The following is a 144,179-nucleotide window of genomic DNA, read 5'->3' on the forward strand; positions in this document are numbered from 1 at the left end:
TACTAAGTCATGCTAAAATAAGTGCAGCTAATAAGAAAAAACTAAGTTAGGTATTTTCACTCTCTAAATCAATTATGCAAAACTAAAGAATAGATATCCAACATTATTGTTATTCCTAGTGCTAAATTGAATTTCTTTTGTTAGCATTAGTGTTGAGTTGGTTTTGGTTTGGACTTTATTTGAGTTGCTAACATCCATAGGATACAAAACTTATTGACATTCAAAATTCTAAGTTCAAGCTTGAATAATATGATAATAGATAAAAAAAATATGAAAAAATTTAAGAAATATTTATAAATTACATTATAAATAAATATTTTTATGTATAAAATATTTTAAAAATTGAATACATGTAATGCGGTTGGTTTGGTTCGGTTTGAGTTTTTATAGTTAAAACCAAACCAAACCAATTATGGTCGGGTTTTTTTTTTCAACACCAAACCAAGTCAAACCAAACCAGTAGTCGGGTTTTTTTTCTCTGTTTGACTCGGTTTGGTGCGGTTTGTCGGTTTATTTTGTACACCCCTCTGTTGATATACAAATATGAACTAAATCGAATAATGAACTCAAAAAATGAGCTCGTGGCGTAAATATTTTTAAAAATAAACAGTGTAATTTGGAAATGCCAGGGGTTTCCCATTGAGCTATGTAAAACTTTTTTTATGCCAAAAGAATTAAAAAAAAAAAGGTGAAAATATTGAAATTGATAAATTGAGGAGAATTGGGAATTTGGGAAATGCGGTTTCTTTTGAAGATTCTGTGAAGATTGTAGGAAAGACAACCTGGGATTGGAGAGCTTTGAGAGAAATGTTCAATGTTGTTTGTCCTAAGTTGCCTGGCAAATGTTGACTTTTCTCCCATATTTATCTTTTATATTATTTTTAATTTCAAGTGTAAAATAAAAAGGGAAATTTCAAAAATGTATAGCTTTTGATAATTATTACGACATGTCGCCCAATATAGAATATTACTTTCTCTGTATCAATTTATATGATATACTTTTCTAAAAAGAATGATACATTTCTATAATTATGGATTTAAAACTTTCTCTTTACGCTTAATGAAATGATTTACAGCAAAAAAAATAAATTACAGTCTCACAAATATTTATGGTTTGTTTTAGACCGTAAATTTTATGAATGATTTTTTCTTTCTTAAACTATGTACCTAGTCAAACTTGTATCACATAAATTGTGAGGGAGTATACAACATCATATTTGGAGAAAACAATTATACATAATGTATCAATCTTGTATAAAGTGTATAAAAGGTGTTGATACACAAATGGAGTATTGGCTAAATTGAGTGATAAACTCAAACTATGAGCTACGTGGCGTAAATATTTCAAAAATAGATATAGAGCGTTAATTTGGGAATGCTGGTGTTCCCATTGAATTGTAAAACTTTTTTATGACAAAGGAAGAAAAAAAATAAGGTGAAAATATTGAAAATTGATGAATTGATGTGGATTTTGTGATATCAGTTGATTGATAATTGGGAAATGGGGTTTCTTTGAAGGTTCTATGAAGATTCTAAGACAGACCACACTGGAATCGGTTAATTGAGGAAAATTCAACGTTGTCCGTCCATAGTTACTTGGCAAATGGCTGACTTTATTCCTATTTTTATTTATTTTTTATTTTAAAGATCTTGAAGTAACTGATAAAGTTGTTGTCACGTGACTTGGAGATCACGGGTAGGACAGCTGATACGTAGTAAGGTGCCCTACATATCAATTAAACCTTCAAGCCCCGTACAATGCTTGTATTAACTTATGGTCTAACAAACGGCCGTAAAGTTATTTACCTCTGCCTTAAGGCAAAACAAAAAAAGTTACAACAGAATTTTAAGGTAAATTAAAAAAAGTTACAACAGAATTTTAAGGTAAATTATGTCTTATAAGCAGTGACGTATGCAAAAATTTTTATAAGCAGTATCGACATCTAAATAAATAAATAAATTGATATACCAACATTATATTAATTAAAAAAATTGAAGAAATGAGTCCTAGTTAGGCTAGTCTATATTATCCTGACTGGACAAGAAGTCAGGAAATTCGAACCTCCACTCACAACATCACTTTGGAGAAACGCAAAAAAATAACAAAAAACAAAATACACTTGCTAGGCTCGAACTCGGGTGGATTCCTACATTAGTGAGGAAACTAACCAGCGTACGATATTTATGGGGTGTCATTTATTGTTTATGTAATTGAAAATATATTTTTTTATATTATACACATACACATATTTTTAAAAAAAAATGATGAAGCGGTGTCGGATGACACCCCCTTCACATAGGGTGTGTCCGCCCCTGCTTATAAGGCAAAAAATTTCGCGAAGGCTTGCCTTGCAATTTTTTTTTAAATTGAGAGGAGTTCGAACCCAGAACCTGGGGGTATTTTCGGCTACTTTTTAAGCGAAGGAAAAAAATTAAAGACCAGCAGCTTTGAAGGCCAATCCGTGCAAAAAAAAAAATGTATATGTTAAAATATTTGTTTCATTTATTAGTGGGATAAGGCATCAATACCCCTGAACTGTACCCAAAGTTTCAGCGCCATACTTTTCCTTTTCGGGGGTCCTATTACCCCCTTAAACTTTTTTAAAACATAATAAATACCACCCTAAGCACTGACGTGGCAAGGAGAGTGTATTTCACTGTCTTTGATAGAGTGAGGAGCATAAAATCTGATTAACTTATACATGTGTCATTTTTCAATTGGGTACATCACATTTAATTACACCTAATTAATTATCATTAAAGCTTAAAGTTTTTTTCTAAACTGATTTTTTTAAAAGGTGGAAAACTTAATTTATTTTATTAAAAAATTGACATTTTCTTAAAATATGAAAAACTGGATTATTATTTTTAAATGTGGAAAACCCCCTTTTTTAGAAAATTGAAAATAGAGTTTTCTCATTAAAAAATCTGGAAAACTGATTTTCTTCTTCTTCTATATATGAAAAAAAATCTAGTTTTCCAGATTTAGTTTAAAAATCAGATTTTTCACATTTTAAAAAAACAATTATTTTTCACAAATTTTTATAAAAGTCCAATTTTTCACACTTTAAAAAAATACACTTTTTCAGATTTTTCAAAAAATAATCCAGAGTTTTTTTAAAATAAAAAGTGTCCTGAAAAAACGAAATCATGAAAATATGGATTTTTTAGGACATTGAAAAAAAAATCCAGTTTTCTATATTTAAAAAAAAAATCCATTCTTCCACATATTTTAATGAAAAATTCTAGTTTTTCGGTTTTTTATTTATTTTTAAAACGGGTTTTAAAAGGATCAAATTTTTAGATTTTTTTAAAAGATCCACTTTTCATTTTTTTAAACAAAATTCAGTTTTTCAGTTTTAAAAAAAAAATTGTCATGTAAGAGGAAAGAATTAAAAAATAAAAATAAATAAATATACATGTGGCAGGGAGAGTATATATCACTCTCCCATAAGAGTTTAAATATCCAGTTTCAGGGTGGTCACTATTCTGTTTTTAAAAAGTTTTGGGGGTGGGGGGAGGGGGAGGTAACAGGACCCTCTGAAAAGAAAAGATGTGTCGCTGGAACTTTGAGTATAGTTCGGGGAGGTATTGATGCCTTATCCCTTTATTAATTCTTAACAAGCCTTTACTTATAAAAAAATGTAACAAGACTGCAAACGTGTGTTTATAAAAAAATTCGCTCTCGTACACATATAACCTGAATCTTTATGGTATAGTTGACTGAAATTCATTGATGAAGTTAAATTCAATAATCATTATATTAAGGGTACACATATTTTGTAATACCAACTGCAACTTTCGAGAAGACAGTGCACAAGATTGGGATGTGAAGATTCAAGTTTTTGGATTGAAGTTCTCATCAGGAGAATTAATATGCGTTGTACTCTTTTTCGCTTTCAAGTTTTTTGTCCCACTGAGTTTTCCTTGTAAGGTTTTTAATGAAGCAACCAAAGGGTGTATTATTAGAAATGTACTTGTTTTTTATGAGTGTTCATCGGTTCTATAGACTTGTTATTTTTTGTGACAATTGTTTGTCTTGTGCGAGGGCAAAAAATAAAAGGAAATTCAAAATCTGTTCTGTTCAATGAATAGTTCAATTGAACCAAATTTAACCCCCTTCCCTGTCCATAATAATCAACCTAGTGTCACGACCCAGCCCCGTGGGCCGCGACTGGCACCCTACTTGGGTACCCAGACCACATTACATATTCATTGCCAAATCCAAACTTATTTCAGAATTTCATAAAAGTCATATCAAACATAGTTTATATCAAAATATGTCTTAAGCGGTCGCACAAATCAAAATGTCATATCGGATCCAAACTGAGCGGCGGAATAGACATCGCCGGTCAAAAGTGCAAATATAAGCACAAGGGCCATTCAGGGCCATCAAAACAAACGGACCGCTTTAAGACCAGAAAACAAAGGCAAACAAACATATATAGGACCCTCGCCCCACATATATGACTACAGGCCTCTACGAACTCAAAACAAAGACATATGGCGAGACAGGGCCCCGCCGTACCCAAATAGTCAAATGTACAGAGTATACATAGCAAAAAGGAGTCTGTACCAAAAGGGGACTCCGAGTCAAGAAGGAGTACTCCGAAGTAGCAAAGAGTGAAGCCTACAGTGGAGGATCACCAATATCTGCACCTGCGGGCATGAAACGCAGCCCCCGAAGAAAGGGGGTCAGTACGAAGTATGTACTGAGTATGTAAAGCACGGAGTACAGAAATATAGATCAAAACCGAAAGCAAATCAGATGACAAAATAGAGTACAAATCCGTATCAAAATCATATACGTATACATAATGCAAACAAAATCATGCAAACGCTTAAGAACGTGGTCGCCACTCCGACGCTGGCGCCACACACAGCATAACACCAGAAGGTTTCAAATCTCCGTACATCCCCGAACACAAACATAATCATAGGTGAGCGTATCGCATCACGAGCCATATCACAGCATAACTCCAAACGGAACCCGGCCCTATGGCGAAGCCTCGGGAACCGTAACACAGCATACAGCCGAATTATCATAAGGCGCACGAATCAAAACCGGCCCGGGAACCGGTGAACGAAGTCATAATAAGGCACGAGCGGAGTCGTGAGCAAACAAATGCAAATCGTATTTCAAAATAGTCTTTCAAAACATAGTAATCTTACAAATCATTTCATAATACAAATAATCGCATACTTAGTCGATATAAAGTTTCATTTCACGAAACATTTCCAAAATAGTACGTATAGCTCAAAGCGTAACTTAGCGTATAGTAATATTCAAAACATATCCCGTAGGAGGAAGTTCCAAAATCGAAAGTATCATTTCAAACTTTATTCAAAAGGACAGCCCAATAAGACAAATAGGGCGTCTCGGGGTTAGCGGGCCCACCTCGAGTCAAATTGAGGTGGCGAACATATTTTTCCGAACATTTATAGGCCAAAGGGTCATACATAATCATTTCTAAGTTACCCGACCACATTTCGATAGGTTTCGGACGAGTGGTGGCATTCTAGCCAAAATAGAGCCCTTAGGCTTCAATTGAATTGAATGAATAGTAACTTTTCTGTGGATCGGGTTTCGAGGAGCAGAAATGCTCCGGAAGTTCTCATATTCGCCTATCATACTAAGATATGCCAAACGAAGGAGTGGGAAGCTTTACATACCTTACAGACGTCGTATGCTATCCCAAAAGTCAAGTCCCGTTTCGTCCGAAATCTGCAAATGGTCAAAGTTACCAATTGAGATTCTTAGGCTTAAAAATGCCTTTAACTTCATTTTTGTCTACCGAAATTTCGGCAGCATTTCCCCTATAAATCTAACATCCCCGAGACTTAGCTCGGCTCAAAATACATCAATACAACAGCCCACACATCATCAAACAACACAAGTAATAATCAAACCACTCTAGCTTCAAAGTTCTACTTTATTACCTAAGTTGGCAACTTTCATTCAAACTTCCAAAACTCCAACTCTACATCTACATAATTGTATTCATTTCCTCATTCAAACTTATACAATCACATCCTAACTACAATCCAAGCCATACACGAAATTGCCCCAAAATCCATTACTTTCCATAATTCTTCAAAACATCGAAAATTCACGACGAACATTCTAACTCGCGTCGTATCATTCCGAATTCATTAATATCAACTATAAATCAGATTTAAAGTCTTTAGCACCCTAAATATACAATGATATACACACTTATACCGAAGGTATACACATTCCGATAACGTCCGAAATCATTTTCCAACGCCCATTTAATTCACTAACCAATCATTTACGTCCTAAATGTTATAACGACGCCACGAACCAACTAAACAAGATAAAATTCCCATACCTTTGCACTACATATAACTCACGGCCAACATACCATATACACACACACCCACGGCTTTCTATATACATCAAAGTTACGGGATTCTCGTCTATTCTCAATCCTTAACACATTCATAACAATTCTATAACATTAAAGGGGCAAAATTCTTACCTTTTCTTGAAAACCCGACTTGTCGCAAACGAGGTTCTTGTGCCAAACTAATTATACCCCGTTGAAGAGGGCCTTGAGTACTTCACAACTATGTAGAAATTAAGATTTTTGGATCAATAACCAAGCTTGGAAATTTTTCTTTCCCTTTTTCTTTAGCTACGGCCGAATGCCTCTTTTGTGGTGATCTTTGATTTTTTTGTTCTTTGTTCTTGATAATCACTAAGTATGAATCATATATATCCACTTATAGATCATGTGCATGGCACATGATCATTAAGAAAGGGATTGGGCCATTGATATGGCCGGCCACCCCTTCAAATTATTGGGCCTCATTTTGTTTTGTATTTCCTTGGCCCAATTCATAAAACGTCCCGTTTTGTAATTCCCGAGACTAATTTCCGAAATTCCAAATTTATCCTCGGCCTTCCCCGGGGTCTTAACATTAATAATTCCATAACCAACATAGTCATATTCACTAAAATCAAATTATGTCCTTATAACACACAAGTCGTAATTATTTCTCGATTTCCAATTATACGAAAACACGGGACATAACACCTAGCAAGAAAAATGAAGATTCCAAATGGAAATTCCTGATAACTAGCTAGATGAACATTTGAGATAAATGTTATGAGTGACAACAAAAGATGGATAACATGTATACTTAAAAAACTTACACTCACTCCGTCTCAATTTATGTGTTAAACTGGGACCGTTTGACTAGGCACGGAGTTTAAGAAAGAAATTTCTAATCTTAATTAAGGTCCTGAGTTAGTGGTTGGTCATATGTGCGTCGGGATGCCCGTGTGGCACACAGGATGCACGTGCGGCGCACGGAATGCACATGTGATGCACGCAGAATTAGCTAGTTTTATTGAATATACTTGAGACCTCATATTAAGATTTGGCTTTAGGCCGCCAATTCCATTGAACTGCTAGGATACAACAGCTCGACAACGTAGATGACACTTTTTAAGTACTTTGAACATAGAGTTAAATAAAAAATTAAATACACTTGAATACCTCTGATTCAATATGTTCTCCCGAAATTGGCCAAATGTATCACCTACATTTGCCATTCTTTTCTAGAACCTCAATTGATCTCCCCATATATATGTAGAGTTTTCTCTTGTTTGTATTTTCAGTTTTTTTAAACCGAGACGTGGAAGTTAATAAAAGAACATAAACGGTTTAAAAATTATGTCTTTCCATTTAGTATTTGCAGATACTTTCCTATAGTAAGGTTTTTGTCACATAATGCAAGGGGAATGTGCTTCTTCTATCATCTACGTCTAAGCTTAGCCCGTGACCTCACGAATTTACAAACACTTGATGTCACAAACCCATGCCGACTACCTCCTGAGACAGCTAACCTAGTAAATCTAAGACATTTACTTGCTCCATATTCAGAACCTCTGCAACATATAAACAAACTCACGAGTCTTCAAGTTCTTAGAGGCATTTATTGTGATCAGTGGAAAGATGTTGACCCTGTTGATTTAGTCAATGTTCGAGAATTAAGCATGTATAGTATTAAGAAATCTTACTCCCTAAACAACATAAGCATCTTGAAAAGCCTTACCACTCTTGAATTGTGGTGTGAACTTAATGAATCATTGCCAGCCCTAGAATTTCTTAGTTGTTGTCAAAAGCTCCAGAAATTGAGGTTAAATGGGAGAATAGAAAAACTGCCCCATTTCCAAATTCAATCACAATGATGACCCTTTGGCGCTCATAACTCATGGAAGATGCCTATTCTGGGAATGTTGCCAAACCTAAGGAATCTCGAATTATGGGCAGCTTATTCAGGAAAAGAAATTACCTGCAGTTGTTGACACCCAATTTTGTCCCGCCTCTCTTCCAAAATACCTATTTATGCTCCTAACATTTTGTGGAAAATTAAAAAATTATATTATGATTATTAGCCTTTTATCAAAGCCGGGGTTTCATTATTATATTTACTAATTATTATTATTATTATTATTATTATTATTATTATTATTATTATTATTATTATTATTATTATTATTATTATTATTATTATTATTACAGTTCACAATTTTTATCATTGCAGTATTTTACCAGCTTACGCATACACATCGCATTTATCTTTACATAATTAAATAATAGTATTTATCTTACTGTGGATTTTCGAAATATTATTGCACGGCTATTACAACGCCATTTTTTATCTGAGCATTAATGTTTGCATATTTCATGTCGAGCAATATTTTAACACAAGTTATTTGAATAGGTCTCTTATTCAAATTCAGAAGCCAAACTATTTTTTGCACTCAGTCCGTATTTGTGACGTATCAGATCCCAAATCAAAGTCCAATCGATTCATAAATAGTTCTTAACCAGCCTATATTTTTACCTTAATTTTTAGACCAGTCTGTATTTTAATTTGCTAGCTCATTCTTTAATACCCGGTCTAAAAATTGACCCAGTCCATTTATGGAATGGGTCCGACCCATTTTCAAGAAAATAAGGGAAACCCTAAAAAGGGTTCCCCTTCATTTTCTTCTTCGTTTTCCGCCTTTTTCTCATCGCCTCACCCCACTGCCGCTCTTCCACCTTTCCCCTCGCTTTCCTCCCATCGCCCCACCCCTCTTCCACCGCACTCCTCTTCTCCTCTTTTTCCCCTTTTCCTTAAACCTTAGCCGCCGCACACAGATCTCACACTCTCTCCTTTTCCTCTGACTTCGCCCATACCTCTGCCATCCATCTGTTCCACTCAACTTCATCACTGACACCATCACGCCCCCCATACCCCCACGTTACTTCCATTATACCACCGACACCCCACGCGTCTGACACCCCCACACCCGCTTGTCGCCACGTTACTTCTCCCTCTGTTCCTTTCGTCATTTTGGTCTTGAACCCAAAACCCTATAAAATGGGGTTGATTCATCGAAACAGAAGAGGGATTTTGGATCGGTGAAACCCCCCCAAGAACCGAGAGGAGACTTTTTTTCAATTCATGAAATTCCCCAAGTTTGAAACCCTTGGAATCGCAGAAATCCCCCCAAGAATCAATGTTCCTGAATCGCTAAATTTCCCTTGAAAATACAAGTCTTTAATTGCTCCAGTTCTCCTTTAAAACATCGGCTTTCAATTTTCTCGATATCATCACAAAATATTAAATCTTGTTCTGTTTTACTTTGGGTGTTCGTTTGAATCTGAATACACGCGAGTTCGAATTTTGAAGTGTTTCGAGGTATATCGGAAGCTCGAGCCTCACTTCGCTGCACCCGAAGAAGGTAATTTCTCCCCCTTTAAGCCATTTTACTTACAGTCGGATCTATGTGTATGTCTATCTTGTTTGGTGTTTGGGCGAGTTCAATTTAGTCGGTTTGCGTGCGGATGTTATTTCCTGTTTATTATGTGTTGGTTAACATTTGTGATTGATTGCTAAAATTAATGGTTAGCTCCGCATTGTTAGCAGCTTTAGCATTATGGGTCTGTTCCGTCTTAGTTTAATATAGTGTTGTTTGCTCATATGTTAGTTTAGCTGCTATTGAATTATAACCTTAATGTAGTCCAGTTTTCAGTTTGGTGTTAGTTGTTGGTCGTTATGATTAGTCTTTAAGTATATTGTTAGTTTTATGTAAGTTCGGATATCACCAAACCAGATGTTTATGGATGTTGTCCAGTACCTCATTTGAACGATGCTCATGTTTAATCCATCTTAGTCATGCATTCCCATGTCCCAGTCATCTTGGCTAAAATATGCTCATGTACCATGTCCATCTATGCTTTCTTCATAATTGTGAATAAAAATGTTTATCATGGACCAAAATATTGATCTTGCACTGCTCGCATCACACTACCCTCAGTTTTGAAACCTGATTTCTTTAGATCCCATCTTATCTCTTCTCGCTTCATATTTTTTTTAAGCTATCTCTGCCTGCGACCAAGCTGAAATTGCTCCATTTATTTGGGCCTACTTTACTCGTTTTTGTTACTTGGATACATTATTGGGCTGCTGCATCTGTTTAATTCCTTTTCTTGCTGTTTCCTCGGAAATCTTCAATATACTAATTATAAGTAGTTACTGATTAATTAAAAGTGGTTAACAGATTGTTTCTATATTCCACATGAATGTGCATATATGGAATATACTGGACATGCCTAGTATATATATGAGTCATCAATCTGTCCCCTGTTTGCTGGATTTTGCAATTAAAAGAAGGAAGTTTCGATTTGCTGAGTTTGTTTGTTTCATCACTGTGGTTTAGCATTCATCTGCCTTAAATGGAATATACTTGTTGTGGTTATCATGCATGATGTTGTCTTCTTGTGTTTTGTATAAAATTAGTTAATGCTCTCTCTCCCTTCCTGGGTATATTGTAAAAGCCTAAAATGAACTGAAAACTGCGAGACAGATTGGAGGAATAGAACATCTAAATCTGTGGGAAATAAGTGTTGGTTAATGAGTATGTGTTATCATGTATTTGGTTTGGTATAGCTATCGAGTGTAACTTAGCTCTAGGTTTCTGATAAGTCTTTATATAGTGTTGATGAAGGTTTGGTATATGAATCAGTTTGCTTAAGTGTTCCTGTATTTGCTCTTATATGTTCAGTGTAAAGTTTAATTTGTTTAAGTAACTTGATAATATTGTTAGTAGTATTGTAATCTGGTTTGTATAGTCTGTAATTAGGTTGTTCTTGATTAGTAATGTAGGAACTAAAGTGAAGAAAGATCATAAGTAACCCTTGATTAATCAGCTGCGAATTCATTTAAATATGATCTTGTTTGATTGGCTAAGCTTGAGCTCATTTTTTTTTTTTTACCTTATTCATAGCCTTAAGAGGTTCAAATCTATCTTAAGAATCTGTTTACTTTCTCCTCTCCTGTTATCTATTTAAAATCAATTGCCAAGTTAACTTCCCAACTGGAAATGTTTCTTTTTTCTTCATTCATTGGTTTGCCTTTATTTTAAACTACTGTAAAGATAAAAATGTTTCAAATAGTTCATTTCCCTCAAGATTTATCTAATCAAGCTTTGTTTAAATGCATCTTATGGAATTTTAAAACACGAGTTTAGTGAATTGACTCATTTATGTATTAATCCTTGTTGGAGTTCGATGGGATGTCTTCTGGTATTGTTGCTAACCCTTAATTTCCTTCATTTTATGCATGACCACTGCGTGTGAGTTCGAGGGACTCGTCTCCTTCCGCATTCGGTGTTAGGGCTAAAGCCCAACAAACACTTCTGTCGAGTCAGCCCCATCAGCTGTGCAAAAATTCCGGGCTGAGGCCTATAACAACAACTATGGATGCAGCAGTCCAAACTGGGCCTAAGCCCAAACATGTGCACAGTTCCAGCAGTTGGGCCTCAAAATGGGCTAGATCCATTTCATCTTTTTCTTCTCTCTCTTCCTTATTTTATTGTTGTGTATTTTTATTTGCCTTGTACGACTAACCTTATCTTATTTTATCAACTTAGATGAATCCTAATGAATTAGTAGATTTAGTTTTAGTAATGGGTAGTTAGTTTAAGAGAGACGAACAATCAATTCCATAAATTCCATTTTCTTCTTTTTATATTAAAGTTATTTATAGTATCCATAATACTTACTTCTAGAATAATTGATAGTATAAAATTCACATTTTTTTCGAATTAAAGGAGTCACATTCTTATTGTCTTAATTTCAAAGCATCATTAATATGCAAACATAAATTCAAACACTTTTAAATAATTCTTCAAGTTTTGAGTCAATCACGCATATTCTTAATTAAGCATAGTTGATAAAGATAATAAAATGAATAGAGGAAATCTATTAGCTATTTTACATTTTATCCACACTTCTAAACTCAAAATTCAATTAATACCTCATTGCTTAGTTCGTCAAATATTTATTAAAACATTGCATAAATTCGCATCTTCTTCTACTTATATGTAAATTATCATATTTTGTAAACTTCATTTTTATTATGCTACTTCTTTTAAATCTATTAGCAACTATTATAAATTTTATTCAAATAGTATTTTAAGATTTTCTTTTATACAAAGTATTAGTCTTATTTTAATAACCTTCTTATTTAAAGCCTTAGCATATTTTTAAATCTTATTTTAAGTAGCATAATTATGTTTTCCTTTAAAACCTCAATAGTATTTATAACTTATTTTTTTTTCTTAAGAGTTAAGCATTATATTTAATCTCAATTAATTAACCTAAGTTTGGTCGGATAACCGTAAGTTGACGGATTCTAAAGGATGCCTAACCCCTTCCCTTTAGGATAATATAGAGCCCTTACCTAGAATCACACTGGTTAAGCAGACTATTAACGGAGGTTTAGTTTTAACTTTACCTTAGTTAATCTCTAGGTGTCCTAATTCACCATTAAATTAATTAGGTGGCGACTCCCTTAAAACAAACAAATAGGAATCACCAATACGTCATACTCCCTAAATCTACCCGGTTAAAATGGGGTGTGACAGCTTGGCGACTCCGCTGGGGATTTTAGGCTCTTAACCATAACAACTTAGGTTAATAAATCATTTGTTGGATGCTTTGTTTATTTTGCTTTATTTTGTCTATATTGTTGCTTTATATGCTTTTAAGTATTTTTATTCCTTATATGTATTTTCTGTGTAATATGTATATTACTGCTTTCCTTAAATTGGCATTTCGTTCATATTTCCTCCACTCCTGGAAAATTCACACATATTCACACACTTAAAGCGGCTTCGCAGTTTGCGCCCGTGCACTACTAAATTACCCCTTTAGTTGGATTTGTCTTGTGGATTTAGTCGATCGGCGGTGCAGTCGACGGCCACGGACTTTCCACTTCCAAGTTGTCCGCTTGGGGGAGCCTTGTGTCATAGGAAAACCATTCTTAGTCTACCTAGGTAGAGCGAAAACCAAAACCTTGTAAGGACATGCATCATTTTAAACCTAGGAAGCTTAATACCCTTGGTGTATTAAGTTCATTAGTCAACCTTACCAAATGTCCAAATGAGTCTATGACTCTAAGTGACACTACTCACTATCTATGTGCATTATTTGAAGGACAAATATGTGGAATATGTGGACCTAATACTCTATAGATAAATATTTCAAGGAAACTGACATTTTGTTGCAGGTTGCCGTGAAGCATTAATTAATGCCGGAGGTTGAAGACAACCAAAGGAAATTAGTGAAGTTGAAGTATTAGATATCTTAGGTTGATTTTGAGATGTATTATTGGCATGTAATAATTTTTATTCTTGCAAATTACTTTTAGGAGGAGTTGTGGAATGATACATAAAAGACATGTTTGTCCTTCAAATATTCGTTAGGCCTACCTCTGGCATAAAGAGGTCCCTTGCATTATAAAACGCGATGTATTATGCGCAATAATGTGTTTATATGCAATAATATGTTCTTACCGTATACTGACTCATTTTCTTTTTTTTCTTTTTCTTGTTTTATCTTTTTTCTTTTTAAAATTTATTTTCAAAACAGAAGGTTGACTTGTGCTAAAAGGGAACTGGCGGAGCATCCATATTTCACACGGTCTAAAGCCAAGAAATCAGATTCTGACTCATCACTAATCACCTGGTTAACTAAAAGGACTCGTTCTAAAATGGAGCAAAGTTTGATCAATGCAACCACTTCATCCGAGCCATCTCTTAGTTTACCAATCACGAGTGATCCCACATCCTCTAATGAACCAGAAACACATTTGGAGACCATTGCTCGTCTGGAGCGACGAGTTGCCGAACTAAGTCATATGGTACTTCATAACCGGTCATTTTCTCAAACACCGCCACATATGACTCGTCCCAGGGAGTTCGTCAGACTTTGCCTATGCCACCTCCATTCCCAAATTTGGACGAATTTAACCAAGCAAATTATTTTACCACTTCTCAGCCAGTTCGTTCCGAACACCTCACTCAAAATGCTCCCTTTTTATTTACAACCACCTCTTCAAAAGCTCAATTCATATCGCCAGCACATGACACACATCAAGTTCCGCCAGTGTATACTTATACCACAGCTCCACCCATGACACAGATTCAAGGACAATGTCGCACAGATGTTGATCATTATGTCGAAGTTGAAAATGAGGCACGGTCAGTTAATGATGAAATGATAAATAGAAAGCTCAAAAGTTTGGAAGATGCCGTGAGAAGTTTGCGTGGACTTGGTAGTAACCAAAGCGTGAGATATGAAGAATTATGTGCATTTCCTGAGGTAGAATTGCCACCAGGTTACAAGATCCCAAAATTTGAGAAGTTTGATGGGTCGGGAAACCCTTTCTTTCATTTGAAAGTTTATTGTGAAAAGTTGATTGGCGTAGGAAAGAATGAAGGGATAAGAGTCAAACTATTCAATCAGAGTTTGAGTGGAAAAGCCTTGGAGTGGTATTCTAAGCAAGATACAACCAAATGGCGTACTTGGGATGATTTGGCAAATGCTTTTGTGGATCACTACAAGTTTCATGTTGAGATCGCTCCTGACAGAATCTCAATTACAAAGTTGAAGAAGAAGTTCACCGAATCATTTCGAGAATATGCTATACGGTGGAGGGAAGAAGCATCTAGGGTACACCCACCCATGGAGGAGACAGAAATGGTTACTTTCTTCATTCAAGCACTAGAACCGGAATACTATGAACGTTTGGTGACAATGAGTGGAAAAACTTTTGCAAAAGTGATCAAAGCTGGGGACATGATCGAAGATGGCATTAAGACAGGGAGAATAACAAGTCTAGCAGCTTTGCAGTCTACCAGTAGGGCTATACAAACTGGTACTCTCGGAAATGGAAAGAAAAAAAAGAAAGAAGCAGCATCGGTGATGGCCTTGGGAAACACATCATACCGCCATCAACGACCACCGCGATACCAGCCTAACGCTCACCACTTACAGTATTTCCAATATTCTCCACATCCCTACGACCAAGCTTTGTCATCTTACCAACCTCAATCATCACAAATATCCTACCCTGTTTACAACACACAACCAGCATATCGAGCTCCACGACCACCAACATATCCAGCTCCACCATCACAACCTCATCATCCAAACAATGCATCCGCACTTCGCCCAAATAAACCGTTTCGCAATTTCACACCATTGGGAGAACCACTGAGCGTTGTTTTCGAAAGACTGCAAGCTTCAGGCTTAGTATATCCCGTGGAAGGTAGAATTTCAGATCCATTACCCAGAAGCTTTGATCCCACTAAAACATGTGCATATCATTCGGGGGTAAAAGGCCATTCCACTGATCGTTGTTACGCATTGAAGCATAAGGTTGAGGATCTTATTGAAGCAAAACAGATCACGGTCAAACCACCAACACCAAATGTGGTTAACAATCCACTCCCGACCCATGATGGGGCCACGATAAATATGATTGGAATAGATGAAAATGTTGACAACCCAGCCGAATTTATAGTGCCTGTGGATCGTGTGGAGGATCATGATTTTGTAGCCGTTGCTTCTCCGGCTGTAGTGATAAGGGGTTGTGTGCCTGTCGAGATATTAGGAGCTTCATCAACGCCTGTGGAAGTAGTTCAAGCACCAAATCAGTTACCAGTGCTCGATACAAAAGCCGTACCATGGAATTATCAACAAACTGTGATGGAATGTCGAGGAAAGGACACGATCACTGACAAGGTTAAGACATCAGGAATGACTAGGTCTGGAAGATGCTATTCTCCAGAAGAGCTAGTTAGATTGGGGCAAGTTAAGGAAGCCAATGTACCTCCCAAAAGGGTCGTGACTGAAACCGAAGCAGAAGAATTTTTGAGGAAGATCAAGGCTAGTGAGTACTCAGTTGTGGATCAGTTGAAAAAGACCAATGCTCAAATTCCTATTCTCTCTTTGCTTTTGAGTTCAGATATGCACAGGAATGCACTGTTGAGGATTTTGAATGAAGCATATGTTCCAAGCGAAACAACTAGTGAGGCGTTAGCTGGGATGATTGAGCGCGTGCTTGACAGTCATCGAATCAGCTTCGATAATGAATAATTGCCGCCGGAAGGATGCATGCATAACAAAGCACTCCATATAACTGTCAAGTGTCGTAACATGTTTGTGGCTAAGGTATTAGTTGATGGGGGTTCTGGACTCAACATCTGTCCATTAACAAGTCTGAAGAAGATCGGATATAATGTTAGCGAGCTCAAGACCAGTGATATGAATATTCGAGCATTTGATGGGGCTCCAAGGCGTCCTATTGGGGAAATAGAGTTGAAAGTGTTGATTGGCCCTGTTGAATTCATTATGGACTTTCAAGTACTTGATATTTCCACGTCATACAATATGCTGTTAGGTAGGCCGTGGATTCATCTGGCTGGGGCTGTACCATCTACTTTGCACCAAACTGTCAAATTCGAGTGGGATCAACAACAAATATGTATACATGGAGAAGGAGACACGTCTTTCTATATAGAGCAATCCACTCCATTCATCGAGGCAGAAGGAGGTTTCGACGGAGCAGCTTACCACGCTTGGGAGGTTGTGAATGTCACTAAGGAGAGTGAAGTATGTCAAACTCAAGAGTTCAAAAGATCATGCGCCGCAATTATGGTTGCAAAAGAAATGGTGAGAAATGGGTACCAACCTGGATTTGGGCTAGGGAAAACACTAAATGGGCGAGTTGAGCCAGTCGTTCTCCCTACGCAACAGTTTACATTCGGTTTGGGATATGAGCCAACTGAGGAAGAAGTGAAGAAAGCACGAAAGAATAAAAGGAAGGAGTTTGCATTGCCAAAACCTATTCCTACCATTGATCAAACTTTCTCAAAACCTTCAGATCTGATTGTTGAAGTTGCCTATGATGATATCGTGGAGGGAGTCAAGAACCTGTTCGTGGAAGATGAAGATGATCATGCTATGATAATCAAAGACTTTGCTGAAATATTGACTTTATAGGCTGCTGAGCCAGGACCTGAGTTGCCAAATTGAACTTCTATCTTAGCCCCGGTTCGCCGGGAGTTTCAGTATTTTAAGTTTAAATTTCCTTTTGTAGTAGGCCGGAGGCATCAACTAGAACATTTAGTTCCTTTTGTCATGTTGCCTCTATGTTTTGTTACGGCCTTTTTAAATTAAGATTTCTGTCATTTTGTTTGTAACGAACTACGTACGGCCTGACTTCCTGTTGGATACGTAGGCAGCCCACATCGGGTTCGGCCACTCTTTTCAAATTATTTCAACGTCTTTGTTTTGTGGGTGGAACTACGCATGGCCTGATTTCCTTTTGGATACGTAGGCAACCCACATAGGGTTCGGCCACTTTTTCAAAATATTTCAGCGTTTTGTTGTATGGGTGGAACTACGTGTGGCCTGATTTCCTTTTGGATACGTAGGCAACCCATATCGGGTTCGCCCCCCCTTTATTAAAAAACAAAACGAACTCAGAAATCTTTATGTTCATTACGAACTACGTCTGGCCTGATTCCTTTGGGGATACGTAGGCAACCCGAGGCGGGTTCGGCCCTTCTATTTTAAAATTTTTCAGTTTGTCCAAACATTTCGGTTCCTATAAAATACATAAGGATTTTTATACAAAACTTGGTCTTCCCCACCGCTTAAATTCATGTGTCTTAGTATCTTGAAACTGGGACAAATTTTTGAAATCGGTCAAATCACTTTCAAAAAATTTTCATTACAATTTTCTCACTTTTCGATCGTTTAGAACCAAGCGTTTCCAGGACTTGAAACTGGGACAAATTTCGAAGTCGGTCAAATCACTTTCGAAAACTTTCATTATAAGTTCTTATTTTTCAATTGTCCAGAATCAAGCATCTCTAAGACTGAAACTGGGACAAATTTTTAGAAGTAGCATAAAAGTGGTCTTAAACAAAAGTCCATCCATATTTCTAAAATGTGAGTAAATTCAAAAATCGAGTCTTCTTAATCATGTTACATATTAGAGCCACTAAGTATTTCCTTTCAAAGTCATCTAAATCTCATTACTTTTATTTTCAAAATACATTTTTTTTATAACTGAAACTCCCCGGCAAAGCAAGATATGTGGTGAGACATCGAAGAACGCGGACGCGACCGAGACAAAAGTCAATTCAAGGGCCAAGTTCCCCGACATGCACAAGTCAACCAATTTTCTTTTAAACTCACAATTTTTCTTTGTTGAGACAGGTCCAATTAACATGAACACGGTGCATGTATTAAATTATGGGCGTGATCAAAAAGTTAACTTTCTTCAAAATGCAAATACTCTTCAGCGTGGATGCAAAGGTAGCTTATGCCGAACGGTGGGCGTCGTTCCACTCATCACGAAAGTTCAATTGCAACAGTGGACACAAGTTCATCTTCTCAACCAAGGGCTGTAAGTATAATTCTTTCAGACCCAACTATTTATTCTTATCACTAACAATTGTTTTAGCTCGTGACATTCATCGATGGATCGAATACATATAATCATGGACACTGACCTTGATCACCTGTTATCGGTTACAATTCCTCAATTTCGACATCATTTCATACATATTCAAATCATCATCAAATTCTTTTAAAATGAGGTATTTTAATAAGATAGCAAGATCTAAATATTGCATCGTATATCAAATTGTGGGGTTAATTATAGATTTAATTTCCGTCACAACGGGACAGGGATTAAGATGTGGATATCTTTTTACAATACTATTTCTAAAGTGGACGTGGATTTACATTTACATTGTGGATGCGAGCATGGAAGTGAAAATAGAATTATATTACGGAAAATATACCTACAATTGTAGAAAGTGGATACAGATTTACGTTTTCGAAAGTAAAGTGGATTTATTTTGCGCCGTATAATACGGATGTGAAAGTAGATATAGGTTTGTTTTGCACCGTATAATACAGGCGTGAAAGTCGACGTGGATTTATATTTTGTACCGTGAAAAATGGGCATGGAAGTGGACATGATTAGGCGCCCACCTTAGAATGCGGGTATGTCAATTTTCAATATAGGCGCCCACCTTAGAATGCGGGTATTTCGATTTTTAATTCAGGCACCCACCTTAGAATGCGGGTATTTCAATGTTCAAATTAGGCACCCACCTTAGAATGCGGGTATGTCAATTTCAATCCAGGCACCCACCTTAGAATGCGGGTATTTCAATGTTCAATTTAGGCACCCACCTTAGAATGCGGGTATTTCAAAATTTAATTTGGGCACCCACCTTAGAATGCGGGTATGTCAATTTTCAATTTTAGGCACCCACCTTAGAATGCGGGTATGTCAATTTCAATCCAGGCACCCACCTTAGAATGCGGGTATTTCAATGTTCAATTTAGGCACCCACCTTAGAATGCGGGTATTTCAAAATTTAATTTAGGCGCCCACCTTAGAATGCGGGTATGTCAATTTTCAATATAGGCGCCCACCTTAGAATGCGGGTATTTCGATTTTTAATTCAGGCACCCACCTTAGAATGCGGGTATTTCAATGTTCAAATTAGGCACCCACCTTAGAATGCGGGTATGTCAATTTCAATCCAGGCACCCACCTTAGAATGCGGGTATTTCAATGTTCAATTTAGGCACCCACCTTAGAATGCGGGTATTTCAAAATTTAATTTGGGCACCCACCTTAGAATGCGGGTATGTCAATTTTCAATTTTAGGCACCCACCTTAGAATGCGGGTATGTCAATTTCAATCCAGGCACCCACCTTAGAATGCGGGTATGTATATTTTCAATCCAGGCACCCACCTTAGAATGCGGGTATTTCAATGTTCAATTCAGGCACCCACCTTAGAATGCGGGTATTTCAATGTTCAGTTCGGGCACCCACCTCCGAATGCGGGTATCTTATATTTCAGTTCAGGCACCCACCTCCGAATGCGGGTATCTTATATTTCAAGTTCAGGCACCCACCTCCGAATGCGGGTATCTTATATTTCAAGTTCAGGCACCCATCTCCGAATGCGGGAATTTTATATTTCAGTTCAGGCGCCCACCTCCGAATGCGGGTATCTTATATTTCAGTTCAGGCACCCACCTCCGAATGCGGGTATTTTATATTCAAGTTCAGGCACCCACCTCCGAATGCGGGAATCTTATATTTCAGTTCCGGCATCCACCTCCGAATGTGGATTCAACTTTCGAAGCAGGGGTTGCAAGTGTAACTTCTCCAACCCTGCCTTATTTACATATATTTCTTTATTGCTAACATTTGTTTTTAGCTGATGGCTTTTGGCAATATCAAAGTTGGCATCACACATCAAATCGTGGAACTATTTCTTCGGCAGCGAACTGGGGCAATTTGTCGGGAAGGATAGTCAAACTTCCCGACACGGGTCAAAGATCTACCTCGAACACTCGTCTCTAATTGCAAGTATTCTCTTGCATTCCAGCAATTCAATTTTCAGAATTCTAAAGTTTCTATCACAATACCCAGTGTTATCATAATTCAGCACTGGGACAATATTTTGCAAGTTTTGCGCCAATTGGGGTTCAAGTGTCGTAATTGTCCCAGAACTACACTCGACCTGATTCTCGTATAGCCCGAGATATGTAGGCAACTCAGAGACCGGAGTCCGGTCATAATCCTCTCAAGTTTCCTTTAACCGGGACAAAATAGGCTACTGAGTCAACGTCTTTGCCCGACAACTCTTTCATCATTACCGGGCAAAGAGGGACAAGTTGTTGACACCCAATTTTGTCCCGCCTCTCTTCCAAAATACCTATTTATGCTCCTAACATTTTGTGGAAAATTAAAAAATTATATTATGATTATTAGCCTTTTATCAAAGCCGGGGTTTCATTATTATATTTACTAATTATTATTATTATTATTATTATTATTATTATTATTATTATTATTACAGTTCACAATTTTTATCATTGCAGTATTTTACCAGCTTACGCATACACATCGCATTTATCTTTACATAATTAAATAATAGTATTTATCTTACTGTGGATTTTCGAAATATTATTGCACGGCTATTACAACGCCATTTTTTATCTGAGCATTAATGTTTGCATATTTCATGTCGAGCAATATTTTAACACAAGTTATTTGAATAGGTCTCTTATTCAAATTCAGAAGCCAAACTATTTTTTGCACTCAGTCCGTATTTGTGACGTATCAGATCCCAAATCAAAGTCCAATCGATTCATAAATAGTTCTTAACCAGCCTATATTTTTACCTTAATTTTTAGACCAGTCCGTATTTTAATTTGCTAGCTCATTCTTTAATACCCGGTCTAAAAATTGACCCAGTCCATTTATGGAATGGGTCCGACCCATTTTCAAGAAAATAAGGGAAACCCTAAAAAGGGTTCCCCTTCATTTTCTTCTTCGTTTTCCGCCTTTTTCTCATCGCCTCACCCCACCGCCGCTCTTCCACCTTTCCCCTCGCTTTCCTCCCATCGCCCCACCCCTCTTCCACCGCACTCCTCTTCTCCTCTTTTTCCCCTTTTCCTTAAACCTTAGCCGCCGCACACAGATCTCACACTCTCTCCTTTTCCTCTGACTTCGCCCATACCTCTGCCATCCATCTGTTCCACTCAACTTCATCACTGACACCATCACGCCCCCCATACCCCCACGTTACTTCCATTATACCACCAACACCCCACGCGTCTGACACCCCCACACCCGCTTGTCGCCACGTTACTTCTCCCTCTGTTCCTTTCGTCATTTTGGTCTTGAACCCAAAACCCTATAAAATGGGGTTGATTCATCGAAACAGAAGAGGGATTTTGGATCGGTGAAACCCCCCCAAGAACCGAGAGGAGACTTTTTTTCAATTCATGAAATTCCCCAAGTTTGAAACCCTTGGAATCGCAGAAATCCCCCCAAGAATCAATGTTCCTGAATCGCTAAATTTCCCTTGAAAATACAAGTCTTTAATTGCTCCAGTTCTCCTTTAAAACATCGGCTTTCAATTTTCTCGATATCATCACAAAATATTAAATCTTGTTCTGTTTTACTTTGGGTGTTCGTTTGAATCTGAATACACGCGAGTTCGAATTTTGAAGTGTTTCGAGGTATATCGGAAGCTCGAGCCTCACTTCGCTGCACCCGAAGAAGGTAATTTCTCCCCCTTTAAGCCATTTTACTTACAGTCGGATCTATGTGTATGTCTATCTTGTTTGGTGTTTGGGCGAGTTCAATTTAGTCGGTTTGCGTGCGGATGTTATTTCCTGTTTATTATGTGTTGGTTAACATTTGTGATTGATTGCTAAAATTAATGGTTAGCTCCGCATTGTTAGCAGCTTTAGCATTATGGGTCTGTTCCGTCTTAGTTTAATATAGTGTTGTTTGCTCATATGTTAGTTTAGCTGCTATTGAATTATAACCTTAATGTAGTCCAGTTTTCAGTTTGGTGTTAGTTGTTGGTCGTTATGATTAGTCTTTAAGTATATTGTTAGTTTTATGTAAGTTCGGATATCACCAAACCAGATGTTTATGGATGTTGTCCAGTACCTCATTTGAACGATGCTCATGTTTAATCCATCTTAGTCATGCATTCCCATGTCCCAGTCATCTTGGCTAAAATATGCTCATGTACCATGTCCATCTATGCTTTCTTCATAATTGTGAATAAAAATGTTTATCATGGACCAAAATATTGATCTTGCACTGCTCGCATCACACTACCCTCAGTTTTGAAACCTGATTTCTTTAGATCCCATCTTATCTCTTCTCGCTTCATATTTTTTTTAAGCTATCTCTGCCTGCGACCAAGCTGAAATTGCTCCATTTATTTGGGCCTACTTTACTCGTTTTTGTTACTTGGATACATTATTGGGCTGCTGCATCTGTTTAATTCCTTTTCTTGCTGTTTCCTCGGAAATCTTCAATATACTAATTATAAGTAGTTACTGATTAATTAAAAGTGGTTAACAGATTGTTTCTATATTCCACATGAATGTGCATATATGGAATATACTGGACATGCCTAGTATATATATGAGTCATCAATCTGTCCCCTGTTTGCTGGATTTTGCAATTAAAAGAAGGAAGTTTCGATTTGCTGAGTTTGTTTGTTTCATCACTGTGGTTTAGCATTCATCTGCCTTAAATGGAATATACTTGTTGTGGTTATCATGCATGATGTTGTCTTCTTGTGTTTTGTATAAAATTAGTTAATGCTCTCTCTCCCTTCCTGGGTATATTGTAAAAGCCTAAAATGAACTGAAAACTGCGAGACAGATTGGAGGAATAGAACATCTAAATCTGTGGGAAATAAGTGTTGGTTAATGAGTATGTGTTATCATGTATTTGGTTTGGTATAGCTATCGAGTGTAACTTAGCTCTAGGTTTCTGATAAGTCTTTATATAGTGTTGATGAAGGTTTGGTATATGAATCAGTTTGCTTAAGTGTTCCTGTATTTGCTCTTATATGTTCAGTGTAAAGTTTAATTTGTTTAAGTAACTTGATAATATTGTTAGTAGTATTGTAATCTGGTTTGTATAGTCTGTAATTAGGTTGTTCTTGATTAGTAATGTAGGAACTAAAGTGAAGAAAGATCATAAGTAACCCTTGATTAATCAGCTGCGAATTCATTTAAATATGATCTTGTTTGATTGGCTAAGCTTGAGCTCATTTTTTTTTTTTTTACCTTATTCATAGCCTTAAGAGGTTCAAATCTATCTTAAGAATCTGTTTACTTTCTCCTCTCCTGTTATCTATTTAAAATCAATTGCCAAGTTAACTTCCCAACTGGAAATGTTTCTTTTTTCTTCATTCATTGGTTTGCCTTTATTTTAAACTACTGTAAAGATAAAAATGTTTCAAATAGTTCATTTCCCTCAAGATTTATCTAATCAAGCTTTGTTTAAATGCATCTTATGGAATTTTAAAACACGAGTTTAGTGAATTGACTCATTTATGTATTAATCCTTGTTGGAGTTCGATGGGATGTCTTCTGGTATTGTTGCTAACCCTTAATTTCCTTCATTTTATGCATGACCACTGCGTGTGAGTTCGAGGGACTCGTCTCCTTCCGCATTCGGTGTTAGGGCTAAAGCCCAACAAACACTTCTGTCGAGTCAGCCCCATCAGCTGTGCAAAAATTCCGGGCTGAGGCCTATAACAACAACTATGGATGCAGCAGTCCAAACTGGGCCTAAGCCCAAACATGTGCACAGTTCCAGCAGTTGGGCCTCAAAATGGGCTAGATCCATTTCATCTTTTTCTTCTCTCTCTTCCTTATTTTATTGTTGTGTATTTTTATTTGCCTTGTACGACTAACCTTATCTTATTTTATCAACTTAGATGAATCCTAATGAATTAGTAGATTTAGTTTTAGTAATGGGTAGTTAGTTTAAGAGAGACGAACAATCAATTCCATAAATTCCATTTTCTTCTTTTTATATTAAAGTTATTTATAGTATCCATAATACTTACTTCTAGAATAATTGATAGTATAAAATTCTCATTTTTTTCGAATTAAAGGAGTCACATTCTTATTGTCTTAATTTCAAAGCATCATTAATATGCAAACATAAATTCAAACACTTTTAAATAATTCTTCAAGTTTTGAGTCAATCACGCATATTCTTAATTAAGCATAGTTGATAAAGATAATAAAATGAATAGAGGAAATCTATTAGCTATTTTACATTTTATCCACACTTCTAAACTCAAAATTCAATTAATACCTCATTGCTTAGTTCGTCAAATATTTATTAAAACATTGCATAAATTCGCATCTTCTTCTACTTATATGTAAATTATCATATTTTGTAAACTTCATTTTTATTATGCTACTTCTTTTAAATCTATTAGCAACTATTATAAATTTTATTCAAATAGTATTTTAAGATTTTCTTTTATACAAAGTATTAGTCTTATTTTAATAACCTTCTTATTTAAAGCCTTAGCATATTTTTAAATCTTATTTTAAGTAGCATAATTATGTTTTCCTTTAAAACCTCAATAGTATTTATAACTTATTTTTTTTTCTTAAGAGTTAAGCATTATATTTAATCTCAATTAATTAACCTAAGTTTGGTCGGATAACCGTAAGTTGACGGATTCTAAAGGATGCCTAACCCCTTCCCTTTAGGATAATATAGAGCCCTTACCTAGAATCACACTGGTTAAGCAGACTATTAACGGAGGTTTAGTTTTAACTTTACCTTAGTTAATCTCTAGGTGTCCTAATTCACCATTAAATTAATTAGGTGGCGACTCCCTTAAAACAAACAAATAGGAATCACCAATACGTCATACTCCCTAAATCTACCCGGTTAAAATGGGGTGTGACAGCAGTGATAACAGCTTCAGTCAACTCGAGTTCCTTCGTCTTATTGATATTGGGAAGCTAGAAAGATGGGATTTAGCCACAAGTGCAATGCCTCTGATTAAAGGTCTGACTATCCATGAATGCCCAGAGCTAAACGAGATTCCCCAAAGAATGAAAGACGTGGAGAGATCTGATTATTGATGAAGCTTCTCAAGCAAATATGATATCCAGTTTCGGCCTATTTGGGCCTCTTTCATAATAGCAGCGGTAACAAATCTCAATCCCTAATCACCATTTCTTTTAATTGCTTTTACTCATTCTGCCGCACATCTCTTAGTATTAGCTTTAATTTTTTTAATTTTTTTTTTACATCACAAACGTACTAATAAAAGTCAATTACAAATAATTGGCAATATGTAAATTAATTATGGCTGAGATTTTGTCTTGTCTGACAAAAGTAATTATTTTGATTTTCATGGTATACTTTCCTAAAAATTGTTTGTTGGTGTTTAGTCAGTAAATGAAAATAACTTCGAAAACATATATCTTACAATTACAAATTATTAATAATAAAAATAATAGCACATTGGAGAGTTTCTTGATGAAAATTTGAATACCAAGAATTATTAAAACTGCTTCAGTATTGGCTGGAGCAACTAATATGAAGTTAAATATAATTCTATAGAAAATGACTTTCACCATTAAATGAATATTATAATTACTCTTTAATTTAGGTAATTGATAAATCTGTTGTCTTTTATTGAATACAACTAATAATTATTATTTATGTCTTACAATTTGGGTGAAACAGGAGAAACAACTAGTTGTTAGTGGAAAATAAAATGGCAGATGCGGGGTACTGTTGCGAACCACTTGAAGGCATTCCCATTGTAGAAGCATTAATCAGATTTTAGGGCTGTCAATGGTAGGTTATCTCAAACTTGAATATTTTGCTTTGATTTTTGGGTGTTTAATTTCCTTTTGTTTTGGGTTGTATTGAGTGTGTGGAATTGGTTTGAATAGAATTGTTTCTGGGATTCTGTGCAACAATGATTTTGTAATGTTTTAATTAATTATTTTGCAAAAATGGTTTCTTTTACTCTCTTTTACTGCTTAAATGTCGATCCTTCATCTAGCTTATGCTTTTTAATTCTTAGACTTTACTTGTCATGCGGGATCTATTCGATAGAGATTCTTAGATGTTTCCATTACGAGTGATGTATTTGTTGAGGATTATGACTCAGCATGGGAAGATGATTCAGATATTGTTATCCATGACTAATATGTTGAGATTTATTAAACTTCCCCTGTTATTTAGTTATCGATTGGCTAATGAAGTTAATTATGATGTATCTTATGGGTTTGCTCTATCTCGGGGTAGTTGGATAATGGTCACTGCCACCGTCTGCCTCTGTTCCAATGTATTTAGGGAGTCCACGAGGTGGTTCTTTGACCACGTTTTTCTTATATTTTTTTATAAATTATTTGAATTATAAATTATCAGGACTTATATTACTTTTTATGTAGTTTATAAACATATAAATCTTATTTTTACAAACTTGAAAAATCTATGTTTGTATTTTCAATTTTTTTAAACCGAGACGTGGAAGTTAATAAAAGAACAGAAACGGGTTAAAAATTATGTCTTTCCATTTAGTATTTGCAAATACTTTCCTATAGTAAGGTTTTTGTCACATAACGCAAGGGGAATGTGCTGCTTTTATCATCTACGTCTAAGCTTAGCCCGTGACCTGGCTATTTTGAAGTCACGTTGGGACGCCTTCCAGGATGCTTTGGATAACAAACTGGATCTTTCAGATGCTCTACTGGACGCTGAATCTGTATAGAAACATAGTCAACTTGGTGTAATACAAACTCAAGTTGGACCCAATAATTCAAAATGGCATTGATTTATTTATTCATATAGAAAATTTAAATAAGTCAAGCTGCACGGATTGCCCTTCAAAGCCGCTGATTTGTAATTTTTGCCCCTCAAATTGTTTGTCTTTAATTTTTTTCCCTTCGCTTAAAAGAGTGACCGAAAACACTCCGAGGTTCTGGGTTCGAAACCCCCTCTCAGTTAAAAATAAATAAATTCACAAGGTAAGGCTTCGCAAAAGTCTGTCTTAGAAGACAGAATTTGCCTTAAGGTGGAGGTTTTTTTTTTTTTTTTTTTTTTTGTTTTACTCTGTTGGAATTTAACAAAAGTTAGGCCTTAAGGCCTTATTTTTGCCCGAATAGGCTAATTTTGCAACGAAACTCTGCATTGCGAATTTTTGTTTAATTTTTTTTTACTGAGCCGAAGTTCGAACCCAAATCCTCGGGATATTTTAAGCAAAATAAAAAAATTAAAGACCAACAATTTAAGGGGCAAAAATTAAAGATCACCCCCAAATAAGGACAATCGTGCAAATTGCCAACGTCAAACTGACTACCAAAGAGTATGATGACCACACAAAGGACAACAAGCAAACAGAAGATCCAGTACTATCAGATATAAGTGTATATCAGAGGTTGATAGGTAAACTGCAGACCCGACACTTTTGTAACCAAAAAAATTTTTTGAAACCAAACTAATCCATTAAAAATAAAAAGAACCAAATTAGGCTTCACCCACAGAATCTGTGCGTGAAAGGAGGTATTTTTTTTTTAAGCTATCAAAAATCACGTTTTTTCCATACTTTGAGCAAAGATTAGTCATGTTTCAAAACCCCGAAATATCAATATTTTATATAGAACTTAATATATTTTTTTGCATACAATTACGTCGGTTCATTACATCAAGTATACCTAAACGTTTGGATCGTCGTTATAGGGGTTGTAAAGTGCCCCAAAGTAAGTTTTGTTTGCTTGGAAACTTGTCATTTTTAGATCTAAGTATCATATTTTATAGGATTTTGATTTAAGTGCTTTGAAATAAAAATATTATATTAAAAAATAATTCATCCAATACGAGAGGTTCAACCAAGGTATAATATATCTCATTCAATGCTCCCACCAAGGTTTGATCCTATGTTATTGGCATAAAAAAGAAGTGAGTAAAAAAGAGAGGCAAAACCACTAAGCCAAATTGGTGAATATTACAAAGTAGACACTTTTTATTTTTTATATTGTTCACTAATGTTATCTAACTCGTTTTCATAAATTGAATTTCGAACCTCGAAATTGACATTTAAAACATCATTATCACGGGATTAGTATCTCGAAATAGATTTTTTATCATTAGATTTTTACTAGAGAAGAATGATTTTTTTGCACAAATTTGGGGCAAAATTCAAATTGAATGGGATAACTGGCATTTTTTTAAAAATCGGCTAGGCCAAACCGCCTTGCGGCAGTTTGTATCTCGAAAAAATACCCTGAATAAAAAAAAAATCGCATAAATCGGACATCCGAGTGCAAAGTTATGACCATTTAAAGTTTCAACAATTTACAACTAGTTTTCTACCTATGCTCTGGTCTTTATTTTTTATTTACGTGAGTGAAGAGGCATATGTATACTTGATGTAATGAGCCGATATTATTGTACGCTAAAAAAATATTAAGTTCTATATAAAATATTTATATTCCAGCGTTTTGAAATGTGACTAATCTTCGGTTAAATTATGAAAAAAAACTTAGAGATAACAAGTTTTCAAACTTACTTCGAGGCACTTTACAACCCCTAAAGCGACGATCCAAACATATATGTATACTTGATGTAATGAGCCGACATTATTTTACGCTAAAAAAAAATATTAAGTTCTATATGAAATATTTATATTCCGGTGTTTTGAAACATGACTAATCTTTGAGTTTGATTTCCAAAGAACAAAGATGATAAGTTTTCAAGCAAATAAAACTTACTTCAGGGCACTCTACAAACCCTAAAACGACGATTCAAATGTTTAGGTATACTTGATATAATGAGCCGACGTTATTGTACGCAAAAAAAAATATACTCCCTCTGTTTCAATTTGTTTGAACTTGTTTCCTTTTTAATCCGTGCCAAAATGAATGACCTCTTTCCTAATTTGGAAACAAATTCACTTTATGAATGATTTACAGCTACACAAATTTTCAAAGCTTATTTTGAACCACAAGTTTCAAAAGTCTACTCTCTTTCTTAAATGTCGTGCCCAGTCAAATGGGTTCATATGAATTGAAACGGAGGGAGTATTAAGTTCTATATAAAATATTGATATTTCGGGGTTTTGAAACATGACTAATCTTTGCTCAAAGTATGGAAAAAATGTGATTTTTGATAGCTTAAAAAAAGAAAAAAAAAATACCCCCTTTCACGCACAGATTTTGTGCGTGAAGCCTAGTTTGATTTTTTTTTTAGGAATTTTTACTCATTGTAGCTTCTTTTAAGACCTAATTATTAATATTAACTATCCTTTTATTTAATAATATTTAGTAGCTAATTAACTTTTCTAAATTACAAATGATAGCTATATCAAAAAATACATACCCAAACACATATATCTTTCTTTTTTCTCAATCACTACCCATTTTAGATTTTTCATTTCTCAAAACCCTAAAAAATCTCTCTCCCCTTCTCTCAACCACCACCACCATGGCCGCACCGCCCCCCTCTCTCTCTTCTCCCTCTCCCTCTGTGCTCACCCCTCTCTCTCTCTTTTCAGTTTGCAGATCTGGCCGTGTGCATTGTTGGTGGCGGCGGTGATGGACTAATTTTGAGATGGCGGCGGAGAAGATGACGTAGAGGTGGAGAGATTAGGGTTTTGTAGGTGATGGAAAGATTAGGGTTTTTTTTATGGTGGTGGTGTCTCAGATTTGGGTTTTTGGTGGTGGTGGTGTCTCAGATTAGGATTTTGGTGGTGTTGGAGAGATTAGGGTTTTTTGGTGGTGGTAGTGTCTTAGATCTGGCCATGTGTATTTGTTAAAAGTCAAATACAAATACATTAAAAAATCTACATCTCACAAATACACTGTTTTTGAATGTATTTGTCTTTGTATTTTTGAGTGCATTTTTTAGTGTATTTTGTTAATAGCCAAACACATTATTTTTTTGAATGTATTTGTCATGTATTTGAATTTTTTGGTCTTGTATCTGAATGTATATGTTGAAATCCATTCAAATACACGAAAATTTGAATATATTTGATTTCATAGTAGTTGGAATGTACACAATGTATTTGAAATACATAAAAAAAAAAAGTAAAATACATAAAAAAAAAAAGACACGGAAATACATTATGGCAAAAAAAAAAAATCACTGAAATACATAAAAAATAAATAAATCACTAGAATACATCAAAAAAATATATATTAATAACTAATTTAATAGCTCCACCATTAAAGGCTAAAATCAAGGATCACGTTTTTTTTTTTTTTACCTTGTTCTCATGTATTTGTTCGCAACAAATACATGCGAAAACATATATTATTTTGCCAAAATGTAGCTATAAATGGTAATATTTAAAAGGGTAGCTACAAATGGTAGGAAGTTATAATAAGGTAGTCGTTTGAGTAAGTTTGCCTTTTTTTTAATGGGTTAGTTTGGTTTCAATTTTTCTTTTTTTTTTGGTTACAAAAGTGTCGGGCTCGCAAACTGCTCTATCTAATTGTAACAAGACCTGATATAGTTTTTAGTGTCCAAACACTCAGTCAATATTTACAAAAATCAATATTTACAACAGCCCAAAAAGTCTCATATGGAAGCTGCCTTGAGAATTGTCAGATATATCAAATCACAACCTGGTTAAGGGATATTGATTTCCAGCAATTTAATCAAAACAATCACTGCATTTTGTGATGCAGATTGGGCTACTTGTGCTCATACTGGGAGATCAGTGTCTATTAATATTCATAGCCATGGCAATCATAAATTTTCTCCGTCTAGATTACGATTTTCATTTAATGGTTTTTTCTTTGCACAGATTGCCCTTCAAAGCTGCAGGTCTATAATTTTTGCCCTTCGCTTAAAAAAGTGATCGAAAATACCCTGAGGTTCTGGGTTCGAACCTCTGCTTAGTGAAGAAAAAAATAATCGCAAGATAAGACTTTGCGAAAAGTCTACCTTATAAAGCAGAATTTGCTTTAAAAGTCCGCCTTAAGGCAGAGATTTGCCTTAAGACAAAAGTTTGCTTTTAAGGTATAGGTTTGTCTTTGCCCTGCACACCAATGTTAAATGTATATGAATAGACGGCATATACCAGTTAAAGAGTAATAGTAAGGGTTGAGGGATAAAGATGATATTGCTCATTCAATATTCGTTTAGATACCAGTTAAACAGTAACCCGTGCAACATTGAGAAGTTTGGTTCTATTTTTGCATCTCCAATTTGCACGATTGCCCCTATTCGAGGGTGGTCTTTAATTTTTCCCCTCAAGATCTTTAATTTTTGTCTTTCGCCTAAAATAGCACCAGGTTCTAGATTCAAGCCCCGGTTCAGTCAAAAAAAAATTCGCAAGGTAGAGTTTTGTAGCAAATTAGGCCTATTCGAGCAAAAGTTAGGCTTTAAGGACTAACTTTTGTAGAATTCCAGTAGAGTAGAAATAAAATTCTGTCTTGCAAAATTTCGCAAAAGGCTCTGTCTTATAAGGCCGACTTTTCGCGAAGCCTTGCCTTGCGATTTTTTTTTTATTGGGTGGGGGTTCAAACCCACAACCTTGGGGTATTTTCAACTACTTTTTTAAGCGAATGACAAAAATTAAAGACCAGCAATTTGAGGGGGCAAAAATTAAAGACCAGCGCCTTTCAAGGGCAATCTGTGCAAAAAAATGTTGTGAGGCTAGGCAGTGAATCCGTTGCCTTAGCCCCCCCAATTTTTATTTTTTGGTAAGTAACGATTTTATTATTTACCAAGTAATATTTACAAAGCTCAAGTAAAAAAAAAATGGCAGGTCTGGACATAAGTCCCAGCCTTGCACAAACTCAGGAAACAACTGTTCTTCTACGAACTACTACCTCAAAGTATACTAAACTTCAGGATAGCAGTTCAGCTCCTGCAACCTGCGGCCCAACCTAGGCCATTTAGAGCCTGTTTGGATGGGCTTATGCATATAAGCTGCAAATAGCTTCTAAGCTAAAAAAAATAAGTTGGGGTAGTCTAACTTATTTTTTTTGGCTTATAAGCTGCTTTAGATAAGCTAAGTCAAATAGGCCCAATTATTTTTTTGAGCTTATTTTAAGCACAAAATGACTTTAAGGTGGCCAGCCAAACACTCAAAAAAGCTGAAAACAGCTTATAAGCAACTTATAAACCAATCCAAACGGCCTCTTAGTTCCTCTACAATTCACTTCTTGGATAATGAGTTTAATCAATGTAAGCACAGTTCTTCTCTTACCTTGAAAGATCCTATTATTCCTCTCTTGCCAGATATAGCATATGCTCCCAGCCAGTACCATTCTATATATCTCAGCAGTCATATTTATTTCATTATTTTAAACGCTTATTATCATTATTATTATTATTATTAATATTTATATAAATGATTATTATAAATAGAAGTGTTACAGTATATATTTTTTGTTATTTGTTTGAGGTTATTTTATACCAATAAATTCATAAATTATGATAATTCTCTTCACTTATTAGGTAGTATATTTGCTTCACTCTTCAATTTTTATTTTATCCTTTTTATATAGGAATTAAGTTATATACATCAATAATATAATGAAATTCTTTTTACATTCTTCTATGAAACTGCATGAACACAAGGATTCATGCACTGGTTTCCTTTTAGTGTCATCATATTATGTTAGGTTATTTATAATTTATTTTTTATATTCACCAATGAGTACTGCTTAATTGAATAATCTATAATTATCGTTTAAATTGATCAGAAGGTTTAAGTATTTTTGACACTGTCAATGCTCAAAAGTCAAACTATTCTACATTAAGTACGATCATTTTTTTTTCTTGTTTCTGATGATGGCCAAATCAAAATTTTCACTTTGAGTTCCGGATCTCAACATCCGATAATCCACCCCTTTATTTTTTGTGTGTTTCTTCCTAGTCTTTTTTTTTTTTTAAATTCGCTATTTTTTATTTAAATGATTTGTTGTTTGATTTTTTTTTTTTTTTTGTAGTGTATAAATTTTATAACATAAATTTAAGGGCCTCTCAATCTGATTTCGCCTTAGGCCACGAGATCCATTGAGCTGCCCCTGGTCACTGATTCAAGCCGTGGAAACAGCCTTTCAAACCGTTAAGACTGCATACAGTAGACCCTTGTGGTCCGACCCTTTTCCGGACCCCGCAGTTAGCGGGGCCTTAGCGCACCGGATTGTCTTTTATTTATTTTTTATTTTGAAGAACCCACACGTTCTTCAAATATTGGTTACAGATCAGCCTATTTTCACCTAGTAGCCTATTTGGACAATCTCAACAAAAAACCTAGTAGCCTATTTGGACAATCTCAACAAAAACAACAAATCCAGAGTGATTTCAGAAGTGGGGTCTGAGGAGTGTAGGATGTACGCAGACCTTATCTTTACTTTAAGAAGGTAGAGAGGTTATTTCACCCTCGGCTGTATTTGGACAATCTCATTTAATCTATATATATTTATTGTTTTCAAAATATTTGATTGGTAGCCACTGCAAATAACGATAAAATTATAGCAAGTGCGGATCCAGAATATGAAATTTATGATTCTTATAGCAATTTCAAGTTGAAGTACAATGCTAACTTGGTGTAAGTACAAATACGGATTTGCTTATCAAGCAAAGATTTTTATTTTTTATTTATATAAAAGTTCTCTTTAGGAGATAGAGATATTAAGAGGGATCCGGCTCTTCTTCATTTCTCTTCTTTCCATTTTTCCCAAGTTCTAGCTTGAATTAGGGACACATGGTATACGTTATAATTAATTGCTAAGATTTAATGGACTAAAGCAAGACCCTAACCATGGTTTAGACAATTAATAACTTTGTCATAAATATAGTAAAATTTATTCTCTCTCTTCCTAAAGATTTTTTTCCTGTGCAGTATTCATCTTTCAAATAACTGAGTTAATCTTTTAACTGTATTTTTTCTTTGGATCTCGGTATCCATCTTTCAAATAATTAAGCTAATCTTTTGCCATGTTGAGTTAATTTTTTAATTGTATTTTTTCTTTGGATCTTTTTCTTTAAAATTAGCTATTTCAATTAATCTAACTACTTTTGCCTGTACATATAATAGAAAATTAATTTTCTCCAATATTTATATTTTGCTTTAGTTAATTATTTCAATTTATTATATCTGAAAATCTCTGCACTACTTGATGTGTGAAGTAGTTAAGTTGTGTATATGACCAATGATGTTTGTCAAATGTTAATATGAATTGCCTTGAGAATTTTTTAAAACTGAACGACTTCTATATTGAAATTGTTTGTTTTCATTTAAACATTTATTTTTAAAATCATCCCTGCAATAGCTAATCTTAAAGAGAAAGATTCAAAGAAAAAATACAATTAAAAGATTAACTCAACATGGCAAAAGATTAACTCAATTATTTGAAAGATGAATACTGGGAAAAAAAATCTTTAGGAAGAGAGAGAAAAGATTTTAATATATATTTTGGATAAGTTATTAATTATCTAAATCATGGTTAGGGCTTTGTTTTAGTCAATTAAATTTTAGCCATTAATTCTAATCTATACCATGTGTCCCTAATGCAAGCTAGAATTTAGGAAAAATGAAGAGAAGAGAAATGGAGAGGAGCCGGATCCTATTAGGAAAAGATATGTGATGCGTTTATTTATTATCACTATTCATTTATTTTTTGATAGTAGGAATATTTTTTCTATTCTACATATTTATCAAAGTTTTTAAGTTCGAATAAAACACCGTCGCATAAAATGGAACAAAATGAGGTATACTTAGCTCTTAAGCCTCTTAGGAAAATCTCTAGTTGTGCTGTTGTGGTTTACATGTTACAATAGCTGTCAATATCCTCGTAAGTGTCGCAAAAGGTACCAACTTTTCTTCCCTTTACTTGAAGAATTGGTTTCTTTTATTTATCAGTTGTCATCACCTTGTCCTTGTCTTTTTTTTTTTTTTGGGTCTTATGTCGCGATATCTGAATTGGGGCCCCATTATTTTTTATATGCGCCTGAAAGTTTCACTTTGGGAGTAAAAGCTTCCTAGCAAAGTTAATTCCATTCCTAAAATTTGAATTCAAAACCTCTAATTAAGAATAGAGAGGTACTTATTATCCTACCACAACATCTGATGGTGATGATCTTATGTGGTTACTTGCTACATCTGAGGGCTAACTATAGAGTTGTCTGCTTCTGTTACTTGGTCAGCCTCTTCAGTATTTGATTGTATTATTTTATAGACAAAAATGACAAACACATTGGTACGAAGACAGAAAATGGCACTGCTGTAGGACCATTCACCATTGGGCTCCTTCTCTAAATTTCGTCAACGTATATATGTGTAAAAAGTACTATATAGCCTATATACGTAGTGTTCCTTTTGCTCTAATCTATGTGTCATACTTTCCTGTTTATACTGTCCCAAAAAGAATGTCATACTTCTTTATTTAAAAATAGTTTAACTTTATACTTCTTATTTTATTCTTAATTAGATGATTTACAACCACACAAATGTCTATGACTTGTTTTAGATCACAAGTTTTGATAGTCTTTCTTTTTAAAACTTCGTGTCCATTCAAACACCACATACATTGTGACGGAAGGGGTATAATTTTTCAGCAAAGGATGTTCAACTGACCACATATCGGCCACTGTAGCACCTGTTTGATTGTACTATTCAAGATACAAAAAGGACAAACACATTGAGACAAAACAAAAAGTTCCATTTCCATTACTCCACTTGTCTGACATTGCCTCTGTTACATGTTTAATCTTTGCACTAAACTCAAATCATAAAGTGGTAATATATAGCTGTGTATGTTTGAACTTCTTGTTGTGTGTGTGTGTGTGAAAAATCAGTTGTTTTCATCAGTAGGCCTTGGCAGGTTCTGTGGTAAGTCCAAATCCAAAAGGAAACAAAGGGTCATAATGTGGATCACCAACATTCATAGGGAGTTGATCAACAGTCTTGAACCAAGTCCTTGCTAGTTTTCCAGTAAAACCATAGTCACCAAACAGGACATCAGCTACACCTTGTCCTTCTGTTCCTGGTAGCCAAGCTGCTACAAGTGCATCCACTTGAGCTAGGTACGGCTGGATCACGACCGGCCGGCCCGTGACGAGCACGACCACGCACTTCACCGAGGCGCAGACCGTGGTCATGATGTCTGGGCCAGGCGCAGGGATTGTTAAGTTTAGGCTGTCACCAGAGCCTTCTGCGTATGGCGTCTCTCCCACCACGACGATGGCGTAGGAGAAGTTGTTGGACTTGACGAATTCGGCATCTGGATTTTCCTTGAACGCAACCTTTGTTTCTGGATCAACTGTGTTCTCTATGGCTGAGAGAATTGTCGTACCTGTCAAAAACAGTCGCTAATTGATTAGTGTACAATAGATTTGGCACCTCACTTTATTGCTATACTTTTTTTAGGTAGGTTTTCCAAATGCATGTCATATTAAGTTTTGAGGAGTTACAACAACAACTACTTTGCCTCAATCACAAACAAGTTGGAGTACGCTATTGAGGAGGTAAATACGGTTGAATAGATAAACAGGTCACGACTCAACAAAATTCATCTGGCGTTTGTTTAAATCAAGATAGGTTGCATTAAGGTGGATTAAGCGATGGATTATAACTCAACCCGTCAAAACATAAGTTAAGGCTACTTGAACGGGATATACTCAGATGAGTTATAGATGCCCGCAAGGTTATGTTGTTTGGACCCTTCAAAATTGCCACTTGGTGCATGTTAGATTCTCCAAAAGTAGTGCATTTTTAGAGAAACCAATATGAGTACGAGATCATTTTTGAAGAGTCCGAGCAACATAGCCTCAGGGTGTCGAATGGGTGAGCTAAATATAGTTTGAGTTGGTTAAAATGGACCGAGTGAAAAAACATTTTACCACCATAAGTGAGGTTGAGTCAGAATAGGTTAAACAACAGGTCATAGACTGAGTCGGCCAACTCAAATTCGGACATATAAAGTTGAGGGAAAAGAAGAAAATGTACCAATTGTTATGTTTCCACTAAGTCCTTGCCATGCAATGGTCCATCCACCACATTGGTAGCCCATATTGTTAGCATGGGCTCCTGCAACTAATATACTTGTTGCCTTCTTTGGAAGTGGTAAAACTGGTTCATCTGCATTTGCACCGTTCTTTAACAAAACAAGTGACCTTCTCACTGCTTCTCTTGCCAATTCTCTATGCTCCTGCAATATAGTAACACAAGAAGATGAATTCAGGATTTTACTTTTCCAATTTAGCTTCTTATTTTGTTTAGGGAAGAAAAGGGTCAAATTTTCTCCTGTACTATCAAAAATCGAGAAATATTGCCCTTACTATGACTTTTGGTCTAATGTTATGCGTCAGAAAAAAAATCGCATTTTTTTCCCTTGACCCTAAAGGAGCTCCAACGTTAGGATAATTTTGAACTACAGTCAAAAGTCGAAGAAGTTGGACACATGGAGTCTGTCATCTTACGTTGGAGCTCCGATATTGGCAATGACAAATACGAGGCAATTGGTAACATCAAGAGTATGACTGGACAAAAACTATAACAGATGGCAAAGTTGAGTAATTTCGATAGTATAAGGGCAAATTTTGACCTTTTCCCTCTCATTTATCTATAAATATTGAACTCACCGGGCTTCCGAGATATTTCGTCAAACTATAATCAGCAAGAGGCTCCTCAAAAAGTCCCATTTGGAACTTCACCCTGAGAATTCTCTTGACTGCATCATCGATGCGGCTCATTTGAACATAGTTTTTGTTGACTAAATATGTTAAACCATCAATGAATTCTGTATAGTTGTAAGGCAACATAACCTGCAAATATACAAGAAGGAAAATAGCAAGGGATTAGCTCTTTAGGTCACTTAAATTGAGTCGAAACTCATTTTTGAGGTCTTAGAATCGCGTGATAGTACGAGGCACATCCAAAATTTAAACAGCTATATAAATATGGTTGATTTGCCCACAATGTGCGTGAATTGTATTAAGGAAAAAGAGGTAAATGGTCATGCATTTTTTGAAATAGATGATTTAGTGACTGACCATGTCAATGCCAGCATTGACACCCTGAAGAATGGAATATGTATAATTTGTATGCCATGGATAAGTAAGCTTGTCAATTCCTGCCCAATCTGATATAACAAACCCCTGAAACAAATTCCACAAAATTCACAATGTTAAATTTGAAATCCCCATCTTGTTGCATTCTATGTTGCTAGGATTCTCCAAAAATTATCATCGCACTTGTGTCGGATCCTCCAAACTTTTTGAAGAATTCAACACGGGCGCGACAACTTTTTGAAGGATTCGAGCAACATAGGGTGCATCTGTTGAACTTTACTAAATGTTGCTCGAATCCTCCAATAATTTTGTCGCATCTGTGTTGGATCTTCCAAAATACCCGTGTTAGATCCTCCAATCTTTTTGAAGGATCCGACACGGTGTGACAACATTTCTGGAAGATCCGAGCAACAACGGTTGCATCTATTGAACCCTATAATATTGCTCGAATCCTCCAGTAATGTTTCCGCACCGTGTCGGATCCTCCAAAAATATTATCCCACATCCGTGTCGCATCCTCTAGAGATTTTGAAGGATCCAAAAGTGGGTGACAACATTTTTAGAGGATTTGAGCAACATAGGCTGCATTTATTGAACTCTACAATGTTGTTGTAGCCGTATCGAATACTCCAAAGTAAATGTTTTTTGAGAATCCGATATGGATACGGCAATACTTTTGAAGGACCCCAGCAACATATATGTTGCATATATTGAACACTAAAAAAATAGTTAATTCACAAAGAGGAGAGAATTAGGAATTTACTCTGAATCTAAGTGTGCCTTTAAGAAAACCAGTGACCAATTCTTTATTTCCATGCATTCTGACACCATTCCAACTTGAATAGGAAACCATAACAGTAGCAACACCTTTGATGATTGAATTATAGTAACCTGCCATATGCATACTAAGTAAACCATGTCTATCAATAATTGTGTTGTTCTCATTGATGCCTTTCACCGTCCCACCATCTCCCACATAATGCTTAGCACAAGCAGCCACCTTTTGCCTGTAACAAAAATAGTTGTGAGTCCACATGACATGATTTATGCTTAGGGACAGCGACGATGCGAGAAATTTCACTAAAAGTTTTTAAGGTTTAGTATACGTGTATAAAACGTATTTTTTGACTTTTATATATAGTATAATTTTCTGATGAAGGATGTTCAACTGACCGCCCTTCACTCTATGTAGCTAAGCCACTGCATAGAGACAATATATAAGTGTTCCATTAGGCCTCAACTTGTTTCGATGTTTCAATTATACACTTAAAATTTTGTGGATGATAATAAACGAGTCCAGAATTAAAACTTGATGGATCCAATCTTTATGGTTTATACTTCTTACGACCATTAGCGGATCCAGGATTTTCACTCAGGGGGTTCGGAAAAAACAACAGCAGCTAAATATAAAAAAATAAAAATAATAATGTTATCCCTGGGAATCAAACCTAGGATGCTAGAGACAATTTTGAACACTCTGGACCGTTTGAGGTAACCTTTCTCATTTGTTTAGAGTAGTCAAAAGTTAGTATATATACATAATCACATAAAATTTACCCTATATATGTAATATAATTTTTTGTCGAGAGTGTTCAGGGTGTCCCCACCCTCTAATCCGCCTGCTTACGACTGAACCAGTTGTAATTCTTCCAAGGAAGTGCCTGACGCGTGCCACTCACAATGCAACACGTGTCGTAACATGAAAAAACACTTAAAATTCTATATCCACGCCACATCCACATTCTACACCTAAACAATTGTTACTTCCCAACATCAATGAGAATATATAAATTTCTAATTGAAGAATAATATTTATATTTACATTTACATTATATATAAGCGCCATGGAGGGATCTAAATTGTACAATTTAACAAATTACTTTTTTATCCCACGTGGACATATGTTATTGTACTGAATATTTATTCTATCCTCATGTATACACGTATGCACCTCAAATTTAATTCTCTGACACATATTTATTTTCTCCGTGCACTTTTACTTGTTCATAAATGAAGTACTTAACATTAAAATTGTACACACATGAATGCTTGTACCAAAAGCTATATAAATTGTACACTTTAACCAACTACCTTTTTATCCACGTGGACATATGTCATAATAATGAATATTTATTCTATCCTCATGTATACATATATGCACTTCAAATTTAATTCTTCGACACATACATATTTCATAAATGACATTATATATAAGTACCATGAAGGGACGAACACAACAGTCCCTCCTTGTACCCACTGCTTTACAAATTGTACCCGCAGTGAATGTTTGTACCAAAAGCTATATAAATTGTACAATTTAACCAATTACTTTTTTATCCCACGTGGACATATGTTATTGTACTGAATATTTATTCTATCCTCATGTATACATGTATGCACCTCAAATTTAATTCTCTGACACATTTATTTCCTCCGTGCACTTTTAATTGTTCGTAAATGAAGTAGTCAACATTACTTTCTGAATATTTATTCTCTCCTCATGTATACACATATGCATTTCAATTTTAATTCTCTGACACATTTATTTTCTCCGTGCACTTTTACTTGTTCATAAATGAAGTACTTAACATTAAAATTGTATACGCAATGAATGCTTGTACCAAAAGCAATATAAATTGTACATTTTAACTAACTACTTTTTTATCCATGTGGACATATGTCATAGTAATTGAATATTTATTCTATCCTCATGTATACACATATGCACTTCAAATTTAATTCTCCGACACATACATATTTCATAAATGAAATGCTCAACATTACTTTTTGAATATTTATTCTCTCCTTATGTATGCACATATGCACTTCAATTTTAATTCTCTGACACATATTTATTTCCTTCGTGCACTTTTACTTGTTCATAAATGAAGTACTTAACATTACTAAAATATATATATGTCCAAATTACTTGTTCATTTACAAAATCAAGATAAAATTAATTAAATTTTTCCCATCTTATCCTTTCTGTTATATATATTAAAAATATATGTCCATATTACTTGTTCATTTACAAAACCAAGATAAAATTAATTAATTTTTTCCTATCTTACCCTTAGTAATAAATATTCTTAAAAATAGTCAATTTTGATTAGAATGTATCTATTGAAGAAAGATAAGGGTAAAATAGTAAAATACATCTTTTATTTATGATTTCTTAAGAGGCTTGCAAAAGAAAAAGTGACAAGTAATACGGGACGGAAGGAGTATATATTTTACCATAATATTAATATTTATTGGTGTAAGTCTCAATGGCCTTCGAAGATGATTTGAAAATGAGTAATTACTGTGAAGGGTAAAATTAATAATAAGAACAAAAATTTCTTTTTCTTGATCGTGGACAGGTAAAACTAAACGGAAGGAGTGGCTTTTATCCCCATTTTTCTTCTTTGTCAATACTTTAACCGTGAAGAGAAGACAAACAATAGCAATGAAAATTTGTACCAAAAGTTATATAAATTGTACAGTTTAACCAACTACTTTTTTATCTCACTTGGACATATGTCATAGTACTAAGTATTTATTCTCTTCTCATGTATACATGTATGCACTTCAATTTTAATTCTCCTACACATATTTATTCCCTCCATGAACTTTCACTTGTCCACTTTTGACTTTCAGTTTCTTTAAGAATTAATAAATAAAGTATATATTTTATCATAATATCCATATTTATTGGTGTATAGTCTCAGAAAATGATTTGAAAAAAGTAATTAATGTTAAGGGTAAAATAAGAAGAACAAAAATTTCTTTTTTTAGCGTCGACAAGTAAAAGTGCAGGGAAGGAGTGACTTTTATCCCCGTTTTCCTTCTTTGTCAATACTTTACTTTTTTTACTCTCCTTTGCATTCTCTGATTATTTCTTTACATTATAAAATGTATTTGGTGATTTGCGATATAACATATATCTTTCTAATTTTGATTTCTTTGTAACAATTCTTTTTATCCAGGGAAAAGGTGCAAATATACCCCTCAACTTTGCCATTTAGAGCATATATGCCCCTCGTTACAAAAGTGGTGCATATATACCCCTGCCGTTACAAAAATGGTGCAAATATACCCCTGCAGTTACAAAATGGTGCAAATATACCCTTTTCACTAACAGAATTTTTTTAAAAATCATTTAATTTATTTTTTAATTAAAAAAAAATCTACCTATATTTTCTTTAGTAGACATAATTTTCTAAAGCCACATGGTAATTTTTTTTCTGGTGTGTCGGGTCTGGTAAGTTTCAAAAAATATCTCCGTGACTTTTAAAAAATAAGTCTACCCATATTTTCTTTAGTAGACATAATTTTCTAAAGCCACATGGTAATTTTTTTTTCTGGTATGTCGGGTCTGGTAAGTTTCAAAAAATATCTCCGTGACTTTAAAAAAATAAGTCTACCCATATTTTCTTTAGTAGACATAATTTTCTAAAGCCACATGATAATTTTTTTCCTGGTGTGTCGGGTCTGGTAAGTTTCAAAAAATATCTCCGTGACTTTAAAAAAAAAAGTCTACCCATATTTTCTTTAGTAGACATAATTTTCTAAAGCCACATGGTAATTTTTTTTCTGGTGTGTCGGGTCTGGTAAGTTTCAAAAAATATCTCCTTGACTTTAAAAAAATATGTCTACCCATTTTTTTAAACTTACCAGACTCGACCCACCAGAAAAAAAAATTACCATGTGGCTTTAGAAAATTATGTCTACTAAAGAAAATATAGGTAGACTTTTTTTTAATTAAAAAATAAATTAAATGATTTTAAAAAAAAATTCCGTTAGTGAAAAGGGTATATTTGCACGATTTTGTAACTGCAGGAGTATATTTGCACCATTTTTGTAACGGCAGGGGTATATATGCACCACTTTTATAACGAGGGGCATATCTGCTCTAAATGGCAAAGTTGAGGGGTATATTTGCACGTTTTCCCTTTTATCTATAATTGTTAATATAAAAAATTATAATATATTTTTTAATTAATATAATAAAAACATTTTATTAGTTTTGCTTTTAAAAAATCTAATATATACAACAATGGTTCTTATGTTTGGATCTGAACAGTTAATTAATTGAAATGAATATCAACCTGTCGGCATACATATAAGATATTAAATAATTTAAAAGAAAAAATCTAGAAACGAAATATTAATTTTCCCTCATATTCTTACTATTTTTCTCTTTCACATCGATGAACAACTTTCATTATCATGACAATGAAAAAAAAGTCCGACTCTTTCCATCTCAAAGGCTTAATTGCATCATATGTTTTTAAATTTTAAACTCCATTTTTTATTATAACTAAAGTGATGGTACATAAAATATATATTATATATTTTTAAAATATAAATCTTAAATACTGACTAATTAAAGTGAATAGATATATTCGGTCCGTGCATCGCACGGGCATGTATGCTAGTATTAGGTAGAAATCTTGTGTTTTTGGTTTACCCATCACCAAATTAAACTATTTAAGCTTGAATATTTTATTTTGTGTATATGTGTGTGTTTTGTTGATTTCTACAAGGTGGAAATGGTGGTCACTGGTCCATGTGACTTAAAGTCCATGTCATGGTTCAAAAGCCCACGCTATAAAGATGCTTTTATGTCATAATACAAATGGACCAAAAATTGAATTTCTGTGCCTTGTTTGTTTCACAAATCTGTCTTTTTCTTACTGGCTATATTATCATAATCATATGGATCACGAAAACACTATCTACCCAAACAAATAATTCAAGTCACATGCCTAACTTACAAATCATTATCCCACTTGCTTCCAACTTCTAAAAACAAGAATCCTGCAGCCCCACAGATTTCTTTTAGAAAGAAAAGGCACTAAAAAAAAAAGTAGGAATAACGACAGCCTAATTCTATCGTTAAACAATAAAAAACTAACACTAAATCTATTTAATGTCGGGCTAACGATGAATTATCAAAAAATCATATTAATTACGATTTATTTAGCGATAAATTAATAACGAATTTTATAGCCAATTTCTATTTATTTCTTATGGTGAGGTTAGTCTTAACTCTGCCGATGATGGCTTGCTCACATTGTGGCCTCAAACTAGAATAAAGAAGGAGAGTTCGGTAGGTGGCAATCATAGAAAAGCTAAAGGATTCCATCGCCAGAAAGTTTCATTATATATATAAGATTAAACTTTTTTTTATGAAAATTTTGCCTCTAATAGCCACCATTGTAAATCTAACCAATTAATAATGAATTCCCACAATACGGATATGAGACTAAAGCAAAGCCATTAAGTATAAAAATAGAAAGGTTATTCTTGCATGTTGCAAAATCCTCAAAACATGCTATCAGAATAAAATCTCCACCTCCTTTCCACTGTGGCGAAAAATAATGACAAGAAATCAAATAAAGTCAAAAGAAAAAGCGCGTTTTAATTAATCATTATTGTATGCATGTGAGTTTCAGAAAAATCATTGAATTCAGGGTTATGGACTTTTTGTGAAAATCCATATGAATTAATTAGGCCAAAATATCTTTCTGATCAAATCTACATCATGATTTATAGAACTCAATAATGCAATAGTACACACTGCCTGACCAAAAGTGAAGTAGCTATTATTATGTGCTTTAATGACATAAAATAGCAGCATTGATTAATAAACAAAGTTAGATCAAGAAGCCTACAGAATGGTCATAAATCTCAAAGAAAAGGTTTATATTAAAAGGGAAAGTCCACAGTAGAAAATACCTCTGATTTTTTATTTTTTATAAAATCTTGTTAGTATGCAGTGCATAATTAATGTATAATTAATATATAATTGCGCATAAATCTGAAAGAAAAGGTTTAACTTAAAGGGATTTTAGTCTTTATTTTTAAATAAATTTTAGCTAGTTTCCAGTGTATAATCACTATATAATCAGTCTTAAATACATTGTATATTATACACTTGTTATACATAGAGTATACACCGACGACGACTACAAACTATTATGACTAGGCGGGTAAAATTTTATTTATGTCGGTTGACTAAAAATGTTAAGATCCCTTAACTTAATTCTATACAATTAGAACGTATTAAATTATACTAATAATATAAAAATTCATTATACACTCAGCGGATATAAATTAAATTATGAAAAAGAAGAACTTACTTGTCAGCAACAAAAGGGACTCCTAATCTACCATTAGAAGGAACATCTCCCTGTAATCCAGGAACCATCTCACTCATTGCCCTAACAATTTTAGGATCTTCACTATAACTCTCATAACATCTACCCCATCTTGGATCTCTGCAAACCTGAACAAGAATTTAAAATTAATATTATATAAAAACATTTAAATCATATACTGACAATGCAACAAAAAAAAAGAAAACTATAGTATCTGCGTACTTTAATTATATATATATTATTTGGACTCTTCAAAAATACTATTAGATGTGTGTTTCCAAAAGCTATGTATTTTGGAGGATCGAACACCCGATGTGACAACATTTAGCGAATAACATAGCTTTAACCTATGATGATCAGTTACTTGTCATTTTTACCAAGTTAGCGGTTAATGTTTATTGAAAAGATTTACTTATAATTACTTTATAAGTGACATGATTGTGTAAATATTATTTACACATCGCATAAAATGTAATCCATATTAAAAATCTCTGTTTACGAGAAGTAATTCAATTTTACAGAAAATATAGAAGAAAATTAGTTTTTTATAATTCCCATCCAATGATCGCTACTCGTTTCAGACCTAATAACGAATTCGGTTTCGAGCTAGGAAGTCCCATTTTAAGGGGTAAAACGCTCCTTACCAAAGGTGATCCCATTCAGGATTCGAACCCGAAATCTCAGATTAAAAGCAGAGAAATATTTACCAGCTCGCTACAACTTTAAGAAGTAAAAATTATTGTTTTTTCAAAATTGTGTTGAAGAAAACATTACCGCAAGACAAGGTGCAAAAACATATGGAATTCCAGTTGCTCTAGCTTCAAGTGCTGTTGCAGATCCAATCTTCTTGACCAGTTGAGGATCCCTATTACCAAAAAAAATGAAGTATATCAAAGATTGGAAGAAAAAAAAAAAGAACTCAACAAAAGCAATATAAAAAATGGTAAAATTTACCAAGAAAAATTAATCCAAAGTTAGGTCATTACAAACAGAGACAACTAACAGAAAATTTAAATCTCGAAATGCAATAATTATAATTTACTTAACTATATTGTCTTAACTTAGACTTCGCCTATGTGAGTTTGCTCGCATTGCCGGTCTTAAATTCGAGTAAAGAAGGTGAATTACCGTAGGTTGACAGTTAGTTAAAACTAATCAATTTATGATGAAAACAAAAAAAGGTAGCCTGGTCCATAAAACATTCCAGATTCAGCAGAGGTGGAACTAGGATTCTAAGTCTCCACTCTGAGTTATAGAAAAGGCAACTTACTTGATTCTGAAAAATTTCTATACATATTAAGTGGATATTTTAATATAAATACAGGAATTACACCAAAGCTACTAGATTATGCCGAACACGTAAGCAGAACTACAGCTTCACCCCAGTGGCGGAGCCAGGATTTTCATCTAGGGGGTTCAAAAATTCTAAAAGGTAAATACACGAAGAAGTCAGGAGGTTCAACACCTACTATATATACATAATAAAATAATTTTAACTTTGAAAATACACTGTAATTTTTTGCTGAGAGGGTTCGGATGAACCCCCGAAGCTAACGTGGCTCTGCCCCTGCTTCACCCTAGCGTTCACGTAGGTCGTAGGGTCAAAGGAAGGGTCGCACCCCAAGGGGCTGTAATGTAGACAACACTACCCTGACACAAGTATCAGCGGTTGATTTTACGATTCAAACTCGTGCCTATAGGCTATAGGTCAAGTAAAGACAACTCTACCGTTGCTCCGAGACAATTTATGATAGAAAGCATTATCTCAGTTTACCTGGTTACTCCAAGACCAACATTATGAGGGAAAATTGTAGCATTATAGGCATTGTTGTTGCCATGAACAGCATCAATCCCATAAATCATAGGTATCCCAAGACGAGTCGATAATGAACCCTTTTGAAAACCATTTATCATATCAATCCAATCTTCTGGTGATGCTTCTTTCTTAGGCACACTTCCTCCACCACTCAACACACTTCCTGCTCATCCCAAAAAAAAAAAAAATTAAAGTCACATAGACAAACAGTTAAAAAAATGTTGAAAATGGATATTTTTGTAAATAGTGATCGATTCAGGATGTAAAATCAGTACATTCTATAACAAAGCCACATTTATCAATGGAGTTTGACTATATTTGTTTTGACAGAAAACTATATTTGTATATAGGTGAACTCACATAACAAAATATTGAAAAATGTTTACTTCTCTATACAGTGACGGATTTCAGGATTTAGAATCAGCGGATTCTGTTTTTATGACCGTGCATCCAGTGGCATAGCCACATTTATTAGAAAAAGGTTCGACAGAATCCGCTTTGCTAGAAAATCGGTAACCTCACATAACAAAATATTGAAAAATCGACACTGAGCTATAATGTTAGGTACGGATTCGGACGAACCCAGTAGTTTTTGTTTAGACCCTGTATTTATATTAAGAAATTCATTAAATATATTTAAACGTTTAATCGCGAATATAGTAACTAAAACGAGCTATGGGTTTGCAGACAAGTTCAGAATCCATAAACTTCAAATTCCAACTCTGCCTCTAATTTCCAGTGGCGGATTCAAAATTTAAAATCAGTGGGTCCGACCAAACCCATTGCATCCATTTGACAAGCCACATTTACCAAAAAGGGTTCAACTAAATTCTTTTTGCAGAAAAATCATACTGCATATATAAATAAACTCCAAGAACAAAATATAAAATAACAGACACTTATGTCTGTTCAAATTGACGGATTCAGAATTCAGAATTAGCGGGTTCAGTCGATATTGAACCCGCTATTTCTAAATCCGTCACTGTTTTTTTTTTTTTTTTTTTACCTATGTAGTATTTCTTCATGACCTCTGAAGTTGCAACCGTACGATCAATTTGTATCATTTGGCCAATTTTTTCTTCCAAAGTCATTTTGCCCATTAAGTCCTTGATTCTTCTGCCTAAGGGCTTGTTTGGATCTTTGTATGTAATGTGCTCTTCTGCTTTTGCAGCTAAAATCATCCAACAACATAAAACTAGAAAATTTCTCATCAAGAATCCCATTTTTCTCCTCTGCATTTCCTTCACGGAAAAAAAGAAAGAAGAAGCTAAAATTAGGGGGAAAAAATGAAAAATTCAGATATACATAGAACCAAAAACAGAACAAACTTAGTAAATTTCTCAGTTTTTTTTTTTGATGGGGGGGGGGGGGCGTAGGGGTGGGTGGGATTTCTATATTTAGCATAAGAAATGCTAATAATGGAAATATAGAAGAAAAGGATAGAATCTTGATTTGCGGAGCTTACAAATATGAATGTAGATTCAAAGGCGAAGTTAGAATTTTGAGTTTATGAGTTCTGAATTCTGAAAAAAAAGGACAGTTTACTTGGTTTTGAATAAATCATTTATATGAGTACATAATAAGTGAATTTTTAAACACACATATAAAGTCAGAGCTAAAACTATTGGATTCAACCAAAATTGTAAACAAGTTTGTAGCTCCACCCTTGAATGCTGCTTCAGAATTTGCTATTTTTTTTTCTTTTTTGTTTAAATCTCTGATGGAAACATAGAAGAAAAAGATTGAATTTTGATTGAGTGAACTTACAGAAATGAATGCAGATTCTAGAAGTCACTTTTTTTCTTTCTGGTTGATTCTCTTAAGATAGATTTTTTTTTTTTTTTTGGTGTGTGTATTTAGGTGGAGGAAAGTTTTTTTGGACTGTGAAAAATGGAAGATTTAGGGAGAAAAGATATGGACAGGACATTACTTTATAGCAGTTAGGTTCTTTTTCTTTCTTTCGTTTTTCTTTTGGCCATCTGGTATCCCGCACTTTAGTTCGAGTATTTCACGTGATACTGCTTTATCGGAAAATATTATCGCTTTGTGGGTATTGGTTTAGTGGGTCCTTTCCCTTTGGAGGTCTGCGGGGCGAGCCTCGCTGTAGCCTATATTTAATACTTCTTCTGTTTCAATTCATGTGATACTTTTTGTTTTTCAAAATTCAAATTATATGAATTTTGATTAATATTTAAAGATGTATTTTTTTACCAAATTAATATGATAAAAGTTGTCACTTATAGTACTTTTATATAGCTTTCAAATATATAAATTTAATCTTAAAATATTGGATTAATCTAATCCAATTTAGCTTCAAAATTCAATTAAATTGACTCTCAAAAAGCGAAAAGTATCACATAAATTGGAACGAAAGGAGTAATTTTTTCTAATAAAGGTATCGTTGATTTATTTGAAAATGAAAAAGTTGTCAAGAAGAGATATAGTAATGTAATTGAAATGAGTTTTATTAATATGATTTAATACTTCTTTTTTTCAAATAAGAAGTCGTTACGCTGATATGGTCTTTCTTCACTTCTTATAACAAGGAGACCGCTTATGAAAAATGCTACATACGATATTGATTAGCCCGATTAATTTAAATTTATCAGGTAAATTCACTAAAAGGTAAGTAGCTCCCTGTTAATGATTATTTCCAAAATCCGAATTTGAAACTTCAAATTAAGATAAAAGAATTCCAGTTATCACACATCACTCATTGATGATATATGAGTTTGCTTGCTTATGTTGTTTTGTTTTTGCTCTCTAGTTAATCATATCTCTTTTCTTTTTACTACTTTTTCTTTAGGTGTTTTGATATGTTAAAATTTTACCAAAGAAACTGGTTTACTAACCTTAAAAAAGACGTACCTCATTGGCTCTTGTAAACACAATTTTCTAATATACAGATTTTGGCTTCCCTACTGCATAGAAAAAAGAATATTACACTTATTTAAAGTACAAAATGACAATGAAGTGAATACAAAGTCAAAAAACTTTTCATAGGTATGCTTTTCAATTTTGTATTTGTTTTATAGGTTTCTGTACATATTAGTCAATTTTAAGTGAGAGATAGAATAATTTATGCAAAGCTTTTGGTAATTAACGGTCACCAATGTACCATTCTGATATTGTTCATTCCTAGTCCAGAGAAGAGGGGTATTATTATTTTAATTTAAAGTACACAAATGATAATGAAGTCAGTTAAAAGTTTTAAAAACTTTTGGTTGGTAGACTTTTCACCTTTTAGATTTGAAACTTTTGGTTGGTAGACTTTTCACCTTTGAGATTTGTTCTCAAGGTTCTGTCATTTTGTGGGAAGAAATTGTTTTCCTCTCTCACCCGCCTTTTAATACCTGCTTTGGGCCGGTTAATTTGGATATGTATCGGAAAGTTTCACTTTGAGGGATAAAACGTTTTTTGCCGAATACAATTTGTTCAAAAGATTCTATCATTTCGGTTTTTTTTTTTTAATAACTCAATCCCCGATACTAGGTTTGGGGTCGATTAGTACGATATCACGCTGGAAACTTCAACCTTTGAGGGGTAAGAAGCTTACTATCAAAGGCAAATTATTTCAAAGATTCTGTTATTTTATGAAAAGAAGTTGTTCTTTTTTTCCCATTTTATCTCCAATATTTTTTTGAAGCCTGACTAATTTAGATTTTTGTCGGAAAGTTTCACTTCGAAGGATAAAAAGCTCCCTACGAAAAGCGATTTCATTCTCAGGACTCCAACTCGAACATGACGGATGCATGGTATATGATGAACCTGATAGCTTTTGTCCAAACCATGTAAATATGTTAAAAAAATCACTAAATATGTAATCTATATATCTATATATATTATAAATGCATGACATAAGCCCGGTGATGTGGCGCTTTCTAAGGCCATAAAACATATTTTTTTTTCTCATGTTTTTGCTTTTTCCTCTTATTTTATCTTTTATTTTATTTATTATTTTAAAAGAAGCCGAATAGTCACTTTAAGTGACTTCTGGCACCTTTTACATCCCAAACTACATGCAACGATTCAAACTTAACTCCCATATTAATTGATGTTTTCTCTGAATTGTTGCCTTCTTTTGCTCACCAAAAAAAAAAAAAAAAAAACAGAAACGTATTTGAAGTCGTCTTAGTAAAATGCGGTACTTACTGCCATATTTTAATTGAAGGATTCTAACAAAATGTTGCCTTACCAAGATCTCTTTGTTTGATGTCAAAATTGCTTAAAATTGTCACATGTCTTTTTAGAGAGATCAAACTTCTTTAAAAAAAAAAATCCCATTCTACAGCAGCAAGGGTGAATTTTTAAGGAATTTACTTCATAAATACAGTAAATTTTTGATACGTGTTCCAATTTATTTCCTAAATTACTTTATATTGTTTTTTCTCTTCTAGGTTAATCCATATCTCAACAATATTTTTGTAATTTCCATTTTCATTTGTCAATTTACTTTGTATTCCTTTTCCCCTCATATGTGTCACGTTAATCAATGTCTTTATTTGTCGTCATTATATAAATGGTGGTAAAATTTGTCGACATGTAACATGCAGATTGAGAAATGTGTCTCCGGAATTGTGGTAGATGAAGATATCAAGCGGGAAAAGTTCGTTATAGAGTATGTTCGAGAAGGTGAAATTTTTTAACTTTTGTTTATATTTTCCTGAAGTATTATTATATTTTTGTGCATTCTAATCTTCATTCAGTAAGGAAATTGAAAATTCTGCTTTCATCCAAGTAATGTGCTTTGGGGTGATGAATTATAGATCTCACATCAACACCATTAACAATGAAGAAGAAATGAAGCAGTTAAAATGTGAAGGAAGAAGGAACAGAGAGAAAATATCTTCTCATTCATGTAAACTGTTCAAATGTAACTGTACAAGCTAACTATGTATTTATATCCAATTATGAAACTTAACCACTCTAACTAACTAACTAACTTAAGCTACACAGCTGGCACTTGCTGTATCCAGTTGGCCATTCACTTGTACACGTATAGCTCAACACCCTCCCTCAAACTGATGGTTGAAACAAGTCCTTCAACAACAGTTTGGAGAGGAGATATTCATGTGGTTGTTTTCCAAGACTCTTAGTGAGTAGGTCAGCCATCTGTTCCTTTGTAGATATGTGATAAGTCTTGATCACCCCTTGTAAGATTTTTTCCCTAACAAAATGACAGTCAATGTCAATATGTTTGGTCCTCTCATGAAAAATAGGATTTGCTGCAATTTGGATGGCAATTTTGCTATCACAAAACAGATGAACAGGCAAGTCTAGTGCAACACCTAGCTCTTTGAACACTCCAAGTAGCCAAGTCACCTCAGCAACAGCTGAAGCCATGCTTCTGAACTCTGCCTCAGCTGAACTTCTGGCAACAGTAATCTGTTTCTTTGACTTCCATGAGATCACAGCACCACCAAAAGTCACTAAATAACCAGTGACTGATCTTCTAGTTTGAAGACAACCAGCCCAATCAGAGTCACAAAAGGCCTCTAGTTTTTCTGAACTCACAGAAGGCATGAGAAGACCAAGACTAGGAGTTGCTTTGACATATCTCACCACCCTCAGTGCAGCATCCATGTGAGATTGCTTAGGCTGGTGCATAAACTGGCTAAGCACCTGCACTGCATAGGAAATGTCAATGTTGGTCATAGTTAAGTACAGAAGTCTGCCTATAAGCCTTTGATAAGGACCATCATCATCTAGTAATTTGTCATCAGTCTTCTCAGGGTGAACCAGCTGGTCAAACTCAAAAGAAGAAAGCTTCAAGTTGGACTCTAGAGGTGTGCCAGCAGGCTTAGCACCTCCAAGTCCCATCTCAGCAATAAGTTCTAGAGCATATTTTCTCTGGCTCATCACTAAACCTTTAAGAGATCTGGCAAACTCAATCCCCAGAAAAAACTTGAGCTAACCTAAATCCTTCATTTTAAACTTGAGTTGAAGATCATTCCTTGTTTGCAGAATCAGCTTAGAGCAGCTACCAGTAACTAGGAGGTCATCAACATACACAAGAACCACAACCAGCTCAGTCTTGACCACTTTAGTGAACAAGGAATAATTAAAGGGACTTTGGGTGAATCCTAGTTGGACCAGGGCATCAGTGAGCTTCTTGTTCCACTGCCTAAGAGCCTGTTTAAGGCCATAAAGAGACTTATGAAGCCTGCAAACTTTGTTTGGCCCTCCCTAACCAGTAAAACCTTGAGGAATCACCATATAAACCTCCTCCATTAAATCACCTTGCAAAAAAGCATTATGAACATCCATTTGAAAGATGCACCAACCCCTAGCTACAGCAATTGCTAAAACAGACATAACTGTGACTATTTTAGCAACAGGAGAAAAAGGTTTGGTTTAGTCTAGACCCTCTTGTTGACTGTACCCTTTGGCTACAAGCCTAGCCTTGTACCTCTCAACTGCACCTGAGGATGTGTATTTGACTTTAAAAACCCATTTGCATCCAATGGGAACTTTTCCAGCAGGGAGATCAGCAATGCTCTATGTGTGATTCTCCTCAAGAGCAGAAATTTCAAGCTTCATGTTCTCAATCCACTTAGGATTTTTTACTGCCTCATGGTATGAAGTAGGTTAAACTATACTAGAATATATAGCTAAAGCAGTCCCATATGAAGGAGAGACATTGGCATAGCTGATACATTCAGACAAAGGATAGCAGCAAGCAACACTGCCCTTTTCCTTGGTGGTATAATCCTACATCTAGATTGGAGGTTTAACTACTTTGGAAGATTTCCTGGTTGGAATAGGTACTTCAGCATGGGAGGAAGCATCAGGAGGATCAACAAGAGCATCATCATCAGCAATAAGAGGAGCAACCTCAGGGGGAACAATATCTGCTAGATCAGAGGAAGAACTGGAGGGAACTGGTTCACTAGGAGAAATAATAGGCTCCACAGTAGGGGTAGAGGACAAGGAGTGATGTGGTAATTCAATAGTAGGAAACAAAGAAGGGCTAGTGGAAGGAAGATATTTGAAAGGGAACACATCTTCCTTGAAGACCACATCCCTGCTAACTAAAAAGTCTTTGGTGTCAATACCATACATCCTATAACCCTTTTGATTGAGGGAATAGCCAAGAAAAACAACAGGAATGGCTCTAGGGGAGAACTTATCAGACCTTTTCACATCAGTAACATAGCCTAGACAACCAAAAACTCTCATGTGAGATAGAATGGGATCAGATCTATGCATGACAAAGTGAGGAGAATGACCCTGAAGGACTGAGTTAGGCAGTCTATTGATAATGTAGACTGCAGTAGTGACACACTCACCCCAAAACCTAAGTGGAACATTAGCTTGGAATCTGAGTGACCTAGCTACTTTTAAAATATATCTATGTCTTCTCTCAACTATGCCATTCTGCTGAAGTGTATAGTCACATAAGCTTTGGTGAATTATCCCTAGAGACTGTAGAAGGGCATTCAATTGTGTATTAAAAAACTCACATCCATTGTTTGTCCTAAGGATCTTAACAGAAGAGGAGTACACATTCTGAATCATAGCAAAGAAAGATCTCAACACAACAACTACCTCAGCTTTAAAAGGTAATAAGAAGATCCAAGTGTATCTTGAATGATCATCTACCAGGGTTAGAAAATATTTCTTACCATCATGAGTAGGCACCCTATATGGTCCCCAAACATCACTATGTATAATATGAAAAGAAGAAGCAACAATTGAAGTACTCAAAGGAAATGGTAGTCTTGTTTGCTTTGCCAAAGGGCAAATAGTACAATTTTTGACAATGTCATCACACCTAACATCCTGCAAACTGCATAGTTTTTTTAGAGAACTAGTGGTTACATGGCCTAACCTTCTGTGCCATAAAAGTGCATCAAGACTTGTTTTATTGTGCAAAGTATTTACGGTGAGGGCTGCTGTTGTCCTGCATACAGCAGTATGAGCTGGACTTGAACTACTTGACAATTGTAGATTATGAGCATCACCTGGGTTGAACACATATAGACCCTCTTCTTCTCTACCAATCCCCTTCACCTGACCATTTAAGAGATCCTGAAAAATGCAGAAATCAGGATAGAATAGAACTGCCCAATTCATTTCTTTTGTGAGTTTAGACACTGATAACAGGTTAAACTTGAACTCAGGTATGTGTAGCACATTTATGATCTTGTGTCCTTGTAACAAATAGGCAGATCCTATATGTTTGACACAGGTTATACTACCAGTTGGAAGTTGAACTTTTCCTTCTTGATCCTTAGCAAGAGTTTTAAACTCATCTAACAACTTAATTGTGTTTACCATATGACTAGATGCCCCTGAATCTACTATCCACTTAGTTACAGTTGCACAATCTGCAGCAGTACAAGAGCTCATACATGCAGCCATAGCTGAGCCATTTGTTACATTTCCCTTGCTTAGCATATGCAGAATCTGCTGGTATTGCTCTTGAGTGAACTGAGGAAGGGAAGGCATTATGTGGTGCAACTCTTGATTCATAGGAGAACCAGAAGATCCTACAAAGTTAGCTGAACCAGCTTGTCTACCACCTGCATCACTAGAGACATCTTGTGAGTGATTCACTGCAGCATTACCAGAGATATTGCCAGATCTAAACCTCTTCTTTCCCTTTAGATCAGTTGGATAGCCATGTAGTTTATAGCAAGTGTCTCTGGTGTGACCCTTAAAATGACAGAAATCATATTGAAGAGAGTTCCTTTTTGGCTTGTATCCTTGATAGTAATTGCCTCCTGCACTATGTCCTCTAGAACCGGAATTATTATTGTCTCCTGAGTAGCTGCTACTACCTTGACTAAATCCAGAGTGACCACTTCCACTTCCATTTCCATCTGAGTAGTGACCACTTCCATTTCCACCTGAGTAACTACCTTGACTGAATCTAGATTGATTACTTCCACCTGAATAACCATTGTCACTTCTAGAGCTAGATCCAACTGAAAAGTTGTGACCAGCATTCATCACACCTTTGCCTTTTCTACTGAACAATGTTGTGCCTCTATTTATCTCAGGAATATGGGAATTCTAAGACATAGTTCTCCTACTCTCCTCTGAGATCATCATAGAGTAAGCTCTGTTAATGGATGGTGTTGGTGACATATTGAGAATTTGATTACTTGACTGTGAGTAAGACTCATTTAGTCCCATTAGAAATTATAGTAACCTCTGATATTCAAAATGTTCAGAATAGCTCTTTGATTCAGGACATGCATATCCAGGACAAGGCATAAGTGCATCAAATTCAGCCCAGAGTTCTTTTAATTTTGAAAAATAGCTTGACACTGATGAGATTCCTTGAGTTAAAGTGGCAATTTTTTTATGAAGGACTAACACTCGTGAGCCATTGACTTTATCAAATCTCTATTTGAGATCCATCCATACTAAGTGAGCACTTGACGCATATACCATACCACTAAGCAATTCAGCACTCACAGAGGTCATAATTCGTGATAAAACTATAGCATTACATTTCTCTCATAATTCGTGTAAGGAAGCATCAAAATTCTCCTTTGGATATTTACCATCTACAAAACCTAATTTTCCTTTTCCAAGTAAACTAATACGCATAGTACTATTCCATAAAGCATAATTCTCAGGTCCAGTGAGCTTGATAGAAATCAAGGAACTACCTGGAGTATCAGATGGTTGAAGAAACAAGGGATGATGCTGATCGACTGTTGTTGCAATTGTAGTAGTTGGCACATTGTTGTTTCCATTTCCAGTGTTGTTACTTGATCCATCACCATCGATCGCCATTAGAGCATGATTAGAGCTTCAATTTTACTTCAATACACGATTTAAACCGTAACAAATATACAGAAGATGATCGATGATCGGAAAATGGTTGTTTTACGGCCGATTGAACCCTAATTTTAACAAACCTAAGAAACGATGTGAGAATTTGACTTTTCGAATTGAGACCTGAACAGGAAATACAAACGCAACCAATGAAGCTTAGTGATCTTCACTCGGGCTCTGATACCATGATGAATTATAGATCTCACATCAACACCATTAACAATGAAGAAGAAATGAAGCAGTTAAAATGTGAAGGAAGAAGGAACAGAGAGAAAATATCTTCTCATTCATGTAAACTGTTCAAATGTAACTGTACAAGCTAACTATGTATTTATATCCAATTATGAAACTTAACCACTCTAACTAACTAACTAACTTAAGCTACACAGCTGACACTTGCTGTATCCAGCTGGCCACTCACTTATACACGTATAGCTCAACATGGGGAATAACGAAATTCATTTTTTATTTGCTTCTGTGAGATTAAGTAGGCGTTTGGCCATGAAAATCAAATATTTTTCACTTTATTTGGAATTTTGAAGTTGGAGTTGAAGATGTGATTGTGTTTGGTTATATTTTTTTGCAAAGAAATCATTTTGGGCCTTTTTCTCTTATTTTTCTATTTTTTTTCTTAATTTTAAGAGTTCAACAGTCTCTAACTACAAGTTTACAATTACTTAGTTTTTTCCCTTCCTTAACATTTTTATTTATTACATATATATTTTGATATTCATTTCGGTTTCAAACTTCTTCCCCACTCCCCCCCCCCCCCCCCTAAACCAATTTATTGTACTTTTAGTTTCTTCTAATGGTGTTTGACCTTATTTTTCCGCTTCTTTCTAAACTGTTTTGTTTACTTTTAAATTTTAAATGTAGCTTGCAAAAATAAATTTAGTACATTCTTTCTTACATTGCAGAGTTAATTTCTTGGATAGTCACCCAAGTTTAGGGAATTTCCTACAAAAATCATTTTTGTTTCATGTAGGACAATAAGGTCACTCATGCATCACTAGTTTCCTCAAAAAGTACCAAAACACCTCAAAAGCTTCCTTCTCTCCCAGTTGGCATGCCATGTCACTAAAACTCATTTTTTTATTTTGTAATAATACACATATTTAACTCATCAAATTCATTTAGCCAAATTCATATTTTATACCCAATTAAATATGACCCGGTTAAAAAGGGCAAAAGAATCAAATCATACTTTTTATTATGCCACTTTTTCAAATCAATTTTTTTTTAATCTCGATTCAAATATATTATCTTTTAATTTAAATTACAATTCAAGTTATTTAATTTTTCTATTCAAATTCAAGTTTTTTTTAATAGCATATTTTTTCCACATTAAACAACATATTCTTTCCACATTAAAATAGAATTACATAGATAACACAGAGATTACATTCATATCGGTTTAACTTTTAAAAAAGCTAGTTAAATTGTATATTTAAAAAAAAAATAGTGTAAATTCTTCCTCTTTATTTTTAGTTATATATTCTTATATATGTAATGTGTAATTTTGGCATTTCCATTTCCATACCATCGAAGTCTTTTTATTTCTCATCCAAAAGGTATAGAATTTTCATTACTATAATACTTGTTTTAAAATATTATATTATTAGTCTTATATGAAATTTAATATGTTCTTAATTTATTTCATGTTATGCTATAGATATTCCAACTTGTCATGTTAATATCTAGCAATATATTAAACTAAAGCTCTATAGTAACTCATTTTTTTTATATTTTAATTTTAATTTTTAAACTTATCTATAGATTTAAAAAAATCATCTTACATATGACATATACAGATATTGATCATATCTTTGACTTGCATATGACATATATCTTTGAACAAGAAGGATAGTGTTGAATTTTAAGGAAGTTCATGATTGGGTTGATATATTACTTACCACGAAAGTGAGCCAACCGGTTCAGATGAATTCACAAAGTATTATTTCCTTGACCTATTAGAGCATAATTTTAGAAATTTTAATGTCTCATTAGATGTTTTTTTGAGAATCGAGCAATATTAAAGAGGACTACTTCTTTATTAATGTTAAGGGCATAGTAGGAATACTTGTCAATTTTTGTCTTGAAATTCTTAAGGTGACACTTATTTTGAGACAATTTTTTTTTGCTAAGGTGAAACTTACATATTTTAGATGGAAGGAGTACGTAGTTCATAGTAGAATCACGAAGACATGCAGCGCAACTTTGGGTATAACCAAAGCCATGAAGAGATTCGAAAATGTATTACATGAACTCTCTTTTATTGATTCACCTCTACATAAAGGATAATACACTTGGCTTAAGGGCGAAGACGTTGTTATTGTCTCCAACTCGACAAATCGTTGATCTCTGCAGATCTTTAATCTTAAATAACAAATATTTGTACGTTGTGAATTGAATATCCAATAACCGTGCAAAGCGTGGGTAACTTACCTAGTTTACAATAAATTGCAAACCCAATGCATAAATGGGTCGTGGGTTCTATGACAAGCGATGGGTTGCTAGAGCACATAAATTTTAAACAGGAGAATAACCTATTTACACATAAGAATATAGTATATTTACAAAATATGACGATACTTTTCAGTTTACAAAATATATTAATAGATTTTTTACAAAACATATAAGAAAATTTGTGTATGAAAACTGTATGAAATGTGTATAGAGCGCTCAAAGCTGAAAATTTTCGCTTATAATTTTGTGTATGAAAACTGAATGAAATATATATATATATATATATATATATATATATATATATATATATATATATATATATATATATATATATATATATCTCGTTCAAGGCTTAAAAATTTCGCTCAAATTTTTGTGTATGAAAACTATATATGTATATCTCGCTCAAGGCTTAGAAGTCTCGCATTTTTGTGTATGAAAATTGTATAAAAACAGTATGAAATATGTATAAACTATATAGATACTGTATAAAGTTCATGCTAGTTTTTTGAAAATTTAATACAACTACAACAACATTGTATAAAATTTTCATACAATATTAATACAAAAATTAATTCAAAATATTCAAAATTTTCAACAACAGCAGGAGATAAAAAGCTTAAAATCTAAGCTTCCTAGTTGTCGCTTCTCCTAATCTCAATTATCAGATGCAAGCTCGCGGTTAGGTTTTCATTTGGGGATGTTTTGGGTTTCGGGTCAATGTAAGGATTTTGGATGTAAGGAAAATTCAGAACTACACTTTTCCTTGTGGTCATCCATTACTATCTGCCTATACCGACACTTTGTGCTACATAATACTTTCTCTCCCCTACAATTCAGCGACAAAAGAATGAAAGTTGTTTTCTATTTAAATTCTTTTGTGTTGGATCTGTTTGGTTTCGTTGTGTTCTATGTTTCTTCATTCGAAATTTGTAAACAAAACATGAATGTGGTCTATGACTTTTTACTATATGTTGATCGAAGAGAAAGAGATGAAACGGAGCATCGGCGAGTTTTTTTTTTCTAGATCTGGGCTGATTGTGATAGGGAAGGGGAAGGGAAGCGTCCATTTTTTTTTTCCAGATCTAGACAGATCATGATAGAAAAAGGGAAGGGAATGGTAGACTTTTATTTTTTTTCAATTCGTTACATTTTGTAATTAAGTTGGTAAGTTTTGTAAATAACGAAAAGTATGCTTATATTTTGTAATATAAAGTCTTAAGTAGTATTATTATGTTATTTTCCCATTTTAAATTCGCCTCTAAATGTCAGAACTTTTAATTAAGGATGAAAGAGTACTTACCACTTCACCACAATTTTTTGGTGGTGAAGTTGTTTTATATTATGGACCACTCATGATCACTTCCTTTCACTTTTGATGGGTAAAATAGGTGACTTCGTAAAAAAGAGAAGAAAAGAGAAATAAAATGATGCCCATTTTTTTTTTGTTCTAAAAGAAGAGATACAACACTACAATCATTAAACAAATTATATCTATGAGGATATTGTTCTATTAAAGACAATCTGGTGACTATATGAGATCACAATTTAATTCTGGTTACATGATTAACTAAAAAATGGAACAAATCACATGATATTTCTTTTGTGTAGGCCATGCATAGAGTTGTATATATGTGCTTATATTACTTTTTCTTCATAACTTCAATTGAAAAGCATGTTAATTTGTCTACATAAATGAAACAAAATGTTATAAACAACATTTAAATGATGTATGACAAGTTGCCTAATTAAACATGTCTAATAAAGCAACTCAAATATAATTAAATTGAACACTTATTTTAGTAGACAATGTATAACCAAACGACGAAATTCATGCGACAATTGGTCATGACAATTGTTCACAGAATTTAATGTTTGTTACTTTGAATTTGACCTTGTTACTAGAAATAGCATAGGTACAACCAATGTTTCTAATTTTATATATTTATTTCTATTTCTTATAAAAAATGATGATGTTCGGACTAATTTATGGACACCTCAAATATCCATCGGAAAATAAGATCTATTCTGTTTTAAAAAAATAAAAATAAAAATAAAGTATTCTGAAGCGAAAGTAGTTGAATAGGGTGATTCATTTTTCTCCTTTATATTGAATGAACATAGTCAATCATCTTGAGGTCATGTGAATCTTATGATTTGATATAAATCACTACAAATGCATAATTCTCTTTTGTTTTTTATTTTCATCAATGAAGTTCACTCATCAAATTTTTGTTTGACCTATCATTATTAGAGCAACACAATATTCATCTTTTTAAAGATTAAATAATGTATATGCAGTTCCTCTGCAAAAAAAAAAAAAAAAAAAAAAAAAGGTGTTTTTGAAGCCGAATACTCTTGGATGGATAGTTGAATAGAGTGATAAATCATTTTCTTCTCCCATATATTGAATGCACGTATTCGATCAATCACCTTGAGGTCATGGGAACCTTGTAATTTGATATAAATAAGGACATATTATTAAAAATTCTCGTTACTTTTTTAAAAAATTTTAACAGCAAATTTCGTTCATCAAATTCTTGTTTGATCTGTGGATGTTAGAACACGAAAACATTCATCTCTTTTCAGGGTTAATAATGTTCTCAATGGTGAATCGAATATTTTGATATCCATTTCTTATTGGACGGAACATAAAAAATTATAAATTCATATATATTCTACAATATTTCTTGTATGAAAAAGCACAAGTAGATAATATCTAAGATAAGCTTTGACCCTTAGCCAGTTTTGAAGTACAAAATTCAAAGTAAATGACTTAGAGCCCGTTTGAATTGGCTTATAAGTTGCTTATAAGCTATTTTTAGCTTTTTTGAGTGTTTGACTGACCAACTTAAAGTCATTTTATGCTTAAAATAAGCTCAAAAAAATAATTTGGCCCATTTGACTTAGCTTATCTAAAGCAGCTTATAAGCTGAAAACAGCTTATAAGCTAAAAAAAATAAATTAGACTACCCAACTTATTTTTTTTAGCTTATAAGCTGCAAACAAGCTTATAAGCATAAGCCCATCCAAACAGGCTCTTAACCAACACTTACAGAACTATTTGGTCTCAAGAGTTTTTTTGGGCCTTTGCTAGCTGTCGGTCCCCTACCCACCCCAACAAGAATTTGATCAATCAATTTGGATTCAAGATTATTGCCACCAAAATATCAATTTTTCCTGTTTGTAGCAGCGTTTGACGAGGTACAAAATTTAATATTTTTTTCCAGAACTTGTAGTCTAACAAGAATTCTGGGTATTCGTGTGATTATAAATCTTCTCGTTAAGGGTATAATATAATTTTTGAAGTAAAATTACTCCGTTAAGGGTGTAATATAATTTTTGAAGTAAAATTACTTCTAAATATAGAAGGATGTTGTTATTTTTTGAACAAACTAAAATAGAAACCGTGCCGCATAAATTAGAACATAATGTGTATGATTTGATTTTCCATCATTTGGGTTCGAAATAAATCTTTTGTATTTAACAAGAATGTAAAAACTTGTCCTAGCTACTCATTAGATAAAATATTGTGGTTAGATTTTTTTATATGTTTTTGTTAGAGAAAATGATGTTTTATCATACAGTGTACACTATTAATTATTAGTATTAGGAGTATAACATTTCGCTGGCACTCACAATAATATCTACTATTATGGTTTACTTGTTTCTACAAAAATGCTAATTCGCAAATTTTAGCATAAAATGAAGACACAAAAATAAATTTCAAAAAATATAAAAAGCATGTGGGGTTAAAGCATTCATACGAGCAATCACTTTCGACTATGGAGTAAAGCTCAAACAACAAGGAGCTTTTTGTGGTACATTCTCATATTACTCAAAGTTTTGGGAGAATATTGGATATTTTATTGAAAGTACAATTGCAGTGTATAATTGACACGATTTGCAAACACATTATTCATTTTATATTACTATCTTTTTAAAATTTCTTTTGTACAAATTGTAATCATGTGATGGGCACACGTACACAAGCTTTTAGTATAATTAAAGGGGAGGGAGTTAATGTACTAATTTAAGAATAATAATGAGTATAATAAGTCGTGTTATGCACTAAAAGTGTGTGATATTTGTGCACCATCAAGTCAAGTTAACATGCAACAATAGTTATATTTATAGCATGTTTAATCTTGTAGCCAAGTAAACAAAATAACCTATTATAATAGGTTAAACTACATTAATAATATATAACTCCAATCCTTTAATATTTCTAGATTCTTCATTTTGATTTTCCTTGATAATGTACCAATTGTTTGTGAGACTCTTTTTATTATTTTCCATAGAAATGACTAAAAGAAAATGTTCCAAGAATGTTTGTAACAAAAACATTTATTTTGCGCGGATTTCCCTTCAAAGGCATTGGTCTTTAATTTTTGCCCCTCAAATTGCTGGTCTTTAATTTTTGGCCTTCGCCTAATACCCCGAGATTTGTGGTTCGAATCCTGGCTCATTTAAAAAATAATAATTTTGCAAGGCAGAATTTCGTAGCAAAATTAGATCTATTAGGGCAAAAGTTAGGCGTTAAGGCAGAGTTTTGCAAAATCCAGCTGAGTAAAAAAAAAAAAGATTTTTTTTTTGCCTTAATGCAAACCTCTCTTAGAGCCTGTTTGGATGGGCTTATGCCTATAAGCTGCAAACAGCTTATAAGCTAAAAAAAATAAGTTGGATAATCTAACTTATTTTTTTTGGCTTATAAGCTGTTTTCAGCTTATAAGCTATTTTAGATAAGCTAAGTGAAATGGGCCCAATTATTTTTTTAAGCTTATTTTAAGCATAAAATGACTTTAAGCTGACCAACCAACACTCAAAAAAGCTGAAAACAGCTTATAAGCAACTTATAAGCCAATCCAAACAGGCTCTTAAGAAAGAGTTTTGCCTTATGACTGAAGGCAAAACTTTGCCTTAAGTAGAGTTTGCAGTCAAACTCTTTAAGTAGAGTTTGCAGTCAAGCTCTGCCTTAAGGTAAAATTTGAAACTCTGCCTGATAAGGAGAGTTTGCAGTCAAACTCTGGCAGTCAAACTCTGCCTTGCGGTTTTTTTTTTCTTACTAAGCGGGGTTCAAACTCTAAACACAGGAGTTTTATGCGAAGGCCAAAAATTAAAAAGACCAACAATTTGATGGACAAAAATTAAAGACCACCTCCGAATAAGGCCATTGTGCAAATTGCCCTAACAAAAATGGATAGGGAGGATGTAGATGAACTGGGCTTGGGCCCAGATTCTTGCTGGCTTATGCTCTTGATATGTAATGGGCCCCTGATAAGAAATGGGCCTCCAAATCCTTCTTCCAAGGTAAAAATGATATGGGATGGCCACTTTTGAGCTGGTATTCAAAGTTTAGCCGTCATTTGAAATGTAATTAAAAATGGTCATTTTTTATGTAGAAATAAAATTTGGATAAAAATACTCATCACTAAAACACAGAAAAATTCCAGCAGAATGTGCTGATGTTTGAAGCTTTTACAAGGGAAACTCCCACACACTCTGTTGGAGTTCAAAAACTCCCTTTTACATTGCAGTGGAGTTTTGAACTTTTACATGTGAAAACCTAGTACTGTCCGGTGAAGTTTTGAACTCAATTGAGTTGTAGAACCATGACCTCCATGACCCTGTCCTTGAGTTTTAGTTGTAGAACAATGAACTCCATGACTCTTTTCTTGAGTTCTCAGTGGTAGAATCATGAACTCGAGATATCTTCTATAGTTTCTCAGTTGTGGAACCACGAACTCCAGTACTTTTTCTTCTTGAGTTGTCTCAGTTGTAGACTCACAAAGTACTCCATCACATTATGGAGTATTTTCGTGCTTTAGATAGAAGTACTTTTGTCCAGATATTTTTTAGTGCATGACAAAATATTGACTAGTTTTGAGAAGATGACTACTTTTTTATTAGGGGTGTGAAAATTAACTATTTGCCCATTTCCCACTCTAAGGAATACAAACCGAAACCCCTTTTTTAAAATCTTCTGTACCAAATCTCTAACACCAAAATGCACTAAAAGAAACAAAATAGATCTACTAATAGAAAAGTTTTCAACAGTCCATTGTTTATTTAAAGTAAAGTTTTATTTTTTCCAAAAAGATAAATAGTTATGCAAAGCCAGATGCATAAATTCTGGCGGGTTTTCAGTCCAAAAAGGGATGTTATTAGGACTTAGGAGTCAAAAGCCAGGCTTGCTTACTTTTGTTTGACGTAAAGTATATAGTACTTTTTAGTTCATTACAGAAAATAGCAACAAAAACTAACAACAACAATAATGATAATAATAATAATTTCTCCCCTATGATTGGTAGAAATGACACTAGGTAGTTAATTTGATGAACACTCGTTAAAACATATTAACATTTTAAAAATTATTTTAAATTTAGCTAGATTTGACAAACTTCAGTCCGTTTTAGCTCCTCCTCTTCCTCCTTTCTGTTTTTCGGACTGTGCGCTCTGAAGTTATGAACTGTCGAAGCCTAACTTCCACCGTGAGGTCTGAAGTTTGATCTGGTAGTTCAAACTTCAGACCCTTTTAGAGACGAGGTTTGAAACTCCATCCTCGAGGTCAGAAATTTTATTCTGAAACAACTGAACTTTGAATATTTTTTAAATTTCGACTATATTTTAATTAATGGTCATAAAAGTAGCTATTTGTGTAATTTTCCCCTACTCACTGGTATTGAGAAAAAACAGCTCCACAAGACCACAAGTAGATGTTTTGTAAAGCCAAGAGCCACACATCTGATCACTTGAGCCAGTAAATCAGAATTAATTCCACTGTACCAGCAATTTGGCCAAAAGAAAATAAGATATAAATGTGAAATTTCATCAAGAAAGTAAACAATTTTAATTTTCACCACCTAGAATTATAAAGCAAAATAAAAGCAACAAAGAACCTTTCTAAAGTTTGAATTAAAACAAGGACATTTTTGTTCAGAATTCTTATACCTTTTGTGTGTATAAGCTTTTCAACCATCTGTTCCAAAAGACCAAGACAAATGTTATACAGAAATTCAGCAATGCGGCAGATGACTTTATGGAAATGTCACTATATGTATATCTCATAGTGTTAAATAGGATTGGTTCAGGTGCAAATAATGTTACATCACATCAAATTTATTACTAGTAGTCAAAATTGCCAACTGGGGTGAGGAAGACATTTAGCCTTTATATGTATATATAATATATAACTTCTCACATTTCTGAACAAAAAACAAAACTTGGAAAATTACTAAAGACAGAAAATGGGACAAAAAACAAAAAGTATATAAGAATGAAATTATCCAACAAAATTCTTGGAGGTCTCATTTCATATTTGGAACAAGTTCAACTTGCTCATTGTTTTGTATTTGTTTTTGTCATTAATGGAATTCCAGTGTGAATTAAGGAGTTTTGGGTTAAATTTGTCCCTTATCTATGAGAATAGGTTCATTTTAGTCCCTCAAATATTATCCTGAGCATATTTGATTCCTTATCTATGAGAATAGGTTCATTTTAGTCCCTCAAATATTATCCTGAGCATATTTGATCCCTTATCTATGGGAGTAGGTTCATTTTGGTCCCTTAAATATAACGCTAAGTATATTTAATCCCTTAACTATGCTAAAGTGGGCACTTTTGGTTCCCCTAATAGAACCCTTTTAAAAAGTAACGGTACTAAATCCATGTGATATTCATGTGACTCGTAAAAGGCTAAACCCATCAGATAAAATGCAATGCAGAGTAATGACATTTATCTAAAAAATGCAACTCATATAAGATATTAGCAAAGCAACCCATAATATTTGGATCATATGGTTGGTAACCAACTCTTAAACGGTAATCTGGCAGTACACATGAAACTGTTCCACTTATTTTGAAAGCATGTGAATATAAAGTTTTTTTTGTTAAATATTAAAAAATCAAAATTCTTTTTAACAACATTTACAAATTATCTTAATTTGCATTTAGAACCATGTGAATGCAAATTTCAATATATTAGATAAAGTTTCTGCCTGTTTTAAAGAATGAGTTTAGTATTTTTGTCCAATGGGTTTAGCCTCTTATAAGTCACGTGAGTGTCACATTGGTTTAACACTGTTACTTTTTAAACGGATTCTATTAGGGGAACCAAAAGTGCCTCACTTTAGCATAGTTAAGGGATTAAATATGCTTAGCGTTATATTTGAGGGACCAAAATGAACCTACTTCCATAGATAAGGGATCAAATATGCTCAGGGTAATATTTGAGGGACCAAAATGAACCTACTCCCATAGATAAGGGACAATTTTAACCCAAACCTCTGAATTAAGAGGAATTCAAGTATCCAAATCATTCAAAAAAGGATCCAAATTTACCCCTTAACTTTTTGAAACACTCGGATTTGAGCTGCGTTGGAGGCTCGTGAGACATATTTTTCTAATGGAGAGTACATTAAACCGAAAGTCCACGACAAAGTTGCTCAATCTTGGATATTACATGAATAATTATGACTTGCTTCCTAAACGATAATTGGAGAATAACTAAATAACAAATGGTCTTGTATTTGCTTTATCAATATTAACAGAACTTCAATGTGTCCAAATTCTTCAAAAAAGGTCCAAATTTACAACTATGCCATAGGAGTACTCCGGAATGTAAATCAGGGCAACAAAAGTGGAGCATACAATGATGCCTCTGGTTAATTTTTATTTTATTATGGTTTAAAATTACTCTCGGTGATGGAGCTCACAAGGGGCTAATGGAAAAAATAGCCATTTTTCTCTAATGACGAGCTTTAATATTAGACGAAAAGTCTACCCGAGGACAAATTAACTTGCTCAATCTAAATATTACAAGAGTAAATTTAACCCTATTTCTGAAAGTGGGAAATTTTGTACAAACTAAAAACAGATATTATATATTTTATTTTTTATACATATAAGAGTGAAACTATTCAACAAAATCTTGGGGGTCTCACTTCATATTTAAAGGCAAACATGTGATACCAATGAAGACAAAAATTCTACTTTCCCCCTCGCCCTTTACCCACACCCCAAGAGAGAGAACTTTTGGGAGTAGCCACATAAAGAAATAAATCTAAGTATTATTATTCACCACTGGCATTGTAACAGTACCTTTTTCACCTGTGTTAAAATAAATGCACTTCAGTCTATAATGGGACTGTAATGACATTTGGACCTTAATTTTTTTTTTTTTTAAAAAAATTGCACCTAAAAGACCTAAACTAACCTTAAATTAATTAACAAAGTGAAGAAAAAAAGTTAATTAACAGGCAACAAGTTAAAAATAAATAGCATAAAAGATGATCACAAAGTCCTCAACCCAAGGTTAGAAGTGGTGACCTTTGGGCACTAGGATCTAGGCCATAATAAAAGCCAATTATATTATAAATTTAGAATTACTTTTGGTTTAGACAGTTAAATAGTTTAAGACTCTCTAAATACCATTTAATCAGTCTAGAAAAAAAAAATACATTATCACTAGAGAGAAGTCAAACTCAAAAGAAAATTGCTTTTGAAGTATGATTGTGATGGAAGATAGTAAAAATTTGTGGGTGAAAGCTGAGATTTAAGAAAATAATTACTAGTACTCTACTAAATAATGCAAAAATGGAAAAAGAGGAAGACTTTTGTATAAAAAGAAAAGAAAAGGAGAAGGATTTAGATTATGAATCTTATCATCTATTTTAGTCTTTTGCAGCATGTAACTTTGTTTTATTTTCTAGGTTATTAATCTCACTTATTATGAACGATAACTCATAATTACTTTTTAGGTGATCTAGTAGTATAATAAAAATTTATAATACTATTAGTATATAGTAGATAAACTCTAAAAAGAAAGGACTTTGAAGTAAAACTAGTGTACACTTAATTATGCAAGAAATATAATGGCCCCTACACGGGGAAAAACAATAATGAAGAGGGGGACTTGTGTTGTTGTTTGAAAAGCTGATGAAAGATCAGAAATTAGGATTTATAATACTATCAGTATATAGTAGATAAACTTTAAAAAGAAAGGACTTTGAAGTAAAACTAGTGCACACTTAATTATGCAAGAAATATAATGGCCCCTACATGGGGAAAAACAATAATTAAGAGGTGGACTTGTGTTTGTTGTTTAAAAAGCTGATGAAAGATCAGAAATTAGGATTCATTTTTGAAAATATGTAGCTCTTAAAAGTATATTGGGCCCAATAATTTATAAAGACTATTTATTTTATTTTTGTCTTTTTGAAAGTTATGATTAGGACAATATCTTAATTTGTTTCCCTTGATTAAGTACACTTATAATGTATGTAATGGAATGTATGTATTTCTGCTTAATGTCCAAAAACAGTTGAATACTTTAGAATTTTAAGTACAGATTTTGAGCTGCATGACACACAGAAGATATCCTCACTTCAATTATATTTATATGTGGATTTTTGTGTACACTTTCAATTATTAAAAGATAATTACAAATAATTGTGATTTGCATCCATAAAAAGTAAAATTAATATGCTAGGAAAAATAAGCTAATTTATTTGCTACAACATGTAATAATATGCCGATAAGATAAAATTATTTAGAATATGTGTAAATAAGTTAGTAAGAGCCCGTTTGGATTGACTTATAAGTTATTTTCAATTTTTATAGCTGGCCAATTTAAAGTCATTTTTCCAAACAGGCTCTTAAATCCTTTTCTTTTTCCAACTCCAACCTCTGTCTATATATCTCAACTTTCACCACAATCGTTTTACCATCTCCCATCACCAATCTTAGTTCAAAAATTATATTGAGCCTGTTTGAATGGGCTTATGCCTATAAGCTGTAAACAAGTTAAAAACAATAAGTTGGAGTAATTTAACTTATTTTTTTGGCTTATAAGCTGTTTTCAGCTTATAAGCTGCTTTAGATAAGCTAAGTCAAATGAACCAAATTATTTTTTTGAGCTTATTTTAAGCACAAAATGACTTTAAGCTAGCCAACCAAACATTCAAAAAAGCTGAAAACAACTTATAAGCCAATCCAAACGGGCTCATAATTTCTTTTGAGTTTTACTTTTATTTAGTAATAAAATGTAAATTTTCTCTATGTAATCAGATCACTCAAAAGATAATTATATATAATTGTGTCTATAATAATTGAAATGAATTAGTATTTTAAGAAAATAAGACAAGATATCAGCTACAATGTGTTAAAATTCACATGATATAAAATTCTTTATACATAGTGTATATCTCACTAAATCCTTTTCTTTTCCAACTCAAACCTCTTTCTATCTCAGTTTCACCCTCAAACTTCAAAAACCCTCTTTAACACTCTAAGCTCTCCAAGAGTACTCCTTTTTCATCAAACTCAATATATTTCCCACACACTCTTCCACACCATTTTTTTCACACTTGCAAGAACTTGAAGAAAACCACAAAAAAAAAATAAAAAAAAAAATGGAGAATGAGAAACAGCTACCACCACTAGTGGTAGAACAAAGTCATTCTTCATCATCATCATCTTCAAGTAGTACACATGGATCCATAGAGACATTGCTAGTAGTATTAGCAGTAATAACAATACTTGGTGTTGTTGCTGGTATTATTGCTAGGCTATGTGGTGGTAGACATTTTAGTGGTAATGGTGAAGATGATATTGAAGGTTGGGTTGAAAGAAAATGTAGAAGTTGTATTGATGGTGGTGTACCTAATACTACTTCAACACAAGAAGAAGAAGCTAAAATACCAACACCTGCACCAGCACCAGCACCAGCACCTGCACTTGCACCTGCACCTGCACCAACAACGGTAGAAGAAGCAAAAAAATAAGAGAAAAATAGAACTAGTGAGGCTTTTCTTTTTTCTTTTTTCATTTTTTGTTTTGTTTATAACGGTAGTGTCTAGGTCAGGTTATGAGCTTATAATATGAGTTTGTAGAGATTCATATGATCGATCCAACTTGTTTGGAATTAAGACAGTTATTATTGTTGTTGGGATGGTGGCTGGAGTGGAAGATAAGTCTGACCAGAGAGTAATTGTTGACTATTAATTTTTTTCTTCCCTCAATGTGAAGTGAAAAAAACAGTTCTATCTTTTCTTTTCTTTTTCTAGTAAATATGAGACTTTCATTTTGATTTATATAATGACATTGTTTGAATCAATTTGCCCGCATCTAGACTATCTTATCAATTTGCTAGTACTACTTTTTATCTGCCCAACTCTAATCCAAATAGGTTTCACTTTTTTCTTTCTATCTTTTCTGTTTTACTTTTTATTTATTTATTTTGTTTGTTTGTTTTTTTTTTTTTTGGGGGGGGGGGGGGGGTTGGGGGGTAGTTATTGACTATAAATATCTTGTTTTCCCCCCTTCCATGTGAACTAGAAGAAAAAGTTGTTTCTATTTTTTTTTTGTTTTTTGGATTGTGTATTGTTAATGAAAGGGTTTATGGATATTTAGTGACAATCACTTAATTTATCTAGATAAATGATATATTTTTTTGGTTACTTGTTCATTTTCATGGTGATGTTTTTGAAAATAATCTTGACTCTGTTAGCAATGATCGCCTCTAATAATGTGTCATACAAATCTCTTTTCTTATTCATTTGGGATTTTGGGAGTATTCACTTTCGGTCATGATGTCTAAACTCTAAATTGATGACTTAGACCAGTTTGTATTTAATCACTTCCATTGAGAAAACTGTGAAAATTAAATAATTCAAAAAGATTTTCTCGAATTGTTACAAACATAGATTATGATTAATGAAAATATTCAAATATATGTAGCCATTAATCAAGTGAAATAATCCAAATGATCAAATATACATAAAAAAAAATGGAGTAAAAACAAACCCCACCTAGTGGGACTATACTGTATATGTTGTTGTAGCAGTTCATCTCCAATTTCAGCTAGTTTTCTACCGTGAACACTTGCACAAGTCCCACATACTCAAGTACTCCCACTTGACATATCTAGTGAAAATAGCATAGCTTGAGCTAAGTGTGTGTCATAAGAAGACGAGATCGTTATACCACACCTGCTTAATTTCGTCTCAAATAGGACGCAAAATGAGGTAAACAGACTGGGCCATACCTTCCTACATCAAGAGCTTTTGGCTCTTCATAGAAGAGCACCAAGTCGTAACACCGAAAAATTGCACCACTATTAAGTATTACTCCCTAAAATAACATATACGTATATTTTTATTTGTATGGTTAATCACTAGTGTAGCACATCGTATGAGTTCAAGCTCTCACAATAAAAATTGGATTTAAAGAAGGATTAAAGGACATGCATACTCAGTATTCACAAAGTTTAAAATGTGTGTCACCTACCCTCGAGGATTTTTCTAATACCCAAAGAATATCAAATACACAAATCCTTTCTGCCTATTATTTTTTTGGTCGTTTTGTGAGAAGAGTATATTTTGAATATGGAAAAGGGCCAAAATTACCTCTGAACTTTGAAAAATAGTTCATTCATATCCTTCGTTATACTTTAGGGCCAATTATACCCTTACAGTTATACTATGGGGTCAATTATACCCTTATGTCTAACTGTGCCACGTGGCATCATCCCAGCCCTTCAAAATTATTTTACCTTCAAATAATTTTTTACCCACTAAAATAACTCAACCCGACCCGAATTTTTTTTTTCCAGCAAAAATAATATGGATAATTTTTCCAGCAAAATAAAATAAAAATAATTCCGTATTATTTTTGCTGGAAAAAAAATTTCGGGTCGGGTTGAGTTATTTTAGTGGGTAAAAAATTATTTGAAGGTAAAATAATTTTGAAGGGCTGGGATGATGCCACGTGGCAGCAGTTAGACATAAAGGTATAATTGACCCCATAGTATAACTGTAAGGGTATAATTGACCCTAAAGTATAACGAAGGGTATGAATGAACTATTTTTTAAAGTTCAGGGGTAATTTTGACCTTTTTCCGTTTTGAATATAAAGTTATGTCCCTCTGAATGATGAAAACTCCTTTAATGCTGGCAGAATCCAACCGTTGGTTCATCTCTGTATGGTAATCATTGTCTTTGCATACAAATTTTGCTACTTCAGCCCTTTTTGTCTCTCATAATCAAAGGTTCTTGTGAAAAAAATAACCGTTTGCATGTGATATAAGCTTTTTCAACAAACAAAAATTATATTGAAGATAAAGCGTATAGATACAAATGGCACTTTATATAGTTTCTTTTTGAAGGATCCATGACATATCCAAAGTAGGGACTAGTCATCAAATTCCTTAGAATATGCCTTGGATTCTGGTTCTCTTTTTCCTTTTATAAGATACTTTTCTTGTCATACTTTGAACTGGTTGAATACAACTACTACGTAAAAGTAGAAGACTAAATTGGCACTTCATTTAATTTAGAAAACATATATTATTTTCAGGGGTTCAGAGTTTGGTTTGACTCAATTCTTTATTAAGAAAGAAATCATCAACTAAATTGTCCCTATACTAGGAGCAAGGTTCATTTGAGAGTCTTAACATGTTGAAAAAAATTAATTGTTGCCCAGACATCTAACAGTATTTGGTTGAGACCACCACTATTTTACCTTTTCGGCTGTGTCGCCAGGATTCTCAAAAAATGCCAACGGGTGTGCAGACTAGCGCATTTTGACGAGCACATTTAAATTTTCTTTTAATACGAACAGTGCATTTTTGAAGGATCTGATACAGATATAGAAACATCTCTTTGTCGGAATAGTTTCTAAGGATCTTCAGAAATCCTGATATATGCGTGTTGCATTAGTGATGCATTTTTTAGAATCTAACACTAGTGCAACCAACATTCTTAAAGTGACTCAGTAACATAGCTTTCGACACTTAATTTGGTAATATTTATTCGTATTTATTCTCACCTGGAGTTTTTGCCAAATTCGAATAAATTTAACCTAGTTCATTTGCAGGTATAACCCAACAGACACCATAATCTTAAAAAGCTGCAATGCTTATACAGATTGGTACTACAAAACTTATAGTATAACATACAACAAAGGCTGGCTGCATAATAGGAAATTTCTTCTCTAAAAGGTTATGATGTGTTAAGATTGGTGCTGATAAACTCAACCTCTAAATCACATAGGAAAGAAATGATTTCAGACATAAATAAGAGTAACATGAGGATCTTCAGCCTATAATTTCAGTAAACACAAAGGTAGAATCACTATCAACATTATCATCTCTAGATGAGTAAATACCACAAGTTAGATTAGCTTTTCAATGACCCGCGCTCTGGTCTAATGGTAAGAACACAATCCGTATGGGTAGATTAGACTTTGCTCGAAGATTGGAGTCTAACTCTGCCGCAAACAAAAGGCTGCTATTTCAGAGAAATATAAAAGGGGGAATCCATTATTCAGAATGTCAAACTATATGCCACAGACTATTAGAGATTTCTCGGTTATAAAAAAAGATAGCTTTCCTATGTGATAAATTAAAGCATCTGCTAAAGAGCTGGAGTGACGATCTCAGGTACCACAAATTGAATATCAACACAGGCGACAAGGTGTATTCTTCCTATCTGCCTAACCTCCGGGATAAGTAAGAAGATACACCTGGTATTGGTAGATCAGATTAATCAAGTATAATGCACAAATTGACCTAACACCACCGTTATATAAAATATGTTACTACTATGTTAGTTGCATCAGACTTAACACATAACAGCCAAAAAATTTAGAAAATAAAGGGCGTGGGAGTTCTACATTTTCCCAACAACCACCACTATTACAGCAGCTCAATTATTTGAGTCACAAGATAAATCGAGGGATTTCTAAAACCCAATAATACAGAAATAATTTAGCAAAATTGTTAGGGATCTAACTTCATCAGCTAAAAAACTGACATAATTAGACCAGCATAACTATGTTATAAAATTACACTTACAGTTTCAGAATAACATATATCATTAGCAGATCAGTCTCAATATATGAATATGATATCAGTTCCATAAACCTATCCCTTTCCATCAACTAAACTTGTTATTCAGTTGGATTAGAGAACAGCACTTTCATTATGTCGTACAGAGTTCAACAAAGAAAATGTTCAAAACTGTAGGAAGTTGATCTATGCAAGCTACCGCCAGAACGAATGCAAGATATGAGAATTAAATTAAACAGCTTGAACGACGAGCTATATTAGCTAAATGGTAGAGCGTGCCTGTGTCGTTGTGCCTGGGCTGTGCGGACTCTCAACCAGAATCGGAGCCAAAATTCAAGGTTTTTGGATTCGGATCTTCAAGATTTTAGTTCTTTTATATTACTGGCTCTAAATTAATAATTTTAGACACTCAATAGATTTCATAAGACAAATATAGAGTCTCGGCCATATGGATAATTCAATGTGCTCATCTGCGCTTGACCCTTTGACAGCAGACGATCACTAATCCAATATCTCAGTTTGGCCAAAGTTGTTATATCCCGTATTTTGCATATTCGGAAAAATTTGAAATAATTGTGACAAGTAAGAGATAAGACAATATTTTGATTTTATTTAATATATATGTTGTTCATGAAAAATATTGATGCGGAAATATCGAGGAAGGCTAAGGGTAAAATTGGAATTTCGGAAATTAGTTTCATGAATTATAAATATTAACCATAAGAAGTTGGGCTTGGAAAATCAAAAAACAGAAAAAAAAGAGGGGGCCCAACATGGTGGCCGGCCATATAGCAATGGCCCAAGCCGATGAAAAATTAAATCCAAGACAAATAAAAGGGAAGGGGCCACTAGTTTTCTAACACATATTAGAACATTCAAGAAACAAAAGAAGAGTGAGAGCAAGAAGCAAGAAAATTCGGCCAAGCTAGAAAATAAATAAATTTGAAGCTTCCAATCTTTGATCCAAAAATTTATTTCTTCTTGAATCCCTACTAAGTTCAAGACCCTCTTCAACGTGGTATAATTATTTAACCAAGAAAACCACTTTAGTGGCAAGTGGAGATTTTAGAAAAGGTAAGAATTCTATCCTTTTTATGTTATGGAAGGTTTATATATATGTTGTAGTGAGTAGAATTGAATAAACACCTTATTCATGGAAATGTTGTATGTTGTGTGTGGGCCGTGTGGGTATGTGGCCGTGTATGTATGTGTAGTGTAGGGAAGATGAACTAATTTTTATGTAGTAATTTGGTTGTTGTTGATATGTATTTTATGATGAAAATGAGAATTTGGTGATTCGAGTTGAAGTTGTGATGATTGTGGGCTGTTTTGGAAGCCACCATGGTCATTAATGTAGTTCTTGTATTTGCGGGAATAACATTGCTAACGTATGAATTGTTGTTGTAGTTTATGAATTCGAAAGAAGAAAATGCGTCGTCGTAGTTTCGTTGCATTTGTAGAAGTTTCGGGTGGAATATGGTGTTAGTGGGAATGTTTGAATATTGTACAAATTGTTCAAAGTGTTCTTGAATTGTGTTTGAATGATCTTGGAATAGTAATGAATATGTGAGCGTTGATATTGTAGCTAATGTTTGGTAATTGATAACGTTATTATAGATATTGGAGAGCCCGTGACTTGAGTCGGGATTTGGTTAGCAAGGGATCGAGGTATGTAAATCCTACTTTTCCTTCTTTTGGCATGACCCTTTTGAAATGAACAAAAATGTATATGTATGCTTATAAAGAAAATCCTACTCTTAGAGCCACTAGGATGGCTAACATCTTTGACTTCCGTAAGCTATTTCATATGGCTTGATACATATTTGTGATATTCGAAGACTCTAGTTGTTATGTTTCCGAATGTTGTTCGAAAGAAAATCGAGAGGACTAAGTCTTTGATGAATATTTTGGTACGTAAATATGGTCCAAAAGTCTCCATTTGATTTGATCCATAATGTTATTCGAAAGTTTCCTAATATGAATATTTGATCCATAATGATGTTCGAAAGTTTTCTAATATGAATGATACTTGAATTTCCAAGTATGGCTTATGAAATATTTTTAGAAGGTTCTGTACTTCAAAAGCTCGTAACTTTCTTATACTAATTCCGATTGACCCGAATCTTATTTTTGAGCCTTCAGATGTCGGTAAATATATTTGTCCATCGAGTTTTGAAATTTATTTATGTACTTATATGCATATGGTTTCCTCACTACTCCGCTCGTGCATACTACTATGATATCGTTCGCCGGATCCCGGGCCGACTTTGTGATCGTGCGCACTATGTTATATTCGGCAGTATGATGTGTTACGGTTCCCGAGACCTCGCCATAGGGTCGGGTACCGCTTATATACGGCGTTATGATGTGATATGACATATGATGTGTTTGATGTTGTGATATGTTATGATGATACGATATGTTCGGGGATTGTACGGAGATTTGAAACCTTCTGGAGTATGATGTGTTGTGGCGCCAGCGTCGGAGTGGCGACCACGTTCTTGAGCCCTATGCATGATTTTTATTTGCATTATTTATATTTTCAGCACAGGTTTTGATATACTAATTCTGTATCCATTTTCTATACTCCTCACTTCAGTTATGAATCGGATTACTGTGCTTCATGCTTTACATACTCAGTACATATTTCGTACTGACCCCCTTTCTTTGGGGGCTGCGTTTCATGTCCGCAGGTGCAGACGTTCGTTCTGGTGACCCGCCAGTGTAGGACACTTATTCTGCTATTTGGAGTACTCCTTTGATCCGGAGCTCATATTTTGGTACATATCTTTTGTCATACATATTTCTGTATATATGACTATTTGAGGGTACGGCGGGGCCCTGTCCTGTCATATGTTCTGTTATGGTTTGTAGAGGCCTGTAGATATATGTGTGGGTCATGGGTCATGTTTGTTCGATTATGTTTGTGATTTGTGCCTTAAGCGGTCCCGTTTGCTATTATGGCTAAAACGGCCCACCTGTTTGTATATGTGTGTATATTCGGGCGATGTGTATTCCGCCAGCCTGCCGGCTTTTGGTATGATATTTTTGTTACGGGTGACCGCTTAAGATGACGTCTGTTTCTCAGTATTCGTATAAATAACGTATGTTAAATTTGAATAAGTCTTTGATATGTCGATCTGGTAATCAAGTCTGTATGAGTGTCTAGTTAGGGCACTAGTCACGGCCCACGGGGCTGGGTCGTGACAAAAGTCATCCTATTCGCTTTTATATTAAGACTGTTTCTTGTTCTGGCCGCTCAGGTTTTCAATTACCTGCAACTGCCTTTATATAACACAAACATCACAATGACAAAAAACACAGAAGGATACCTGGGAAGACAATAAATGGAAGCCATGGAGTATAGCAAACTCAGTCAAAATCCCTGTTACATTGGCAATCAGAGGAAATCGTAAAGAAAACAACTACAGCGCAAAAAGTTTTAGGCTTCTATTAACTAGTATAGGAAATTGCATAAGCCTTTTCAAGGCCAACTGAAACAACTCATGGGAGCAAAATGTGCAGACAGGAGGACTTACTCGACAAACAGGAATGTGCACAAGGGGATTTACTTGACAAATCTGCTCAACTCTCACTGGTCACTTCAAAATCTTAACCACAACACGAGTTCCTCAACAACAATTATAGTTGAAAAGCATGCAGCTATTGTCCACGTAACACGTTACAATTGTAACACTTGCAAGGGCACACTCAACATACTAAGATCATAATCAAATTGTAGTAGTAGAACACACCTTCGAATTTTAAGTTTGACTTTACCAGAGTATTGAAACTCTTTAAAAGGTCTCCTGATAGCTTTCTACTAATTTCTGACTGCTTGCTGTTTCTAGTTTGCAAGCTTTCTAGCCATGCTCGGTTTTACGTTCCATCTTGTTATAACAAGTTGCATACAGTGACTTCTTAGAGCGTTAAGTAGTTTGACATCTTAATATAGTAGTTTGTTCTGCAAAGTGGTTCCAGTATGCGTTCGACAATCAAGAATTAGCAGTATTGGGTAAACACACATCACCAAAGTTCTAATTCTAGCCTTTCACCTTGCCTTCAGGATGCATACTCATTGGTAAATGTACTTAAAAAGGTAATTGCTAGACATGGCGAAAGAGGCTAACATATAAGTAAAGTAAGGGCCAATAAAGTGTGACTAACTGAAACAACATAAAATATTCCTATTTGAAGAGCAAGGCTCATTTAAGAGATTTCTAATTATGAAGCAACAAATCTTAATTGTTCACAGACATGTAATATTCATAGTCAACAATGGAAGCATATAGACACACATAGAGCAGAATAATAAGAAAATATATAGAGTCTCAGACAAAGAATTGTCAGCGCGAATAATCCAACCCAAAAGGGAAAAAAAGACATTTCAATCCTCAAAAGTATCCGAGAAGTTTCAGCCAATAGGTTTAGTAAGCACAAAGGTGGAATCACCAGCATCGTCTTTAAGAGTAATGTTCATTAATGCCATAGTCAGATACTTGATATCACACATAATAGCCAGGAAGGGAGAAATAAAGGGCCAGGCAGTTCTATGCTTTCCAACAAAAGCAAAACAGTTCAGCAAGTTTCTAAGGAAGTTAGGGACCTAAATTAATCTAAAATAGTCTAATATTAAGGTTTGAGTAGATATTGTCAGGGGATAGGTGCTGATGTCAAATTTCAGGTTCCCGAGGAGGGTTTTGGGTTGGGGGGGGGGGGGGGGGGGGGGCGGAAAGTTAAGGTAGTGATTAAGGCAAAACATTGCATCAGATATGGTAAGGCAATCTATGTGCAATTGGTGTCTGATGCATTCATGTTTCTGTCACTTATTTCATCTACATATCTTATTGTTATGATTAGATCAAGCATAACTATGTATGTTCTAGAGCAACAATAAAGTCTGATCCAAATGTCTATAGAAACTCTAGAATTTTACAGTAGGTCACGTATATTCTGTTCTGAATAGCTAATCATTTATAAGAAATATCCATACTTATACATATATTTAATAACAAAAAGGACACCAACAATAGCCTTGACTATTTCTTTGAGATGAAAGCACACTTACTGCCTAAACGAATTGCTCACGAAATAAACTAGTACAAGCTACTTATCATCAAAAATAAAATTAAAAAAAATAGTACAATTTAGCACATAAAACTTCCCCTTGACAGGATGCTACCTTGTGCATCATAACAGGTAATTAACAAGTTAATTTCTGAAAATATGGAAGTAATCAGTAACTAGAAGGTACCGTCAACTATCAGTGTGTTGAAGGAACGAAAAAGGAACATAGATGAAGGTATAAAGGAAATACAATTAAAGAGATAGATAGATAGATAGATAGATAGAGAGAGAGAGAGAGAGGAATACAGAGAAAAGGACCAAAATCATCCATAATGTTTGGGTTTGGATCAAAATCATACATATTCTTTCACATGGTGCACTAATAGTACATTATGTTTGCATAAGTGGTGCACTTTTAGTCACAATCCCAAATAAATTTAACGGAAAAGAACAAAAATGCCCCTAAACTTTTAGAAAAGGTATAAAAATACCCTTTATTCATCTATTTTGCTAAAACTACCCCTCAATTCACCTTTTTGGCTCATTTATTCCCCTTGACTAACGGACAACACTAATTTTTTTTTTTTTTAAATAAAAATAAATTGCACATGACATTTTATTACTGAAAAATTGATTTATTCTTTTAAAAATAAATCTGAAACCTTGGAATTTTTTTAAATTTGGAAAACTTTTTTTTAACGAGTAAAACCTTGACTAACGGACAACACTAATTTTTTTTCTTTTCAAAATGTGAAAAATTGGATTTTTATAAAAATCTGAAAAAATTAATTTTTTTATGGAAAAACTGTGTTTAAAAAAAAAACCAGAAAACTGTCTTTTTTTAAATCTAGAAGAAAATTATGGAGTATTAGTTTTGCACATTTTACTTAAAAAAACAATCAGTTTTTCAGATTTAAAAATTGAATTTTCTAAAAAAAAAATGGGGTTTCCACCCGTTAATTTTTTTTTCCAAACTTAAAAAAATTCCACATGTTTTAATGAAAATCCAATTCTGTTATATATATATATATATATATATATATATATATATATATATATATATATATATATATATATATATATATATATATATATATATATAAAAGGCTTACTACATATGTTTTTTTTAAAGAAATGGATATTGAAAAATTATTTTTCCTTATTCTACAAATAACGATTTTTCAGATTTCTTTTTAAAAGAATAAATCAATTTTTCAGTAATAAAATGTCATGTGCAATTTATTTATTTTTTTTAAAAAAAAAATTAGTGTTGTCCGTTAATCAAGGGGAATAAATGAGCCAAAAAGTTGAATTGAGGGGTAGTTTTAGCAAAATAGATGAATAAAGGGTATTTTTATACCTTTTCTAAAAGTTCAGGGGCATTTTTGTTCTTTTCCGTTAAATTTATTTGGGATTGTGACTAAAAGTGCACCACTTATGCAAACATAATGTACTATTAGTGCACCATGTGAAAGAATATGTATGATTTTGATCCAAACCCAAACATTATGGATGATTTTGGTCCTTTTCTCGAGGAATACATCTTCAATTTGTTACTTGGAATATCAAGTCTTTAATTCTATACTGAAAGCATTTCAACAGATCTTGAACGAAAAGAAACGGATTAAATAAAGCGGCATGGACAGTACAGATTCAAATAGCTAAACTCAAACTTAACAAAGAATTAAAATGTAATTATTGTTGAATCGAACTTAAAAGCACTAAGCATAGACATGTTAGGTGACTTCAAGAAGTGCTACAGCTGGATTGTAACGTCAAATGTGATACACGGCCAATGAAGTTTGCGAGCTTGCAGCGAATTAGAGTAGTTTCTACCTAACTCGCTGCAAGCTTGGAAACTTTATTGGTTTACGCTGATCCTTCAAGAATGTCGTCCGATGGAAATTGAAATACTTGTAGGTCAATTTCAACATATAGGAATATGATATCAGTTGCATAAGCCTATCCCTTTCCCTCAACTGAACTTGTTAATTAGTTGGATTAGAGTACAACGCTTTCATTACATTAAAGAATTCGACAAAGCAAAAATTTGAAAACTTCAGGAAGTTGATCTATGTGCAGGCTATCACCAGGATGAATGCAAGATATGGGAATCAAATCCAAAGGCTAGCACAACGGGCTATTAGCTCAGTGGTAGAGCAAATCCTTAATAATTGTATCATTGTGCTGGAACTGTGAGGGGTCTCAGCCACATGATATATAGTTCCATGTGCTCAGTGCTCATCACGCCTGACCCTGATCCACAGTTTTAGCTATAGGTTTCGTAGAACTCAATAATTTTGGTTCAAAGCCTATATTTGTGTTAAGAAACCCGTTTACTATGTACAAAAATAATCCATTTAGAACACGGTAAGCAAAACAATTGCGGAGGATCACAAGCGGCAAATAACTCTGTAAATGCGGTAAAACTATTTTTTCTTCACAATTTTTTTTATTTTAAAATTTTGCAGCTTATAATCCTCCATCAAGATAACACGAAAATAGCTTCAATAGATGAGAGAAACCACCATTTCAAGCATCTGTTATAAAAAAAGTTAGCTTTGGTAACGAATCTGTTAAAGAGTTGGAGTTCCTATCTCAGAAACAAAAGATTGAATAACCCCAGTCGACAAGGTGAATTCTTCCTATTTGCCTTATCCTCTAGAATAAATAAGAAAATACACCTGGTAGATTAGATTAATTGAGTATGCGCACATATTGACCCAAACACCGTCGTTATATAAATACGTTAGTTGCATCACACTTAAACATAACAGATAACAACCAAAAATGAGAAAATAAAAGGGCATTATTGGAGTTGTACTTTTCTCAACAACGACCACTACTATAATACATAAATTAGTTGAGTCACAAGATAAATCAAGGATCTCTTAAAACCCAATAATACAAAAACAGTCCAGCAAATCGTAGGGAATTGTTAGGATCTAACTTCATCATCTAAAAACTTGCATAATTAGACCAGCATAACTATACAATAAAGTTACACTGATAGTATCAAAATAACAGATCATTACCAGGTTAACTTCAACATATGTGTACATGCTATCAGTTACATAAACCTATCTTTTTCCTGCAACTGAACTTCTTATTATTCAGAAACACTTTTGTAAGGAATTCGACAAAGAAAAAATTCAGAACTTCTGGAAGTGATCTATGCAAACTATCACCAGAATGAATGCAGGATATGAGAGTTAAACTAAATGGCTTGCAGAACGTGCTATTAGCACAATGGCGCTCTTGATAATTGTGTCGTTGTGACTGGGCTGTGAGGGCTCTCAATCAGAGAGAAGGCAACTCTCTCAAGGTAAAGTTTTCAAACTCATAAATTTCGCGGTTTAGAAGATCAATTTGGTGCCTCATGAGCTCTTGCAATCTTCTTCTTGTGGGAAATGCTTCTGATGAAGGCACACGGTAATAGTGGAGTTCATCACAACAATTCAAGTGGTTAATGGATGTACTCCTTGTTCTGCCTCGAGCTTGACGTTTAGAACAAATTTCACAGATCATCAAACGCCATTATTAGAACAACATGTATGCAAACGGTGCATGTGGTCATTAGAAAGGGAGATAAGGTGTGTGTAGGGATATGTTTGCAAACTCCTGATTTTCCTTTTGGTGGTATTAAGGTTTGTCTGGTAAGCATTTTCGTCCTTGCCGCTCGAGTTTCATGTTTGTGATTTCTCTGTACGTATCAGTTGATGTTTTTCTTGAATTTATTGTTTGATCGACCTTCATAATGCAGGCCATGTGATGCATTGAGAAGCTAAGTTCCTCCTCAGCTATATCGACAACACCTTTAAGGACATTCTTCGGGTGAGTTCATCTACTCTCCTTTTATTTATATACTAATAAACATATGCAATGGGTTGTGACTTTTGTAACGTTAAAGTCACAAGGCTAGTTTTTTTAACAATAAAGTCACGACCCATTGCATATTTTTATTAGTATATAAATAAAAGGAGAGCAGATACTCACACGAAGAATGTCCTTAAAGGTATTTTCAAATAGCTGAGGAGGAATTTGACTTCTGAATGCATCACATGGCATGCATCATGAAGGTGGATCGAGCAATAAACGGAAAAGGGCCAAATATACCCGGTACTATCGGAAAAGGGTCAAATATACCCCTCGTTATATTTTAGGTCCAAATATATCCTTATCGTTATACTTTGGGTTCAAATATACCTCTGCCGTTATACTTTGACACAAATATACCCCTCATTTTAACGGAGGGACACGTGTCATCATCCTATTAGCCTAGTTTAAACTAATCCCTAATTAATTAAAATTCAACTCCCCAATATCCAATTAAAAGACCCATACTCATATCCAAAAAATTCAAGACAAGCTTCAATGAGCTTCTTCAATGGTTGTTCTTCATGATGGTGATTATGCGTGCCCCAAATTTCTAATTCTTTATTCTTGATATTCCTAAACACATTATAACACAAAATCCCACCTTCCTTGTCCTTCCCATTATCTGTATCAGTGGCGGATCCAGGATTTTCATCCAGGGTGTTCGGAAAAAAGAAAAGCTAAATATACACTGTAATTTTTTGCCGAGGGTGTTCAAAAGTTAATATATGCACATAAATACAGAAAATTTACCCTATATATACACTATAATTTTTTGCCGAGGGTGTTCGGAACACCCTCACTTCAACGTGGATCCGCCCCTGATCTGTATACCACAAATTCTCAAGCTAAGGACTAAATTTCTCATCAACAATTTCGAAGACTCTAAACTCTCTCCTCCATCTCAACGTTTTTGGCAACATCTTGAACGAATCGTACACGCCATAATTCTTGGCTTTCAAGAAATTCATCAAAACGATATCCCTGCTCGGACTCCCTTTAATTGGCAATAAAGGACACCCCATAAAGAAATGTTAATCAAATCCTCTGTAACACTCTTAACAGATAGCAACTTATTTTTATTTTTACCTAAATATATCCACTAAGAATTGCATCTTCCACCGAGAAATATTTCACTGCTTCTTCTTCAGTGAAAGAAGCAGCCATTGAAGAAGCTTATTGAAGCTTGTCTTGAATTTTTCGGATATGGGTATGGATCTTTTAATGGGTTGAATTTTAATTAATTAGGGATTAACTTAAAATAGGCCAATAGAATAATGACACCTGTCCTACCATTAAAATGAGAGGTATATGTGTGTCAAAGTATAATGACAGGGTATATTTAAACCCAAAGTATAACAATAAGAGTATATTTGGAAGTATAACGAGGGGGTATATTTGGCTCTTTTCCTATAGTACAAGGGTATATTTGGCCCTTTTCCGAACAATAAATTCAAGAAAGCCAATAACTGATTCTTACAGAGAAATCACAATTATGAAACTCGAGCAGCAGGGACGAAAATGCTTACCAGACGAACTTTAATTCCACTGAAAGGAAAATAAGAAGTTTGCAAACATATCCGTGCACACCCTTATCTCCCTCTCTAATGACCACATGCCCCCGTTTGTGTACATGTTGTTCCAATAATGGCGTTTATGTTGATCTATGAAATTTGTTCTAAACGTCAAGCTGTTAGAAAAATTAGAGAAGAATAACAGAAAATTAAAGGCTTTGAGGCGTGAAAGATCACTATCTTTCAAGAGTTTATGCCTGTATATTCTTTAGGGATTACAAGCAAATCTCTATCAGGATACAATAAAGCTTTTGATTGTACATGCAAATTGTATCGCTTCTTATGGGATGAGTCCGTACTTATAGAAGTTTAGAAGGAGACAATTCCTGAAGAAACGCTCCTTTTCTGAACAGACACAATGTTTTGTTAAATTTAAAATTTAAATATTAAATTCAAATTTTAAATAAACAAAAAAAAACTGTTCAAAAAATCTTTATTTAAAGATCTGACCCGGCCCGCGCCCAAGGTCCAAGTCCAAGTCCAAGTCATTTAGATGTATAATTAAATATATATAAATGCACATATCTTATAAATATGCCATTTTATTATACTAAATGGGCTTAGCTCTTTATAGCCAATCAATGGCTATTGGCCATCGATGTGGGACTCCTCCCACATATTACAAACTACACTTACAATCCTCCACTAGTTTGTAATATGTCACATAACATTACGCATACCGAAAAGTATCTTACATAGATTTGAACTTTTCATTAGTGTGAATACTTTAAAATTTGACGAAGTTATTGGTATTGTTATACCCCGTACATTTATACGACGAATTATCCGCAAGCAAATCGACTCAAGTTAAAGGCGGAATTATTTTCGGACATGAAATAAGAGCTTTTAATTTTCAACTTTGATTATCACAAAAATTGCTTATAAATTTTATTTAGCATAAAAATATTAATATTGGAGATTAGGAATTAATTTAATTATCGAAAGTGAGCCCCACGACACGTGGCGAGATTTGGTTGGCCTTGAATAAAGATGGACACATGTCATGAAAATTGACACATGTCCACTTTGTAAAGATTATATAAATGAGCATAAGTGGATGACAACACTACAATTAATCTTGCAAATTAGGTTTTAGAGAGAGGGACTCTCAAGCCTAGAGAGAGAGAGAGGGGTTCGGGCACTGTTCACGGCGACTGTTCACAGCGGCGCCACTGTTCACGGGCGGCGCTACTGTTCACGGGCACTGTTCACGGCCAGCCCATTTTTGCCCCCTTCTACACAATTAATTGGAGAGATTTGAAGATCAAGAGGAGGAAAAAGATGGAGCTCATGGTAGCCATGGCAACTCACGGCCATGGCTTTCTTGAAGACATTTCATGGTGAAAAATTAGAGCTTGTCTCTAAGGTAAGATTTAATTCTTTTCTACATGTTTTGGAGGTAGTTTAGACTTGTATAGATTGGTAGATGTGTGTTGAATACAAACGGGTTATGTATGTTGATATTGAATTATAAATTGAGCCGTGTAAGGGGGGTGTTTTGAGTAAGAATGAGGAATTGATTTTAGTAGCATTATGTAGGAATTAAATGGTTAAATTTAAAGTTGTGTTATGGACATATTGCTATCCTTGCTAAATTGAAAGGATTGAGGGTATGATTATGTTCATATGATTATTGTTGTTGTTATCATGGGTTATGTGATGAGAATGAAGGAAATTAATGGTTAGAAACTTTATAGAGATCGTGTGGATGTGTGAAGAGGAGTGTGGCCGTGAGCCATAGTAATGAAAGAGAATGGTGAATTAAAATTTATTTAGCTTGTTAGAGGTGTCGTTGTGACATTGATGACGTAGATAAAGGGTTAACGAGTTGAGTTGGTGTTGAAATTGGTTGTATGTTGTCATGAGAAATTATGTGATTTTTATATAATTTTTATGCAATTATGAAAGTAAGATGCTAAATGTGAACTATGGTTGTTATTAATGAATTTGGAAGAAAACAATGCGATTTGGTAGTTTCGTTGCAATTGTAGAAGTTTCGAATGGAATATGGAAATGGGCGGAATGGTTTGAATCCTTGGATATTGTTTAAAATGTTATTGAAATATGTTTGGGTAATCTTGAGTTAGTTAATGAATATGGAAAAATGTTGATATTAGTTGGGTGGTGTGAATTTAGAATGGAAGAGTTACATTATGTGGAAAGGAAGGGAAATTTTTTGGATTGTTGGAAATGTTGTATGAATTGCTTAGAATGTCTTTAAGTATTGTTGGTATGGATTCGGGTTAGTATTTAAATATATAAGCATCGATGTTGGCTTGAAGGCAAGTCGTCGAGTTGAATTTATGAAAGTTGTTGAATGATGTAAAAGAGAGTTACTATTATTATTTTGCCTTTCGAATTGGTTATCAATGTTACTAGGTTGGTTATTGTGGTTGTTGTTGTTGATTTTGAGCGAGATAAATTCTCGGGATGGCCTATTTACAGGGGAAGTGCTGCCGAATTTTCTGTAGAATTTAATGATTAGTTTGGAATGAATGGCTTAAGTGCCCTTAGCTAATGATTGGTATTCGTTGGCGTAATTGTAGACCTTGGGGAGCCCGAGGCGTAGATTTAGATTGGCTATCTTGAAAGTGCGTTCGAGGTATGTAAAGCTATCCCTTTTCTTCTTTTGGCATGTCCTAGGTGTACTAGGATCGGATTCGAGTCTCGGAAAATATTCTGCTCATCGGAATCCGCATTTGAAAATATCCCTCTTTCATTCAATAGAATTGAACCCTTTTTGTATGCTTTCTTGAAAATTATGCAAACCTTCCCCAAACTTTATGAAAAGTTATAAAATGTCCATAGAACCTTCGTAGGTGACCCCATAAGCCTAAAATGCGTAATTTGAGCCCACCGCCTTGCTTGTCCCAAGGTGGGCCCACTAGTCCCGGTTTTACCCTTATTGTACTTAAGGCTCGTTTTCGAGCAGTTTTTGGAAAGAAATGTTCTGACTACTCTTTTAACTACTAAACAAAAAAAAATTATTTTAAATAATTCATTAAGTCTTATAAATTGTTTTGGCACTCGGAACGACTTCAGAAAGGTTATGCTTCTGTAATTCATTATGACATCCGAAACTCACTTATTATGATCCCGTCTGACTTCATTGAATTGGTTTGTCATTGATATGCCTCATCGAGTCTCTGAAAATATTTATGATATTTTAACTGCATTTAGTTTCTCACTACTCCACTCGTGGATGCCCCAATGTTTCCCACACTGAGCCCGGGCCAGGATATGTTGTCAAGCGTAATCCTCTGCATTGTTCGCCGTGCCTCGATGTGAGGGGGCAGGTATACGTGTACATGGGTTTGTGGAGTATGCTGTGCCATGTACACATGTTCTGATATGATTTGCCATAGCCATCTGATATGATATACTATGTTACGGGGTTATGCCCCTATTCTGATTCTTCTGTGTTGTGGCACCAGCGTCGGGAGGGTGGCCACGTTCTGTCTGCCGAGTCCCTTGGCAGGGGTCGGATTTGATATGACATATGTTTCTGTACACACTCCGCATGTTTTGAAAATATGTATTTGATACTTTGGATTTTCTACTCACTTTTTCTGTACGTTCTGTACCAGTTATGATTTTGTTTCTGTAATTCAGGCTTTACATATTCAGTACATATTTCGTACTGACCCCCTTTCTTCGGGGGCTGCGTTTTCATGCCGCGCAGGTACCGACGACAGGTTTGCTGATCCGTCCGTCTAGGATATTTTTCTGCCATTTGGAGCGCTCTTTTATTCAGAGCCCATCTTTTGGTACAGTCTGTCACTACTGTATTTATATATTCTCGTTCATGGGTATGGCGGGGCCCTGTCCCGTCATATGATTCTGTCGGTCTGTTTAAAGGTCTGTAGACATGTTTGTGGGTTGGGGTCTTTCTGTACGGATGCGTGTATATGTTGTGTTTGGGCGATCCCATTCGCCGCGGCGGCCGGTCCGCATATGTTTAAATGTTGCTTTGTTGGCCCTGGGTGGTCATTGTTGGTATTATCTGTGCGCAAGGTTAATTTGGATAGTCTGTAAAACAAAGGAAACTCTGCCGAAATTTTTCTGGAAATTATCTAAATTTGAAATATAGCCTTGTCGGCTTCTGCTATATACTTGAATGCGTTTGATAAAAATTTGAGATAGCATTTGATAGATGTGTTTGGGTGCCCAGATCGGGCACTAGTCACGGCCTACGGGGTTGGGTCGTGACAGAAGTGGTATCAGAGCGGTTTGGTTCTCGGAATGTCTACAGGCCGTGTCTCGTAGAGTCTTGTTTATCGGTGTGTTGTGCACCACATCTATAAACAGGAGGCTACCGGACATTTAGGGTGTTTCCTTTCTTTGAATCTTAGATCGTGCGATAGAGCCAGCCGTAGGAAATGAATCTCTTTCTACTAACCTTAAATTTCAGCTGGAGGACAGTATCGACGTAAGAGAGTGACCGATGATGTTGGAAGCTATACCGTACACAGGTAAGAGATGGTATGAAAAAAATGTATGTCGGGGAAGCTATTTGAAGTATGATGGAAATATACAGTTGAAGATTGAAAAGAAAAATAAACAGGAAAGTGTCACCGGTGCCGTTTGATTTGGGCATGTGAAGTAAGTCTCGACATCTGTATACTTTCGTTTGCAATTGTTATCCCCGTGTGGCTATGATACGATATGATATGATATATGTATATGTATATGTGTTGGCCCTGTGAGGCATGGTTAGTATTCCCTGTGTACAGGTCTTGGATAGTAAGAAATACAGAGGAACCTCTGCTCAAATTTTGCCAGAAATATAAAGAGAGAAAATGAGATATAAGTTCTTAACATGTTTTGAAAGTCGATACCGATAGGGTAAATCTATTATGTTGGATTAAAGTTAAGAGATACCCTCCATGGCATTCGTAAGAAGCATTATCCTTGATTGGGAAATTTTATTCCGAGAAAGCATATATGAGTAGCAAATTCGTAATTTATTTAAATGGATCAGAATATGTTCCAACCACATGTTGCTTCAAAAAAGCTTATGTGAAAGGCAAAAATGTCCAACGATTAAGTTTCGATTCATTTGAAGAATACTAAATGTATAACAGGCAGTTGGGAATTGAATGGTTCGCTTACAACTCAGAAGAAATATATATATATATATATGTATAAATATGGAGGTAATTATGTGAATTAAGTACCAAAGGATTTCGCGATGTTCGTCGGATTTTAGTGTTCTTTTGCTGGTGGTTGGAGAATGCCGTACAGAAATATTTTATCAGTCTTCATCGACTAATTGGAGATGGAATTTGTGGGATGAAAACTTAAATTTGTGGGCTGTTTAAAATTATATATGTATATGCATGAGGAGAAAAATATTGAGGATTTATAGGGGGCGACACGGTGACTATATAGTCAGAAAAGTAAAAGAATTATCTCTAGATCGAGGTGGGACCCGCTACAAGAACGTTTTGAAAATATGTAAGACCCCGATTCGCCTTAAATTACGTGATAAAGGTCGCGTGGGCTGAGACGGATTAGATTAGTGAAAAAGAAGAAAGAGCAACGCAGCTCCAGAATTGGAATGAGTTTGAACAGATGATTGAAGACGCTTTGTAAAAGAAATGACCTAGGAAGCTGAGGAGCAGATGAAGAAAAAGTATCCTCACCTATTTCCGGTACCTACAGATAATCCAAATCCTTTGTTTGACTATGTTGATTTGTGAAAGACGTGTACGTGTGGCTATAAAAGAAACTCCCCCGAATTGTTAGTGAGACCCGTGGAATTAATCTAACATTCGAGGACGAATGTTCTTAAGGGGGGGAGGATGTTATACCCCGTACATTTATACGACGAATTATCCGCAAGCAAATCGACTCAAGTTAAAGGCGGAATTATTTTCGGACATGAAATAAGAGCTTTTAATTTTCAACTTTGATTATCACAAAAATTGCTTATAAATTTTATTTAGCATAAAAATATTAATATTGGAGATTAGGAATTAATTTAATTATCGAAAGTGAGCCCCACGACACGTGGCGAGATTTGGTTGGCCTTGAATAAAGATGGACACATGTCATGAAAATTGACACATGTCCACTTTGTAAAGATTATATAAATGAGCATAAGTGGATGACAACACTACAATTAATCTTGCAAATTAGGTTTTAGAGAGAGGGACTCTCAAGCCTAGAGAGAGAGAGAGGGGTTCGGGCACTGTTCACGGCGACTGTTCACAGCGGCGCCACTGTTCACGGCGGCGCCACTGTTCACGCCGCCATTGTTCACGGGCGGCGCTACTTGTTATTACCTATTGAACTTATGTTGTTAGAATGTATACTAACTCAAAGTTGGGTTCCTATTACTTGAATTTATTTTAAGAGTTTTAGCCTCATTCCTTCACTAGTTTGTTAGTCTCACTATCACAAAATATGGAAATGGCTGGCATAGGTTGTGGCCACAACTTTATATCCAGTAACATGTTTCTTAGCCATTCCGCTTCTTTCCCAGCAGCTGTTAATGCTATAAATTCAGATTCCATCATAGAATGGGAAATACAGGTTTGTTTCTTGGATGCCCAACTAATGGCGCCACCCCCCAAAGTGAATATCCAACTTGAAGTAGCCTTATTATCATTAATACTTGTAATCCAACTCGCATCAGAGTATCCTTCTAATGCGGTAGGAAAACTACTATAACAAATGCCCAAATGTTTGGTTTTCTTTAAATATCCAAGTACTCTAATTATAGCTTTCCAATTAATATTACTTGGATTACTCGTAAACCTTGAAAGTTTACAAACGACAAATGCTATACCAGGCCTTGTGCAGTGCATTGCGTACATCAAACTGCCAATTGCACTTGCATACTCTAATTGAGCCACTGTTCTTCCAGTATTTTCAGTAAGCTTGATACTTGAATCATATGGAGTTTTAGACTCCTCTATACCCAAATGATTGAATTTGTTGAGTATCTTATCAATATAATGGGCTTGTGATAAAGTCACTCTCTTATTATTTCTTTGGACTTTGATACCTCGGATAGTATCTACTTCATTCAAATCTTTCATTTAAAAACTGAAGTTAGATACTTCTTGATTTCAGAAATTCCAAGCATGTTCGCACCGAAAATCAACATGTCATCAACATAAAGACAAATGACAACTCCATAATCTTTTGTAAATTTGGAGTAAATACATTTATCGGCTTGATTATGTACAAATCCGTCTGACAATATCACACTATCAAACTTTTCATGCCATTGTTTTGGAGCTTGTTTCAATCCATAGAGAGACTTTATTATCTTACAAACTTTATGTTCATTTCCAGGAAGAATAAATCCTTCAGGTTGTCTCATATAAATTTCTTCACTTAAATTTCCATTTAGGAAAGCAGTTTTAACGTCCATTTGATGTACATATAAATCATATATAGATGCTAATAATGAAAGTACTCTAATAGAAGTAATTCTTGCAACCGGAGCATAAGTATCAAAATAGTCAATGTCTTCTTTTTGTGTGAAGCCCTTTGCAACTAGTCTTGCTTTGAAGGTTTGAATAGAACCATGTGTATTATATTTTCTCCTAAATACCCATTTACAACCTATATGTTTAGAGTATATAAAGGTGTGGAGGAGCTAGGGTTGCTGATATATGAGGTGTGAAATGACACCTTTGTATTCTCTTTTTGCATTCTAGATTCTTCTTTTTCCTAATATAGTTGCTTTAGCTTTCCAATTATTGCATAAGCCCATCTATACTTGCGTAATATGACAATTTCGTTTTGAAAAAATGCACAAAAAGCAAGTGTTCTGTTAGCTATAAGAATTTGCTTCAAATGTATAGCACATTGAAATTTCCCAAATTCCGTAATAGCTCTTTAAGTTTTACTAATGCTATCAAAATATTATATGATCAGGTCGTATAAGATAATTATAAATAATTTTTATAATAAATATTAATTGATAATCTAATAAAAATAATACATAACTAATTTGCTATCACATGATAAACTGCTTGATAGTTAATGTAAAAAGAATCTTTATACCTTTTCCTCTAATATTGCACTTGAAAAAATGTTAATTTTCTTCTTTAACTAATAAAAGGAAGAGATACAATGTGTTAGTAATAGGCTAATAGGGTCGGTAAATCGAATTGAAGAAAATGTAATTGATTCATCGGTATAGGGTAATTATTAGCTTGACTATTTTCAAACGGCTTTATAATTTTTAAATGATCTATTGGTTTGATTATTTATTTACCATATTTATAGGTTTGTTTGTTCATGTTCATATTAGTCATGCGGATTTTTCTGGGATATTTCTACTTCATTGAGATCTTTTTTTACCTACTTATGTAGAGATTAAATTATGGTAATATTTATTTTATTTTTATCAATATAGATACATATAAGTTTACATTTAATATAGTTTGGTCCAAATACTCTGTGTAAATAAAATTTTCACCAATTATATGATTTCTCCACATCAGGTGTTTGCTTAAATCGAATTAAATAAGTTAAAATTTAATATATTGATTGACCATGAACAAGTCAGAAAAATATATATAATAAATAATCGATATCTGAGTATTCTCACCAAAAGTTTCCACTAAATGATGTATTTTCTTTTTAACATGTCAAAATCTTAACGATATTTTAAAGGAATACACTAAAAGTTTACTTGCCTTTGCTATTTATATTGGATCAGTATATTTATAATATGTATTTTTTAAAACTAGTTTTAGGGCACGTGCTTTGCACGTTTGCCCCATAAAATGATATATTTTCTACATCATTTGAGTTTTTAAATAGGATTAAAACACACAAATTCATTTTTTATATGTAGGAACTCTGATGAGATGTCATGTTCAACAGTATTTCTCATTAATTTTTTCCTCTTCCCACTTAAAAACAGTCTTTATTCGCTCTCAACCTGCTACAACTTTATTCTTATTTTTTTCATATAAAAGTAGAACACTCCATCGAGAGCCAAATAAACATGTCGAAGTAACTGGTTATATTTCATTACAGACTTCATCATACTTTAACAAACTACTAAAAAAAAATACTAATATAATATCAAGAAATACGGTATTTTTATTCCATGACTAAAGGGTATATTGAATTGCTAGGGGACAGACCAAAACTAGATGAGGCCGATTTGATATGGAGTAAAGTGCTGGTACCTAAGCATAGAGCCTTACTGTGGCTAGCCCAGAAACAGAGACTACTTACTAGAGCTAGACTGATTAAGTTGGGCATAGACTGTGAAGACTTATGCGTGTTGTGTGGAATAGGGATGGGCATGGTATGGTAGATACCGATTATCATATCGAAATCAAAATTTTTTATATTGTGATTTCGGTATTATGATATTTGGTACGGTATTTGGTATGCATTTTAAAAAAGTTTGGTATTGGGTATGATATTCGGTATTCATCAAGAAAATATCGAAATACCGAATATCATACCGAAGTATATAATTACATATAAAATTCATATATCTTAGTATTATAATACTAACAAATATATAAACTAGTATTATTAGAAAACTAATTGTTTAAACGTTAGAACTTTAACTACTCTATCTTGATTTAAATGTCTTTTTTGTGTAATTGATTTACGAAGGGGATTGGTTGTACTTTCTATTGAATATTTTTACGTGTGTAAGGTGTTTAGTACATAATAATTGAGATGTTTCTTAAGTAGCGGAAGTTATAATTCTCCACGATATGAGTATATGTAAGTCGAAGTCGGACAAACTATGGTACCGATTTACCGTACCGTAAAATATCGAAACCGAACTTTAAAATACCGAACCATACCGAACTAATTTGGTACGGTAATGGTATAGTATTTTTAGAAATCGAAAACTGAAATTACCGTACCGAACTTTCAAATACCGTACCATGCCCACCCCAGTGCGTGGAAAACATAGATGCTGCACATTTGTTTATGTATTGTGGTGGATCAAAGAGGTATGGCATGGTATAGCCAGCTGGCTGGGGACCACAATAGCTCTGGGAAATGTTCATGTGACTCTGCAGAGGATAAATCAAAGGCATTGGAGCAAGTTCAAGAAGGAAGCAGTGATTGCTGGGTATGGGGCTGTCCTTTACCTTACATGGCAGGCTAGGAATGGGATGGTATTCAAAGGACAAAGTGTGAATACAAATTTTGCAATCCTACAGATAAAGACTACAGTTAGGGAAAGAGTAAACATGCTTAGAGGTTATAGAACAGCTAAAAGTGTACAGGTTTTATTGATAGCATCTGTAACTAGTTCTGAGGCCTACCTACTCTATTCCTAGAAATGGGAAGTGAGAGGTGAGGTGCTCTTTAGGTTTATTCAATTTGCTGGTATGGTAATATTTACATTTTATTATAAAAAAAAAAAAAAAGGTATTTTAAATGGATATCATTTTCTTCACCACCCAAGAAATTCAGATAGGAAAATAGAACCCCAAAAATGCATACCAAAATATTGTATCACAAGAATAATGGATGTTAAACCTGTTTAATTTAGCTAAATAACAAAAGTATAAAAAAAATAAAGCTACACCAAAGCCACCAATGATATGCACATAATATAATATTCAAACCAAAAGTAACCATCAAGACTTTAGCAGCACCTATTGGGTAGTAGGAGAAGTTCCATTTTCCTCGGCATTTTATAGTAGAAGGATATAATATGCCTTTAGCTGATAAATTTGGTTTGTATTCAATTTGTCAAATGAATTTAGTCTCAATTAAATTATTTAATGCAACTTTTAGAATTCTCTCGATTTTAATACGTACAGAAAATTGGTAAATGTAAGTTTGGTTCATGTACTGTGCTGAATTAATAATTATATATTAAATTGTTCAGTGCAACTCTTCAATTTTTTTTTTTTAACTGCAAGAGAGATTGCTGATTAATGTAGTGGTTTATGAAGGATTAATTTATTAATATTTTTAGGAGTATTATAGTAGGAGATAAATGACCAAAAGTTAAGGTAAGAGATGAAAAGGCTTACGTTGAACTTGTGATAAGAAAATCTTCACAATAAACCACATTCATGGGAATTATTATTTACATTTAATAGGAAGCTAATTCTTAATCTATCAGCTAATTCTTAATCTATCTATCTTCTATATCTATACTAGTAAATCTATCCGCGCTTCGCGCGATTGTAAAAAATACAGTTAAATATTCATATCATGATTTTAATAAAGAAAATTAATAATTACGAATCTACATCGTTTTATAAACTTTTAACATCCTATATAAACTTATTTGAAATAAATGTCAGTGAAAAAAAAGTATAAAATAACTCATTTAAAATTATAGGTGAACTTGAATAAGGAGAACAAAAAATAAAAGATAACGAAAAAAGACATTAATTGTAGTGTAAAAATCCGGAAGATGCACATCTAAAATATCGTTCAATTTTTTCTTCTTCTGATACGGTCTTTCTCTTAGTATGTTGTCTTAGTAAGAATTGTCTTTTGCTAATAATAAAGTAGACTTTGTTTTCAATTTTCTCTCCAATAAATACTTGAAATAAATAGAAGAAGAAAAAAACGAAACAACAAAAGAAAAGACTGAGATAAAACGCAAAAAATAGAGGGTCCAGGAAAAAACACAAAAAAAAGAAAAAGAAAAATGTGATTCTCGCTTTATTTTTCCATTTTCTGTTTGTTTCTTTCTTTCTTTCCTCCCATCAATTTCATCTAATCGTCCTCCCAATTTTATGTAAAATTCCTGAAATTATATATCTTCTCTCACTTGTCAATTCTTCTTACCTCTATATAAGTTTAAAAAGGCTTCAACCTTTGCCACTCATGTAACATTAACTGTCGCAAAATATACATTCTACTATGGAAGCAAGAAAACAGATGTTTAACATTGAAATAAGACAAGAGTAAAAAAGATTAAGAATAACTGTGTAAGATATTTTTTCTTACAAATATAGAAATGTAACTTTACGATAAAAAATGAATTTTCTTTTTGTTGATAAGAAAAACAACTATAACTTAAATTATTTATTTCTACCAAAAAAACTAATAAAATCTATCAAGACTAAAAATAATAATATAAGTGCATCAAGATGTTAAACTTTACTAAAAGTTACACGAATTTAACGAAAAACGGTTTCAATGCACAAATACAAACTTTTTGTAAGCACAACTTTGAGAGAGAAAAGCGACAGATTTAATATATAATTACCGGTGAATTTTGATTCTTTGTAGGTGCCATACCCTCTCCATCCCTTCTCCATAAGCTTAATTTGCTCCAAAACAGTCCCTGCAATATTATCTTTAAATCAGATATACAAATAAGCTTAAACCATTTTTCGCAAAAAATGAAAAAATCAATATCGATTTTGACACAAAATTGTTACCAGTAAATTTTCTCTCTTTTTATATTTATAAAAAGACAACAACATTTCATGCTATGTTGTATATGCTCTCAAAAACATAATAACAAATCTAAAACACAAAATCTATCAATAATTAAGAAAGTAGAAAAGATAAGATAAATCGCATATTAAGAATGCTGAAATTTTTGAAAGAAATTACGAAAGACATAGAAGGAAGAAAGGAGATTATAGGAAAAGAATTACTTGTTGCAAGATGAATATATGCTAGACTGCTTATTATCATTTACTACATGTCATTATTACTTTCACTAATTATCCATTTCGTGGGTAATTGCCGCCCATACTATGACTCTTCATTTTTTCCCCATTTATTTACTATAATTCTTTTTTATTTATTCTCTTTACATGGACTTTAAATATAGGCAATGAGGAAAATGATAGAAAAAATGTCAAAAATAGGAGAAAAAAGATAAATACTAATGGAGGCCATAGAGAGGTGCCACATCACCTTGTCTATGCCTAGCTTTATATTATATATAGATTCTATATCTATATAAAATATAATGCTAAACATAGACAAGGTGATGTGACACCTCTCTGTGGCTAGCATTCTTATTTATCTTTTTCTCATTTTTTTGGATTTTTCACTCATTTTATTCATCCGATTGTTACTTACAAATATATATATATGTTCAATTTTAAAACCCATAATTCTTTAATACCAACAACCGTTACAGGAGAGTCAAAAGTTACAACGAAAAGCCACAACTGTTAGTATTCTGTGTCAACAATCCATTCTATTCCACTTCTTCTTCCCTCACCCAGAAATTCCTATTTCTTTCTTCTTCTCTTGTAAATATTCATCCTCTTCCAATATATAAGGCCAGTAAGAAGTGCACATAGTGATATGTTAACTTGGATCAAATAAACGATTTCTTCATGCCATTCATCATGTCATTTGTTAGCATTCAGAATATCATGAAAAACTTATGGTTTATATTCCTTATTTTTCGCATTTCATCATCTGCAGTTGGTTTTGATCCTTAGGTTTGGTTATTCCATGATTCATTTAATTTGCAGAAATTGAAGGAAGAAACAACAAACATACCAGAGAAGATAGTGATCCTTGAAATCTCCAAACGGTATTGTTGTCTTATTAGTTATAGGTTTTCCGGTGCATAATTAATTCTTCAATATAATATAGTCTTGGCATATTCTGGTATTGTTCCTTTACTGTTTTTGTGTTTGACATCACAAGAAAATTTAAGAAATTTTGCAGGCATAAAGTAGTGTTTAATCATTATTAAGATGCTTTTTCTTATAATATGCCTTTATTTTTTTCTTTTAGTTGTTAAATGGAAAGTAATTTTCCTTCTCTACTTTAAGCTTAAGGGGGTATAATTTTTTGTGATTTTTTTTTTCCAGGTCCATGTGCTCAGAGAGGCACACAGCTAACACCCATGCGCTCACAAAATTTTTTCCCTTGACGTTTTATTTGATGTCTTTGTGTATTTAAATAACACTAGAAATTGTTGGGAAACTTTGACATGCTTTAAGTCATTAGTTAGAGTATGACTATTGTTATAATGTGCCTTTATTTTTTTTTCTTATATTTTAATTGGCATGTAATTCCAATTACTTTTCTTAAATTGCTTCCTTTGCGCTTTTTAGGTTGTATTTCTTTGGGGATTTTGATTTTATTTGTTTGTGTATCAAGTCGATACTCTAAGAAAGAGGCTCGAGGCTACAACACAGGCTACATTCTTAGTCCCTTTTGCTTTTTGTTTTTTCTCCATATTTCTTCCTTACTTTTTAGTAAAACTACATATTTTATGCTTATTAGTATGACAGTATACTTAGAGACGGATTCAAGCTTTAGATTTTATGGGATCAATTTTTGAGGTTCTTGGTATTGAACTCTTTATGTATTTAAAGTTATGAGTTCATATCTATTATTTATTGCAATTTTAGTGAATATATTTACATATAAAATTATGTTCCGCACTAAAAGCACTCATGTGTTCATGTGAAACATGTTCCAACAAGCTGCATCTGCTCGGTTTATATCGTGCATATTTGATTTCCTCGGTAGAGATTAATGTCTGTACCTTTATTTTGGTACGCCAACTTTTTTTGTAATTTTCATTTTTGTTCCATTGTATCTAATTTTTGTATTTTTTAATAGAACTTCATCGCGCGGACAAGTAGACTAGTGGTGAAGGAAAGGGTCTTACATATGTCTTCTTCTAACTGATTTTTTTTTTTTTATTAGTATGTGTATTTACATCTTTGTTCAAAAATATAATTGAAGTAAATATCAGGTTGAAGGATATTATAGTCACTTAACTTTATAAGGTTATTTTCGCAATCCAACTTTGAAGATAAGAGTCTTTCCACTTTTAGTATTACTAGTCTCTATAAATGTGCAGTTGCACATTAATCCCTGTCAATCTCGATCATAGTAAAAAATATTAGATAACATTATATGTAATTATATACATTTATTTTATGAGTTATAAAAATGTAGATAATAAAACATAATCTTTTCTAATTATTGGAAAACTAAGTTTAACATGCGTGATAATATGTTTTATTATCACGCCAAACCCATGAAAGTTCTTATATAAAGATCATTGTATGAACGAATTCCTTGCACATTATCTTTGGTACACTCGTGGAGATACTCAAAAGACAGAAAAGCTCTTACAAATAGATTTTCTTAAATTTTAACTTGCTTGATCCTCGTCAAATAATGAGTCAATAATAAGAGCCTGTGACTTGCATGAAAAACAATTAGGTTTCAGTCGAGCGAACTCATTTTTATTTTCCTCGTCCATAAATTTAAACAACAGTTACACCATATTGGAGGGGGACTTAATACCTTACCTCCTTTGAATTTTAGGACAGCCGAAGCCTCCATGTTGCCATTTTGATCCGAAGATCTTACACATAGATCCTATGCTAATGCATTGAAACTTATCATAAGCTAATGCATCCTACAGGTGAATAACTTAAGGAGGTTCAAAGTACCAACTGGTATTCTTCTTTACTCTTCTTCTAAAGGATGGGAAGTCTAGTTTATTCATCCTTAAGGCACCTCTAACCACTGTGGGTAGGTCTCCTTCATTCAAAAAAATCATTTGGCCCTGAATTTGTGTAGCATGTTTGGCTAGAGCATCTGCCACCTCATTTCCTTCCCTATAGCAATGCTTGATAGAGATGTTTCTATGATTCATCTTTGTTTTTATTTCATCAATGATGCTTTGTATCCTCCATGGAGGTTTGAAAGTACCATTTAACATTTGCACCACTAGCATGGAATCCAATTCTACTTCAAGAGCCTCGAATTGATGATTAACACACCAAGATATTCCAATTAAAGCTGCATAGGCTTCACTGTAATTGTTAGTGTAGAATTGAGAAGGATATGAGAAAGCCATTATCATGTTCCCAATTCTGTTCCTAACAATACCACCTGCACCCGCTTTGTTTTGATTCTTCATGTAGCTTCCGTCAATGTTGAGTTTCCAAGTGTTGCCAGTTGGTTTGACCCATCTGATCATCCTGTTTGTAATGATTGCGTTGAAATTTTCTGCCATAAGACAAACTTTGCTCCAGTTCCATGTGTAATCAATGAATTTGAACTTCTTTCCAATGACCACCTTGATCTGAAAAATAGATTGAAAACATATATTAGAGGCAGTGATCTTTTTTTTCTCGAATTTTATTGTACATCTTGCTTTCCAAATCTCCCAGCATACTATCACTGGTGTGATTAGTATAAGGAATTTGTGCACTATATTTCTTGGTTTTTGTCTCCACCATTGCCATATGATTGCTTGGACAGTGTTTCAAATCATGTTCATTCCCAACGGTCTTGTAATAATTTGCCAAGTTTGTTTTGCTAGTTCACTTGCTACAAAAACATGATCTCCTGTTTCGATGCATGCTATCCTGCAACAACAACAACTGGGACCTTTATCAATGTGAAATCTCAATAATGAAGCATCCAAGGGAAGATTTTTCTTTAAAAGTTTCCACATGAAAAAGGAAATCTTGGAAGGAATTTCTTTTATCCAAATGAAATTATAAATAGGGGCTGCCACCTGTTTGTTCCTGAGGAATTCAAAGGCTATTGCGCAACTAAAATTACCATCCCTACTCAAATTCCAAATAGCCTCATCCCTTTTTCCTTCATTACCAATAGGGATATTCCTGATGAGATTCAAAATATCCCTTGGTATTGAAGGCTCCATATTATCCAACTCCCATTGTTGGTTCCATAAAAAATTATCGACTTTTATATTACCAGGTTTGGGAGTTGGGTTAATCATCTGATAAATGGACCCTTGGAAGGTCCAGTTATCCCACCAAAATAAAATATTACCTGAGTTAATATGCCAGTTGATATTGGTCTCTATTTTATCCTTGATGTGAAGCAGATCCTTCCAGGCAGCAGAGTCTTTAGAAGCTATCACCTTAGAGTTGGGATTACTTCTTTGACAATGCTTAGCTTTTAGGAACTGGGCCCAACGCGCAGGTTCTGTCCTTAATCTCCACCATCTTTTAGCAGTAAAAGTGTAGCAGATATCCAAAAGGCTCTTGAACCCCAAACCCCCTTCTTTGGTTGGAAAACTCATGTTCTCCCAGGAAGACCAATGATAACTATTATTGCCATCTTTTTCTCCCCAGAAAAAATTAGCAAATTTCATTTCAATCTCATAAAGAACTGTGACAGGAGGCATTAGGGCGGCAAATATATGTAAAGCCTGAGATTGTAAAACGTGTTTAATAAGCACAACCTTACCTCCAAGGGATAGGAATTTACCTTGCCAACCTGCAATCTTATTAAGAATCTTTTTTGAAATGTCCGAGAAATAAGAAATTCTCTTTCTACCACAGTATATAGGACAGCCTAAATAAGTAAAGGGGAAGGAAGCTTGCTTGTAACTAGTCCACCTTCTAATCCTCCTATTATAGATTCTGTCGGTCTTACTATGTGTGAGAAAGAAAGTTTTTTCGTTGTTGATTACTTGTCCTGACGCCTGTTGATACAACTTCAACCGTTTCATAATAAGATTAATAGAGTATTTATCAGCAGAAGTGAACAATACCAGGTCATCTGCATAGCTTAGATGATTAATCAGTGGCCCTTTTTTATGCATAGAGAAGCTAATGAACCTATTATTATGACGAAGATAATTCAAGGCTCTGGAAAGAGTTTCAGCAGCAATTATAAAAAGAGCAGGAGATAAAGGATCACTTTGTTTTAAACCTCTAGAAGATTTGAAAAAACCATATCTAGTACCATTAATGATTACTGAGTACCAATTGTTAGAAATCAGTCTAAAAACCATTTGTATAAAAAACTCGGCAAATCCCATCTTCTTAAGGACAGAAGTAAGGAAATTCCAAGAAAGTTTATCGTAAGCTTTAGACATGTCAAGTTTGATAACAACATTGCAACTGTCAGATTTAGATCTAATACCTTGAATAATCTCTTGTGTTAGGAGAATATTCTCGGTTATCTGTCTACCTTTGACAAAGCCAGATTGATTTTCAGAAATGATCTTGGGTAAAATGGTGTTGATTCTCAAGGCAAGGATTTTTGATAACATCTTGTTAGAAAAGTTACTTAAACTGATAGGTCTAAGTTTAGAAAAACAGTCCGGAGAAGTAACCTTAGGAATTAGAGTTAAACAGGAATGAGTATAGAACTTAGTAAGATCAGCTCCGTGGAAGAAAGAAAGCACAAAAGATACTACCTCTCTTCTGATGATATCCCAGCAATGTTGAAAAAAAAGGCCATTGAATCCATCTGGACCTGCACAACTGTTTGGATCCATAGAATCTATAGCTATCTTGTTTTCCTCTTCTGTTGGGATTTTAGTCAAATAAGAGTTGTCCTCATCATTGATCAAATTATCACAGTCTCTTACAAAATTCAGGTTCACTATCCTTTGATTTTCGGTGAAGATACCACTGAAGTAGTCAATCGCAGCCTGTGAAATATTAACATTTCCTTCTACCCACTGACCCTGCTGATCTTTGATTTTGTAAATTTGGGCTCTTCTTCTTCTAGCCCTTATAGTGCTATGAAAGTATTTTGTGTTGGAGTCTCCATCCTCAGCCCATTTTATTTTTGCTTTTTGCCTGATGATGGAGTCTTCCATTTTCAACCACTTGATGTATTCAGCTTTGGACTTATTGAGAAACATTCTGTCAGTATCAGAGTCTGAGGTCAGATATGTAGTTTCAGCAGCGGAGACTTCCTTCTCCATTTCCTTGACTCTCTGAAACACATCTCCAATATTGTCTCTAGACCATTTACTAAGTTCTTTGGCCACCATTTTAAGCTTTTGATGAAATCTCCACATAGGATTACCATATACTTCGGTTTCCCAAACTGTTCTAACCAATGGGAGAAAATCTTCTTGGTCAGTCCAAAAATTAAGAAACTTAAAGTATTTGATTACCTGTTCGTTATCGTTAGTGCAGGTGACCAGCAGTAAGTTATGGTCTGATCCTGTCTTTGAGAGGTGCTCCACAGTGATATTTGTGAATGTAGAAGCCCATTCCTCATTGTGAAAAAGCCTGTCTAGTCTCATATGGATTCTTTCAGTACCTCCTCTGCCATTACACCAAGTGTGAATATTACCTACAAAACCAGCATCCGTCATACCACAATCATCCATACAATTTATAAAGTCTAGACAGGTACTTAATCTAAAAGAGGCACCCCTTTTTTTCTCTTCTGCTTCCATTATAGAGTTGAAATCCCCACCAATGACCCATGGACCATCAATGATAGAATTTAAGTCTCTTAATTTCTGCCAAAGATGTTTCCTCTTGTTAGCTCGTGATCGAGCATATACAATAGTTATCCAAGACATATCTGTGCTTCCCTGCCATTTAACCTGCAAGGTAACCTGTTGTCTAGTCTTGGAAATCACTGAACAAACAATGTTAGAATTCCAGAAAATCTAGACTTTACTATGTGAATTGGAGATGGCATGGTCAAATCCTAACCTTCTCCTAAACTTATCAACTTTATTACTTTTAAAGAAAGGTTCTTGCAAAGCAACAAAATCAATTTTATAAATTTTGACTACCTTGGTTAGTCTTTCAAGAGCACCTTTGGAGGTCATCCCCCTAATATTCCATATTATGAACTTAATCATAAAGAAATCTTAGGTGGTGGAACAACCTTTCCAGATTGTTCAAAATTTTCTAGGAGTACAGTATTGTCTTCCTTATTAATGTTCTTACCTTTTTTGTTTTTGTTACCTCTCGGAGACAAACCTTGTTGTTGTATGATTTCTTCCATTTCTTGTGCGATAGGGTCTTTGTTGTCCTTTGGGCTTGGGACAAATATTTCCGTCAAACTGTCCAGAATCTGTGCCTCTTCTTCTTTAGTAACATCTAAAAAACTATTTGGCACTTCTTCATCAGATGATATTCCTTCTATTTGATCTTCACTAGTGTCATTACAATGCTCCTGATCAGAGTCATGCTCTATATCTGTGCCATGTCTGTTATATTTTCCTGGGGGAATGTACTCAAGGCTTCCCAAATCTATCACCAAAGTACCACCTTTTTGTTGCAAGCACTCGGTATCTGCAGTGATAGGGGACATGTGTCCCTTATGAACTCCCTCAGAGCTGCTGCCTTGGCTGTCAGGATCCTCATCTTCGTTTATCCCTCGATTAACTTTGATGATGTTCTGAACTACCTCTTTTGCCGTGATGTTTTCAGGTATGTCTTTGTTCCTAGATTGCTCTGGTTTATTAAGAATATCCTTGATATGGCCCTGTTTTGATTTCTGTTTCGCCCATAGCATGTTCTTGAGGAATCTAGCTGCAGGTATGTTCTTTTTGCTTTTTGTTTCTTTTTCTGTCTTTTAGGTCCAACACCCTTGATATTTTGCTCTCTATTTTCGACTGTACAATGTTGTTGTTGCTCATTTTCGGTTGTATCATGTTGTTGAGGATGCACGTTTTCAGTTGTAAGATGCTGCTGTCGTTGCACATGCTGCTGTCGTTGCACATGCTGTTGTTGTTGATTCCCATGTTGTTTCTGCCCGTGTTGCTGCTGCTGTTTCTGAACGTGCACATGCTGCTGTTCCACGTGTTGCTGCTGGCCATTTTGTTGTTGTTGCTGCGCGTGCTGCCTCGGCTGCTGCTGCCCATGCTGCCGCGCCTACTGCTGCACATGCTGCTGGGCATGTTGCTGCCCACGCTGCTGCAGATGCTGCTGGGCATGTTGCTGCCCACGCTGCTGCACATTCTCCTGGGCATGTTGCTGCCCATGTTGCTGTTTCTGCTGCACGTGTTGCACATTTGAGGATGCTGCTTGAAATATTTTATTTCCTTGTTTTTCTGTTTTTTGATTTATTGGCTTAAAAGAAGCCTTCTTATTCTTTCTCCTGGTGACCTCTATGAAACCATCATCATCATCATGCATTTTGTTTTCTTCCACTCCTTCTCCCTTTAATTGTTGTGCTTCTCCTTGTTCCCCCTGTTCTTGCTTGCTCGACTCTTCCTCTGTTACAACCTGTTTTCCTTCCTATTGGTTAACATTCTTTCTAGCTGCAACTTTACAATTAATTTGATCATGTCCTTGTAATCTACATATTCTGCAAAATGCCGGGACACCTTCGTATTCCAATCTTTGATAATAACCTTTCAAACCAGCCCCTTTCTTTTCTATTCCAACAAAAATAGAATTTGGGAGATTTTTTTCCAGATCAACCTCTATCCTTACCTTGGCTAAATTTGGCCTAGTTCTTAGATTAGTAGCAAGATCTTCTTTTAATGGAGTTCCTACTTGCTGAAGAATTTGGCTAATATAATTCCATTGGAACAAGTGATACTTCAATTCCGGTAACAAGACCCAAATTGGGGCTAAAGAGGTTTCTTCATTTGGATCGAAATCCGGAGACCATTTGAACATTCTCATCAAAGCATTATCAGTAGAGATAAATCTCCTAAAGTATACATCATTTAGGTCGGCTTCATTGTCAAAATCTAGAAAAATATGGCGATAGTCATACACACCTATACGCACCTTACCTTTTAGAGGAATCTGCTCTTTGAATTTAGTTCTAATCAAATCGATTTGGGGTCTGCCATACGTGTATTTTCCAACTAGAGTCCATTTACACTGTTCGGTCATTACCCCATAGTAATTATCAGCATCGAAAATCGCCGCCGGAGTGTCGTTATGTACTGTTTGTTTGACCACCACTGGATCGTTGATAATAGGAATGAAAGGAGCGGGGTTCTCTTCGATTGCTCCCTTATAATCGATCTTCTTTGTTTTTGGCCCCATAGAGGTGTTCGGCTTTGTAGTAGGGTCTTTTGGTTGATCTATACGCGCCGGTAATCCGGCCGCCGGTGGTGTCATTAGGTAAGAGAGTGAGTCTACGCGTTTGGCTTTTTACCGTTGTGGTTTGTTGTACGGAGAGAGTTTACTAACTTGGACTCATCCGTGTCGAGCGAACTCACTTATACCCACACTTGAACCTTCCAATGTGGAAGATATTAAAGTGCAGGGAACCACACGACGGTAAGCTCCATTTTGATGTGGGCAATACAAAGTATAAATGTTAAAATCAATTTTCAAGTCATCTCACAAATAGGTAGTTAGATAGTACCCTACTCCCTACTTTTCTTTGTGATCCATATATGAGTGATTGAGTGATCCATGCACTATTTCCTCCGGTAAAAACCAAATATAATATATTAACATCACATCATATATATTCTAAAGCATAATGGTTTTCCGTAATTGTCATCGCTAATAACCACTCTCCCAACTTTCTGATCATCAAAATATCAGCAAAAAAAATGTCGGGACAACCAAGCATTGTTGGTATGGTCACGACAAATAATACAAAACATAATACCTCTATGCTCTATAGTTTGAAATTTCAATTGTCATAATTTTTGAAAGCACACAACTTTAAGAAAAATGAATTCATGAAGATCAATATAATATCATATTATGCTTACGAAATACTTTTAAGTTAAAAGAAAAAGAAAAGTATTAAATTCACTTTTACCATGGATATTATACGGAATCAGACAATGTGATATATCTTTGTCATTAATCTTTGATGCTCCATGCCCCCATCACTCTAAAAGAGAGACAAGGACCAAATGCAGTCACACTTAGTACTTAAAAAAAAAAAAAAAAAAAAGCGCTAGAGTGAATTGTTATGAGAGCTCCAAAATGAAGGCTAACATATCAAAAATAGTTCAAAAGACGCATTGTTTTTATTAAGAAAAAGGTTTAAATAGATTAGTGGTGTGAAAAACACAAAAGAGATGTGCCTTTTATGCATAATTCTTGGCATCATGACGAGAGACATTTGAAAATCTTGAATGCTCAAGCCAATCTAGATTCTTGCTTATAAGTCATGTCTATAAGAATAACGGTGCCTTAAAAAAAGCAATATAACCCTATTTTTATTCACAACCAAAGTCTGGTCTTCTGCACCCCATGCATAGTATAGTTATAGCCTTTTTTTGCCAAACTTCTAAAATTAACTTATTTTGAGAAGTGCTTTTTCAATTGTGATTTTCAAAATAGTACTTTTAGTGAGAAGCATGTTTGTGTTTAACCAATTAACTTAAAAAATATTTTTGAGCACCAATTAGAGTTTCTCCAAGCTTTTAAAATGGGCTTCAAGTGTATTTTCTCAAAAGTGATTTTCAAAAGAGTGCTTTTGAGGAAAAACTATTTTTTTTATCTTCCGAAAAACAACTTCTGCTACTCCTTAAAAGCACTTATTTTTTGTAAAAAAAGGCTTAGCCAAACACCTCACTTTTTTAAAATAAGCACTTTTAAGAAAAAAAAAATGCATTTTTGGCTACCCAAAAGCTTGGCCGAACAGACTTTTAGAAATCAACATTGGCTTGGATCCTTCCGGCATTCATTGTTATCCAATGTCATGTGCAATGTTTGTGTTCTATTTAAATTATGTAACTTTACGTCTTTATCTCCTAGCTCTACTATAATTCTTCATTTGTATGCTAGTAAAGATCAACTTTATTACCGATTAGGAAAAGTATCTAATATTACGATTTTATCCAACTTGGAGTTATATATTATGTATGTCTTTCCACGTAGATTCTCAGTCAATTATTTTCGAGAAAGAAACAACAAATTAATTTAAACATTATAATCCTTCTTGTCCACAATAAGTTATTTCTTCAAAATTTGGTACACCAACAAAAAAAATCACTTAAAATTTTAATTAAGATGAATATTTGACTTAATTTCTTTTATTTCTCCTCAAACTTTCCATAGGAAAATATAAAGTGGAAGTCTTTCAAGAAATTTTTTCACATCATTTATTAGACAAGAATAATTAATAAAAAAAGATATTGGCTTGAGGCCATATATTCACACACGTTCATTCAGTTGTAGAGACCAACATAATTTCTACAAACCTTAACCAAATAGACTTTCAAGTCTTATACATTGTAGGAGCTGGAAGAACTATCAAACTCAGTTAGGAATTTCACTCTGATATTTTCTGTTATCAAGCTTCTCTGTTTCAGTGACTAATCATCGATAAGAAAGGAACCTCAATAACTTGAAATCGATGTACAGAAGCAATTTTCTGTGTTAAAAAAGAACAAAAATCGTAGATCTGATATTGACGATGAACTTGATAATATTAAATACAGTTAGCGGAAGAATACTGATACCTTTATGATAGAAGGCCTTTACATGCCCAATAATCTGAAATGGAAACGAAAAAGGAAAAAAGAGAAAGAAACTCATCGCATCCCATACGTAGATGTTATTGTTGTGATCACAAACTTTGTGAATAATAAAGCTTTCTTTTACCTCCAATGTGATGTCACCTTCAGAGAAGATGTCTAACCTAGAAGCCAAAAGAAAAATCTAGGAGCCAAGATATCCATAAAAGTTGCATTACCTCTAAAAATCACCCGCATAAAGTAGGAAAAGATGAAATACAACATACAAAATAGAGTGGATTACAATTTTCATAAAAAATTATCTCATTATAATAACAATGCTGACAACACTTATGAAAAAAGAGACTAAAATTAGACAAAGTAAAATTAAAACTTTAACAATCACACGCAGATAAGGGATATAAAACATATTTAGAGTAAAGAAATATCATCAAGAAAAAGAAAATAAATTGTGAACTGATAATACGTACCTTAATACTTTTTAATTTTACTGAATTTTATCACCTTAATTCTTTCTGTACCACCATATATACCTAAAATTAATATTGTCTCTAAGTTTTTGATGAAGAATGTTGAATAGTGGGGTTTAAGTTGGAAACAAAACGTGTGACCAAATTGAATAAGAATTATTTTTTACCATACCCACTCTAATTCTAATTTCTTAATGACGATTTTTACCTTTTTGTACATTAATAATGTAAGAATAAATAACTTTTAGGGGCATAAAAGTCAATCAACATTTAAAAGATATTTTCTTCGTTCAACATTTAACGAAAATTATTCGTGCTTTTAATATATATATATATTAACAGGGACGAATAGCTTTGACTATTTCCGAGACATGAGAGCTTACTATTGCCTTAACGTATTGACAGGAAATAAGCTGGTAGAATTTAGCATACAACAAGTAGTAACAAGTCACTTTAATTTTAGCAAATATGAAAACACAGTAACTATGTAATCATATCACGTAGCTTGAGAAACATTCCCCGTACCCGCAACTGAACTCGATAATCACTTAGAATCATAAACGGACTTGAAAAACAAAAAAGTTCAAAACTTTAGGAAATAGATGAAATTGAAATCACCAATAATGTATTGCAAAAAAAGTGAAAATGTGAAAACTGAATTAAAAGTGTGCACCACAGCAGCCCTAGTAAGATGCTTCCTTATTTATATCGTACATGAGAAATTTTTAGTGGAACTTATTTTGTCTTACAACATTACATCTCTTAAATGAAATGCAGTGATAGAGTAGAGAAAGGGAAACGAAGTTATGTATAATGGCTGAAAAGAGGAACAAATGGGCACCGGAGAAAATATAAAATCAAGGGTTATTTAGTCATAAAATGGACAAAAATTTGTAATTTGCACTTGAAGACTAATTTTTTTTTTTTTTGAAATATTATCAATATTCTGATAACCATCAAGTGTTAAAAAGTTACAGAAAATATAAAACCAAGTGTTAATTGATAATTAAAATGGATAAAATTTGAAATTTAATCAATTTGGACTTGAAGACTAAATTTTCTTTTTTTGAAATATTTTCAATATTCTGATAACCAGGGGCGGCTCAACATATTTAGTGGCCTAAAGCCACATTATATTAAGAGGCCTTAAGCTTCTTTCTATAAAATTTCTAAAAACTTTGACATTTCTTAAATTAACTTTTTGAAAAACAAAGTTATTAAGTAATATTGTTTAATAATCAGTTTCCTCTAATAGTTCTTTTCTAATTAACAATATCACCGATTCATTTAATCTTTCTTGAGATATTAGATAAAGAGCTCCTTTTTGAGATTGTATACAAATTTCAATTTTTTACATCCTTCATCCAACCAGTAACAATCCCTAACCATTCATCCAACCAAGTCTAAACATTAACAAACATAAAGTCAAAATAGTCTAAACATCTCAAACACACAACCAAACAAACTTTAAGTCTAAATAGTCTAAACATAATAATTAAAAATGACAACCAGCAACCATTATAATCTAATCCTCATCAGATGAGGATCTCTTACAAACTACAAGTCTAAATAGTCTAAACGTAATAATCAACAACGCCAACCAACAACCATTATAATCTAATCCTCATCAGATTCAATCTCTTACAAACTTCAAGTCTAAATAGTTTAAATGTCATAATTAACATTAATGATTACCAAGAACCACTACAATCTAATCCTCATTTCAATCTCTTATAAATTTCAAGACAACCACTACAATCTAATCCTCATCAGATTCAGTCTCTTCCTCATCATTAGATTAAGACGTGTTATCTTCGTAAACTTCTGCATTTTAGCAAATTTAGCTTCGAAAAATGTTTTCAATTTTTGGATCAGCTCTACAATTTGTCTTCGCATTGATCCCATTTCCTCCATCTTGTGCGAAGTAAAATCATTAGACAACAACAACGAAAGAACATATGAGGAATGCTGAATTCCAAGCGTTACAAAAAAATCATTCTTTTGCAAAGGGCATCAATAACAAGATGCAAAAAATTATCCCCTTTTCTAGGGCATCTAACATATTTAACAGATTATAAAAATCTAAATTCTTACACAAAGAAATCGCGTCGAAAATCGATCTAACACAACAAACACCAACAATCAGCAACATCAAGTTTTATCAAATCCTTAAACTCAAACCAGAAGCTCAGACATAATAAAGCCATTAAAAGAAGGGATTGTGAAATATGATTGAGGTGAAGTGGTGAGTTCCTATGTGAAGGAGTCAAAGATATAAAGAGTTTAAAAAGGTGTGGATGAGCTAGGGTTGCTGACATATGAGGTTGTGAAATGACACCTTCACTGTCACGCCCCGAATCTAGGCTTGGACGTAACACTACACCCGATGCCTGACTGCATGTGACCGAGCGAACCAACTGGCTGGCTGAATCAACATGTGATACCAAAACATAACTGATTTATAAAATAAAACTAACACATGCTGATTAACTGGAAGTCTGACTGAAATATCATAATGCAGAAATACTTAGACAATCTGAAAATATCTGAGAGTAGCCAACATGGCTAAACCAAAACAACTGAACAACTGAGTATAACTACCAACAACGCTAACATAACAATTATCTGACTGTCTGGACTGTGTATATGAAGCCTCTAAGAATACTGAATAATATAACTGTCTAAAAATTGAAATAACTGGATAGCTAACAACGCCCCGAAGGAATCTGGGGCTCACCAATAGCTGATACGTGCACTCCTAAATAGCTGAGTTATCAACCTGTATATTCTTGCCTGCATCACGAGATGCAGACCCCCAAGCAATAAAAAGGGACATCAGCTCCAAGTCTTGTAACTACTGGTCTGAAATTGAGAAGAACACCAAAAGCCTAAGTCTTGAACCCTCAAATAAGTTTTCTTGAAAACCCTAGGTTAAGAATATTGAATTCATGCTTAATGTTCGTAATCTTATGTTAGAATTCACTTGGGATGATTAGAATTGACTTACCTTGGTGTTCTTGGTGATGGAGGAGAAGAAAAGGTCCTTCTAAGGTCTAGGGACTTGTAAAAAAAAAATTGGAACTGAAACGCGGTATTTATAGGTTCTGGTGCGGGTTGGGAAATACGGACCAAAATACGGTCCGTATTATGGACTGTAATTAATCATGTTCCAAAAACAGAAGCACTGCTTTAATCCTCTCCTCAAATACAATCTAAATTATGGGCCGTAAACCAAAATATGGTCCGTTTTTAACAATATAAATTCCCCAAGGTAAATTCCAGAATACACAGTGATTAGATGCCAAATTACGATTTGAAATAACGATCGTATACTGAAATACGATTCCTATTCTGGGGCGTAAATCCCCATCCGACAACGGAAGAGAAATTTCCAATTCCCACATTCTTTACCTGATTTTATAAGTCTAGAATCATGGTCAAAGCTTAAGTTAAAAGTTTGAGGTGTTACATTTGTACTCTCTTTTTGAATTCTAGATTCTTCTTTATCCTAATATAGTTGCTTTATCTTTCAAAGTATTGCATAAGCACACCTATACTTGCCTAATCTGACAATTTAGTTTTGAAAAAATGCACAAAAAGCAAGTGTTCTGCTTACTATAAGAATTTGCTTCAATTGTACAGCACCTTCAAATTTCCCAAATTCCGTAATAGCTCTTTAAGTTTTACTAATGCTATCAAAATATTATATAATCAGGTTGTATAAGATAATTATAAATAATTTTTTATAATAAATATTAATCCCTCCGATCCAAAATATTTGAGGTTTTAAGCTTTGGCACATGAATTAAGGAACTACTAACTCCTAAAAGTTAAGAGAGTTTTTTACTAAGATACCCTTAATTATGATTTTCTTTTCTTTTTATGTTGGCATAATTATTATGGGGATATGAAAATGTGTTAAGGGAAAATTTGGAAAAGAGAACTAAATACTTTCTTGATTTTGTGAAACATCAATTATTTTGGACCAACTTTTAGAGGCTAAAACCTCAATTATTTTGGACCGGAGGAAGTAAGTAATAATCTAATATGGGTTGAATTCGTTTGTGATGGAGTGAATTCGCTTGTGATGGAGCGAATTCATTTGTGATGGAGTGAATTCGTTTGTGACTATGTGATGGAATAAAACGGAAGACTATGGGGATTTATATAGGTGATAATACATCCATCCAACCACTCTCTTTAATTCATTCAACTCATCTCTTTAATTCATTCAACTCATCTCTTTAATCCATTCAACCATTCAACTCATCTCTTTAATTCATTCAACCATTCAATCACTCTACTTAATTCATTCAACCATTCTCCTTCCCCTTCCAACTATCATAAATATACAACCGTGTACCATTCAAGTAGAAGGCACTAAAATTGCCCAAAATGGATATTAAAACTGACAGAAACGACTACTTTAACTAATCAAAATAACATTCGGTAGATAGATCAAAAGCATTAAGAACTTCACATAATGGAGTTACAATTGAACTGGACAGTTTACATTCAATAGATAGACCAAAAGCATTAAGCATCCAAGCATGTCAACAGTTAGACATGGATACACAACTTCCAAGTTGTAGAAAAAGACATAAAAAACCAACTGTCAAGTTGTTGCAAAGACATAAAACACATAAAAGTATTTGGCTACAACTGTCAAATTGTTTAAAACAACATAAAACATATAAAAGTACTTGGCTACAACTGCCAAATTGTGTCAAAATACATTCAGAATTGCCAAATTGTTTGAAAAGGCATTCACAACTGCCAAAATGGCTTCTTTCTTGCTTCTTGTTTCTTGCTAAAGGATGCATGGGCTGAACTTGTAGTGGAACTATTGTTTGCTGCTGATGGGGCTTTTTTAAGTGTTGTTAGTATTATTTATTAAGTTAGTAAAAATATTGTAAGCATGTCCTGACCAAAATATGTTTTGGTTTATCCTTCTTCTCTTTTTTCTCTATTTTTCCCTTTCTATTTTATGTTGTTCTTCTCATTTTTCTGTTAATTTTGTGTTACAACAACAAATAGTATCAGAGCTTTCTTTCTTTATTTCAAAAAAAGCTCTGATACTATTTGTTACAATAAGACAACAACAATTTGTAAACACAACACGAAATTAACAGAAAAATGAATGAGAATTGGTCATTGGAAATCTCGCTAACTTAAAATAGTTAGAAACTTATCATTAAAATAGTCAAAATTTGATTGATGTGTTTATAAATGGTTTAAAAGAGACGTGGTGCGATAGGATGTAAATGAGATAATGCTTTCACACTTTAGAAGAAACTATTAATAAATGAACATTTTTACTTTTGAAAAGTGGATTGTTACATTAACTTAAGGATATTAATGGTTTTGTTCAGTTATTTATATATTAAAACAGGAGTATAAGTGATTTTGTGGTTTGATGGGATGTGAATGAGATGTGGCACATCCTTTAAAAAAGATAATTAAAGAATAATTTTCATTATTACCCTTTTGCTTCATTCCAAATTCTTTTAAAACAAGAAATAGTCAATGTTGAAATTTTTTGGACACATTAAAGAGAAGGAAAATATAGAAAAAAAATCAATGAATACATCTTCTCATTCATTTTTCACCATAAGAGATGCTTATATTATAATGGAGGAAGTCTCTTTTTGTTAAATCTATTTATATAAAATGTAGTAATATTTTTTAGAGTTGTCTTATATGTCGATATTTTCGAGGTGTAAGTTAAGCTAAGCTAATTGAGACCTTTAATGTTGAACAATAGGTTTATGAATCATATTATATTAAAAGTGGGAAGCTACTATCTTCAAAGTTAGATTGTCATTTTGCCCTTATAAAATCAAAATTTAATTAAATAGTAATTTTTTAATTATATAAATGTTGAATTAGAAGTCCTGCTGCATTTTAATTCTTCACAGTGAATGCATCAGGTTCTTTGTCTTAGAAGATCTAAAGTCATGCATTCATATGTGCATTTAATTTTTTTTTATAAATTCTAGAAAATTTCTTTAAATTCGTATACATGTATGCCTTTTCATACTTGATTTTTCATATTTCTATTAGTAGTTAGTACTACTATGTAGAACTGTTTTAGTTTTCTCACTTCAGATTAATCCTTCATCTTTCATGATAGTAAATTAGTAATAACAATTTTGCAGTCTTCTTATATTCTTAACTTTACTATTTACTCTATAAAAGTGATATCACTGTATCATATTTTTCTTGATTCTGTAAAAAAATGTTCTTTTCTCCAAAAGATTATTGATTCTCCTACTTGATGTGCTACTTTGCAACACACAGGTACATTATGGTCACTCTGTTCACATTTGTTTATTCATCGACTTTATACAATTTTATTATGCTTTTGTTGCGCCTTTCCTTCAGGTTTTGGGTTCCTCTTATAATTTCAGAATACTACTTGGGATAACTTACTATTAATCCCAAGTAGTTGTATTGGTGTTTACACTTCTTCAAAACTTACTACTTATTAATCAGCTCAAGGTATCAATAATTTATCAAGTAAATTTTATATACTGTTCATTATCATCATGCTCTCGAAAATATTTTTGATTTTATGAAAATTGAATCAACCTACTTTTTAGAAATATAGGAAAAAAATCAAAAGCTTAGAATTTCACTGCACTGAAGTGTTTTTTGACCTTCTATTTTAGAGGTTTGTTACTATTTCTCTCCCTTTATAACATTCAAAAAGCTTTCTGCACTTTTTTTTTCATCTTATGTTATTAAAGTTTTTGCATGTAAAGTTATTTTGTCATGCTAATTTTATCTTCTTTTTGTTCTGTTATAAGATTGTTTATTCAATTTTTCACACTATAATCATTATATTTATGAAACAAGAGCACTAATATCTAATTTTCTTTAGATATTTAGTAAATTGTAAACGCATACGTCGCACTATAATTTCATAATAAAATAACTTAATCATTTTGTTTTTGCAACATTTTGTGACAATTCATATGCGATGTACGTGCAAAGCACGTGTCCAGAGACTAGTATGAACAAAATAAAAGAACAATACAAATTTGAGGCATATGTAACGTATGGTAGTTGTGTGAAACTTTATTATTTGCACAATAGTGTCTTAAGCAACAACGTTGCTAATGTGCTCTTAGTTTTTTTTTTTCGTAGTGTTGTTACCATTTTTAAGTTAGTAAAAATATCGTAAATATGTTCTGAACTAAATATGTTTTGTCTATCATTCTTCTCCTTTTATCTACTTTTTCTCTTTCTATTGTTTTTCTTCTCATTTTTTATTAATTTTGTATTACAACAATAAATAGTATCAGAGTTTTCTTTCTTAATTTTAAAAAAAGGCTCTGATACTATTTGTTAGAATAAGACAATAACAATTTGTAGATGCAACACATAATTAACAGAAAATACAAAAAACAAAAGAAAAATATAAAGGCAAAAAGTAGACAAAAAGGAGAAGAAGAATATAGGAAAATATGTAGTTCATAACATGCTTAAATAATGATAATAATACAAAACAAAAAAGCCAAAAAGAAAGAAAAACAACATTAAAACTACAATTACCTAAGAGATATTTTGCAAATAATATAGTTTTTATTATATTTATATATTTGTCTCACTTAGTCATGGTCAACCAATATATTAAATTTTAAATTACTTAATTATGATAATTTAATATGATTTAGTGCAAACACGTGATATGGAGAAATTATATATTTGGTGAAAATTTTATTATAATAGAGTATTTGGACCAAACTATATTATAACGGAGCTCCCAATGTACTAATGGGAGAGAGGGAAGCACTGTATTTTCAGCAGTTTGAGAAGCAAAGACAAAAGGGGTACTAGGACCACTTAAAGGCTCCTGATCAACCCTCTCATCAATACCTATTTCATCATCTCTTTTATTAAAAGATGAATCATATTCCTTCCTATCACCATGATAAACAATATCTAATAAAGGGGGACCACAACTGGTTTATTCACCATGTGGTGCACATAAACATCCACAATATCATCATCTTCCAAATTATTATACATGTCTAAAATATCCATATCACTCACAACATCTACCAAAATGCCACTCCTAGGAGGCTTAATACTAAAAGTGCACTTTTAGGCCTAATATCCCTAGAACACCCTTTTCGTGGTCTAATTTTAGGGTGTCTATAGCTTACGATAACGGGTGATTCGGTTATTTAATTGACGAGTAAACTTTAGAATATATGTATTTAATGTGTGTGAATAGTTTATTCATAGAAATATTATTTGTACACATATAAGGTGTAAGTGGGTAAATATGGTATTTGACGGAGTGGATAATTTTTAAATAAAACAAAATGGTTGAGTTAAAAGATTATTTTGGACAATGATTTTAGTTGGGGAGTAATAGGACAAACCCATAATTAATTGTTTGAGTAATTGATTAAGTGGTGGACATGGGCCAAATAAAGCCAAGTGTAAGTGGATTCCATCATTATCTTTATTTCCACGTTTTAGGCATAATGAGGGGAAAAGTGGCCAGCTTCTATTTTTTTTTTCTTTCTTAGAGCCACAATGTGTTGTTGTGTTTTGTTGGCAGCCTTAAGTGATTATAATTTAAGAGATTGTGGACAAGGAATTATTTAATAATTGTAGTAGGATGACAAATGACTCATATATATGTACGAATCTGGTGGCAGCAACTAGTGGCATATGTGTCATATACATGTAGGTGACATATTTAGATGAGAGGGTTATTATTGAAGTTAATTATGAAAGTGGACCCCAAGGTCCACTGTGGGAGGATTCATATTTATAAAAGTAAGGTCATTTACTTATGAAAAGAATATGCAGCAACGTTTTTGTCTTCATTTTAATGGAACAAAGTTCCGCAAAGTGGGGATCACTTTCCACTAAGGTAAAGGAGAGCAGCAGCAAAACAAAAAGATACATGGTTGGATGATATATTTCTATCTATAGGGAAAAAATTAATATGACCTGCCAAGCCAATTGCCCATAGCAGCAACTAACGTCCTTGCTCTTTCTCTTTTTCAAGAATTCATTTTCTTTTCTTTCTACTTCTAGGAAAAACATGGGTGCTGCACGTTGGTATTTATATATAGATACCTATACAGATTTCAAAACATATGTAATAGGGGTTCTTTTGAATTCTCATTGCATATAAAACAATCTGTCCTTTGAAGAGGAACAAGGGCAGTAACAGCAGCGAGCAAGCAACCAAGGGACAACTTGCACCTTATGGATTAATTTAAGTAGTGCTTAGTAAGCGATCAAGAACACTTGTTTTTTTTAGGAAAGTTGAGAAAAACATTTTACACTTCATTTTGAGAAAGAAATTGGGCAGCAACGTTCAAGTGATTATGGTGAAGCTTTTGATTCAATTGAAAAATGAAGGCAGCAACGTTCAAGTGTTGTAAGCCAACTAAAGCAGCTTGTTTTAATTTTAAGACTATGTCCGTTCGGAAGCACTTCAGAAGGAAAAAGCTTTGGCGTGAAAGTTCGTGACACCTGTTCGGCATTGAGGTAGGTTACGGTTTACTTTATGTCTAGACTCCGGTTAGCAAAATGTATGTAGATAGTAGTGATTGACGGGGAAAGCATGATAGGTCTTCAGGCATGGTGTGGAGGTAAATTCCATCTAGGTTGATATTGTCAGCTGTTACGTGGGCTTGTCGCCATTATTGTGATACTGTTACGTGGGCTTGTCGCCATTATTGTGATACTGTTATGTGGGCTCGTCGCCATTATTGTGATATTGTTATGTGAGCTGTCACTGTATTGTGATTTCATGTACTTGATATAATTTCCTCTCTCTTGTTATCTCACTGGTCATATGGAAGAGGAAGGTTGTTACTGAGAAATTGAATATTGAATTACACTTCCTAGTATGAATCTATGGAACCTATGAATGCGGTGATTATTGAGGTTGATTTCATGCGAGGCATGCATCCCATATTCTATGTGCTATGTGATGTAATTATCACCTAGTTGTATCTTTATCACATACTGGCTCACTCACCTTATGAAAGGGAATGGTAATATTGATTATTGAGCCATGGACAATAATATGACTTGTACTTGTTTATTGCATCTTGGTGATATAGTTGAGACTGATATCATGCATGACATGCTTCCATATTACTTTTATGTTGTCCTAATGGTGAGGAGAGTGATTGAGAGACTCCGAGGTCTTTGCTGGAGATTGAGAGTGATTGAGAGACTCCGATGTCTTTGCCGGAGATTGAATATGATTGAGAGACTCCGAGGTCTATGCCGGAGATTGAGAGTAATTGATAGCCTCCGAGGTTTCTGCCGGAGAGCACGAGTGGTACATGGACTTCGCGGGTCCCCCATGGGTCATGACTATGAGGCATTGCCATAACATGTGTGTATGAGAATGAAGCGTGAGAGGTGACTACTGCATTGCATAACATTTACATAGCACGATCTTGCATTGCATAGCACTCCATTTGAATTTCTATTCATGTCCTTACATGGCACATTCTCTGATTGATTCTTGATTTGTGAATTATTGAGTTGCTGTTTGTAAGTATTTATTTTAGAGGCTTGATGGACTCGAGGTTTAGAGATTTCTCCCTAGGCTTATAACCTGAGATATTGAAACCCCTTGTGACTATCGTTACTGCAAGACTTTCATATGTACTAGAGTTGTGACTGTGTTTGATTTCTTATCTGCTTACTTGTTAGTTTCTTCTGGTTTATATGCGTGAACTAACCATTGTCGGCCTATGATACCTACGAGCCTTGTGTGGTGCTCATACTACTCTTGCTACACTCCTTGTGGAGTGTAGAGTTATTTTCAGGTGATATTCGGAGTCTCACGACCGTTTCGAGGCATTCGTCAAAGGCGTTTGACTGAGCTATTTGAGATCTTGCAACCCAGAGTCTCTATTAGATTTCTGTTATTCTCTATCCTTAAACAGAAGTCGTATCCAGTTTGACTCTGTTATCTACTTCAAGTTGTAAACTTCTTAGAAGCTCTTGTATGAGTCTAGACCAGGTTTTGGGAATTTCTTATAATAAAAGCATTTATTTCGCATGTTGTATCAAATTAAGGTAGTTACCTGAGGGGTTCGCCCACCAGGGAGGGTTAGTGTGGGTGCCCGCATGATCCATGATTTGGGTCAAGACAAGTGTATCCCAATTCTTTTATATAATCTCTCAACTCAAAACATGACATCATATCCACATCTACATCCAAAAATTCAGTAATTTGGCCACCAGCAAATTTTGGGACCCCACTACTTAAATCTAATTCACCATCATGATACCATTTTAAAGTGACTAGTGTAAATGCCATGTTACACCTAAATGCAAAGAGAACAAACACAAAAAAAAGGCATTTAACATACACTACATTACATAACAAAGGTTAAAAAATGTAACATATGCACAGTAGAACCCTAATCTAGGGTTAAAGATGTAACAGATGCACAGACAAAACCTAAAACTAGGTTTAAAGACTAACAAATATACAAAACATATTAGCATACAAGATTTCATTAGTTTTCTTTTACAAAAATCACATTTTTACCGATTGTTCGTAAAAAATCACATCTTCAAAAACCCTAACCTACATTTTTACGAAAAAACAGTAAAGTACCTTCAGTCAACCAAGAAAACCACACACTAGGATCCTTCAAAGACAAAGACCAAGAAGAATCAGGTTTAAAGACTAACCATCGTCGTTTGTTTTGGATTAGATCGAGATTGGGGTTTGAAATGGCATGAGCATTTGAATTTGGGTTAGGTCCAATTGATTTTGACAGTAATAGGAATTAAAAGGGTAACTTTTAAATGGGTTTGGGTCGGGTGAAGGGAATTAAAGTAAAAATTACGTGGAAGTAAATTAAACTGGCGCCCAACGCGTGTAATCAAACATATCGACAAAACTGGTTAAGTTGTCCAGTTCAGCATTTAGGGGGTAAATATTATAGTTAAAAAATGTCCAGGGGGTGATAGGACCCCTGCAGAGGTTGAGTGTGCAGTTGGGATTTTGGCTAAACGTTGGGGGTTCATTTGGATATTTTCTCATAAATTAACAAAGATAAAACTAACTAGAAAGCGAGTAAAGTGATCAATAGTCTCACAAGTAAAGGAAAACAAGAGAAATTACTCTCAAATAACGATTCAATGTATTTTACAATTTTACAACTAAGAGCGAGTTTATGTTAATAGATAATGATTTAAAAAATCTCATTGAAAGTCTTCCAACCAAATCAATGAATTTCACTCTAAGCTTTTCCAAGCCTTAGAGTGTGATATTAAGCACAATCGATTTAACCTCAAGTTAACTATCCTACTCCTAGATCAAGTTATTAGATGAGGTTTAAAGCCCCAATCCTTGCTATTTACTCTTTTTCCTAACCCTTATTTTCTTTTCCAAGCAAAGCCAAGGTAAAATGGCACACTTAATGTTTGCAACCACTAAATGACATGAAAACTTGAAGAGTAAATAGAGAAATATTAACCATTTCATTAGAAATAAAAAATTGTCTAATACATAAGCAAACACAAGAGATTGTATCCAAACTTTAAAATATGAATGTTTGCATAAACAAGATTAAAGTGATGGAATAAAATGCTATACACTTGGATATACAATAAAAGCAAGAGTTGAAGAAATAGGTAAAGAAATTCTCATTGAGTGCCTCCAAATCTTCAAACCCTACATGTAGTTTCTTGTTCCTCAACTTGGAAGAATGGCCAAAGATGAAAAAAAAATCCCTCAAGTCTTGCTTTTGTAGTACCTCAATTTTTGCAAGTCAAAATATGACAAAATAAACCCCAACGTTGCTGATTTGCAGATCTAGTCGTTTTTGCAAATTTAGCCACTTTTCTTGTTTTCTTCAATTTAACCTCTTTTGACTTGTCTTTCACTTGATTTCTTTCCGATCACTTGTCAATCACATAAAACTTATAAAAGGAAGTAAACGACATTAAATGGACTATTTTCTTAATCAACCCATAGCAAAAATCTAAGATTAAAGAAGATATAAGTTGGCAAAATAAACCAACTTATCAGTTGCTAATTTGCTCTTATTGTTTTTTTTATAGTGTTGTTAGTATTATTAATTAAGTTAGTAAAAATATTGTAAGTACGTCCTAAACGAAATTTGTTTTGGTCTATCCTTCTTCTCTTTTTTCTATATTTTTTGTCACGACCCAAATCATGGATCATGCGGGCACCCACACTAACCCTCCCTGGTGGGCGAACCCTTCAGGTAACTACCTTAATTTGATACAACATGCGGAATAAATGCTTTTATTATAAGAAATTCCCAAAACCTGGTCTAGACTCATACAAGAGCTTCTAAGAAGTTTACAACTTGAAGTAGATAACAGACTCAAACTGGATACGACTTCTGTTTAAGGATAGAGAATAACAGAAATCTAAGAGAGACTCTGGGTTGCAAGATCTCAAATAGCTCAGTCAAACGCCTTTGACGAATGCCTCGAAACGGTTGTGAGACTCCGAATATCACCTGAAAATAACTCTACACTCCACAAGGAGTGTAGCAAGAGTAGTATGAGCACCACACAAGGCTCGTAGGTATCATAAGCCGACAATGGTTAGTTCACGCATATAAACCAGAAGCAACTAAAAAGTAAGCAGATAAGTAATCAAACACAGTCACAACTCTAGTACATATGAAAGTCTTGCAGTAACGATAGTCACAAGGGGTTTCAATATCTCAAGTTATAAGCCTAGGGAGAAATCTCTAAACCTCGAGTCCATCAAGCCTCTAAAATAAATACTTACAAACAACAACTCAATAATTCACAAATCAAGAATCAACAGAGAATGTGTCATGCAATGATATGAATAACAATTCAAATGGAGTGCTATGCAATGCAAGATCGTGCTATGTAAATGTTATGCAATGCAGTAGTCACCTCTCACGCTCCATTCTCATACACACATGCTATGGCAATGCCTCATAGTCATGACCCATGGGGGACCCGCGAAGTCCATGTACCACTCGTGCTCTCCGGCAGAAACCTCGGAGGCTATCAATTACTCTCAATCTCCGGCATAGACCTCGGAGTCTCTCAATCATATTCAATCTTCGGCAAAGACCTCGGAATCTCTCTGTCACTCTCAATCTCCGGCAAAGACCTCGGAGTCTCTCAATTACTCTCCTCACCGTTAGGATAACATAAAAGTAATATGGAAGCATGCCATGCATGATATCAGTTTCAACTATATCATTAATATGCAATAAACAAGTACAAGTCATATTATTGTCCATAGCTCCATCATCAACATTACCCTTCCCTTTCATAAGGTGAGTGAGCTAGTATGTGATAAAGATACAACTAGGTGATAATTACATCAAATAGCACATAGAATATGGGATGCATGCCTCACATGAAATCAACCTCAATAATCACCGCAGTCATAGGTTCCATAGATTCATATTAGGAAGTGCAATTCAATATTCAATTTCTCAGTAATAACCTTCCTCTTCTATATGAAAAGTGAGATAACAAGAAAGAGGGAATTTTATCAAGTACATGCAATCACAACCATGGTGACAAACCCATATAACAATATCGCAATAACGGCGACAAGCCCACATAACAACTGATGATACCAACCTAGATGGAATTCACCTCCATATCATGCCTGAAGACCTATCATGCTTTTCCCGTTAACCACTACAATCTACATACGTTTTGCTAACCGGAGTCTAGACATAAGTAAGCCGTAACCTACCTCAATGCCGAACAGGTGTCACGAACTTCCACGCCAAAGCTTTTTCCTTCTGAAGTGCTTCCGAACGGACAAAGTCTTAATTTAATTAGGACAGATCCTATAATCACTTGCACCAATTACACTGCTTCTTCTTCCTTAATTCAATTTCCTTATGTTGCTGCCTCCTTGCACATATGAAGCACCCTTAGATTTGCAGACCATGTTGCTAATATAGAAACTCAAAGTTGTGTTCTTGCTATGTAAATGGAAGCACGTTAATGCCCCTCCATAAATTAGAAATGTACAATAGCTAATGGGATTGTATGTTGCTGCCCCTCCTTTCCATTAAAACATATATATTATTATGACTTTAATAAGTAGGTTTCCTGACCATAGTGAATTGTGGGTGCCACTTTATAATTATTACTTTCTAGAAGAGTCTCCAAAGTTGTGGATCTTGGAATTCTGTGGAAATGAAATGGTTTGCCCACCTTTATTTAAATGTTGCTACTCCCTTTTTTTAATAACAGTGGTAGTGGATATCTAAGCACTTGTCCCTTAATCATCATCTTTTTATAAAACACGTGTTGGCCAAATATAACATGTATGACCAAAAGTCCTTTTTGTAGTACCTATTCATTGATTTAGTAGCACAAGGCATATATATGGCTATTAACAGCAATTGACACGTCAATACACATGGAGCATTTCAAGAATTTAAACCTTATCTCATGGTATTACTAATAAAATATTGATCCATCTTGAGTATCTTATACAGCTAATACATATTCTAATATTTCATTAAAACATCTACAAAAGAGGCCACCTATATATATATATATATATATATATATATATATATATATATATATATATATATATATATATATATATATATATATATATATACTTAGGCATTTGTTGTTGCTAAGAAATAGATCAAGTTAATTCCTATTGCTCCGTGAAATATGGTTGCTGCATCTGTAAATATTGTGAACGATTTCCATGGACATGAGTCTATTAAAAGTGGTCTTATTCCATATATTATTTTTTTGGACCATTCCCACATGATGCAACAATCTTAAGTGGTGAGATTCAAGATTAGTTGCCCCCACTTAATTCAATTGATAAGTCCTTTGCGCGTTGCCCTCTTGGTTTATTTATTACTATTTATCTCAAAAGGTGCCACCACTAACTTAGGTAAATGAAATCATGTCCCTTATGATACCATCTATCTATGACGCACTTTGTTCATCCACTAATTGCTATCTAACAAATCTGAAATAGTTCATTTGTTAAGTGACCACACTACTACATCAATACTTTATTCCCACATTTATTTAATTACATCCACACTTAATCATTAACCATAAGCTACTTATAGGTAATTAATCTCCCGTTAAAATTAAACATATAACCAATTATCCACTCCGTCAAATACCATATTTACCCACTTACACCTTATATGTGTGCAAATATTATTTCTATGAATAAACTATTCACATACATTAAATACATATATTCTAAAATTTACTCATCAATTAAATAAACGAATCACCCGTTATCGCAAGCTATAGACACCAAAAATTAGACCATGAAAAGGGTGTTTTAGGGACATTAGGCCTAAAAGTGCTAAACGACCAAATGGGTCGTTACATTTTTTCCCTTTCTATTTTATGTTGTTCTTCTCATTTTTCTGTTAATTTTGTATTACAATAACAAATAGTATCAGAGCTTTCTTTCTTTATTTTAAAAAAGGCTCTGATACTATTTGTTACAATAAGACAATAATAATTTGTAAACACAACACGAAATTAACAGAAAAATGAATGAGAATTGGTCATTGAAAATCTCTCCAACTTAAATAGTTAGAAACTTATCATTAAAATAGTCAAAATTTAATTGATGTATTTATAAATGGTTTAAAAGAGACATGGTGTGATAGAATGTGAATGAGATAGTGCTTTCACACTTTAGAAGAAATTATTAATAAATGAACATTTCTACTTTTGAAAAGTGGATTGTTACATGAACTTAGGGATATTAATGGTTTTGTTCAGTTTTTTATGTATTAAAACAGGGGATATAAGTGGTATTGTGGTGTGATGGATGTGAATGAGATGTGGTGTAACGACCCGTTTGGTCGTTCAGCACTTTTGGACTCTTTTTCGTTAAAATACCCTTTCCGTAGCCTTAAATGGTATTCTTAACTTGTGGGGAAAGGGGCACGGTTATATAATTGATGGGTAATTTTTGGAATATATTTATTTAATATGTGAATAGCTTATTCATAGGAATTTTACCGCACTTTTATAAGGTATAAGTTGGTGAGTAATGTAATTTACTAAATGGGTCAATTTTTACCTGATACATATTGATAGAGTAAAAAGGTTACTTTGGACAATTATTTTCGTTTTCGGCAAAAAGGGGGGCAACTAGCCTGACACAGGTACGAGCTTGCTAATTTTTGTGATTCATTAATTTCTAGGAAACATGTCCCTTGACATTAACTATGGTATTAGTATTGGGTGGAAATGCACTTAATTAGTAATTTATTTTCCACTTCTGTTGGTGGTTAGCCGTATGACACTAGGATACAAAGTTAGCGGTTCAATCAATTTAAGGAATTAAGTGGAAGGTTTTTTTTATTCGAAATAAATGAAGTGGGCAAGCCACTTTTATGATGTTGCCAGGAATAAGTGACATAAAAGAAGAATTAAGTGGAAGGTTTTTTTTTATTAGAAATAAATGAAGTGGGCAAGCCACTTTTATGATGTTGCCAGGAATAAGTGACATAAAAGAGGAATTAAGTGGAAGGTTTTTTTTGGTTTACACGGAAAGAGGGCAAAAGATAGAAAAGAACGGGAGAACGCAATAACTGAAGAGATTTTCATACATACAGTTTAAGGGCATCAAGTAAGTCTCATTTGAATTATTGATTCTTGGTGTAATATAATTAATCCTCTATGTGTTTAGTGGTTAGGTTATAGTGTTCATGTCAGAGATGATATTAGTAATGATTGTGGGTTCATCTTGCTTTTTATGAATATGAAGAATTGCAGCATTTGTTCGTAGCTTTTCTTGGCAAATCGGATAACTCCCTTTTCTTGTCCATTTATCTTTTCATATAACCATTAATATAGTATTAAGCCTTAGTAGAATTTTTCATTTTGTAATTACGTCATGTGCTATAGGGAAACTTTAATATTTCCATGAATGACATAAAATAAGTGTTCTAATTTACCATTTTGATTGGGTAATGATTATGAATAATTGTGGGCAATAACGAGGATATGTTTCTAAGCTACAAGTTTTCTAATTCCAATGAATTCACGTGTAATGCTTATTCCAAGCTACTGGTCCGTCCATTTCTTCATGTTTCAAAATTTCTTTTATGACTTTGATGCTTTGACTATAGTTTTGATATATTGGGTGTATGAGGTCGAATATTAGATGTGTTAAATTATATGTACGCCTCCAAATTCCTGGCACTTAAGATTTTGGGGAAATTAAAGGTTTCGAGTCCTAGTCTTAAGAAAGGAGAATTAATGATTTGAGAGTCCATTTATGGATGAAATTGACTAATTTTAAAAATATATGATCCTTAGATAATGGGTGAAATAATTTTTCAATAAAATTCCAATCTTGCCCTTATGGGCCCAAGGCCACTTTTTGGGGTGCGTTTTTGGGTTTCGAATATAAATATAGCAATATGGGTGTCCTTAGATTCGTATTCTAACATAGATCACATACTTTATAGATTTTGATCGTTCAGAGGCTCTACGCGAAGGGAAGGCATTAATTTGATTGTTCGTGGCACCCGCTCGGCATTGATGTAGGTTAGGGTCTACTTTAGTTAGACTCTGATTAGAGAATCGTATGTAGTTGTAGAATGTGACGGGGATAACATATAGGCCTTCGGGCATGAAGTGGAGGTGGATTCCAATTAGGTTGGCTCTGTTAGCTGTTATGTGGGCTTGTCGCCTTATGCGTTATTTTCTGTGATTATCACCTGTTTGTATCTCTGTCATATACTAGCTCCCTCATCATATGAAAAGGAATGATAACATTAATATGACTTGTATTTGTTGATTGTTCATTGGTGATATTGTTGAGATTGATATCATGTATGACGTGCTTTCCATATTATTCTTGTGATGATGGTGAGCTAAGTTATTGAGAGACTCCGAGGTTTTTGCCGGAGATTGAGAGTGACAGAGAGACTCCGAGGTCCTTGTCGAAGATTGAGAGTGATTGAAAGCCTCTGAGATTTCTGCCGGAGAGCTCGAGTGGTACATGAACTTCGCGGGTCCCCCATGGGTCATGGCTTTGAGGCACTGCCCTTAGCATGTGTGTACGAGAGTGGAGTGAGAAAGGTGACTATTGCATTGCATTGCATTCATCCACTCATATATTTGACTGATCATTTGGTGAATTATATCTGTCTTGGTTGATTTCATGATTTCTTTACACTTTACTTGTTTATGATACGTGACCATACCTGTTTGCTATATGTGCTACTTATTGGTTTCAACTTCTTCATGTGTTATCTAATCATTGTCGGCCTATGATGCTTACCGGTACAAGTGTTGTACTGATACTACTCTTGCTGCACTTTTGTTGAGTGCAGAGTACGATCCAGGTTCCAGTTGTACACCCCGTGGCTGATACGCGAGGGTGACATCTTTTAGTCATTCAGGGTGAGCTACTTGGTCATCCGTGGCCCCTGAAGGACCTCCTCTATTTATTTCTGTTTTTGTATTCGACAGACAATTTGTAGCCTTCGGGTATTTTTAGACTTTTATTTCATACTCTATTAGCGCTCTTGTACCCTTTGACCAGATTTGGGATTGTCGTGACATTTCCAGTTATGATAAGTATTTAAGACTTGATAACTTATTCTTATTTAATTTTCCGCTTATTTAACTTGTTATTAGTAATGTGGTTCGCCTACTCGGAGGGATAGTGTAGGTGACACCACGACTCGCGAATTGGTTCGTGATATGTGGCACATCCTTTAAGTAAGATAATTAAAGAATAATTTTCATTATTACTCTTTTGCTTCTTCTCAAATTCTTTTAAAACAAGAAATAGTCAATGTTGAAATTTTTGAACACATTAAAGAGAAGAAAAATTTTGAAAAAAATTAATTAATACATCTTCTCATTCATTTTTCACCATAAAGGATGCTTATATTAGGACGGAGAAAGTATATTTTTGTTAAATCTATTTATATAAAATATAGTAATACTTTTTAGAGTTGTCTTATATGTCGATATTTTCGAGGTGTAAGTTAAGCTAAGCTAATTGCGAACTTTAACGATGAACAATAGGTTTATGAATCATATTATACTAAAAGTGGGAAGGTACTATCTTCAAAGTTGGATTGCCATTTTGCCCCTATAAAATCAAAATTTAATTAAATAGTAATTTTTTAATTATATAAATGTTGAATTAGAAGTCCTGCTGCATTTTAATTCTTCACAGTGAATGCATCAGGTTCTTTGTCTTAGAAGATCTAAAGTCATGCATTCATATGTGCATTTAAATTTTTAAAAAATTCTTATACATGTATGCCTTTTCATACTTGACTTTTCAAATTTCTATTAATAGTTAGTACTACTATTTAGAACTATTTCAGTTTTCTCACTTCACTTCAATCCTTTCATTTTTGATGTGCTACTCTGCAACACACAGGTACATTATGGTCACTCCATTCACATTTTTCTATTTATCGACTTTATACAATTTTATTATGCCTTTGCTGTGCCTTTCCTTCAGGTTTTGGGTTCCTCTTATAATTTCAGAATACTACTTGGGGAAACTTACTATTAATCTCAAGTAGGGTATTGGTGTTTATACTTCTTTAAAACTTACTACTTATTAATCAGCTCAAGGTATCAGTAATTTATCAAGTAAATTCTATATACTGTTCATTATCATCATGCTCTTGAAAATATTTTTGATTTTATGAAAATTGAATAAACCTACTTTTTGGAAATACAGGGAAAAAAAGCTAAGAATTCTACTGCACTGAAGTGTTCTTTGACATTCTATTTAGAGGTTTGTTACTATTTTTCTCCCTTTATAACATTCAAAAAGCTTTCTGCACTTTTTTTCATCTAATGTTACTAAAACTTTTATATGTAAAGTTTTTTTGTGATGCTAATTTTATCTTCTTCTTTTTTCTGTTATAAGATTGTTTATTCAATTTTTCACACTATAACCGTTATATTTATGAAACAAGAGCACTAATATCTAATTTTTCTTTAGATATTTAGTAAATTATAAACGCATACGTCGGACTATAATTTCATAATAAAATAATTCAATCCGTTCATTTTTGCAACATTTTGGGACAATTCATATAGGATGCACGTGTTCAGAGACTAGTATGAACAAAAAAAAAAAGAACAATACAAATTTGAGGCATGTGTAACGTATGGTAGTTGTGGGAAACTTTATTATTTGCACAATAGTGCCTTAAGTAATTGTTATATCCCGTATTTTCGCGTATTCGGGAAAATTTGAAATAATTTTGACTTGTAGGAAATAAGGTCATAATTGATTTTACTTAACACATGAGTTGTTTATGAAAGAATATTAACGTGGAAGTGTTGAAGAAGGCCAAGGGCAAAATTGAAATTTTGGAAATTAGTCTCGGGAATTTCAAAATAGGCCCTAATTAATTGGGCTAGAATGGTCCAAAAAAAAAGAATGAGGCCCAAAAGGGGCATGGGTGGCCGGCCACATGGCTAGCCCAACCCATGGCCTTTAATATTTTCCCATGTGACTAATTTGATAGAGGATATTATTTTTAGAACCTTCAAGACATAAGGAGACAGAGATCAACAACAAAACAAAAAAAAAAAAGGAAGAAGAAGGAGGAGCATTCGGCCCTCCCCCAAATTTTCACCCCTCAAAAATCATGATCCAAAAATTATTGTCTTGTGATATTTCCACTAATTCTAGGACCCTTTACAACTTGGTGTAGCTAATTTGGAAGATAGGGAGCTTGTTTCTTCAAATTAACAAGTGGGTTTAGTGAAGAAGCTTGGAAGAACAAAGGTAAGATCTTGCTCCTTTAATATATATGTGTTGTAGCATGTAGAAATAAGTAGAAATTATGAAAATATGGAAGTTTGCAAAGTGGGTGTATATGGGTGCATGTGGCCGTGTGTATGTTGTGTTGTATACATGTGATGAGTTGAATTTTTGTTGCATTCTAGTTGTAGTTGTGGTGGACTTGATATTAAAAATGAAAGTTGAATGAATTTGGTGGAGGTTGGGAATGTGGGTTTGGCCGTGTGGTATGGAAGTGAGAATGGAATTGAATTAATTTTGTTTAATATGTTAGTTATGTTGTTGTGATCCTTATCATGTAAATGAAGGTTAAATGGTTTAAGTTGGTATTGAAATGGAATGTAGAAGATTATGTCATTTGATATTATGAAAATGAAGTGTTAAGGTGTAAATCATGATTATTGTTAATGAAACGAGGTGACAAAAATATGTTAGGAATGTTTATGTTGAAAGTTTGAAGTTTCGAAAGAATTATGGTTTTATGGAAATTTTGGGGTAATTGTAAACATTATGTTAAAAGAGAGGAAATGCTCCCGAATGGAATTGGAGTGATCTTGATTGTTAATGTATATGGAAATGTTGATATTGATTTGAAAATGCAAGTTAGATTGGAAATTGTTGCATTATTGGAAAAGAGGACTATTTAAGTTAGAATGCGTTTCTAGTCGATTATTGATGTTGTTGGTATTGTTGTTGGTTTGATTGTTGATGTTTGGAGCCGAGTTAAATCTCGTGGATGTTGTATTTATAGGGGAGATGCTGCCCAAATTTCTGTAGAAAAGTGTAATTTAAGATTCAAGTCCTAAAGGCTTGAAATTGATAGTTGGTAATTGTGACCAAATGTAGATTTTGGAGAAAATTGAGATTGAGTTTGGAGAGGCGTAAGACGCGAAAAAGGTATGTAAAGCTATCCTTTTCTTTCTCTTGGCATGTCCTAGATGTACTAGGTTTGAAATTGAACCTCGGGGGATATTCTGTTCATAGAAAACCGAATTTGAAAATGTCCCTTTTTCATTCAACAGAATTGAATCCTATAAGTACGTTTTGTTGAAAGAATTTGGTAAGCTTTCACAAATTGCCTGGAAAGTTAGGAAATTGTTCTAAGATCTCCAGGGATGATTCTATAGGCTTAATGTACGTAAATTGAGCCCATCACTTTAGTTGACCCGAGGTGGGCCCACTATGCTCGATTTCACCCTTATTGCATTTTAACCTATTTTGAAAAGTTTTAAAGGAAACGTCTTAATTACTCTTCTGACTACTAAATGACACTTGTTTAAGTTATTCTATTGAGTCTTATAAATTATTTTGGAATATGGAAATGATCCCAAGAAGACTATTATCACATAATCTATTTTTGATATCCGAAATATACGCACCGTGACTATCGTGCGGTTTCATTAATAAGGTTGTTATTGGGAATACTCCATCGAGTCCTTGTAAAATGTATTATGTCTCATATTGCATTGGGTTCTCACTACTCCACTCGTGGATGTCTCAATGTTTCCTTCACTGAGCCCGGGCCAGGATATGTTATCAAGCGTATTCCACTGCATTGTTCGTCGTGCCTCGATGTGAGGGGGCAGGTTTACTTGTACATGGGTTGTGGAGTATGTTGTGCCATGTACACACATTCTGATATGACATGATATGATTTGATATGGCCATCTGATATGCTATGTTATGATACGGGGTTATTCCCTATTCTGGAGCATGATGTGTTGCGGCACCAGTGTCGGGGTGGCGACCACGTTCTGTTCACCGTGTCCCTTGACGGGGGCCGGATATGATATGGCATATGTTTCTGCATACGTACATACATTTGGGTTCTGTATATGTTTTGGGTTGATATGATCTGTGATAGCCATTTGACTTTTATATCTATATATTCTGTTAATATGCCGGTTTGGGTTATGGGGTACGTTCGGGTGTCCAGAACGGACACTAGTCGCGGCCTACGGGGTTGGGTCGTGACAGTAATAGCGTTGTTAATTTGCTCTTAGCGTTGTTTTTTTTTTTTGTAGTGTTGTTAGAATTTTTAAGTTAGTAAAAATATCGTAAGCATGTTCTGAACTAAATATGTTTTGTCTATCCTTCTTCTCGCTTTCTCTATTTTTTCTCTTTCTATTGCTGTTCTTCTCATTTTTTTTATCAATTTTGTATTACTACAACAAATAGTATCAGAGCTTTCTTTCTTAATTTTAAAAAAGGCTCTGATACTATTTGTTAGAACAAGACAATAACAATTTGTAGCCGCAAGACATAATTAACAGGAAATGCAAAAAACAAAACAAAAATAGAAAGGAAAAAAGTAGAGAAAAGGAGAAGAAAAATATGTTTAGTTCATAACATGCTTAAATAATAATAATAATAATAATAATAATAATACAAAAGCATGTGTTATCTTCATAAACTTCTGCATTTTAGAAAATTTAGCTAAGAACGTTTTCCACTTTTAAGTCAACTCTACAATTTGTCTTCGCATCGCTTCCATTTTTTCCGAAGTGGAAGCATTAGACAACAATGACGAAGGGGGTGGATTAAGACTATTCTATGGGGGTACATTCTGGCGGATCCGGTATTTGTATTGAAAAATCCACTAAATATATAAAAATAATAATTTGAGAACCCATCAACAAAGTGTGTTGTCTAGTGGTAGAGAAGAAACTCTCTAAGCCCTTGTTCCACTCTTGGTTCCCATGTAGGCTTTTGTTTTGTCTTTTTTTTTCACTTTTTTATTTGAGATGGGTGGAAACCATAAACTTATAATCCTGGATCCGCCTCTCACTAACTGAGGAGTGTTGAAGTCGAAGAATTCTTATACAGAGAAACCACTGTCGAAAATCGATCTAACACAACATACACCAGCAATCAGCAACATCAAGTCTTATCACATCCTTAAACTCAAACTAGAAGCTAAGACATAAGAGAGCCGTTAAAGGAAGGGATTGTGAAATCTGATTAAGGTGAAGTGGTGAGTTCTTATGTGAAGGAGGCAGAGATATAAAGAGTTTATAAAGGTGTGGAGGAGTTAGGGTTGCTAACATATGAGGTTGTGAAATGACACCTTTGTCTCTCTTTTTGCATTCTAGATTCTTCTTTTTCCTAATATAGTTGCTTTAGCTTTCCAAATATTACATAAGCACACCTATACTTGCGTAATATGATAGTTTCATTTCGAAAAAATGCACAAAGAGCAAGTGTTCTGTTAACTATAAAAATTTGCTTCAGATGTACAACACCTTGAAATTTCCGTAATAGCTCTTTAAGTTTTACTAATGCAATCAAAATATTATATAATCAGGTCGTATAAGATAATTATAAATATTTTTTACAATAACTATAAATTGATAAAATAGTATATAACTAAATTGCTATCACATGATAAACTACTTGCAGTTGATGTAAAAAGAATGTTTATACTTTTTCCTCTGATACTGCACTTAAAAAATGTTACTTTTCTTCTTTAACTAATAAAAGGAAGAGATTACATGTGTTGGTAATAGGCTCATAGGTGTGTATGAATTTCGGTTTAATTGGTAAATCGAATTGAATAAAATGTTATTGATTCATCGGTATAGAGTTATTAGCTTAACGGTTTCCAAACGACTTTATATTTTTTATATTGGCCTATTGTTTTGATTATTTATTTATCATATTTATAAGTTTGTTTTCTCGTGTTCATATTAATTTAATGCAACCAATTAATTGATACACCTTAACTTTTACAACTAGATACTAGTAACTATTTAGGGTAACTTACACAAATAGCTATAGTTTAGGAGCTTTTAATAAACGAAGGAGCTGTGTGATCCAGTGTATTTACGTATTGATGTATCCTTTTGTTTTGGTCGGACTTGAATGTATTCGGGCTCCGATCAGCAAGGTCGAGGCCGGACGTCGCAAGGTTGAATGTATTCGATTGTATTTTGATGTACTTGAGCTATCGCCGGCTAGTATGTCACTGCTATAGAGTGTATTCGGGTGTATTCAAAAATATAAATCAGTTGTATCAAACAATGACAGGGGTAAATTTGTGGACAAACAACAAAATTTTAGATGCAAAGTTTTAGATACACTCTATTTACTTGAATTTTTTTTAATTTTTTTTTCAAACATATGTATATAGATCATTCAATAACACATACAGTCAAATAGATTTAGTTGACCAAAAATACAATCAGCCAACACATATAACTTATATTTACACTAACAAAAATGACGAATACACTCAGATCTGAGATACAAGAAAGAGAAGAAGCCATTGATTCCGTCCAAACGAATACACTCATATCTGAGATACAGAAAGGAGAAGAAGCCATGGATTATTGGCCAGAGATGTAAAAATTCCTCTGAAATTGAGCAAATACACCCAAATAGATGAATACAAATGATGACGGTAGTGGTAGCGCTGGCGGTGCGGATGGTATCTCCGTCCAAATTCGGTGACGAGTAGGTGTTACTGAGATAGAAGAGAGAGATGAGAGAGAGAGAGAGAGAGAGAGAGAGAGAGGTGAGAGTCGAGGGAGAAGAGAGAGTGAACCTAGAGAGGGGTGAGAGCCGGGGAAGAAGAGAGAGGGACCGAAGAAAGAGAGAGGTGAGCGAGAAGAAAGACCTGGAAGCGTGTAGTTTGCCCAAAACGTATAGCCAGAAACAGTAAATTGAAAATTCACTATAGCTACCCAAAGTAATTAAATTAAACTTGGGGTTAATAGTCAACTTTGTGGAAACAACACTTAGCAATATCTATATGTATATATAATATAAAGCTAGGCATAGACAGGGTGATGTGACACCTCTCTATGACCGCCGTTCCTATTTATCTTTTTCTCATTTTTTTGACATTTCTCCTACTTTTCCTCACCTATGTGCTACTTTAAAAAATATAAAAGTCACTTCTTAAAACAATTCTTAACCTAGGTACTCACATTTTGCAATTACTCAATATTAACTATCATTATTGTGTTTCATTCTCTTTAGTAACCTTTAAGACCATTGTTAACATTATCATTTGAGGAAAAGAAACGGCAGATTAAGACATAAGCTTTAAATGATACTGAATTCTTTTCTATTATGGCCAAAATCATGGTTGTACGTGGTTGTAGCCTGTAGGCTATCTATATTTTTTTCGTAGCTTTTGTTGAAGCATGTAGTGACCTTACTTTCAAGAATTGAAAGAGTCTTGGTTATCAGTTACATGATCAGTGGCTACTATTGCATGCTAGATTGATCTATGAAATTTGTTCTAAACGTAAAGCTCAAGGCAAAACAAATAGTACATTCGTTAACCACTTAAATTGTTGTGATGAACTTCATTATTACTATGTGCCTTCACCAAAAGCATTTCCCACAAGAAGAAGAATGAATGAGCGGAGGCTCTAAATTGCCCTTCTAAACCGTGAAATTTATGAGCTTGGTATGCACAAACCCACTTAAATCTCAAGGTTAAGGAAATAGAAAACAATCAGAACTAAAAATTAAGATTTAACTTTGAAGGGGTAAATCAATCTAGGATTTTTTTTTTTTAAAAAAGGAACAAATTCACCTACTCTAAAACATCACCGGATCTTATGAAAACCGGTAAAGGTCCGATCAATTACTCGTTCCATTATCCGTATCGGATGCATGGAGTTCCAATCACCAATTGACACTATTTTCATGCTTGACGGAGGATCACAAGTGGCAAATAACTCTCCAGATGCTAAACAATATTTTTTTCCTCAAAAAAATTATTGCAACTTGCAATCCACCATCAAGATAACACGAAAATAGTAACAGTAGTGAGAGATACACCATTTCAAGTATCTAAGTAAGGAAAAAAGAATGAGATTGACTGATTCAAAAAACAAAAATTCAAGTTCAATCGATAAAAAATTGGGCTTGAAACTACCCTATTTTTGAAGCATACGGCCTAAAAAAAACAAACAGTTCTTACATGTGTCTGAATGTTGTTACATGTGTTCATGAACCAAGAACGCGTTCGTTCTGAAACAACATCTTCTGCATGCATCCGGTGTTTTCTAGGATATTTCCTACTTCATTGAGATCTTTCTTTTACCTACTTACCTAGAGATTAAATTATGGTAATATTTATTTCATTTATATCAATATAGATACATATAAGTGTATAATGATAGATACATATAAGTGTATAATTAATATAGTTTGATCCAAATACTCCGTAGTAATATATTTTTCACCAAATATATAATTTCTCCATATCAAGTGTTTGCACTAAATTGTATTAAATTATCATAGTTAAGTAATTTAAAATTTAGTATATTGATTGACCATGAATAAGTGAGAAAAATATATATAATAAAAACTATATTATTTGCAAAATAGCTCTTAAGTAATAGTAGTGTTAGTTTAGTTTTAGTGTTGTTTTTCTTTCTTTGTCTTTTTTTGCCTCAATCTAATGATGAGGAAGAGACTGAATCTGATGAGGATTATATTGTAGTGGTTGTCTTGAAATTTGTAAGAGATTGAATTTAATGAGGATTAGATTATAATGGTTGTTGGTAATCATTGTTGATTATCACGTATAAATCATTTAGACTTGAAGTTTGTAAGAGATTGAATCTAATGAGGATGAGATTATAATGGTTGTTGGTTGTCGTTGTTAATTATTACATTTAGACTATTTAGACTTGAAGTTTGTAAGAGATCCTCGTCTGATGAGGATTAGATTATAATGGTTGTTGGTTGTCGTTGTTGATTATTATGTTCAGACTATTTAGACTTAAAGTTTGTTTCGTTGTTGGTTTGGGATGTTTAGACTATTTTGACTTGATATTTGTTTGGAAAGTTTAGTCCAAATGCCTGAATGTTTAAACTTGGTTGGATGAGTGCTTTGGGATTGTATTTGAATGTTTAATGTTTAAGTTATTAGTTAATTTGTCCGCGTACCGCGCGACTGTAAAATGTCCTCAGTTAGATTTACGAAAAATTCTTTTCAATATCAGAATATTGAAAATATTTCAAAAAAGAAAATTTAGTTTTCAAGTCCAAAAATTGATTAAATTTCAAATTTTATCCATTTTATTAGTATTACTTGGTTTTATAATTTCTGTAACTTTTTAACACTTGATGGTTATCAGAATATTGAAAATATTTCAAAAAATAATTTAGTCTTCAAGTGCAAATTGCAAATTTTTGTCTATTGGATTACTAAATAACACTTGATTTTATATTTTCTCCGGTGCCCATTTGTTCCTCTTTTCAGCCATTGTACATAACTTTGTTTCCCTTTCTCTACTCTATCATTGCATTTCATTTAAGAGAAGTAATTTTGTAAGACAAAATAAGTTCCACTAAAAATTTCTCATGTACGATATAAATAAGGAAGCATCTAACTAGGGCTGCTGCGGTGTTCACTTTTAATTCAGTTTTCATATTTGCACTTCTTTTGCAATACGTTATTGGTGATTTCAGTTTCATCTATTTCGTAAAGTTTTGAACTTTTTTGTTTTTCAAGTCCGTTTATGATTCGAAGTGATTAATGAGTTCAGTTGCGGGTACGGGGAATGTTTCTCAAGCTTCGTGATATGATTACATAGTTACTGATTTGTTGTACCTGTTATAGTGGACAAGGTAGCACATCTTGTCAAGGAGAAGTATGCTAAATTCTACCAGTTTATTTCCTGTCAATACGTTAAGGCGATAGTAAGCTCTAATGTCTCAGAAATAGTCAAGGCTATGTCGTCCCTGTTAGTAAATATATGTAAAAGTTCGAATACTCTGTGTATAATTAGCTATTGCAACTAAATAAACTTGACCTACATTACTTGATAAAAAATAAATTAATGTACTGTAGAATTCTAGAGATTTCTGCAGACATTTAGACCATAGTTATGCTTGATCTAATCTTGACAATGAGAATGCAGATGAAATGAGTGAAAAAAACATGAATGCATTACTCATCAATTGCATATTCTCAATGAAGTACAGTCTCCTGCTAAGCCTGATGAACTTGACAAACCTTGGTGGATGCTTGAAACTAGAGGGGAATTTTCTTTTAAGTCTGCTTGGGAATACATAAGGAGCAAGGGTGAAAAAAGAGAGGTGTACAAGAAGATATGGGTGAAAGGATTACCATTCAAAATTTCACTACTGATGTGGAGAGTTTGGCACTTCAAAGTACCCTTAGATGATATGGTTAGAAGTTAGGGGTACAATATGCCTTCTAAGTGTTGTTGTGCAGAACCAAAACAAGAATCAGTACCTCATATCTTTTTGAGGTGTGAAGCTGCACAAAGGACATGGTCCTATTTCTGTTCAGCTATTGGTTTTAACATTGCAGGAATGCATTTGCAGCAGGTAATCTTGAAATGGTGGACTACTAATGTTATGCCTAGATTGAAATCTATTTTCTATGCTGTGCCTTCTATCATAGTGTGGGAGCTTTGGAAGAAAAGAAATGGAGATAAGCATAGGGATAAAGTTACCATTAGCAGAATCATTTATCAAGTTTCAAGTACTATTCAACAACTTGTTAAATTGAGGAAACCAGGAATCAAAACAGTCCCACATAGGTGGCATGATATTCTCAGAATTCTTGAGCAATTTGTACCTAAATTACAAGTTACTCAAGTTATGTGGAATTTGCCAAATGATGGAACTTGGAAGTGTAACACAGATGGTGCTACTAGGGGCAATCCTGGTAGGAGCTCATTTGCTTTTTGTGTGAGAAATAGCAATGGAGATCTGATTCATGCTCATGCAAAGGAGATGGGGGATGAGACTAGTACTAATACTGATTCAGAGGCACTAGCATTACTTGAAGCTGCTAGATACTGCCTTTCTCAACATGTTTATTCTTTCATACTTGAAACTGATTCTTTGTTAATGAAGAATATCTTGGATAGACAGTGGAAGCCTCCTTGGAATATTGCTTTTGTGGTGAAGGAAACACTTGACATAATTGACAATGCTGATGTACAGGTACTGCACATATTGACAGAGGGCAATCAGCTGGCTGATCACTTGGCAAATTATGCTCTTGATCATGGAGAAGTGATAGCCAAATCCTTTGCAGAACTGGATTCAAAAGGGAAGAGGATTCTCAATAATGATAAACTACAATGTCCCTATTTGAGAATCAAGACTCAGAGGAGATACTGAAGGAGAGATCTGGTGGTGTGAAGTGGAGAGGCCTTTATCATTATACTCAAGTCCTTAGGGAGGAGAGTATAGTGATGGTGTTTTCTACTAACTTATTTTTCTGTTTTGCAGGTTACATTGTCACTTTGGTGATTGATGAAATTCATACAAGATGGAGGAATAGGACCACCTGGACTGCAAGCTCAAATACTTCTGTATATGTCATTGATCCTGTTGGATATGACTTGATGTATACATGGTTCACTTTATATTTTCACTACTGTTTCATTGATCTTACATGCACAGGAGATGATATGAAAGCATCCAAAAAAGTGCATTACAGGGTTCACATAACATTTGCAGACCTATCCATAATTTGTATTAATGATCCTTCTCATAGAGGACATGATTTGGTATTGTTTTGGATATGGTATTCATCCATTGATCTTACTGCATTTAGATAGGATATGGATTTGGCAAGAAGAAGGAGGCAGATTACAGCTTTTACAAAGGAATATGCAGAAGCTGGAAGATGCAGGTCATTGGATGCAGCATAGAGTTGGCACATAACTGATGCAAAGGCAAATATAATCCATGTAGGGACTTATTTTCACTCAGTGGTATTAGTATTTTATGTTCATTCTGAGGGAAATATGTCAATATGTGGAGAATGTCTCAACCTCTGTAAAGGAAGATGGCTAACAAGCTACAACATTGAGGATCCAACAAGAGGAAGATTCTGTAATTTGGAGACATGGACTGCTGCACTCAAAGAGATTGTGGTAGATAGCAGCATAAGGAGACAACAAAATTTTGTTATGCATGGTTGGTTTGGTTCATTGGTGCTTGAAATCATCATAGACAAATACAAGTAAGCCATGCATGCAACACAATAGTCAGGGAAACAGTTTTAAGTAATGTTACATTGCTTTTGCTTTCCCAGTTCATCTATTAGCAATTTGTAGAATCAATTTAAGACACATCACAAGTCTTAAATTGATTTTTAGTTTAATTTTGCATTACTTATTAGCATTAGGTTACATTTGTAAAGACTAAGGATTTATTTTGAGAAAACATATAAAATCAGCCCTAGGCCAAAAGCCTAGTGGACTTTATTGAAAAAAAATAAAAAATTAAGGCAAATACAAAAGTAGTACTATTCCCATAATGACTAAACCCGCCATTTTGAAGGCTATCAAGACTTCATAAAAATCTTTGTGATGTTTAACTACACTAAAGCATTGAATAAATTATCCAATGAAATCATTCTGGGTCTTTGAACATTTAAGGAAAAAAAATAAGAAATCCAAATGAGTGACTATGAAAAACAAAAAAACTCACTCAACTACCTGACGAAAACCGTTATGAAATTTTTAAAGTGAGATTAAACTGCAGCACTTACCAAGTTCAATCTAGCATGCAACAGCAGCCACTGATCATGTAACTGATAACCAAGACTCTTTCAATTCTTGAAAGTGAGGTCACTACATGCTTCAACAAAAGCTACGAAAAAGATATATAATTTTTTTTGTATAGCCTACAACCATAACTTGTACAACTCTTCATCTCCATGATTTTGCCATAATAGAAGAGAATTCAGTATCATTTAAAGCTTATGTCTTAATCTGCCGTTTCTTTTCCTCAAATGATAATGTTAATAATGGTCTTAAAGGTTACTAAAGAAAGTGAAATACAATAATGATATAGTTAATATTGAGTAATTGCAAAATGTGAGTACGTAGGTTAAGAATTGTTTTAAGAAGTGACTTTTGCATATTTTTTTTAAGTAGCACATAGGTGAGGAAAAATAGGAGAAATGTCAAAAAAATGAGAAAAATATAAATAGGAACGGCGGCCATAGAGAGGTGTCACATCACCTTGTCAATGCTTAGCTTTATATTATGTATAAATATTGCTAAGCGTCATTTCCACAAGGGCTGACTATTAACCACAAGTCATGAGGAAATTATAAATATTTGAAAATTTTACATGGCACAGCTAACTCTGAGAGGTATTTATGATTAATAACTACTATTTAATTTAATTACTTTTGATTGCTGTAGTGAATTTTCAATTTACTGTTCATGGCTATAGGTTTTGGGCAAACTACACGCTTCCAGATCTCTCTTCCCCCTCACCTCTCTCTCTCTCTCTCTCTCTCTCTCTCTCTCTATTCCCTCTCTCTTCTCCCTCGATAACACCTACTCGTCACCGGATCTGGATGGAGATACCATCCGCACCGCCAGCGCTACCACTACAATCATCGTTTGTATTCGTCCATTTGAGTGTATTTTCTCAATTTTAGAGAAATTTTTACATCTCTGGCCGAAAATCCATGACTTCTTCTCCTTTTTGTATCTCAGATCAGATGTATTCGTTTGGCCGGAATCAATGG

The 144,179-nt window shown here is 34.0% G+C and overlaps 2 protein-coding genes and 2 long non-coding RNA genes across 6 annotated transcripts; 2 read left to right on the forward strand and 2 right to left on the reverse strand.

Annotated features, from left to right (window-relative positions):
- Positions 1-36,389: 36,389 nt before the first annotated feature.
- LOC132613802 (uncharacterized) lies at positions 36,390-49,724 on the reverse strand. Of its 3 annotated transcripts, none has more exons than XM_060328042.1 (10): positions 49,489-49,724; positions 48,728-48,953; positions 47,680-47,884; positions 46,680-46,770; positions 45,888-46,033; positions 39,524-39,767; positions 38,743-38,847; positions 38,332-38,514; positions 37,697-37,898; positions 36,390-37,043 (listed from the first exon to the last, which is right to left on the reverse strand). In XM_060328042.1, exons 2-10 carry the CDS (start codon positions 48,942-48,944, stop codon positions 36,556-36,558), a joined length of 1,881 nt encoding a protein of 626 aa, XP_060184025.1. In that variant the 5' UTR covers positions 48,945-48,953; positions 49,489-49,724; the 3' UTR covers positions 36,390-36,555. The 3 variants fall into 3 exon arrangements, with proteins under 3 accessions (XP_060184025.1, XP_060184023.1, XP_060184024.1); XM_060328040.1 differs by having other exon boundaries at positions 48,728-48,962; XM_060328041.1 differs by lacking the exon at positions 49,489-49,724 and adding an exon at positions 49,187-49,370 and having other exon boundaries at positions 48,728-48,962.
- A 21,438-nt stretch (positions 49,725-71,162) lies between these two features.
- On the forward strand, positions 71,163-72,104 carry LOC132614553 (protein HIR1-like). Its single transcript, XM_060329019.1, has one exon. The coding sequence runs from the start codon at positions 71,391-71,393 to the stop codon at positions 71,760-71,762; it is 372 nt and encodes a 123-aa protein (XP_060185002.1). The 5' UTR covers positions 71,163-71,390; the 3' UTR covers positions 71,763-72,104.
- A 2,828-nt stretch (positions 72,105-74,932) lies between these two features.
- LOC132616080 (uncharacterized) lies at positions 74,933-81,118 on the reverse strand. Its single transcript, XR_009572980.1, has 3 exons — positions 79,366-81,118; positions 79,159-79,211; positions 74,933-75,501 (listed from the first exon to the last, which is right to left on the reverse strand). It is a non-coding gene; the product is annotated as an uncharacterized LOC132616080 (long non-coding RNA).
- On the forward strand, positions 75,423-79,498 carry LOC132616079 (uncharacterized). The gene is made up of 3 exons (XR_009572979.1): positions 75,423-76,900; positions 77,444-77,494; positions 78,520-79,498. It is a non-coding gene; the product is annotated as an uncharacterized LOC132616079 (long non-coding RNA).
- Positions 81,119-144,179: the final 63,061 nt, after the last annotated feature.

Source organism: Lycium barbarum, chromosome 10 (assembly GCF_019175385.1).
Source record: "Lycium barbarum isolate Lr01 chromosome 10, ASM1917538v2, whole genome shotgun sequence".
NCBI classification, from domain to species: Eukaryota; Viridiplantae; Streptophyta; class Magnoliopsida; order Solanales; family Solanaceae; genus Lycium; species Lycium barbarum.

What these genes read in the sequence shown, in the direction of transcription:
- LOC132614553 (XM_060329019.1), top strand. Translation starts at nt 71,391, where the DNA reads ATGGAGAATGAGAAACAGCTACCACCACTAGTGGTAGAACAAAGTCAT.
- LOC132613802 (XM_060328040.1), bottom strand. Translation starts at nt 48,959, where the DNA reads ATGCAGAGGAGAAAAATGGGATTCTTGATGAGAAATTTTCTAGTTTTA. An exon ending in CATGAAGAAATACTACATAG is followed by an intron (nt 47,885 to 48,727) that starts GTAAAAAAAAAA and finishes TGGGATGAGCAG; the next exon opens with GAAGTGTGTTGAGTGGTGGA. An exon ending in GTTGGTCTTGGAGTAACCAG is followed by an intron (nt 46,771 to 47,679) that starts GTAAACTGAGAT and finishes TTTTGGTAATAG; the next exon opens with GGATCCTCAACTGGTCAAGA.